The sequence below is a fragment of the Rissa tridactyla genome, chromosome 5 (assembly GCF_028500815.1).
Source record: "Rissa tridactyla isolate bRisTri1 chromosome 5, bRisTri1.patW.cur.20221130, whole genome shotgun sequence".
Lineage (NCBI taxonomy): Eukaryota > Metazoa > Chordata > Aves > Charadriiformes > Laridae > Rissa > Rissa tridactyla.
The window spans coordinates 25,878,456-26,022,634 of NC_071470.1; the positions used below are offsets into that span (position 1 = coordinate 25,878,456).

Sequence of the window (144,179 nt, forward strand, 5' to 3'; positions counted from 1 at the left end):
CTGGTAGTACCTCTCCTGTTCGTATTTGCATATTTCACAGGCACATCTCTTCTGATGGATTGTAACGATTGACAAAGCTTCTACTCCTCAGTGTCAGATTCTCTTGCCTGTCGTCTAATGATCTCAGCAGAGAAATACAACCCTGCAGATCAATGGCAGTCTCCGAGTTAACCTGCTTAGAAGGTCTTCTGCTGTCCTTCCCCTTAGCGATGGATAACGTTTAGGAAAATCTTGTCTACAGAATGTATCTTTGATCGTTCATTAAATTATCCCATCATATGAAGGCATCAAAGGAACTATCTTTCACCAAGCAAGCAACTTTTACTTAAAGGCAGGGGGGAAGTGCCAATTCCACAAAGTATTTTAACTTACGCACACTTTGTTCCCTGCACGATGGCAACAGAACAGCAGCATCTTGTTCCTTTTCAACAAAATAGACATTTCTGCCAGGCTGCATCACTGTCAATCCAGGTTTGGAATTACTTTTTTTTTTTCTTTGCTTAGTAGTTTCAAGTGCCTGTCATCTAAATTACTATTACACTTTACAGGTACAGTAGTGGTCTGCTGTATTTAAGCATAACTTGGGCATTGGATATTTACAGTTTCCAAGTTTTTCATACCCTCCGTCTCCCAGGGCCCTTCCTGAGCACAAGGAAGGAGCGGGGGCAGAGGAATCAGTTTTCCCTTGAGTGCAGGAGGAGGCACATCCATCCTGTTCAGAATTTAGGCTTGTCATCCAGCTTAAGTCTTGACATATGTATAAAACAACTACTCGGTGCAAACTTAGAGAGTTCAGGGGGAAAAAAAAATACTGTTCTGCACTGTGATGAAACAGAATGTCCTGAAAGTGTTTTATGGAGAGGTTTGCTTGAGGCAGTTTGTTGCCACCTTTAGTGCAAGAACACGGCTACATTTCGAAACCACTTGGCTATATTTTTTTTTTTTTATTATTTTCAGTGGCTCATTTTTCTTCCAGTTCCTTCTCTTGGACCTGCTTCGTTTCTCTGAGTATTAAAGTAGTGAGTGAACCAGAGCCACCCTGGTGGAAGACGGATTTCAAGTCCCCCTGCTGAGATTTACAGAGCAATAACTTGAATCCTGCTTACCCTACCTCGGCTGCCTCTGTTAACCAGATGGCTGTTGGCTAGTTGTCAGTATCTCTTCATATTTTCTAGTAAGTTCTACTTAAAGGTTATTTACATCTCTTTACTGTCTTCAACCTAAAATACTATGGGGTTGTCTACTGTATAGATTTAAAATCTCACAAATGACTTTTGTTTGGTTGTCTTTTCTGTGGTGGTGGATTTTTTTTAAACCAACCGAAGGGTCATCAGTAAAAAGTCATTTGCAGTTTTCATTTTTTGATGGGGTCTGGCGAGCTTTAACTCTTGCAACAGGTGAAATTTCTCTCCAGAACCTGACCCAAAGTCAGTAGGCGCACTCAGCAGCTGAGGCAAAGTTTTTGCTGATGCTGGCACATCTCTGAATGCCTCAATTTTCTGTTCCAATAGCTTCTCTAGTAACATCTATTTCTCAGTTGTTGGGGTTTTTGGTGGTGTTTTGTTTTGTTTTGTTCTGGGGCATCTATCCCAGAACACACATCCACTGTTTCTTCTCTCTCAGCCTGTGTTCTGAGAGCATCGTGTGTACAGAACAACCTCTGGGCCTGATCCCTCAGAGGCTGCGTGCTGTCCTGAGCTGCCTTCATCTGTCCAGAAACTCAGTAAAAATTTGTCCGATAAAACCTGGCAACCAAGAGCAACAAGTGCTCGTGGTGATAGTGACTATCAACAGATGGCCACTATGATGCAAGTCCAATACAGGCTGAGGTCTCAACGCTGAAAGTGGTCAAAGTCTGATACCTGTATCAATTTCTGCGTTGAGAAAAGATCATTTGCCACCACAGGCTCTTGTTACTCCTTGCTTTTGGAAGAGGTGGTGGGACCTCTGTGGTGCTGAGAGTCACGGGTCTGAAGAGAATTGCTGACCAGAGGCTGGGATACACTGAGTGACTTCTACACGTCCTTCCAAAGCAGCGTTTGATTTCTTTGGAGCTGTACCTGTTTATATTGCAAAGAGTGAATTTAACTGATAGATTTTTGTTCTCTTCCCATTAAAGTCATTCCACGTGAAATATTTTCAGTTTTAAAATTTAACGCGAACATCTTAACAAAGGGATCTGTACATACGCTTACTCCAAGCTCTTGATAACTTAGGTGTTCTCAACGTTGCCTGCTCGGTCATTTCATGTACCAGCTCAGAAGACTCGTACCTTCACAACTTCAGCAGCCTTCCCTCTATTTCATTTGCTTGTAGCTTCAGTTCAGAGGAAATTGCCCGTGTCAGCCTTCTGCAGGTTTTGGCAGCTTCTTAAAGATACTGTGCTCACTTCTTCCAGTAGATTCCTTGTCCCAGCTATGTATGTCACACTCCATTACTTCCATCAGCTTCTCAAAAATCCTGAGCCCGTTTCAAGCAAGGTGGATTTTTTCTACTAAAATATGAAAGTTTAAAGGCCAAGGAAATTCTATCTACATTCTAGTCTTTGTTTCCAGATTCTGATGTTTCACCAAAATTCCTTGGAAGTCTATTTCTGATTTAAACTCCCTTCCTCTTTCAAATCTCAGCTTTTTAGCTCTTATCCTTGCTAGCTTTGTGAATAAAGTCCGAAAGAAAAACATAATAAAAATAAATGTCTCTCTGGGAGTCCCTAGATAGCTGTATTTAAAGCTAGGAACATAACACTCTTGCCAGACAACCAGGGAAGAAAAATACGGTTTGAAATGGCCATAACTTAGTAGGGCAGGAATAGATTTTTGGCAGTGGCTGTGCAATTAATTAGCCCAGGGTGGGGTTTCACGGTCGGGCTGCGACTGCACAGCACCTTTCACCTTCCCTCTTCTTCTGCCCCTTAGCCAGAGCCTTCCTCCATGCCAGCGCTGAACCGTACGGTCACAGACTGCTGGGCCAGGAAGCCTGAAATTTCCTCTACAGAAGCAAAACTGCTGATTAGCTTTGAATGCGGTCAGTTTGCTAAAGCAGCTGTTGCTGGGGCTGCGCAAACACTGCTGCCTGCACAAAGGAGATGGCCGTGTGGCAGAGTGTGATTCCACCCTTCCATTGTACCGTGGATTCAGGTACACGTCAGCTGGTCGCCCAGGTGCACCATTAGCTCTCACAAGCGTTTCTGGTGTCTCTGTATCACATAATTGGTGTATCAATGGACAGTGAGCTAATTTGTGGGTTTGATCTTTTCCTAGTGACAAAACGGGGAGGTTCCTGACGCGAAGCATGGATTACCCAACCAGTCAGCGATCCTTGCTGTCAGCCACGTACCAAGAAGAGATCATGCGGTTTTTGAAAGCTGAATCCAGATTTAGACTAGCTGTAATGTGCTGTGTTGCTTCTCGGCAGGGCGTGGAAATTAACAGTTAAATCACTCACAGGGGTGCGAAGGGTCCTCCCCTAGTGGGATGCTTTAAACTCTGACATGGGACAAGATTTTTCAGGGTTCTTCAGGAACTGAAGCCCTGTTTCTAAAACTGATGTAAAGATTGGGGTTGGGCTCAAAGATTAAACGGGATCTAATGTTGAAAAATCTGAACTTAAGCCAGCTTGCTCCCTGAAGAAGTTAGGAATCCAAATGAAGTATCAAAGCTTCCTGTATTAGGAGACTTAGATCCTCAGATGCGGTCCACAAAACTGACCAAGCTATCTGGAAGCCAATGGCACTGGCCTGTAGGAAACATCTATGATTAGCTCCTCAAGAACAAGCATGTAGTGCTGGAAGATGATATCTACCCTCTGCTTAGGTTTCACCAAGGATGGACCTTTGCTGGCCCTTCTTCCAAAGACGCAAAGAAAGAAGGCTTTTTGTATGCTGTGGTGAGAGCATGGGGGACCTGAACCCACACGTCTCGGGAAGGGAAGGCTGCAGGGTATCCGAAGGTGGGTATTACTTTCTCTCCTGTTAAGATATTTCACATCCCATGACTTGTCCTACTTGCTGACGCAGGAGCTAGGGACCGGGTCTCATTGTCCACATTCCAGATGACTGTTCCACTCCATAGCATACTGAGGAAATGGGATGTTGGGGCATATGTGTACCACTGTCTCATTCAGTGTTTGTCAAAAAGAAATGCTAAGGCTTTTAATTCCAAGGTAGGCTTCATGTCTGTGGCTCCTGAAGAGGACGAGGCGTCTCCTTCCACCCCAAGTTAGGTGTTAAAACAGACTTTGAAGGGGTGTTTGTCCAGCTGGGACGTCTCACCAGGCACCAGCTTAGCTTGGCTGCTTCCCCGGGCACTGTGCAGGAGTCCTGCTGAGGTGGTGTGACACCCAGTGGGTATCTACCTCCAAGGAAGATAGTATGATATTAATTATTATTAATATAAATCCTCTTATAATCACAGGCTCCTTGTTTCTCTGTGGCCTCGACACTGTGGAAATCCTTCCGTTGGTGCTTTCTAGAGATACAGTCTAGGCCAGGGCAGCTCAGTTCTACCATGCTGGAAACAGTTTCTGTGAAGATTATTTAAAAAAAAAATCCTTCAGAGAAACAAAGAAAGCATCACCAACAATGAGGTTTTGTTGTTTATTTTGTGTATTTTTTTGGTGTTGGCAGCAAGATGTACTGGCACTTGAAAGGCAGAGTGGGAGCGGCGAGGGGAGATGTGAGTGGCTTTGTGACGTTCTGTTATCAACATCTCACAACCACGGCTTGTGGAACCTGCGACCTCGGTGTGGATGTGATGTAGAAATGCCGAGAGAGGCAACCGACGACCCAGGCTACGCAGTTCCTTTACTGATCCCTGCTACCACTGAGATCTCGACCTTTATTAGTACGTCATAAAAAACTTACGCTGTGCCAGATATGACGGGTAGAGCGGACACAGACTAGAAAGTAGAGGTGAAAAGCAAGTGCTGAAAAATTATTAGAAGTACTTTGCCAGGACTGGGGGCTGCAATGCCACCCCTGTGCTTGCCGTTAGCTTAGCTTAGCTTTTATTTATTGAGCGTTCACAGGCACTAGCATAACTCTGCTGAGAGTTAACCATGGGTGTAAGATGCGGGTGGACGGTGGGCGCGCAGCTCTCTCCTCACCACCACCATCTCTTAGCAGCAATCTCAGGTACTCCGTGATGTCGAAAAGCTGTCTGAGAGCCCTGCCCTCTAACGTCACCAAATACCTTGAAAATAAATATGATTTCCACTGGGGAAATAGAGACCTTTCTGTCAGTTGTGAGTTCAGTTTGGAGATGACGTACCTGCTGCAGTCATAGCGAGCTCCCTTTGGGGCTTTTCCTCATGGAAGGACAATGTTTATACGTGGCTCCAGCAAAGCCACACACAAAGTGCAGCTTAATCAGTTAGTGGGAAGAGCATTAAAGTAGAAAAAGCTCTACCACGTATTTCAGCGTAGTTTTGGCCCTCCCTCACTAGCGAACCACATGAATGGACCAAAATTGTGCTGTATTTTCAAACACGGTTCCTTTGCGAATCACACAGCCAGGGAGCAGAGGCACTGGTTGTGCCTCTGTGCACGTACTGAGGATTTAATTGAGAATAACAGAGGAATATCAAAGCTATCAGTCTTACTGTTAGCTGGACAACTGAACCCTCTCCTGGTGTCCTTTCCTTTTCTAGATTTTATTGTAACATGTCTCCCATGCTATGCAACGCTTTATATAAGTCAACAGATATTAAGATGAATGAATAAAGAGGAATACATAAGAGAAAAATGCTCACTGATCACATTCATGATACTCCAGCACCAGTTCCAGTATATAAATTTAAAAATGTTAAAATTAAATAGTCATTCCTGCTTCGGTGCCCAAAGCAAGCAGAGATCTGGAATGCGACTTTCCTTTTAGACAATGATAGGTTCACTCTGCTCTTTTTATATAAACAAGAGCTAAGAATTGCTCGGTAATATAGTGCTTATTTAACTCTGTTCAGCCAGGATTTTTCAGGCTAAGTAAACAGGCAATAGAAGGCCACTTTAAAAAAAAAAAAAATTAAACTGATGATAAAAGTTCTTTCAACTAATTTTGAACTTAGAACTCTATTTGGCCCTCAAGCACAGGAAATATCCCTTGGGGGAAGCTTTAATCAAAGTAAAACGGGACTCCCGCACTCCTGGGCACACTCCCGGTGAGATGCCAGCTCCTTTTCCAGCTCAGAGGAGGCAGAGAGCGAGCGCGAAAGTGGAAGAGAGAAGCCACCAGGGACAGGCAGGAAGGGCTGCTGGGCCCTGGGGTGGCGCTGGGAGGTGGTACCCGTCCCCATGCCCGCTCCCTGCAGCAGTAGGTGTGACAGGACTGCCAAAGACGGGGCTGGAAGTCGTAATTAGTTCATTTCTCCATGAAGATGCAGCACCGGCAGCTCTGGAAGTCGGCTGCCTGGTAGCCACTGTCTTGGGAGAAGGCAAAGACTGGCTGATCCTGCAGGCTGGTTGTTCCAGGTTATTCCAAATATGTGATGTCTAACCAGATCCTACAGATCTCCAGTGATGGCAACCTCCCCGCCCCCCATGTCACCTAACCCTTGTTGCTGATTAGATTTAAAACATTTTTTCTAACCTGAAATTCTCTGTTGCAATGTGTGCCTTTTATTTCCTGTACAGCCGTTATATCTTTACAGCAGGGTGCTACCCCCTTGAAGACTTGCATTTTTGGTTAATGTAGTTTTGTAACTTTTCTGTTTTCAAAAACTGTTTTTGTTCTCAGCTTTCAGTGTCTCGTATATTTTCTCTCCCTCTTTCCTCACTGGGAAAAAAAAAAAAAAAAAGGAAAGACAAAGAAAAGGAGGAACGGCATGGAAGCCTCAATATAGAAAGAAGCATAAAGCAGTTTTCTTCTGTTTTGAAATAAACATATAAACAAGGGAAGTGATCTACATTAAAATAAATAGAGGTTGGTTTTTTTCCCGCCGTTAAGACGTCTATAGTTTTATTTAAAATTTTTTTCTGGGTTTTTTCTCATACAAAGGCTTCAGATTTTTGCCCTGCAGTCAAGCTTTGCAGGTACACATTAGTTGGCCGTAGCCTGGAGCTAACAGACCAAGGAGCCTCTCCAAGTGTAGCCAAGAAAGGAGAAAGGCAGCTGTGCCATATAAGACATTCACAGGGCTTTACTGTTACAGACATATTGCTGGCTTCATTTTTCTTGCGTGAACAAAACACTGTCCAGTGACTGTTATAACCTCGTAATAGATGTTCATACAATTTTATTGTCTTTTCAGAATGGGGGAAGTTTTGCTTCTGAGAACAGCAATAGGCTCAGGGTGTAAAGTGCTAAGTACTTAAAATACAGTTGGATAATATTTGCCACGATGATTATATACCACAACGGCACTAATCCAAAATGGAATAATCCATCACAAGCGGACACAAAGACAAGCAGATGCTAGCACAGCAGTGGATGTGGGGGTGTGTTGTACCGAGGCACGCAATGAGACTGAGAAGGAAAATTCTTCCATTCCTTCACAGCACTCTCCTTTTTAAGAAAATAATAAAATGGCTTGGGTTTTTTATTTCTCTTTTCTAAGCAAGTTCACCTAATTCTTTCCTTGGATGTGTCAATTTGATTTCTTGAGATAATGGGATTGTTCAAAGACAATGGTGAACACGGGGCTTCCTTCCCAGATCTCATTCCTTTGCTCCTCTCCCTCTTTTCACACCTTCCTCAAACTTTCTCAACTTTTATCGCCTCTTTTCTTCTGTAAAAAAAAAAAAGAAAGAATGGGAAAGTGACCATAAGCTTTTAAAAAAGGGAAAGAAGTCCAATTACTTTTGTTTTCGCTCAAGGACATCAGACTTGACACAGTCGCTCTGCATCAGCGCTTTGATTTTCATTGACCAGGGAAGAGAGATGGTGTGGAGCCAAAGTGCAACACGTCCATTGGACCGATATTTTCTCCATGCTCGCCCAACAGCTAGAACATCACGTCTTGGTGTGGTTGGGATCTGGCAAGGGTGAATATACTAAAATATCATGAGAAAAACTTTCAGTATATTCCAATAAACTGTTAGGGGCCAGAATCATTACAAACAAGAGATGAAGATCCTGGTGCTGATGAACTCCTTGGAAGAATTGCCATTGTGCCAGTAAGGGAGCCAGCCTTTTCCCAGCAGGGCTGAGATCTCACTCGACTGGTTTTGAGGCTTTCCCGCTCTTGTGGTTTCAGGAACCCACAGGAATTTATTGTTGTTTAGACAATTATTCTATCAGCCAATGACCCCTCCCCACCTGGGAAGGGGAATCAGGAAAAAACAAGGAAACAGGAGGGTCGAAATATAAACAGATTTAATAGAATAAGACTAGATAATTAACGTTAATAATATTAAAGAACCAATATTGATCCCGATGAAAGTAGAAAATAAATGAGGATTATACAGATCGAGTTGTATCAGTAGGAAGCTATGCGCTCACGGCGGTGGACAGCAAATGTCGGACATTGCGAGCGCTGCGGCTTCGGGAGGTCGGGAAGGCCTCAAGGGTCCAGCAGTGGGGCAAGAAGTTCTCAGGATCGCAGCTATCACAGAAAAGAGAGACTCCTCAGCAAACTTTCTAATTTATATTGAATGTGACGTTCACGGTATGAAATAATCCTGCTGGCCAGCCTGGGTCAAGTGCCCCGGTCTTGCTCCTCTTCGTCCCCGCACCTGGCTAGCTCAAAAACACTGAGACCTTGAAACCCACATACCACAGCTGGCTATAAAGTAAATATTTTCACAACTTCAGACACTAGAGTCTTCTAAAAATGCAGTTTTCCCAAGCATCAGAACAGAACTTAGTGAAAAGTAAAATTACTGAAAGAGAAATTAGTCCTGTGTTGCTCAAACCAGGACCCCCAGCCGCCTTCTCCTGCAAAATCCACACCTGGAAGGCAGGCGAGGAACTTGCCCGATTGCAAAGCGAGGACACACTCTGCAACCCCCTTCTCCGTCATCGCAACATCCCTTCTCCGCGCAAGTCGCTCAAGGCGGCTTTGGGGGACGAATAGTGGGAATCCTCTCCGGAAAAGCAATTGCTGGGTCGCAGGTAGGTTGGAAAAAATACTGGCTTTTTTTTCCCCGTACAGATAGTCCTAAAATAGCCACTAGATGGCAACGGGAGCCTGCCGGGTCGCACGCCGCGCATGGTGCGCCCAGAGCCGCGGGGGGGTGGAATTTGGGCCAGGCCCGTAAGAGCACGATAGAGGAGTGAGGAGGGGCTGGCGTGGGACTGTCCTTGGGGCCACCGCTGCTTGGACACCCCGACCACCGACAGCTCGGCACGGGCAGCCTGCCACCAGTTTTGGCAGGAATACCTGTTTCCAACTCGATATTCATGAATACGCTGCATAGCATAGGTCTAAATCCACTTAGTGTTATGTTTATAGGTACAATATATGCATATTGAAGTCCATATAACGTGGGTCTATGTTTGTAGGCCCATCGAACTTCTTGAGGAACAAGATTTGGAGGTTTATTAGAAGCTCTCCATTCCAATCACAGGTACCTTGCCCAGACCTTCACATTTCTCTCATTTTCCAGCCCCCTATTCCTAGTGCTTTGCTGATCTAATTCCCTCCATCCTCACTTCTCATCTGACCTGTCTTTCGCTGCTCCACATCCATTTGTTCCCATCCGGTGCCCTCTGGTTCCCTCACAGGGTCCCTCTCAGCTCTCGGTTCTCCCTTCCTTTCCTCTCCCCCTTTCCTTTTCCCTTCCCTCATCAGTTTGTTGCATACTCTTGGATCAGGCAGGCCCTGCCCTCTCCCTCTGCTCATGTCCTCCTTTTATTTGTTCAAAAGTCTTTCCTTCAGCTCCATTTTTCCCTCCTCTCAATCTTCTTGCCATGACCAAGAATTTTTGTGGATGGCAACAGTACATAGATGTACTGACATCCAAACAGGTTAGACACAGGCTAAGGGGCCTTTACATTTCCTCCTTCTGGCTGCTGAGAGTAAAGGCAATAAGAGAAGTCATGAAAATAATGATTAGAGCAATTACAATCCCCTTTTCATTAGCCATCCTTATTCCCCATTTTTTGCAGTTAACTCTGATGTGACTGGAATCACCTTTCAGGCTCCCAGGACCCAGCAAGCAAGAACTGGGAAAGAGTCAACATCCAACACCAGCTGAGCCAGCAGGTGGGAAAATAAAGCCCCTTCTTGAAGAAAATCATCAAACACTCTGCATCTTGGAGAAAATGCACGGGGGATTTCTATATGTCAGCTGGAGCCCAGATGCTAGGGCACACGATAAGGGGTGCATATCAAAGCTAGCTACAGACAATAATGTCCCGATATTTTCATAAGCTGGTCTTATCATGCATCTCAGAATCAACACTTTTTGAAAAGGAGTTTATTAAATGCAAGAGTATGGCACTGAGCTGTTCATGAGAAATACCATGACCGCACACCATGTCCAAAGGGCCAGGGCTATTGAAACGAAGCAAGGCACAGATTCCTGTCTTGACATTGATTTGTAGATGACAGGCTACTTTTCAGCTACACAGATGGCAGTCTTGTCTCCCCCTCACTGAAAGGATCACACTATCTCATTATCCAGGTGTTCTGACATTTAATATGCTCGCCATAAAAGCAGCTGCTACCTTAGACCAAAGCAGTTGCATGACCTGCCCAGGCCTGCTTCTCTGAAGTCACCATGTATTAGAAAGTAGCCCTAGGAGCTGTAGTGGTGCGCCTGGCCAAATGCAAACCAAGAAGCAAGGCATTTGTTGTTGGAAGGTGGAAGTTCTTCCATGCCAGATACTGCCATAGCCCCCACAGACTGCAGGGATGTCAGCTCTTCTCTCCAACGGTGCTGCCGCTCTTCCAGGGTCTGCCAGCAGTTCTCAGGGCTTCAGGGTCAACACACCTTATGGCTGCAGAGATTTCCTACAGTTAGCTCTTGAGGAGCCACTAAAAGATCTAAACTAAACCCTGTGAATGAAATGTTATTGTATGCGAAGGTCCTTTGCCTTTGGACAATTTAGGTCCCCTCCATGATAACTATGGGCAGAGTCAGAGATCTGAATATCAAGAGGAGCACAACTGATCAATGCGCATGTATACCATTGCTGTTTGGGATGGTCAGTCAACCAGACAATTACCATGACAGTACAAGGAGATCAGACTGCAAGGACTTTGTTGCACATTTTGCAGAAGACTATACTGCAGACATCTTTTTCAAGCTATGAAGCATAAAACTTTGCTTTGCTGAGAGTTGTATTTCCTGATGATGGGCATACCCAATGCAAAATAGCACATTCCCCTGCACAGCCCTTCTCAAAAGGAGTCCTTTTAACACAGAGGTCTTGCACAAAGTGTACAGTATGTGACAGAAATACACATCAGAAGTCCTCCAGAGAAATGGAAGGACAGTTGAGAGCAGCGTTTTTGCCCGAAGATTGGGTTTTAATGCTTTCTACAGGCAACAGTTGACAGTGGTCTTATACAGAGGTGGAACGCTGGCTGTATAGAGAAAGGTGTGGGGTTTTTAATCAGCCCTTGTAAAATACAGACAATACTATAAAGCACGAGAAGACCATACCACGCTCTACCCTCTTTCCCAAGCAGGGAGAGCAGAAAGCTCTCATTCTTCCCGCCGACAATAACCTCATCCATAGCACAGGAAATCACAACTTGCCATCTTGAAAGTATTACCAAAATGTCCTTCCAGCCAGCGCTCCTTTGCCTTCACCATTTCACTTGCAGGCAGATTTCTGCATCCTTTTGTTGTGAAAAACCTCCTGGAGAAGTAAAAGGACTTTCTTGGTTTCCCAAGGGATTCATAACCGACGTTTTGTCTACCCGCAGGTCTGGTCCCTCTCACATCGCAAGAGTTTTCCACTGCGTCGCTGGAGTCCTTTAGTACTGGAGACTTCTTCAACCACCTCATTTACTCTCATTCATGTAATGAGTAAGGTGCAAACTGCCTTTGTCATATTACACATTTTTATTCTTTGTCATCTACCTTAATACTTTTTTTTCTTCCATTAGGTAAATCCCAAAATGTGTCTGGCTAATAAATTATAGAAATAGCTAATTCTACGACAGGAATACCCTGAGAACGCAGTCAGGCTGTCCTCTCCTCAACACCATAAAAATGCTCAGGAGGAGACAACCCATAAACCAGAATCTAAATTTAGGCAAAGACAACACTAACGAAGATGGGAATTCTGAGAAGAGAGAATGAGTGTTATAAGGACAAGACAGGGTGCATATTTGCGTTCGTCCATAACTGACATGTTCAAAGTCTCTATTCTCTAAGATACACACAGAAAATATGAACAATATCTGTATTGCCTGCAGACAGCCTGTGTCATGTTCGCTAATTTTCAGGCAGCCAATTAAATTTGCACTTGAACTGAACAAAACAGGGTCACTGATTTATTTGTGAAGTTTATGTAAGTATTTGTATTCTCGCTGAGCAAGCCAAAAGAATTAGTGATTTAATGTAAAAGCTGCGTTCAGATAAATGTGTAGTCTCTGTATATACAAAATCATTGCCAGTGGAAACAACTCACAAAGTGAACCTGCTAATTGCCCTAACTTCATAAAGCCAACACTGGATCCAAGGCCTCCACGCTCAAATAGCTTGGCTTGGCTGCTCCACCATGGGCTATCGGGCATGGATTGCGGCAAGGCCAACGCCGTGGCCGTGTAAGGCGGCTGCAGGGCTGGACTCCCCTGTGACACAGCAGGCAGAGCCAGAGGTGTCAAAAAGCTCTCAGAGAGGCTGGGGTCCCTTCAGAGAACGGACCTACCATGGAACGAGGTTCTTGGGCTAACCTGCCTGGCTTCCCTCTCTCCTCAGTGGAGGGATGGCGCCCAGGGACCAGACCAACCACCCTCTGCAATTACCTGGTAAACTCACACCTCTGATTTCTCCTCAGGCACATGAAATTAATCTCACAGGCCTGGATCCAAAACAGGACAGACATACCGTGATTCTCATCTCTGCAACACGTCCCGTTTGAGGCAGCTGAGTCCAGTATTGGAGCTCCCGAGTCGGATCTTCTTCTCCGAGCAGGCACCCTGACAGTCAGCACCGCACACAAGAGGCTGCCCAAAAAATGCACAGAAAAGCCACATCCTGTCTCCACAGTTTGGGCTTCCTATTCAGTGTGAGGAGGATGCGAAACAAATGAGTCCTTGATCTCAAGTTCTGAAATTTTTGAGTAATCGGTGATCTGTGTACATCTATAACGGATAAGTCCCAAACACTTCCAGATATTACCTTTGATGGGCATCTGCTCCTGATACAAATAATAGAGAGACAGAAAAATTAATGTAAAATGACTCTTGACTTGCTATCAATAAAGATGTGTCTCTTAGACAAAGATGTGAAATCACTTTATAAATGTAAACAGCCCCTGAGAGGCCGGCAGGCTTACTTGATTTACTGAAGCGTCAGAAGCAATAAAAATATTTAAATGTTACCCCAATGTAGCCACTGATTTAATTACCAAGTTAGTCCATCATACATGAAAAGTGAGCTCGACTATTTCAAACACAAAGTGGGAGAGGTTATTATTACTTATTTATAGATTGAGGAGCAATGGTAAAGGAAACCTGGACTTCATATGATGTTGGACCAAATAAACATCAAGTGATTAATCTGTGCAATGGGTGTTCTTAAAAGCCTAGAGACTTGCACACAGCAAACGCGTCTACTGTAATATGTTGAATATTTGTTAAAATGTTCTAGTAAATAATAAGGAAAAATTCAGAACAAGTAGATGGACCAGATACTGTGTGGATGACACACATATATGACTTGGGCATAAATAATTCGACCTGCTTCCAGTTCAATTTTTCTACCAGAGAAATAAATAGGCTACCTTCCCCCCCACTTTTAAATTGCTTGCGAAAGATAAAAAGCCAAATGCAGGGGCTAAATATCACAATATTTATTTCACAGAAAATATAAAAAGCTTTAATTAATGACTCTGAGATGCATCTGGCCATTTGGATATGATGGTTTGCTTTTTATTAGTAAATCAAGTTAATCTTGTCCAGGTTGTCCATTTCTATCCTACAGATAAATATGTCAGAAGATGAGGAATATATAGCCCTTTACTGGGCTAGCAGAAAGCCTAGCATAAAAATAAGGAAAGAGTCGAAGAGAAGATTTATCCCAAAAGACGGTCTCGCCGGAGCATGGTCACAGGATGGGGCTCTCGGTGTGTATGCAGCTGGTGGCCTCCTGGCACCAAGCGGAGGAAACGAACGTACATCCTCACCCTTTTTCAGGGGCATGGTGATGAGATAGTCCGTATGGCTTTTCCTTTTCAGGGTCTTGCAAGGAGGAATAATTCAGGAGAAAAACTGCCTTGCACTGAAACGGTAGTTTTGGTAGTTTTGCGCTTGGTGTTCTGCATGGTGCTCTGCATCCTCACTTTGTATTGTAAGGATGAAGCAACAAGAAGGACGTTTGGGTTGGTTTTCCCAAAAACAGCAGCTCTGAGTGATAAAACTGGGCCAAATCACGTCACCACATATACCCAACCAGCGAGATTCAAGCTTTCCTTTCAGTTTGGCTGTAAACTCTTATAGGAGTGTTTGTGTTTGAGCCTCCCAGCCTTAAAGGACACGGGCTTTTCCCCATATAAGGAGTATGAGCAGAGAAGGGGATTGCAAGCCAGCTATTAAAACCCATTGAGCTAATTTGCTAAGAGGTTGTCAAGTTAGTAAGAATAAAGTTCTCATTGTCACCATCATATTTGCACATTCTCCAAGTTTAACATTCAGTTGGATTCTAAAAATCATTCAGATTTTGCTCTTAATTGTAGTCGATATATCCTTCTCTCACAGCAGTCCAGGAGCATCTTACAGCTGACACCCCAGCAACAACCCAGGATCCTGATGCCAACTGCAAACAAGCAGTTTGAACGCTGAGTGTTGCAGCAGTTCGTGAGGTCCCTCGTGAAGTGCATGCAGAAATCCTGCTAGGAACTTGTTTTAGAGATGCACAGCAGTCACCTACTGTGTAGCTACAGTTACATTTGCTGGGAAATAAATTCTTATTATTTAAGAAATAGAGTCACAAGTTGTTCAAAAGCAGGTGACCTGACATTTTCATGCAAAACCAGCAAGTTGTCCAGGATGCGTTTATGTGCCTTTGAAGCACAGCCAGGGAGGAGCAGAGCCAAGGTAAAAACCGTGAACCAATTCTTCCCTGTCACCAACAAGGGATTAAAATTCCTTGTAGGAAGAAGCACTGTTTGTACCATCACCATCTTCCACCAAAGCCCCTGGAAGACCCAGCAGGAAACTGGAAGTATTTGCATCGCTCTGTGTATATCAGGAGGCAAACTAGGAACAAGTCTGGCGAGACAGCTTCTGTCTAGGAAAAAAAATATCACCTCTAATTAGGTATGGCAAAGGTATTACCTACCACCATGCAGGCTTTGGGAAGTGCTTGCCGAGAGGGCTACAGAGTGGGGTAGCCCTGGGCCATGAAACTCTTTGTCCTGCCTCAGAGCCAAGTCGGGACAGAAGTGGGACCGAGCTACCCTGGCTCTGCCCCGGGAGCTGGTGCGTGCAGGCTACATCACTAATTAATTTCCCATACTGGGCAAACCCGGCCCTAAAGGAAAGGTTATAACATTTCCTTGTGCAAGCTACGGCCACCCAGGGGACCATCTGGGTGGTTTTATACAACATTATATATTGTATAAAACGCGTGTGTTCCTTACAAAGGCTTTTTTTTTTTTTTAAGGTTTTGCTGCCGCCTTCGTGTATGTGCGTGCTGTCTTTCACATCTTTATCTGATGCTTTCATGCAGGACACATCCTTCCCTCTTTCATCGCCCCATGCACGGTACGCGGTGCTTCTGTGAGCGAGTTTCCTCACACCTGGAAAGAAAAACCTCCCGGATGGCTTCAAGAAGCCGCCTCACGCTGCATCCAGGCAGGCTCCGCTCCCGCTCCCCCAGCCCGCACCGTGCTTTGTCACTGGATACTGGGACAGGGCACTGGTGATCCCACACGGGGTGGCCTTGTCCTGTCTCACCCCGGTCCCCGATGTCCCCACGGAGCCGCTGGGCGCCCATGGCCGGGCAGTGCGGCTGGGACGCCTCTAGATGGGGCAGCCCGGCCGCCGGCCCCGCCGCCGGCAACGGGAGAGCGAGGGGCCGCCCGCCGGCCTCCTCCGCGGGGTCTCGGGTAAACAGCGGGCACGGGGGGGGCCGGTTCTCCGGTGGGCGCAGGGAGAGGCAATTACGGGGCACGGCGGGGTGTGGGGTTTCCCCCGCTGCAATACACGGCTGTAAAACGGAGGATCCGACACAAAATGTGGGGTTTGGCTGCTTCCAAACCTCGGGGAACAGGGGCGTGCGGAGCCCTTATCAGGGCGTGGGGGCAAGGGGGAGATCGTGCCGACATCCCCGTTTCAGGCGCTGCCCTGCCCACCCCGCTGCTCCCGCCCTCTCCCCCCACCCCCACCCCGAGCCTTTTCCCGCGAGGAGGGTTTGCTCCCAGTTTGCGCCACCCGCCCCCCCCCCCCCGCCACGTTCGGAGGGGGCCCTGTGCCCGCCGTGCCCGGGGAGCCCTTGCCCCCCGGTGCTGCCCCGGCCGCGGGCGACCGGGAGCCGGCTGCGAGCCCTCCAACTCGGGCGGCCAGCGCGGAGCGGTGCCGGGCCGCCGCTGTACCCCCCATCCCCATCCCTCCCTCCTTCCCTCCCTCCCGCTGCCCGTCCCCCCCGGCGGGGCTGGAGGGCGGGCGCGGCGGGACCACCCAGCCAGCCCCCGGCCGCCCCAGCCTCGGGACCGCCGGCCCCGCTCGGCCTCCCTCCGCCGCTCCCCTGCGCCTTACCCCCGCTGCTGCTCCCTTCTCCTGCCGGCCTCCTCCCCAGGCATTTCCTCTCCCAAACACTAGTTTTTCTGGTGGGGAAGAGGGCGCAGAGATCGCCCCGGGAGGCGGGATAGGGGGAGAGAAAAGAGAGGGGAAAAAGAAAAAAAAAAAAAAGAAAAAAAAAAGGAGAAAGAAAAAAAAAGAAAAGGAGGTGGTAGGGAGGGAGCTGGGTAAATTAGCAAAGAATTACAGCCATTGTAAACTAACCGCAGGTATTTCCAAGAGCTTGGAGGCGAAATTCTGTAAATCAGGGGCTTCGTGGGCTGGAAACTGCCTGTGCCGGAGCTTGGAGGGAGGCTGCACCGGGGGGAGCGCCTCTTCCTCCCCCCCAGCCCCAAAGCAGCCGCCCGTCTGCCTCCTGCCCGGCTCTCTGCCGCACCTGAGCAGAGCCCGGAAAAAGAAGCGCCCTGCGGATCGCTGGCCCGGCCGGTCCTGCCCGGAGCTGCCCGTCTCCGCCGTGCCCGCGGCCCCGCTCCGGCCGTCAGCCCCCAGCCCGGCTCCCGCGACCCGCACCTCCAGCCTTTCCCCTGGGAAGCGCGGAGCCCTTCCTCCCTGCCCGCGTCTCCATCCACTCTTCTCCTCTGATCCCTCGCCCAAAATTTCATCTCTCGGCTGTTTAGCACCCCTCAAAATGCCCGCGCAGGGCACCCTTCCTGCACCTCCTGTACGTTTCCTCGTAAGTGTGTTTCTCGCAGCTTCCCCTCATGCCTCTTATTCCCCTCCAGCTCTTAAAAAAAAAAATAAAAAAATAAAAAAATCCCTTTTGGATATTTCCTGAGTGTACCGTGGCACCGAAGTCTTGGGTAGCAGAAGCGATGACTTTCCCGGGAACTACCCGGGTGGGAGAAAGAGATAAAAAGTGAGCCCAAGCGAGGTTAGTAAAACGGGCTGAATTCGTTCAAAGGGATAAAGCCTGTTCTCGTGCAGTCACGCAAAGGTGCTCTCCGCCTTCGTGCTGCGTATGAAAACGGGATTGTTTATTTTATTAATTTATTTTACGAGTAAGAACGATGACTGAAAACATTTATTTCGTGCCGGAGTCGTTGACAATCAATTATCGTGGCTTCGTGGTCTACTGCAAACTGGAGCTCGTCCCTGCGGGATCAAGTAAGGAAACGTTGGAGGTGGCCGCGACGCCCGTGCAGAAGCAGGTTAACACCCTGGGAATTCGGCTCACGAAGCAAAGCCGAATTTGGGGCTATCATTTTGATATCCCCTGGCTCGTTGCGTTGCCGACTGTCCCCAGCACCAAAAAAAAAAAAAAAAAATCAAGGTCGTGAAGCGCTGGCATTTCATTTCTTGTGTACCTGCTCCATAACCCTCGCCGGGATTTTTTCTGTTGGCTCTGGGAATGCCACTAACGTCTGAAATAAAGACAAGGACGGTGCTTGGGAGCACATTGTTGTTTTGGCAACGAGTCGCCTTTACACGATTCACGTGCGTGCAATAGTTTCCGAAAGCTTCTTGCTCAGGGCCATTTTCTTTCAGGGAAAGGATCGTTTCGAGGAAAGCAGTCTCTAATCTGTGAGGAGCTGCGGTCTTTAAAAGTCCCCGGTGGGCCGAAAGACCGTCCCTGATATAAAACCGGCCGCGCTTTCAAACAAACGGAGCGGTGAAAAGCCCGTTTTCCACAACCAGACGAGGCTATTCCTCGTTTTCGACCTCCCCACTCGAGGTTATTCCGCGTTTGTCACCCACGGGGCGAGGGGCCGGCGGCGTGATATTTCCTGAGGCTCTCTCCCCGCCGGAGCCCACCACCCGTCGCCCCCGGCAGACCCGCTTCCCACGGGATCTTCCCGGCAGCGGCACCGCATTCAGCCTGCGCCCTTATCCCCCCGCCTCCCCCACCACTATCCCCCGCCGGTACCGGAGCCTTCCCCGCCGCCGGGCTGCAAAGAGGGGAAAACACCCTGGGACTGTTATCCTTTGCTCTCCGGGTGGGAAACAGAGAGGTGACACGGGGGGGGTGACCGGTGTGGGGGGTGACACGGGGGGGGTGACCCGCTGTGGGGGGTGACACGGGGGGCTGACCCAGTGTGCGGGGTGACACGGGGGGGTGACTCGGTGTTGGGGGTGACGCGGCGCAGCCCCGCGGTTCGTAAGAGGTTAAGGCGCGTGGCGCCCCGCGGAGGCGCATCGCCCCGTGGCGGCGGGCAGCAGCCAATCATCGGGCGGGCCGCGCGGGGGCCGGCCAATAGGAAGGCGCGGGGGCGGTGCTGTCAGAGGCGGCGGTGAGGGATGACAGGGCCGCCGGCAGAAAAGGGCGAGGGGCGGGCAGGGGCGGGACAGAGCGGGGCGGAGGCGCCGCAGGGAGGGACCGGCGGTGCCCGGCCGAGCGCGGCGCGGCGCGGCGCAGCGGCCCCGGCCCTGGCCCTGGCCCTGGCCCTGGCCCTATGGGCGGGCGGGCCGGCGGCGCAGAGAGGCTGCCCCCCGCTGGCGCCCGCCCTCCCGGCGGCAGAGAAGGGGCCGGCACCGGCGCGGCCGCGGCCGGCGATGCGGTCGCCCAGCTGAAAGGCGCGGCGCGGTACCGCTGCTCGCCCGCCGCCGCCGGCGGGACATGGCCGTCCGCAGCGGCAACGCCCTGACGCCTTTCTCCATCCAGGCCATCCTCAACAAGAAGGAGGAGCGCGCCCGCCACACGGCGGGGCGGCCGGGGCCGGCCGGCGGCTGGCGGCTGTGCGGAGCCGCCGCCGAGGGCCCGCCGCTGTCTTCGCCCGCCGTCGCCGCCCGCGCCCCGGCCCCGCGGACGCCGGCGGGCTGGGACTCGGACTCGGCGCACAGCGAGGACCCCGAAGGCGAGCGGCGCTCCGAGGAGGAGGGAGCCGGCGGCAGCGCCCGCCCCGCCGAAGCCACGGGCGGGGGGCGGCCGGCGGCGGAGGAGGAGGCAGCGCAGCCCCCGGAGGCGGCGGAGCGGGACGCCGCCGGCCTCAGTGACAGCGAGATGTCGGCCGCCGTCTCAGGTACGGGCGGCCCCGGCGGCGGCCCCTCCGCGCCCGCGCGGGGAGGGCGGGAGGGTCCCGGTGTGTGGGGGGGGGGGGGGCTGAGAACGGGAGACGGTCGGGGCTCTGCGCTGGTCTCCGCGGGGCGGTGCGACGGGCGGTTCCAGGGGAAAAAAGCCCCCAAAACGCGTCCCGCGGGGCGAACGGGGAGAGCCCTTTGCCAGGCTGAGCCCGCAGACCAGGGCGGCGATCGGAGGTTCGAGGAGGGCGAGAAATCCCGTCGGCGGCGCGGGCAGCGGCTCGGCGGGCCTCCGCCCGCCCTGTCGCTGCAGGCGGGCGGCAAGGAGCGCGTCCGGCCGCCGGGGCGGGTGCGGGGGCGCGGGGGGAAGGCGGGTGTCCCGGTGGCTGCCGGCCCTGACCGCCGTGCTCTCGCCCTGCCCGCAGATCGCAGCCCCCCGGAGGAGGAGGACGGAGCGGGCAAGTGCGGGAAGCTGCTGCCGGGGGAGGAGGAGGCGGCGGCGCCGAAGCCGCGGAAGAAGCGCTCCCGCGCAGCCTTTTCCCACGCGCAGGTCTTCGAGCTGGAGCGGCGCTTCAACCACCAGCGGTACCTGTCGGGGCCCGAGCGGGCCGACCTGGCCGCCTCCCTGAAGCTGACCGAGACGCAGGTGAAGATCTGGTTCCAGAACCGGCGCTACAAGACCAAGCGGCGGCAGATGGCCGCCGACCTGCTGGCCGCCGCCCCCGCCGCCAAGAAGGTGGCCGTCAAGGTGCTGGTGCGCGACGACCAGAGACAGTACCACCCCGGCGAGGTGCTGCGGCCCCCCTCGCTGCTCTCCCTCCAGCCCTCCTACTACTACCCCTACTACTGCCTGCCCGGGTGGGCTCTCTCCACCTGCGCTGCAGCCGCCGGCACCCAGTGAGGGGCACACACACATCCCTCCCCAGCCCCCCCACCACACACACTGGCAGCCAGGAAACCCATCTCCCCTCTGCCACCCCCCATCTGTCCATCCATCCATTCATCCAGCTTCTTAAATCCAGAGCCCCAGCTGCAGCTCTCAGTGCCTCGGACAGTATTTATTATTATTTTATTGTTATTTTTATTATTAATATTATTTGGATGGTTCCTCACCCTCTCCTCTTCCAACGTAGGACTTCTTGGCCACCCCCGCCCTGACCCTCACCCCATCCCCACCCTGCCAGCCGAGGACTCTCGCGATTTGGCACGACTAGTTCATGGTATCCATGTTGTCAGTGTATTTGGTGTAGACTTTTTTGTTTGTTTGTTTTATTTCGCTTCGGATTGGTAGAGACTCGATCTTGTGTGGGAGAGAGAGGAAAAAAAAAAAAAGGAGAGGAAAAAAAAAAACCAACAAAAAAACAACAACCAACCCTCAAAACCAAATGCAGCTCAAAACTCAAAAGAGGAGATCAAGGACTCCCTCGGTGGATTGTAAGGAAGACTATTTTTGACGTCTGTTTGAGTCCTTGCTCTTCCAACTCGTTGCGAACTAAGTGTGCCTTGTATGGTGCTGAATGTAAGGAAGCCTCTTTCAGATCCCCCCTGCTCTTGTTGCCCATGTTATTCCTGTACTCCATGATCCCTGGCAAAGGATAAATATGTCACAAAAGGGTGAGACTTATATTGAAACTCCAGACTTCTTCTTTTCCTTTTTTCCTGAGATCTTTCCGTGTTCGGGGAGGGAGGAGTTACGGATTTTTCGCACTTTCCAGTTGTATTAAAGTTGTTGTTATTATTTTTATATTCAATGTGAATATTTCTAGTCAGACTTTTTAAGAAATCGATGTAACGGGAAATTTTAATACCATCAGTGCCTTTTATAGTTCTTCTGCAGACCTCTCCTTCAGGGGCGGGGGTTTCTGATCTGCTCAGCAATGTAATTACAGTCTCTTTCTTTCAAGGTAACCATTGCTTTTTTTTTCTCCCTTTTTTTTTCTCCTCTCCCTTTCTCTTTTAATGGCACTGTGCACTCAATTAGATTATTTACTTCAAATGAATTGTGAATGTTTGTAAGCTACCCGCTGTACTTTTTTTTTTTTTTTTTTTTTAATTTATAAACTTTAGTTTAACACTTAGCTCTGCTGCTTGTGTTGTTTCTGAGAGTGGACACGCGTTTCCCCGGCGACTTTTTCCTTGCAGCAAACTTCGGGCTGTAGTTCAGACCACGTCCCTCCTTTTCCCACTCGCAGGGAGGCTGGCGGTGGCTCTGGTGGCAGCTGGCAGCGATGGGGATGGCGGGGCCTGGCGGAGGTCTCGGTCCCCGGGGCCTCTATGGCCGTGGGTTTCCTCCGTGGGAAGCGGAGGGGGCGAAGGGGCTCGGGCCGGGCGCCTGAAGGAGTTGCGTCCAGGCTGGAGCGGTCCCCTGGAGAGCCGGGATCGCTGGTTTAATGCACTCAGAGGAGCCGCGGGGGCATCGAGTGGGTTTTCCCGGGCGAGGAGCGGTCTCGCCGTGCGGGCCGGCACGGGCGGCCCGGCAGCGTAGGTTCCACGGGCCGTGTCGGTTTAAAACCTTGGCAGCTCCCGGGGAAAGTGCGTGGGTCAGCGGGCTGTTTTCTCTCCGCGGGAGGCCGGCGGGGAGGCCGGGGCCGCGGGAAGGGGCCGAGGCCGTCCGTATCCCGACACAGCCGCGATAGCCGCTTGGGGCAGCCTCCCGCTTTGGACCGAATCCCCCTCCGAGCCTCCGCGGCGAGCCCAGGCCCTCGGCGCGGTGCTGGCAGCGCATCCCCGCCGTCCTCCCCCGTCCCCCGGCCGTCCCCGCGGGGCCAGCGCTGCCAGGCGGGGCGGACAACTCCACCCGGGGGGGCCCAGGGCCGGGCAACGGCGCTCAGAGGGACCGGCGGTGGCTGCGGTAGTTTCTCCACGCCGGTGGAGCCCTGCCCGAGCCCTTCTCGCAGGCGGCCGCGATGCCTGGGCGCCGCCGATTCTCCATCGCCGCCGGCTTCTTTCCTTCCCCGCTGGGTCGCACGGGCTTCCCTCCGGCTCCCGAGCACGGAGTGGCTCGTAGGAAGCCCTTGCTGCCCCATCGCCCCGCTGTCGTGGTCCCTGCGAGCCGTCCCAAGAGGCAGCCGCGCTGTTTCCTCGTCACCCGCCTCGCCCCGGTCCCCAGCCCCCGGTGAGATGCTCCCAGGCTGGCACCCTCGGCGGAGGGCAGGGGGGCGGCGGCGGCTCCCGGGGACTGCCCCGGCCTTACCGCGGGCTCGGGGCGAGCTCTCCGCTCCCAGAGCCGTCAGGGCACCGCGGGGAAAATGCTTTGGGTTGGGGTTTGTTCCGCCGGGCGGGTCGGCAATGCTGCCGGTGAAAGGAGCGCTATAGAGGTAGCGGTCCTGGAGGGAAGGGTCCTCGGTAGAGCAGACCTTGGCGGATGCGGGAGGACTAACATTCATTAGGCCTGATCCTGAAACGCTTTTTCTTTTTTTCTTTCTTCTTTTTTTTTTTTCTTTTTCCTTTAAACTATTTCCTTCCGCCTTTCCCACCGCTTTCCCTCTTGGGAAAATGAAGGTTTTGGATGGCAGGAGCAGTGCCCCATGCACTTGGGAAGGTGAAGAGAAGCCCCTGCTACCCCGCAGACAGCTCGGTTTGTTCCTTTTCTTGCCCCGGGGGATGTTTCTCTGTCTGCAGCCCCGTGTCTGCCTTACAACCCCATACAAGATACAGAGCCGCTGATTCCCATCCCAGCTTCCATGGGACGCTTTACACCAGCGGGGGTTTGGCCCCGGCGGGGATTCGGAGGCAAGGCGGCGGGGGTGGCTTTCGGCGAAGCTGGTTATGGTTCCTATCGGGCTCCCTGTCGGAGAAAGAGGATTATTTCGAAGCCTTCTTTTTTTTTTTTTTTTCTTTTTCCTTTTTTCTTTTTCCCGCGGGACACCGTGTTTTATTATTTTGCTTCGTGCTCGCTGACGGATGTAGCGCTGTAGGGAACCGCCTGATATGAAAAGAAAGCGTCGGTCATTAGAGCTTCCCCGGGGTTCCCCGGCTTGTAACACTGGGTAACATACGCGGGATAGAGCGTATTTTTCTTTGAATCCGATAAAACTAAGATACATTTTACTCGAGACAGAAATTGCTGAAAAAGATGATGCGAGGGAAGTTACTTGGAATTTTAGGATTGTGTTTAATACCGAATATTTACGCAGCGAGAGTGTCTTAGTTTGACGTTAACAAAATCCGATATTTGAGAACCTTCAGTATTTTGCATCGGGAAAATCTAACGGATAATTTAATGGAACTTTACGGGAATTTGCAGGCTTTTCTATTACTGTTTTTATTGATAATTTTACGATTTAAAATATAAAGCAAACGCTCAAGAGTCTTTTTGTCTTTCTTTAATGACAAAATCCCTAGTAAACGGCGCGTAATTGTACCAAGGCCAAGGGAATTAGTCTGGATTTTCGGCGTTTAAGTTATCGGCAAAACCTGGGCTCTAACGTGCTCTCTCCATCCTTCACAAACACACTTTCAGCTCATCAGCACATCCACGGCTGCAACATGAAAATAATCTCCCTAATGGTATGTCCTAACTTCAGCCTCTCTCCCAAACCCCGAATCCATACAGGAGCCGTGGGAATCATTTTCCATCCGGCCATGGACAAGCTCCAGTCTTACAGAAGAGAAAACGGTCGCAATAGAAAGAGGGGGAGCGAAAGAGAAACTACGGCAGCTACAAGACATTCGGTTGTTGAAACGTAATGTAAATTGTGTATATCTTTGCATATGTCTCCATAGGCGCTTGTGTTTGTGTATTAAACACTCGCACAGGCGCAGAGACCAACTCTGCGACCGGGAGGCTGCCTATATTTAGATACCTCCCGCTCGCTCGCAGGGTAATAAAACAGGAAACCACGTAGATTTCCAACACACACAGACACACACACGCACACCCCATCACACACACACTTGTCAGGTAGAAATCAGCGACGCTCTTCCCGGGAGGAGGAGAAGCAGCAGAAGATGCCGGAGCGCCGGCATCTCCCCCCTCGCCGGCAGCGCAGCACCTGCCGGGCCTCCCAGGGGCTCCCGGGAGCAGGGGGCAAAGGTGGCCGGGGGGTTAAGGGCCTCTCCCCGGCAGGCTTTGGCAGGCACTTTTCCGCTCCGCTTCTCCTGTCAGGGGTGAAGGCGACGCGCCCCGAGGACGGCCCCCGGGCCGGGGGACGGGGAAACCCCGCTGCCCTCCTGCCGGCGGCTCCCCCGGGGCTGCAGCACCGAGCACCCAGCTCCGCTCGGAGCCCGAGGCGGGGATGCTCCGGCCGCAGCGGGACGGGACCCCCGCGGCCAGGGCAGCCGTGCGACGGTGGCAGTGGTGGCTCCAGCGAGGAGGCTGTTTTTTCCCCAGGTGATGGGAAAAATAAAGGGCAGGTCTTTCTGCCCTGGCCACATCCTCGTGGATGCTACCGCTCCCCTCCTGTCCGAAAGCCTCCCCAAAGGCTTCCCGTTGTTCGCTGCTGCGGTAAACATGGTGATTAACCGGAGAGTAAACGAAACATTTCCCACGGCGGTCAGCGCCGGGACCCCGCACCGCTCCGGCCCCGGGCAGCGCCCCCTCCTCCGGGGGCCAGCAGGGACGCCGGTGGGCGAGGAGGCTCTGCCCAGAGCCCCCGGCCCCGCTGGGCTCGCCGCCCGCGGGGGCCCGGGCACCCTCCTGCCCCCGGGTAGCCGCCGTTCCCCCCGCACGGCGGCTGGCCGGTGCCTTGCCGAGGGACCGCGAGAGCGGGCGGTCTCTCACCCGCAGGTGGGACTTATTTTTTTATTTTTAATTTATTTTACATGGTTTGTAGTTGCTTTTTATTATTTTTTTTTTTAAAGGGAAGGAGAAAATTTCAGCAACCGCACGCAAACCTTTGGTCTCTCCGGAGGGATGGAGCGGAGCGGGAGGGCGAGTTCACGCCCGGGCCCGCCCGGGGGGCGGGATGTCGCGGTGCCCGGCGAGGGCCGGCATCAGTCCGGCTCCGGCCAGGGGCGGGGGCCGCCCTCCTCCCGCCGCTACCCCAGACACTGCCCGGCCCAGGCGGGTCCCACGGGCCCGAGAGGAAAGCCCTGGCCAGAGGATGAGGGTTTTGACCCCTTGGGGAGGCTAAAGAACCGTCCCCGCCTCTTTCCCCCGCTGTTTCCCCAGCTCTGTACAGGAGCTGGGAGAGGTGTTAGCCGCAAGGCTGGCCCCAACTGATGCTGGCGATGAGTGCAATTGTCGGGGCGCTCCTTGAAAAAAATGACAGCGGCAAGTGGTCGCTGCAGAGCCGCAGGTTACGCCGTTTTGGAGCTCTCAGGTGCGCCCGTGGCTTTTTACCTAAAATCTGAGTCAGTAGTAAATAGGCCGGCGCTTGTGCTCCCGAAAGACACTGCTGGCAGCCAGCAACGGATCCTCCGCTGAAACAGAACCGCATCTCAGCCGGGGAAGCCTCTCCTCTCCCGCGGCAGCAGCTCGGCTCTGGGAGCTCCAGGCAAGGGGCCGCTGGCCATCGGCGGATGGCGACCTGCAGGCATTACCTGCTGTCTCCAAAGGGGTGCGAGATGCCACCAGGACTGGTGACTGACGTCCTTCCCACCAGACTAGGGACACAGTTATTAATAAAGATACAGATCTAGGTAACAGTCCTCGTAGGTACTTCAAACATATTTTTTTCGTTCTTAAAAAAAAAAAAAAAACAAGGAAAAAAAAAACAGGGGAGCTGAAAAGGCTACACGCAGTCTTTTCATGCACGGCCGATTGACAACCAAAACAGCGCTTCCACATCGAGGAAGAATGGCCAAAAAACCATAAAACGGGTGGAAAGGCAAAGAGGGATCTGATTTTCAGCTTCCCGGGGCTGGACGGCATCAGCCTGCGAGCTGGGGAGCGGGCAGGCCGGGGCGAGCGCCCACGGGGCAGGAGGCGGCTGCTCGGGATGGGGGGTTACTGCTTTGTTTCCTAAATTGCTCTCTGGGGAAAGCAAATCCTGCAAGCAATGAGGTGGCTCTGAAAAGCGCTGTCTCCCCTGCCCGCTGCTTCAGAGCCCGACCCTGCCTTTCGGCTCTGCCGGTTTGAGGATCCTGCTCTGCACCGGTGATCTGCTCCCCGTTAAAGCCCCCCGACGGCGAGACACCCACCCCCCCACGCCCCGCTTTTCTCCCGGGTAGGGGTAAAACACTTCTCCCATGGATCTGCGCTGCGTTGCGCTTAAACCGGCCGGGGAAACTCTTTGTGTCGCAAAGGACTCGAGTGATAATTAGGGATGAAATGCGCGTGGAGAGGACTAATATTATTTTTGGCTTGTGCGGGAATAATACAGATTTGCAAACTGTACGATAGAAAGCCGGGGCAGGCTGGGAGGGTAGGGAGGGGGGGCAGTTCTGCTGGCTGCCGGCAGCACTTGGGCTTGACGGCGAGGTTTGTGCCGGGGTCTTCTGCTCGGGGCAGAGAAAACGAAGGACGGGTCGTGTCCGGAATTTGCTTTTTGACACTCGCGGGCGGTACCGGGCGGCGGCGGCGGGGTGTCCGGGGGGATGCGGGCGGCGGCAGGGCTGGTGGGGGGTGCGCAGCCCGACGGGTACCCCCGGGGAGCCGCGGGGCCGTGTTCCTCCGTGGGGAACGTCGTGAGCGGATTTACCGGGGTGGCGGCGTGGCCGCTCTGTTCTGCACGGTGGCACAGTACTTCTAAATGAACGTAATTTTTACTTGGCTAATTAAATTAATTAAAAAAAAAAAAGACGATTCGAGGCTCCCTTTATTCAGTTAAGAATAAAAAATATTCGCGAATGGGAAACTTCTACGGACATACTACCTTTTCCCAGCGACGGCAACAAGAAAAGAATATACGTGCTCATTTGCTGGTTATAAACACCACTCTGCAGGGGTGCAGACTGTCATTTTGTCAAGTGACTCTGAAGGTTCCTTTAATTTGTCTGAAATTTTACCAATTTATCGGATTAAATAAAAAAATGAAATGCCTGGAAGAAACGGACGATTTTCCTCCCAGCTTTCGCGTATTGCTTTAAAAAGTGCGGTCCGCGCCGTGGATTCGCGGACCTTGGGAAGTTGTACTTAGATGTGTGTGTCAGGCTATGGCCCGGGGAATCACAATGGCATAATTTTACCAAAAATACCTCCAAAAGATGTGGAAATATGCGCTTCTTTTTTTGCGAACAAATGATTTCGCTGAAGAAGGACCAGAAAGGAAGGGAGAAAGTGCAGAAAAAAAAATTATATCGCAAGCCCTCGCCGTAAAGGGTGAACTCTAAAAGGAAAAAACCGACATTTTATCTTAGAAAAAAATATATGCAACCTTTGCAACGTGGAAATTACTTGTAAACCGATCTCGCCTCGGGAAGAGTCTCGTTTCCAGAGGGGTGGCAAAGCCCTTTTGCCAGGCAGGCGCGGCGGGGGTGAGCGGGGGCTGGCGGCGGGGCCGGGGCGCGCTGCCCCCCCGCAGGAGCGAGGGAAGCGAGTTCCCGGACATCCCCTCCTGCCGAGGACTGGTGTAACTATGGGACATGCAGACGGGTCCCTTGCAGAGGACATTTTCCAGAATCCTCCCCCCGCCCCATCATTTTTCTCCTGCCCTCTCCGCTCCGGGAGCTGCCTGCTGGCTGTTCGGGACAACCGCCCATCGCCGCCGCATCCCGCCCGGCTCCCTGCCCCTCGCCTCCGTCTGCCTGCAAAACTTTCTGTGAACGAGCGCCTCCCCCCCCGCGTCCCCCCACCGTGAGCAGGGCCACGCAGGCTCGGGGCAGAGCCCTCGCCCCGGGCCACCGCGGGCGGCGGGGCGGGATCTCCCGGCCCCGGCAGCGCGGTCGCCCCGGCGCCTCTCCCGGGCGCTACCAGTGCCCCGCCGGGCTGCTCCCGGCCTCCCGCGGCCCGGCGGGGAGGGTCTCCTCAATGCCAGGCCTGTGTATTTGTAGTTTGATTTCGCACGTCAAGGATAATTTCTTCATACAACTTAATGGACGCGGCTTGACATCCATAATGATCGCTAATCATTCAAATTATTTTTGCTAGCGCCCAGACATGTTCCAGTTGTTGTGATAGATCGCGTTTCACCCATAATGACGGACAATTACCATTTCTAATTCGCCGGCTTTTGACACCTAAATCCACCCACCATATGTGGCAGAAACGCGCCGGGCTGGGCGGCGAGGCCCTGATGACATTTGCAGCAAGCCCCTCTCAGAGGAGAGGGGCACCTGGGATGCCACCACCTCCCCCATACCTCCCCTTCGGTACCCTCGTCCCTTCCGCAGGCCGCTGGAACTCGGCCGTTTGCCATCGCAAGCCCCCGGACGGCAGCTCCGTGGCCGTGGGCGTGCGTGGGGCGAGCCGGCGGGGACAGAAGCGAGCCCCGTGAGGAGCTGCCAGCTCCGCCGCTCGCCGCCCCGCCGCCCGCCCGGGGCTGGGCTCGGTGCCGGGGGAGGTTGCACACTTCGGGAAAAGCTCCAGTTGGAGAAGCGGCTCGATCCGGGAGTCTGAGGCGTCTCTGCGGGCTGTTCCCTCCCGAAAGCCCTGCATTTATTTGCGCTCTCAGCGCAGGCGAAAAGCCCTGATCCTCCTCGACGTGAGGAGATACGGCCTTGAACCGTCCTCTATGGGACAGGCAGAAAAGGGTGGCGGGGAGCTGTAAAAAGGGCGCGGAGCGCTTTCCATCACATCCATCAGCTTTCCTGTGGCATTCACCTCCACGGTTCCCCTGGAAATCCCATGCGCTGGATGAAAGGTCTCCCTGCGGGACCCGATGCAGCCGATGGAAGCAGGACTGGCAGCCCCGCTGTCCCGGCCGTCGGGGCCCCCACCCGCTGCGCCCCGCTGCCCCCGGCCCCTCCGCGCCGGGACGCGTTTTGCCAAAAGCAATTTAGTGAGGATTTACCGCGGGTAATTCTTTTTTTTTTTTTTTTTTTTTTTTAATTTAGAACGAATGAAGCCGTGGCTTTCGGTTTTAACCTCCGCACGACGGGAACACGCCGCAACTGCCACGACACAACACCCACGGCACAAGGTCCCCGCCGAGCGCTGCAAGGCGAGAAGCTCCGCGTTTCTATAGATCGGCATGCACCGTTTTCTTTTTAATCCCTATTTCTGCTGCACTAACGTTTAAAGAGCTAGGTGAAACGTTTCCTTCGTCAGGGAATAATTGACTGTGGATATCCCCGTCACGGCTGCGAGGAAGGGGAGGGAGGGAGCAAACACGGTCACATCCTGGGGTTGCGCTGCTCTCCCCCGCAGCGCAATGCTCACCCACGCAGCCCACGGCCTAGCTAGAGGGACAGAGAAGCACAGACAGGGTCACGCGTGTTTCCAGTGGGGCAGGCAGATGTGTCCGAGGGCTGGCGACCACCGGTGTGAGGGTCACACGCCCAAGCATGCCGCGGCATTACCCGGAGCTTCTCATTGCCTTCATCCCCTTCTTGAGCTCCGTGAGCTCTTCTACAAAACCCACTCGTGAACTCAAGCCTCCCCGCACACAGCCCTTCCCCGCTGCCTTGGACACCGCTTCCCTTCATCGCAAAAGTTCAAAACCCACCCAAACTCGACAGCCCCGCTTTAATACCATTTTAAAAAAATATTATTATTAATTTTTTTTTTTCTCTGCTGTTTCTTCGCTGGGCGCCCGCGAAAAAGCTGCCGGCGGCGGCGTGGCGAGAGGACAGCCGTGCCCTGCCGCGGCGGAGCGGCCGCGGGGCAGGGGGATGATGCTGCCGGGATGCGGCGGGGTGAGGGGGGAGCTGCCGGGCCCGCCCGTCGCCGCCGGACCCCCGCCGGGGGCGGCGAGAGGGAACTGTCATCGGCCGGAAAGTGCTGAATTTATCCCCGCCGCCGCAACGCCCCGGGCCCGCTCCGCTGCCGGGGAGAAAAAGTCCTTACACCACCACCCCCCGCCCCAGCTCCGGGAGTGACCGCAGAGAAACGGCCCCGCAAAGAGGGAACACACCGGACCCTGCCTTGGACAGCTGGGAGTGAGGAAATGTGGTTCTCATAGTCTTTTTTTTTTTTTTTTTTTTTTAACGGAGAAAGTGGAAGGGGATTTCTCTATCAATGTGCTTTAAAATAAGGACTAGAGGGATTGCCGGTCTGAGGTTTCTCGGTTCCCGGCGAGGTATTTTGATTAGGAGGTTTATTTCTAGCTAAACTTCCCCGGCACGTCTGAGGTGTTTGGCAGTTTCTCCAAGAACTAAACAAAATACTTTCTCAGCCCTCCGTTTCGAGGTAAAGACGACGGAAAAAACCCCACCATCCCACTACATGTTAAAAATTAGGGCACTGCGAGTCAGCTAGTACCGAGTGACTACCAGGAGCCGGGGCTTCTCGCCTGGGAAAGGAAGGATGGTCTGAAACACCCCGGTCCTCAGGCGGACCCAAACACACCGCAGGGGAAGGCGACGGGGCTGACGGGGAGTTTGGGAGCCGGTCCCTCCTCTGTATCCTCGCTCCCCGCCCCGGCATGCGGGACTCCAGCCCCGCGTCTTTGCCACCCCACCGCTCCTTATGTCTGCAGGTCCCCGAGTGGGATCCTGGATCCTCAAATGCCTTCTCATCCTTCCTCCGCTCGCCCCCAAGGATCTGCCCGATTTTTGGTCAACGGGGGAAGTGCTCGACTTGAGTGTCCTTGCTCAAGTAATGACACTCAGTGACAGTTTTCTTTGGTTGCACTTGGGAGCTTGGGGGAGTCCAGAACCGCATCACGCAAAGGAACAGACCCGTGTCCCTCAGCGGGCGCAGGACTGGGGCTCAGGCACTTGGTAGTGCTCAGAAAGTCATCAAGGACACCCCAGTGAGAATCCCCCAAACCCAGCAGAACGATAATTGCTAACGAACTTCACTGAGTTTGGACATACTGGTGTGATTAAAGGGTCTTTAAAGTCTATTTCCCTACCGAGACTCTGCCAGGTGTCTGGACTCCAGATAGCTCCACTTCTGCCAGGTTTGATCTGGGGCTTTTGCCACGTTTTAGATCACGTTTGCACCTTCTCCACTCTGACCTTCACATACTCACCCTCATTAGTTACAGTGAGCTTCCTAAAAGAAGTAGCAAGACGAAACCACGGAATTTAAGAACTAATTAATACATTTTCCTGTATGTATTTCACAAAGATTAGGCTCTTACTGTATCTGTCACTCCAGCCAGCTACAGAGACTGAGGATATACGAATTTGGGGAAAAAAAAAATTAACCTGTATCTCTGTTCTCTGTTAGGATAACTCTAGGGAAAGAAAAACAACGTTCCAGCGACAGAAGATTCGTTTTCCTTGAGCACTTTGCAAGATACATATTTTTTATGACTTAACACACCATCTTTAACTTGGAGATCTCAGAGATCTGTGTGTGAGCAAGACCTGTCCCGCAGAGAGTACTGTTTTTGTTTTTTTTTTTTTTTTTTTAATTCCTTCTGTAGGGTATTTTCTAGGTATTTTGGGAACACAAAGGACTCAACTTCCTAGCAAGATTTCCACAGGGGTACCAAGGAAAGCACGAAGACCTCAGTGCTGCTTGCTTCCGTCCCCCCTCCCGAGAGATCCAGCTGAACCAGCCTGTAGCCCCCTCCTGCCTTGGTACGTGGTGTCTGACACTGCCATCTTGTGTTCTAGAGTTTCAGCTATTATTTACAAAACCAGGGTCTCTGTCACTAAGTTTCAACGAAAAGGTGTAATTTGCAAAGGAAAAGGTGTATGTAGCTGAGTCTGCAGACAGTTCAACCACAAAGGGAGATGCCAAGTGCCCGTTTTATTTAAAACGCTAAATTTCAACGTTTTAGCTTCTAGCTAAAGACAAAGTTTAAGCATCATTGAGCCAGTTGGATCTTCTGGAGGATGAACAGGTTTTTTTGCATCTATCATGGCACAACTCAGGCTTTGCTGATCTACCAGGTCTCTCCAGTGGCACTCTTCTTCTAGTTATGTTTACCATTCTCTAGGAAGAAACTAATAGAGTTTAATTATCCTTTGTAGACACAAACATGAAAGTCCTGTCAATAGTTTTCTGCGTATTTTCTGCCTTTGCTACCACCACTGTAACCTCAGACAAATTTCTGTGGATTCACCAGGCAGTTTTGGTGAATGGCTTCAATAGGTAAAACTGCATGAAAGAGAAAGGCTGAGGAAAATAATTCAAATGAGGCAAGGCAAGGAAGTTTTACCTTAGTTTAATCATTTGAACTGACTGGCACAGGCATCCGGACAATGAGCACAGATGGAGGTAAACGGAGGGTGATATACCTGTTTTATGCCCACTAATAAACACAAAAACATTTGGGGGAGCTGGAAAGGGAAGGGTAAAACGGGGACAACAGAGACATCTCTGGAAATGCAGGAGGGCTGTCAAACCTTGTCTTCAATTTTAAATTATCTATTATTTTTCCTTACAGAGAAGGCATAGTGGCATGTTAAAGATAATGACCCGAAGTTCATTTAATGTTTCCTGACTTTTTTTTTTTTTTGGTATGTTATGATCTAGATTACTGAAACACGGTTTTCTTTTTTAATTAAAATAAGTATAGATTGCAAATCACTGTTATCCTTTTAAAAGTATTAAAGTCATATAAGAATGGTGTAATTAGAGTAAGTGATGAAAACTTTCTGGTCAGGACTTCAAAACATGTCGAATTAATAATGAACAACTTGAGTAAGGTGTTGCAAATAATGTTAATTAAAAATGTCCACGTGCAGTCCCTTTGAAGGCATGTGAATAAATATCTAACAGTTTCTATTGGGGTCTCAGTTTATACTGAAAATGAGGAAGTCTTTATAATTCATAACTATTACAGAGTCTTTATGAATGGTCTTTCTCATATTTCCCACTGGAAACCATTAGATAATCTGTTTTTATTATACAGAGCCAAACATTCAGCTTAATATTTTTGTTTTAGAACAGACCACAGAATTGTGGGGATATTAGCCATCTCATAATTTTTAGGGGTGCCTTAAAACCATGTACATTTATTCCTGTCTTGAGAGTTTCTTAAAGTTACAATCTTTGATCCTTGTTCTCCTAAAAATGTTACCCAAGATACATATAAAACAGGCATTAAGGAGTTTCCTACTCTAGGTTTCTTCATTAACCATCTACCTTACCACCCACCAATGCTATGGATTTAAGAGTCTACATAATTGAGTCCGTAAATTAACAAAAAAATCCAGACAGCTGGAGCAACCAAGCAGTAGATGGTACATTGGCCTTAATGTTCTCATATTAGCACATTAAACAAGCAGAAAGGGAGCTTTTAATTATGCCTGGAGTTTTTTATGGCAACGAGATACATGTCTTTCTCTGACCTTCTTGCAAAGTCAATATATTTTTGGGGCTAAAGCTGAATTAAGAGAGATAACAAAGGTGTGTGTACTGAAGGATTATTCTGAGTATCCAAGAAAGACTGTAAATAGGAAGCAATGAACTTCAAGCGCAATCCAAACTGATGTTCAGTGTTCTAAACTATGAGTTATTCAGCATTTCAAAGTGACAGCTTGTAAATGTAAATTTTATTAAATGCAGCGCAATAAAATGTTGTAAATTTCTGTCATTTTGAATTTTAGTGGCTCAGATGGAAGCCTCCAGCCTTTTAAATCACAACTTGTACCAGCACAGCTCTAAAGCATTCACCATTCTTAAATGCGTGCTTTTCAAAATCTCATTATTGCTTTTGCTCAAAAAATATCCTTGTCAGGATCCAGGTATGCATGTCTCATGTCAATGATAGGCTGACAGGCTCATGCCCTCTGTTGTGTTTACATTGTATATCATATAAAGCTTTCTTCTCTTCATTCTCACTAGGCAGAAAATAAAACAGGGTTAGCAGTGATATCACCCTTCAGACCAGCCAGATTTTCTCCTTTGATCTCCAAAAAATTTCTTTGCATGCACATGGCAAGAGTCTGGCTCAAGGATCCTTGTTTTTCACTTGAGACAGACATTGAATAATTCGGGGCAAATGAAAACATACTAACACCTACCAGTTAAAGCTGAAATCTAGCAGGGAATATTTTGGAAAAGTTCTTGCATGACAAAGTGATATCAGTGGAGATCTCTGGTAACATTTTAATGGATAACAGCACTTGAGGAGAAGGCAGTTTTGTGTAGGCAAAGGATCGCAGGAACTTGGCCAAACAGCTCAGACATTTATGAGACCTTTTTTTTTTTTTTTTTTAAGAGGATTACAGCTGCCACTGAAGCACCAAAGTGAAGTGACAGAATTGCACAGCATCCAACATGTTTGTGTTTGCCAGTAGGGATCTAAAATCCAGCCACTTCATCTGATGTGCTCCAGCAGTCACAGGTACATATGTCGGTGTGTGTGGCTGTGGGTGTACGTGTACATTTGTCCATTTAAAAGGAACACTATCACCTCAAATATATTTTCTTTGAAAAATGTGCACTCTAATTACAAGTAACTGTAGAAAAATCACTCCAAACATTTGAAATTGTGTTGCTCGGTGAGAAAGATAAAAGAGCCAGCACATCTAATTGTAAGTTTGAATCTTGGTTCTCCTAGTACTCTAGATGTGCATTTTTCATGGTCTTTCATCAGGTCCATGCAATAAGCTGTGCAAGTTCTTAATTCGTTGACTAGATTGCCACACTGAACATGAATTTTAGTCTGTTATTAACCAGCAAGAGCTTTGCCTGGGTAAAGTAAAGTAAAACCAACAGGACCTGATCCACTAACAGGATATGTGGTGGAATCCTCAAGGCACTGAAAATAATACCTAATCTCACAATAGGAATAGTTGCATATTCTCAAAGCCTTAATTGCAAGGTTTCAACTTTGTCTACTTGAGTACAGAATTAGATATGCAAATTCTGTCACAGTTTTTGCTTTTAAATTTTCCTGGTGTGTCTCCTAACTATCTCTTCCTTATTATTCTCTATATTTACCGGGTTGCTAATACATCTCTATAGTTTGGCTAAACAGAGATCTGAGATAATCCTGCCATAAAGCTACTCCTGCTCCATCAAGAATGCTTATAGTTTTGGCAGCGATAAATGAACTGCACTCTAAGACGTAAAATTTCCTGGGAGGAAATTAGTTTGGGAGCACACAGGCTAGTGTTGAACAAAAGCATTTTGGGTGAGTTGTAACTTTTGATATACATATCAAAAGAAGAAAATTAATACAAAGTAGGTTTTGAAAATCAGTTATCCCAGATATGTAATTCTGCTGGTCATACCCACTTATGGATTATTGGCAGTTCTGATTTTAGTTTGTCATGTTCAGTAAGAAAGATGGACAGGAAAAGTATCTAAAATTTTAGCCCTTTGCCATTCCAGCTGAGACACATTACCAGTGAGCTGTAAGCTTTACTGTTTTAAATATTGGTAATATCCAAGAGAGTATGTTTATTAGAGCTACGACAGGCCAGCTGCTGAATCGGACTGTGATGCCCAGCTGCCCAGCCAGGACATCAGCTCTCCAGTTTGCTGGATCTCACAGTAGCTGAAGTAGCCTCAGGGATTTGTGCCTGGCCTCACTGCTCGTGTCATGGCTTAAGTCACTGATGAAGAGGAGTTCACACGAAGGCATGAGGCTGCGGTGTGGGTGAGGTGTGGGCGCATGTTCATTTCTGCCAAATCTCTTGCTGTGGTGGTAATTGCAGGCAGAGGTGTGACAGCAAATAACAGAGGGGATGATAACGTTGCAAACTGCTGCAGCTGTTTGCTCTCCGAACGTGAGTCAGAGTCCCCTGTCACACTGGGCAGCGACATGAATGCCTGTCAGGCACAATAGACATTTCAAAGCTGATTAAGACATGTTACATTTACTTATTCAAACGGGGATCATTTTCTGGCAAAGTACACCAGGGTAGTTAGTGCTTCAGTCATCTTTGCCTTCATTTGCCGACATGTTGCACTGAAATGGCACAGCTGATGGATGGCTGGATGGTTTGTGGAGGCAATGCTAGGCTTCATCCCCTCTTACTCTCTATCTTATATGGTCTCTAACAGCAGTACATAGCTGAGTAGGAGGCTAATAAATGGCACTTTAACGACATTTCAAATTCATTTCGGACTAGCACAGTTCTCTACTCAAGAAAATCAGGCTCTGCAGTCAGTGCAAACCTACTTCTCCCACAAAAGTTTCACAGCAAAGTGTGCATCCAGTCTGAGTACACCAGACTGAGGTGTAGACCTAACTGTACTGATCATATATTCACAGCAGCTAAAATCTGTAGTCAGGCATGAGGATCTCAATTCACTAGGTGATGTACATGGGGATAGCCAATAGATCATATTTGCTCCTTAAAAATTGCAAGTTGAAATCTAGGCATACAGAAATAAACATAAACTTGCTGCAGTCATGGGGGAGAACCAAGAAACAATGAGACAATTTTATTCACTGTGACAGACAAGTGTACTGGATCATCAGTACCTTCCAGCCAAGACACTTACAGACAAGGAGGTTGAGCAGTGAAGGAGCGGAGGAGTAGACTCTCATCTCTTCACATCTGAGTCCTTGTGTAATCGGACTAGTAACGTTTTTTCCCATACAGTGTGGGAGATTCTTGAAGAGCTATGTAGATGCATAACCAAAATAATTTGAAGTTTAGAGAGATCTCTTTCTGGAAAAAAGCTCCTGGAACTGGGATTAAAGTTTTGCCAGGTGGATCACAACCCAGAATATTTTTCTGTGCTATACAGAGACTAGTAAAATAAAGCCTAGGAGTCTGGGGAACTAATTAGGTTTGAGCACTCTGAAAGCATGGTTGGTATGTGCTGCAGTGAACGCAGAACTGCATGTTTAGGTATAACAGTCATGACTATAACATCTGCAGTTTAGTGTTGGAGATAAACATATTTTTGGAGAGGTCGAGGTAGGAATCCCTGAGCTCTAGTCTTGCCTTTGAGGCTGACACTATATATGACTTTGAGCAGGTCAGTTAGACTTGGCAAGAGCTGGGGGGATTGCAGTGGGTTTCCCAAGTCAAGATTCATTCCACACATGCATGTGCAGTACCTTGGATGGAGATCAATAGCACATGATTATTGTTGGAGAGGCAGATCATAAAAGTGCTTTAAGGGATATATTCGCTATCGTGGGAGCCTTAAAAATAATTTGCAATTAATAATTTATTCAGAAAATTGAGTTTGTCTTCTTGTGAATTGTTCACATGTAGATCATATATTCATAGATTATATAAAGGCATTTACTGATGTACTTCCAAGGGATTTCTCTTGGCATAAAGTTCCCTTTGAAAAAGAATAATTAATAAGGACCTCCAGGCAAGTGAAAAATAGGATACATTGCAACACCGGCTTACTTCATGTGTCAGATTAACACGATAATTTTCTTTGCTGAAAGATTTTTTAGACAAGGGCGATATTGTAGATATCATCTATGTGGGCTTCAATAGAAAGTAGCTACTCATTAAGTCTGAAAGGTGGAAATCAGTAGATAAAGTGAAGATGGGAGAACTAGATAAAGACAAAATGATGATGGATATTACTGTCAGGAGTATCAGGTTGCAGGGGATGAGCTGCCTCAGTGATAAGCTTCAGTTGCAATCTTGTGTAATGCGTTTCTTAATGAGCTGCCCAGAAACAGCAGGACTGGGCTGGTTAACTGGTAAGATGATGTTTGGAAGCTAAAGAGGAGGCTCAAGATATTGGTCCAAAAGAACTGGATAACTCTGGTGTCTGAAGCACTTGATGTGGGATAAGATTCAGCCATATAAAGTGCAAGGTCATACACTTGGAAAATAGTAACTAAATTTTCAGGAGAAGATAAGACATTATAGCTAAAAATTTAAGAGGAGAATGAGATGACTACTAGATCTATTGGAACTGTGATTTTAATTGTGAAAAAAAGCAAATGCAATTGTAGTGCTCAGTAATAAAAGCTGGGGGAAAGAAGGAAGAAGGGCACATTTGAGGTTATGGCATCTGTCTTCCCAAGTAACAGTTACACATGCTGAGACTCTGCCTTCCACGAAGCATCTAAACATCTACCTGCTGATGGGAAGTAGTGAATGAATTCCCTTTTTTTGCTTTGCTTGTGTGCATAGCTTTGTTTCACTTACTAAACTGTCATTATCTCAACCTTCATTTCTTGGGTTTGCCCTTCTGATTCCCCTGTTCTGCTGAGGGAGAGCGAGCAAGTGACTGGGTGGGAGCTTATCTGCCAGGTGGGGTCAACCCACCAAATGGAATCTACAACAAGCTTCCAGCAAGAGAGGTGGGACAAAATTACTTTCCTGCTTTTCTGACTGAGTTTGGTGGTTTCCTTCAGGAACTCAATAATGGGTCACCGGTGATTCAGGTGGGTCCTTCCAAACCTGCAGTCCTTGGTGCTAGAAAATAATCCTAGAATTATTTTCCACGTTGTTATAAAAGGAAGAAAAAATTAATGGCTTTTTATTGGACTACTAAGAGGTCAAGACTGTGAGAAAGATTGCTTTCTTCATTATTCTAACAAGCATTGTGGCTTGGAGTTCCCAGTGATCCTCTATGCTCAGGTTGGAAACTTCAAATTTGCGCGATCCTCTCAGTAGGAGTTGGATGTACTTTGTGTGACTTTCCCGTTGCCTCTTCTATAAATTAGTTCTTGTTCTGAAGGTCTTTTTGACTCTAACTGTTGTTATTTAGCCTGGCTGTTGCTGGATTTTCTACTCTGAGTTGGCTAGTGTGCTTTCCTCCAACAGTAGAGAAAAAGTGTTTACCACACTGAAAATGCGGTGTGGTTTTACTAGCAAATTCGGCTAGTGGAAAGACCAGAGAACTTGTTTGTGCACTCACACAACTGGAGAGCAAGTTTCCAATGTGGGTTTTTCATGTTAGCTGTGGCCAGAATTACTGTTCATGTCTTAAATACTAGCCAGGTGTCAGTTAGCTATTTCCTTTTCCACAATGCAGGGAAAAATTAGCAGCTTACACAAAGGAAAAAAGCTACTACTTTACTCTTCTCTCCCCAGCACAGACAGTGCAGAAGGAGATTATTGTTTGGGACCACATGCCTTGGTCACTTTTGCGGGAGGGAGGATGCGGTTAGCCTTCTCTTAAACATTTAGCTTGGCCTCCATAGTCTCATGCTTGGTGAACCTCACCGGTCCTGTTTTACTGGGTAGTTTGTGGGGAACAGCTGGCTAGCGGTTCTTCCCTGTTTTATTAGGCAATGTAGTTCATAAAAGTTGCGGCCTTCACTTTAACCATATTCCTGTGTGGAAAGTCTTGTTCACTGCAGCGTCTGGGCCAGAGACGTTTACATCACTGTAATCAACAAGCACTTAAAGCAGTTATTCTTTAAATGACCTTAGGTTAGCAGGAAGCAAGATGGAAAAATGCCCTTCCAAAAGCAAGGATTTCCAGCTTGAGTAGGAACTGGTTTTTACATGTATAAAAACAAGTGATTATTTACCATTTCCACTCAGTTGTCAGTCTAGTCAGCCGCATTAATCACCGAGTCTGACTCAAGGCACAGTAATCAAGCAGTGCAGAAGAAAAGACTATCTGGTAAAGACATTAGAGATGATTCTGATGAAGAAGAAACAGTTTGTTTGTTATTTGCAAAACTCTAGTGCAATTAAAATTAACAGCTGCTTTCTACTCTGCTCCAGAGCTGAGTGGCAAAATCAACACAATAACACAAGTAAATCTCTTATTTTTATTTTTTTTAATGCACATTTCACTTTTCTTTTGCAACAAATTCGCTTTTCTTTTTGAGGACACTTTCTTTGTTCAAACAGATGTAATGGTAATTTCCGCCTCGAAGAAGAGGAGGGTCTATGGATCCCAGCCACAGAGACTTGAAATAGAAAAATTGATACGAATGAAACACAAAAAGAAATGCATGTGTTTGTATAAGCACAGGAAGAAACAGAACAAAAGCTAAAGGAATGGCTTGTATCGGTAACAGAGGATGCAGCTCCTGTCGGTCACTCCGATCACTCCGAGAAATGTGTTGTTTCCATCAAGAGATGAAGAGGACGGCACAGATGACTCACTAGCTAACGACCCTAAATTCCTGACGAGAATGGCAAAAAGGTTGCAGGCTCTCACACATGCCATTCCTTTCTCATTCTACCCAGAATTCCACCTCATTCAGCTCAATTCGCACCTTTTCACAGAGCCTGGGAGAAGCATATGGCTGTTTCCTATGTCGGTAGTGATTTTTGGCTCTTTTGTAGACACTTGCATGTAGGAAATGTAACCTTATACTATATTCTAAAAAATTCACACATTCAAAAAGGTTTAGTTTGCATTTGTACAATTTGCCTTTGAAAGCATAGTAGACTCTGCATGCCACAGTTATTTAGTCAGGGTAACCTAAGAACAAAAGGGCAAAGGAACCAAAACTGGAACTGTGCTATTTCTTCTTCAAACTGAAACTGATTACCAACAATTGTTTTCTAATAAAACTGGAACAAAATAGTGGGGGAAAAAGAATATTTCTGATTGACAGCTCAAAACAACAGCAGAAATGAAAGGCAATGGCTTGCACTGAAAAACGTGACCAGGGAGGTGTAGAGGAAGACATGAGGGAGGGAACTTGTGGCCTCCAAGAGAGGCACAGAAATGAGCAGGTGCCAGGAAGGAACATTCCTTTTGACCCAGACAAGGAGTGAGCTGCGTACGTGGCGCTGTCTTCTGTGAGGGAGGAAGATGTTGCACAGGAGGGGTGGACTGCGGAGAAGAGATTCCCACACTCATCTCTGATCCGCAGAAATTCCCATAGATCTTTCCCAGCACCAGCTTCCTACAACACCCACTCAACCCTTCCAGCCCCCCTTTCCCTACCTACATAAAACTTCCGACTCCTCCACCGCTGCCTGTCTCCCCTCCTAAACCACTCTGTCCCCTCCTGTCACTCTCCATTGCCTCTGTGCACCCAAACCTCCTCAGCAGTTGCAGTGATCCCACTTCTGGGGAGCTGCCAAGCCTCCAAATACTTGAGCTTTTCTGCTAAAACTGAACTGGAACAACTCCAGTGACAATCTGAAGATGAACCAAACCAAATGAAAACATTTATTAAACTGACTGCCCTGCTGATAAAGGTGGAAGATTTGGTAGTGGCATACAGAGGCCTTACAGACTTACAGGCCTTACAGGAGTACAAGGTCTTACAGACTCTTAAAAGTCCTCAACCGAAAGTGAAAATCTACATAGGCTGAATTTAAGCCTTCTGGGTTTGCTTTTCTCAGCAACCTTCCATGGACTCCTGCAAGGTGTTTTCAAACACCCAAGGCTCCAGTGATCAATAACTATTGGTTTAGGGAATTAAAATAAAGTCACAGAGCTCTTCCCTCCCTTTTTCTGAAGTACAGAGATAGGACACTGTCTATACCATTTGGTTTCACATACTTAAGAAGTTGATGTAATTCAGTAGAAAATGCTCAAGCCAAGTAACAGGCCAAAACTGGACAGAGAATGGGGATACAACTACTTCCTTAGAGCCTAAATGAAATATGGGGATTTTTAAATTGTTGCCATCTCACTTATCATTGACAATATTACCAGTGAAATTTCTTCATGGAGAAGTAATATAAAGTATACAGAAAACAACTGAGCAAATATCAAAATACTGACTGAATGTCCCCTAAACAATATATTTATTTTCTGTGTCATTGGGTGACCCAGGGATTTTTAAGTGAAAGCTCTCTTCAAAGGCACTGTTCAAGGATTTTTCCTTATTATTCTAAAAATGCAGAAGAGTTTCAAATTATTGGCTTACTGCCATCAATGAAAAAAAATATATTTGACTGCAGTGTGTTCAGTTTGTTAATTCCAGTGCTTTTCAACATGCTTCATATATTTCCTTTACCTTTAAAGTATGAAGTAGTTCACGACTAACTTCCTTTCGTCTATAAAAAGCTGTTCTTATTTAGCAAATAACAAACTAGTTATGGTTGCAAAGACTACATTTCAAACTGAAAACCCTCCTAGAGGGGATTTGCTGGTACCACCAGTCTGTACCACTCCACATAAAAGAACAAGATCACACCCCTGATGTGCTTGCTGAACATTGACAAATAAAAAGATTTGTAGCCCGATTGTTTGCTCCATTATGCTAGTATAAAGGGAAATAATGGTAAACAATGCTCCTTTGCATTTTTATCTTTAATTAAAGCTTTAACTCCAATGGGCAGCTTTAATCTTGTACACTGATTTTTCTTCTGGTCAAAAAGGATTTTAGTACATCCCTGTATTTCATACATTTAACGACTGCAAGGAGACTCTTGGGGGTTGAGTTGTCCAGTTACACTACTGCGCTGTCTCCTGGGGTAGTTTCCATTCATCCTTCTTGGTAGGCAACAGCAAACATGCATGTTTATCCATATCAAGTATTTTCTGTATTTCCAAAATTATGCCTTAATATATAAGCACTTAATTAAATAGATCAGAAATACAGCAATTCAAGACAATTTTACGCCATGAATGCCATGTTGGAGACAAAACGGTTCTGTCTATATTTTTCACTCATTTAGATGATGATGATGATGATAACTTTTAATAAGCTCAGGAGATTTGTGGAGTAGTATTATCTAAGAAGAAAATTAAGTTTAGGGATTTGTATTATAACACACACACTTCTGTCGTATTTTAAATGAGAATACGTGTAGCCTGGAGCACCTTCCTCTCTGATCATCCTGCTTTTGCACACACAACCCGAACCCCACTAATTCTCTGTCTTGGGGGGTTGAATAGAACCCGTCTTCTCCCCAGAAGCACTGGGAAGCTCTGAATTCATCTTTTATGTTCTTTCTTAAGGTTACTGAGGCAGAATAGGCAGGAATATGAACAGTTCCATAGATATTTCCAGTGGTTTATCGATTGCCTGTCTGCCCTGATGGGAGATGAGAAGCTTTTAAATGTCTAATGCCAATTGTACAAACGTTCAGTATATAAAAATCTTAAAGGAAAATTCCATGTTTGTCCTTATTGCTCTTCCTTCCAAGAAATGCTGTTCAGCTGGACCCTGATGCTGATCTTGCTGAAGTTCCTAGTTAGAACAGCTTGCTGTATAATTAGGCTAAAATATGATTTAAAGTGGAAAATAGTTGATGAGTAACACATTTAATTTGTTTTGAAGTATGAAGAAAGTGACAAAGATGTGTGTCTGGTTTTCCATTAGAAATTAAGGTCTTGTCTGCTTTTTTTTCTTTTTTTTTTTTTCAGAATGTCACTGGGAAAGCATTTGGACTCAGTACGGCAAACACTTGAATACATGAGACATGAGTAATAAGAAATCTTCTCGATCCTGCTGAGGATTGAGTAAAACGCTGTACTTGTAATATTGGAAATTTCTGACATACATTTCAAAAAGAAAACCTGGGAGAGACTGAAACAGGAATGATTTCTGTTCTGGCATTACACAAAGTTATTCTAAAAATTCTTAGCCTGATATTGAATTCATTAAAGTGGATCTATACTTTAAGTGGCATTAACTATCTCTTTTGTTCAAGTTTTTACGTAAACTATGCCCAAAGAATTGTTATCATTCATCATTGGAAGGATATTTCAAATAAGGGCTTGCAGAGATCTGGTACAATTGGATATCTTTATTAATAACTTTAGAATAGAGAATATGATTCTTGAAGATATAACCAAGTTGGAAAGGATAGCATGCATTTTGGACAACAAGATTATAAATAAAATGATATTGACAAATTGTGTAAGCAGCCTGAAGTATAGGATTAAATTCAATGGGGACATGTAGCAAGCACTACAGTTACACAGGAAGAAAAACTCCAGGTGCATGAAATTCTGATAACAGGAGGGGATTCAGACGTTGTTAAGTAAATCAGAAACAGTACGAGTCAGCAATGTCATACCGTGAAGAAAGCAAACATCATACTGGGATACATAAACAGCAGTCTCGTATGTAAGACACGTGAAGTAATACTTCCACTCTACTCAGTACTCATAAGCCCTCAACCAAAGTACTGTATCCAGTTTTTGGCACACCGCTTCAAGAAAGTGGAGAGGGGCCAAAGGAAAGCAACAAGAATAGTCAGAAGTCTAGAACAGACAACCCGCGGAAAGCCTGAACGAGGAGGAGTTGTTTAGTCTACGGAAAAGAAGACGGACAGAAGACACACTAACAGCTTTCAAGTATGGGAAAGACTGCTGCAATAGAGGAGGTTGTAAACTGTTCTCCATGGTCATTGTGCATAATGAAATAATAGCTCAAAATTCAGTTGGGGCTATGTAGACAAGTTTTCTTAGTAGTTGCCTAATTGGATCGAAAGTTCTAAGTAGATTGCCTCAGAAAATGGTGACATCCCTATCTGGTGGGTTTAGGAGGTTAAGCCAAGAGCTGTCAAGAGCAGCCAAGTTCATCTGCAACGTGGGGAAATTAGGCTGGACTTGGTGCGGTGCTTGCTACCGTATTTTTTTTCTATGCTACCACATTTCTTTAAAAGTACATCTTGTTGCTGCAGAGAAGCCCAGCCAAGAAAAGGAATTGGCCACGCAGGTGGACATCGAATGAAAATGCAGCCCCTTGGTGGAAGCATGCTACCAGGAAGCACCGCAGACCACCTGTTTTCTGCCTCCAAAAGAACTCCCTCCGGGAATTTCCCGGATTTTTCTCTTCCAAGTGTCCAAGCCACTTGCCAGCGCGGCCTTCCCCGGCGGCCTGCAGCCAACACGCCCAAGAGGGCCTCGACGGGCGGCCGCCCCCCGGTCAAGGCAGGCAACTCCACACCGGCCAGGGTGGCCCACCCCCCGCGATGGCGTCGGACCCCTCCGCGCGCACGGCCGTTGAGGCCGTTGGAGCCGTTAGTCCCGCCCCACCTCCCGGCACCTCTGACCCCACGTTCCTTAGTTACCGCGCGGGGCGTCACTCCGGGACCAAACTACCACTGCGCGTAGCGCGAGCCGGGCCGAACCATTCGCCCAACGGCTGGGGGGGAGGGAGGAAGGGTGGAGTGAGGGAGTGGCGGGTGCCCCCTGCTCGCGCCCGCCGGAGTTGTTGGTGTAGCTCCCGCCCGCTCGCTTCCCTCTCCCCCTTCCCTCCCCTCGCTCGTTGGTTTCGTCCCGCGCGGGCCATAGCGACGGCGGGCGCGCTGAGGGAAGATGGCGGCTCCGGCCTCTGTGGCGCTGCGGGCTTCGTGAGCGCGGCGCTCGCTCCTCTCCCCCTTCCCCTCCTCGCTCCCGCACCCCGTCCCTCCCGGCTGCCCTCCGCCTCTTCTCCTTCCCCGCTGCGGGCCTAGGGACCATGTCGGACTCGGAGGAGGAGGAGAGTCCGGACCGCCAGCTCAAGCTAGTGGTGCTTGGAGACGGTACCACTGGCAAGGTCAGTGCCGGCCCCCGCCGGCAGCGCCCCGCTCCTCTCCGTCGCCGCGGTGCCCCCTTCCTGGCCTTCCCTCTCAGCACTCCCCCTCCGCCTCTCGCGCTGAGGAGGCAGCAGCCCGCGGCGGCTTCCAGTCTGTCGCGCTGCCGTTGTCGCGATACCCGGCGGCGTGACGCCGGCTGACTGCTCCCCCTTCACCCCCGGCCCTCAGCTTCTCCCTCTCTGTTGTCTCCCCAGCTTGTGTGGGGCGGGGGCATAAGGAAGAGCCGGGACGAGCCCTCGCCGCTCCTCGGCCGGCCGAGGCGGGCTCGTCCCTCCGTGTCCGCTCCCTGCTCGGCAGCGAAACCTTCTAACGGGGCTGCCGTACCCTCGCGGCACCCGAAGAGGCTTGGTCAGCAAACAGCCTTACACGACTTTAATTCAGTTTTCTCGAGCCTTAATAAAAGGAGCGGCTAACAACGTGATTGCTATGGTGCTGCCTGGTACGGCTTTTCCCTGGGCGGCAGGCCGGGCGCTGGTGGTGGTGGTTGCTCGGCTAGAGCTGCTGGGATATCCCCAGGTTGTTCCCAGCGGTGGGCAGTGTCCGGGAGGGGCTGGGGTCGGGGCTGGGCACCTCAGTTCGCGCTTCCCCCCGAAACGGCGGGCAGGGAAGGTTGCTTAGCTGGGTCCGCAGGCTCTCTTCGTTTCGGCTTCAGAACTGATGATAACCTCCTGAGGTGGATAGAACAGTTTATATCTCTGAGTTACTGTTTCAGAGTTTGGAAAGACGCTTTGGGTCAATTTAGTTTTCGTTTGTGACTTTTACCTTTTTTTTTCTATCTGTAATCATTTAAGTACTATTTATAAGTGGTTTATTTATAAACTGGTTATAGTTGACTTCTTTAAAAAGAAATTTTGACAAATAGAGACCAAAGAAGGCGAAAGATGCTTTCTTACCCATGGAAGTAGTCACTAGTCTCTGCTTACACATATGAACATATCTGTTGCAGTATGTAGCCTGAATGCTTTTGTGTCGTACACACAAAAATAGTAGTTTTATTCTATGCTTGAGGAATATTCTTTCCTCTATCAACAATTTGAAAACACAGGGAGGCAGAAAGTCTGCCTGCCTCACAGTTCAGATGAAAAGTAGAAATATTCTTAGAGGTGCTTTAAATGAACTAGCTGTCATTAATAGAAATAAGCTCTTAGTGAAAGTACGTACATGGTTTTGCTCACTTATGCAGAGCTCTGTGAAGAAACAAAACATTTTTTGTCACTGGCGATTATGAACCCAGTCTGAAGTGGCATTGTACTCATCCAAGTCAGTTGATGGGCAATTCCAAGTGACTATGTGATGAGAGCATAATAAATGCACAGGATTGACAGCTGAAGTGCTGTTTCACAGGTAGCTTTCCCCAGGAGTTTTCCATTCAAACTGAGGAATCCTTTCACTACTGCTGTTCAGCACCTTGTGGCAAGACCTCTTGCCAAACATGGATTTTCAAGCATTCTTGAGTTTTGATGTATATTCCTGCTGGTTCCTCCCTCCCACACGGGAGCTGCCGCTCACTGAATCTCCTACTGCCTCTAGGAATCCTGTGCTTCAAGAGCAGTTTATTTTGCATGAGCAGCAGCTATGCTATGGTGGGCTGCTTTTCCTCCTGTCCCCCCTAGATGATGCTGTAATAGAGGCTTCTTCTAGCCATCCTGATGGCCTAGCAGCAAACATTTGCAATAATAGATTTATTGTAGGATCTTGTGAAAATAAAGAAGTGGTTGGGTCATGGAATGGAAAGGTAAAATGTACCTAGTGCTATTTCAAGCACGTCTGAAGACTAAATCGTTGAGGTTCCTCTCCTTTGTTGGTTACTCATTCCGCTAACTTGTTGAAACATGCATATGTCTATATGTTTGCAGCTCTAAATAGCCTGTCTTTCACATCTGGTTCACAGCTGGTCTTTACACCCATGCATACTTAGCCTCTCATTTACTGTGCAAGACATTGGTTTTTCTCTTCCTCTGTCACTGGGATCATCGGGCAGGAGGAGTGTAGGAAATAATTGAATATATCTTTGAAATATTGCATCTCGTGTTTAGTTTGAGATGTTCACATTTGACTTCTTTCTGTTGCTTCCTCCAGCCAAAAAAAAAAAAAAAAGGGAAAAAGAAAAAAAAAATTATTCCCTTCCTCTTGGCCATCTGGGGCTGTCTGGTCTTCAGTTCTCCAGGGGGAAAAAAAAAAAAAATCTGTCTTTGTGAGTCAGCTGGCTGGAGGTGAAAACTTCATTTCTTTTCCCTCAACCATTGTTTAGAAGCAATGTGATTCAGATTCTGTGCAAGGGTTGGCAGCAGTTTAAAAACAAATCAATGTGAGTTCAAGCTAAGGGTAATGTTTGTGTTTTCACTAGCTAGGAATTGCTCTATCCATGAGGAGAGAGGGATGTTGTGCTTCTATTCATTTGTTTTGTGGTGGTTGAATGAATAATTAGATACTTAGAATTTTAAGAGTAGGAATAAGCACTGCTGGAGCAAGCTCTAAGGAGAGAAGGGTAAAAAGTGATGAAGGAATGAGAGGAGTGAGAGAGTGAGGCAGAGTAGAATCTCACAGAAAAAGTATTAGGGTAAAATAGAGATGGTAAGGAAATGGTAAATTGTTGAAAAGAAAAATTGAGGAGGGGCAAGATTGGTTAGTAAGAAGATAGTAATAGAGAATGATTTTAATGAACTAGACAAACTAGGAAAACAATCCGAAAAAAAATCGGAAGTGGGGACAATGTGAGATGAAGATAAACAGCAATTATTAGTAGCAGTTGGCTCTTTGATTTGGTAGGGAACATAGATACACACAGCAGCCTTATGCATCTAGGTTTTTAAATCAATCCACTCTTCCTGAATCAAAATGATATTCCATTAAAATAAACCAGCAGTACTAGTATGGATTGAAAAAAATGATGTTATGATCCAGATATTTCTACTTTTGCTATGCACAGATTGGCTTAATATTGAAATATGTACTGATGATCCTTAGGGCCAGAACTACTTCAATTTGCTACTATTGAAAAAGGTTTAGGGCCTCTGGAAGCAAATCTTGGAGCTCTTCATGGGAAGGCAGGTCCTGAAAAATAGGTGTGTGGGAAGAGGAAAGCAGCTGAGGTTCTGTCTTTATGCCATCTGTTGCAACTGGGGCTAAAGTATGGTAGCAGAAACATCCTACCTGTTCCTTCTCCTCTTAACAACAAATGATGAAAATGAAAAAGCAAATGCTTGATCTGGTGTGGGAATTTGCAGGAACTGAAACATAGGCTGGTATACAGAGTTGTGCCCTGCTTGCTTTAGGATTTTTTAGGATGCCACATTTTTAAGCATTGTGCCAATTCTGGATCTTGTTGTTTCACATGGGCTCCAAAACTTCATCAGTGTTGACAAAAACATGGTTGTCACTGTTCAGTCTTGCAAATGGAAAATTGCATCAAGAGTCCTGTGCAGATTGGCCTAACTTCATAGATGCATATCTAATGTCAAAAGGTCTTGATAATTTTCTCTTTTTCAGTGAACCAAGTTTCATCACTAGTTAGGAGTGGGGTGGAAAGACATCACTTTCAGATGACAGAACTACTTCCTTAGTTTAAAAAATACTTTCCTCCCCACCTTCCCTCCCTTTAAACCTAGACTGTTCTCAGGGACAAATTGTCTGTGTTGGACAGTTATGCGGTTTTATGCTAGTTAAAGCATTTCATTATTTAGCCTAGTGATTCTTTTCGTTTTGTCTGTCTTAAAGTCCTTGCCAATGGGGATAGGACATGACTGAGGGGTGAGTGTTGCTGTGCTTGGAGAATGGCATTGAGGTTCTAGATGTGAGTGAGGGAAGGGATAGGTAAGTGTTGCTTTTTGGGAAGTGGCTTCTCCAAGCCACTGGAGAAGCCACTGGCTGGTAAAGTTGGTATGTGAGTGGGAATTCATAGCTTCAAAACTACATGCTTGCATCCCATGCATTTTTGTTTTAGTTTTTCTTTCTTACAACTATGATACTACATTTTGGCATCGGTTTCTGAAAGATTTCTTCTATAGGATTTTACTCAAAGAATTGTCATTGCCAGGGTTTTCTCTACAAGTTTACATGTTGTCCTGGTGAGTAGTCAGTGTCGGTTAGAGCTGGCTATCATTGCGTGTTCTGTTTGATTTGTCTGCTAGTAATTCATAAATATTTTTTGCTTTTTTTTCTATTTACTCACTATGTAGGTATTTAGGAACAGTTTGTCAGCAGTTTATACTGTGAGTTGTTGACATTGAGAGATAGAAGCAAGAAATTGTCCTGCCTCACCTGTGAGGTTTAATTGCATCTTCATTTGCTTCCAAAAAACCTTCCTAAAATATCCCATTGTGTTTTGCACTTAGATTTATTTATAAAATTACGTACTGTAATTTTTATGTATTATTTTTTACTGCTGTCTTGGTTGCGTACGTATGTTAGAACCCAAAGACTCTGAAAGGAGGGAGTTTGTGACACCAACCTTTGATAGTGTACTGCTATTCAGAACAGCATTTGCTTTGAAGTATTTAAGACAAATGTGTGAACCTGCCAAACTGGGTCTAATGGAAAGACTGCTATGAAAGTTGGTGGCCTGGTTGCCTTAGTACAGATGTGAAGGAACAAAAATTTCTTGATATCATACTATCCTCTGATCTTTAGATTAATGGCTGAAATTTTATGAATGGAGCATAATCTTACTTTAAAAATGGTCACTAATCACTTATTTATTTTTACAACTACAGTTCTACTGAACCGTTATTTAACTTTGGTTACTTTTTACATAGATTGTACTCAACATATCCTTATAGGCAAAACTGTCATGCAGAATCTTTTATGGCAGGCATGGCAGAGCACAATTTTAGGATTGAAGGGAGTATTTGCATTGTAGAGGTACTTGAATATGCATTGATATAAGTTCTCTGTTTACTGTTGTGGAGAAGTTTGAACTGTTGTTCTTAGTATTTTGTGGATAAATGCTTGTTCTGTGAATAGAGTCTAGTCTGGTAATCCAACACCTTTCTTGAGCTTTAGAAAAAAAAATTAAAAAGGAGTTAGTCAATGATTTTCTGCTATAAATTCCTTTGCATTCAAGAGCATGGCAGAGGAAAACTGTTTAAGAGAACTGTGCCGTGCTGTTGATTACTTGCTGCTCTTATTGGTTGGCTGTTAATTGAATGTATGTTGTTTATTTTTACTAACACCCCTAGAAGCCCTCAGGGAATATTGAGTGTCACAGAGTGATAAAGCTAATATTTACTGAGCCCTTAAAACAAGAAGGGAGTGGTTGCTTATTTAATGGGGATCTAAATTAGTGTGTTAGAGAATATAGAATACTATGATATAGTCAGATGATATTATAATCTGTACTCTGGGTACTGGTTACTTTTCCAAAAAGGAGAATTTCAAGGAAAAGACTGTATGGTGTATTCCTGCAATGTTTTTATTCTTATGTGCGTATTTAAGGTCATGACAGATTAAAATTAATGTCTTTGTAATCTTGACGTACTAACTATTGTGATTAAAAGAATCAGTTCTACTGATTTTTTTAGTACTACAGTCTAAAGCTGTGTTGAATTTTATTTTGTGTATGTTGTTGGTATTACTGTCACATATCTGTAGGCAGAAGAACCTTCTCCCAATTTGTCCTCTGTGGTCTTTACCCTTTCCACAGTAATATAAATATCTAAGCCTACTCATGCTATTTCAAGTTTACTTGCTTTTTTTTCCCCATTTATTTATTTATTTTTAATCCTCTCAAGGGTTGAGTTCAATAAAGTACATTAAAATGTTGCCAAAGTCTTCAATTGTTTTTTTTTTTTACTACTTCTTAAACATATCTTCTGATATCAAAATGTCATTTATTATCTATCGTATATCTATCTATATATAGATAGTGATAGGAATATAAATGTGATATAGAAAAAGGAAAATAGTAAATCTTGTGTTATTTACTTCACAGGAAGTTAATAGTTTGAATAAATGTTTGCCTGTTCATACTAGAGCTTTAATACTGGATGGAGCTCTGATGATCATGTTTTAGTGTAAAAAAAAAAAAAAGGAAATTACCTTTTCTTTCTGCATACATTTGACATTATGGGCATAATTTAGATCTTTGTTATAACATTCTATTAATAGAACTTGCCTATTCTCATTTTTCATAACTATTGGCATTATTTTGCTATTGCATTTTTAACTAAATGTGCTCTAACAGCAGTTTCTAATAATTGAATTGTGACTCATCTCTTCAGGTCTTGACAAATGGAAAGCTGGCAAAAAAATTACTTGCCCATTTTGAGTTTTCTCAGTGGAAGGGTTTTGTGAGGCTGTTAGGCTTTTTTTCCCCCCTATAAATGTAAATGCATATTTAGATTTTTTTTTTCCCTGCGCTTACTTTGTTATTATATTTTCAGATGTCATGTCAGCAAGAGATTTGTAAGTGCACGCCACTAATTTGATGTAGGATGTATTTTATCTATGTAACATTAATTTTTAATATAGTATTTAAGTTTTTTCCACAATACAAACTTTTGTATTCTTTATAATTGCTCTTCTCTTTTTTCCTTTCCTTTTTTTTTAATCTTAGATTTTGGGGCTTTTTTCCCTCTTTCTTTCCCTTTTCCTTTTTTTTTTTTCTTTTTTTGCCTTGTGTGGAGAGCTTAAATTGCTAGTGAAAGAATATAAATGCCTTGTTTCATTACTTTATGTAGGTTAGTTGTGTATGCTTTTAGCAGTATGTAGTAAAAGCTGATTCTTTATTAGGTCAACAGTGTATCTACTTTCATAAATCCACAAAATATAAATTGAAGAAATAAGTTTCCAAAGTTCTGCTTAAAGGAATGATTCTGCAAATGTACATTCTTAACATTTTAGTTTTTTCTGTGTATGAAAAAGTACTCTTCCTGTCTTAAATTTTGTTATCCCTGATCCTGAAACTTTGATGTACAGTGGCAGGAATCCTGACTCACTTTGGAGCCCCTGTGGGACTGTGCACTGTGCAGATCTCTGTTCCCTCCCAGAAAGTTGGTCTTGGATCATGCTGTTCTGTACCAGGGAAGGACCCTTGTTTTGGAAATAAACGCTTTTTAAAAATAGTAGGCTCTTCAGGTATGTTGAGTGTCACTTAGATTTGTGCCAATTTGAGCGTACTAATGGTACCTCATTCAAATCTGTGTAATATTTTGTAGTATGAATGCCACAGTATCTTAGAAATACAAAGGAAATATCTGCCTTGATGCTTTTTGCATATAGTAGGCTTTGCCACCTAGTCTTATTATATTGAAGCTGCCTGAAATGCTTGTCAGTCCAAACCCATGAACACTGTCAGCATAGATTGATTTAAAAAATGCTACATGGTATTTCATACTTTTGGTTTAACATCAGGTTTTTTGCTTTTTAAAACGACAACTTAATTTAATATTGTTCTGTTTTAGACATCCTTAGCCATGCGTTTTGCCCAAGAAACATTTGGAAAACAGTATAAACAAACCATAGGACTGGACTTCTTCTTGAAAAGGATAATATTGCCAGGTAAGAGAATAAAAACTAACACTGAAAAGTTGGGCAGAAGTAAGGCTTGTAGAAACAGATTCTTCAAAGTAACTTATACTAAATAAGCTTAGTACAGTGGTTTTTATGGCAAAGTAAATTAGGTTATTCAGAGAAAATTTTGTTAGTATGTTCTTTTCAGGTGATAAAGGGTTGTGTATTTACAGCTTCTATCTTTAAGTAAAACACTGAATTCAAATAAAAGGAATGCTATCTATATTTGTGATTTTTATTATCTCTACTTGGGTGTACTTGCTGTCCACGTGGATAATGTAACATACAACAAAGAAATGGAACTTCAAATATATTCATTGAAAAAGTGCATGTGTTTTGAAAGAAATAGATTTTTTAAATTTTTTTTTAAATGAAATACACAACTTGTATTTGAGTTGTGTGAGAGAAGCATAATGCAGCTATGGAGTTGCAGTGCTCTAATATGTGAATGCTGTTTTATGCAAGGCAGCATGAAATTGCTGGCATTTAATAGACCACTAAAATTTAGGGTCCCTCGGCACTCATAAAAATACAGTTTGAGCATTCAAGATGTTTCACTTCACGACGGCAAAGAAACTATTTAGATGCCAGTTGCAGCACACTGCGTGGAAAACGCAAAAAAATAATTAAAAGAGAATAGTTGCTGGTAGAAGTTTGTCTCTGAACAATTGGAAGCTTAAAATAAGTCTTTTAATTCATTTGTGGTTGCTCAGTTTCTAAGTATGAAAGTATGTCATTAAATGCAATTTCTTCTAGTTCCAGAAACCAGAAGACGTTAGAAAAAGTATGTGTAATTATTAAAAGTTGTAGTGAGATTTGATAAAGTTGATGCAAGTTCTGTAGTTCTGTCTTTTTCCCTTGTTGAGAGTGCAGAGTGAAACAAACCCAGAAATGAAGCATTTTAGCTATAACCTGAAATTATAAGAAAATATATAAAGTTCTTGAACTTATATTTTGTTAAAATTATATTGCCAATAATTTCTTGATTATGTTTATATATTTTCTTAAGTGAAACAGAATCATCTTTCCAGACTATTTCTGCATTCACTGTTTTGGTTTGGCCATTTTGCTGTACTTTTTTAGTATCTGGTGAGTGATAAAGTACGAAATTTCAGTGCTTATTTCTCCATAAAGTCAACAGAATAATTTTTTTATTGTCCTGCTCATGCCTCTAAAAATACCAGTGTGCATGATACTTAACAGCAGTACTTGCAAGTAGAACGTGTACACAAATCATGTAGTGTGCATGCTGAGAACTTGTATTTTGCAAGTTTTTTTTCCAGCTGTTAAGCATACAAAAGCTATTAGTACGTTACTGGGATTCTAAATATTCTTGTTGAGTAGAAAATTCGGAAAATTATCAACTATTGATTCATTCATGTTTTACTTTCTTCCAGTTTATTTTGTAATAAAATCAGAATGTTGATGAAAATAGCACCAAAACAGCAGCAAAGTCTGTACATGTATTTTTCTCATTTATCACTAAGAAAATAGTAACGTTTGTGGAATGTATTCATGTGCAGGAAGAAGCATTTTTCTGTAGATTGTCTATGCCTATGTGTGTGTGTTGGTATATATGGATTTCTGTGTTTTATAGGTTAGCTGAACTGGTGGTGGGGAGTGAGAGGGGAGGAAGAGAAGAGGGAGGGAGGTAAAACTTCTAAATACTGGAATGGGAAGCATTACTTAAGTAAGCGGATTTTTCTAATTTCTTGATTAGTTCTGGGTCTGCAGAGCTGCTATGTTTACTTGAAAGGTTAATTCATACTGCTGCACAGGAATTATAATGTGTATATCAGTAGGAAAAAAGCCTCTATTTCTCCTATTTAGTAGGAGAATTGATGAATAACTATGGTTCAGTATTTGAATTTTTTTTTTCTTCTTTAAATGTAAGCAAAGATTTCAGAAGTTAAGTTACTGATTTCTAGAATTGCCCAGAAGTTTACATTAGGCCACATTAGAAATGCATTAAAATGCTAAAGCTTGTGAAATAAAGTACTGTTTTTCTGTTTTTTGGCCTTTTTTAAAATAAAAGCTGTATTCATCTCCAGTTGTTTTAGTAACTGATGCAGTTTTGCATTGAAAAAAGTAAACATATGGTAAAACAATATGGTTTAATACAAATAGTAAATCCTTTGCTTAATTTTGAACAATGTGACTTTTAGTGTTCAACTGTTGATAAATTCTCTTCATGCAGTTCGTTCAAAATATTTTTTTCAATTGCAAATCAATTTCAGTGTATTTATTGATGCACTGTCTTGTATAGTCTGGATGCAACCACAGTGTAGATTTTTACCGCTTAAATAGCGTATCTGTTAGAGGGTCTGCTGATAGAGATTCTTAAGAGCCATAGTTGAATACTTTAAGGAAGGTTGTGGGTGCAGTCCAGTAAACAGGATTCTTCTGTTAAAAGGATTTTTTTAAGTCGTCAGTGCAAAAAGTGGGCAGACTCGTGTTTTTAGTTCCATCTTGACTGTGCAGCACTTTAAATAAGGTTAACCAGTGCACCAAGTATACTTCTGCAGGATCACTACTGAATCAGCCCAGTGGTGTCAGTACATACAAGGAACAGTCTAGATACATGCACTGTCTTCCCTTAGTTATTTTAACTTCGCACTTGTGTACATTTTCTGCCGAGTAAAGAAATGCTAGTGCTTTCTTGTTCCTTATCAGTGTATTGCATATTATTTTTATGGGATTCTTCAGTTATTTTTATTGGTATGTTAACCTTTTTTCTAAGAACTGTCTTATTATGCATAGTTTTTTTTGTTTTGTTGTCGTTCTCCAGTTTGTATGTTCCTCTTAAGCCTATGAAAAAATAGAAGATTTCAAACTCTTTGCAGAAAACTTAACGTGCTACTATCATAGCTGTTAATTAAATATTTGCTAGGCAAATTGTCTGGAGTCTTTCCTTCTGTCGGAATAATCCTAACATCCTTCTTTCTCCCCCAAAATCCATCTGATCACAAGACAAGTATTACAAGATCTAATTTAAAAAAGGGAAAATGAAGCATTTTGCACTGGAGATGATCAGCATGAATTTCAGGAATTAGTGAGGTCTTAATTAAGAACCACTTCACCTTAAATGAACATTCCAACCTTTTTTCCCCAGTTTCTTTTTTCTGTTGTTAGTGAAGGAAGGTAAATAATTCACAGTAGTAGATTTTTAAGTTGAACAGTCACTGGTAGACCATTTAATTTTACTTCCTGCATTAAAGTTTCTCAGGTGATTTCATACAGTTATCCAGGTACTAAGCCCAGTAGGCTGTGCATGATTACTACTCCTAGGAGAGAAGATAAAGTTAGAAACTTTTTAAAGCATTTGAACACGAAATTAAGAATCTGAAAATTGTTGAATTTGAAAGTGATAATGTTTATAAAGCTTTTTTTTTCCCAAATAGCTGGCATGGATGACATGGTAAATTTCCAGTAGAATACATACAACCAATTTAGGGGCGGAATACTGCAGCATGGTGAGCTTTTGAGCATGTTTAGTTTGTTTACCCACTGAGGATGCATAGTCATTTCAGACAGCGGATTCACATTTATCTGCAGCAGATGCTTTATGGAAGACTTTCCTGCATTGTTTGCAGTCTTTTATGTTCTAAGCTTTAAAAATAATTAATAGTATATGCACTGTCAAAACAAATAAGCTTTTTATTCTATGAAAAGTTGCCTTTATTGAGCTGGAGTGTTTACGATGTTATCTACTAAGCTCCATGTAGAAATGCTTTATCTTAGTATTAGATAAAACTCAATGTACTTTAAAAGTACTGTGAATAGATTGTCTCACATTCATATCTATATATTTGACACCAGAGTAACAGTTGAGGAAATCTGCGCTTTTAACTAGATTAAAGCAAGATGCATCATAAAAATATGAAGTGGTATATATAATACCACGAGTAGCATCTATTCAGCTATATAGTTCTAATTTGCTGTTAATATTCACTGAGCACTGGGATATATTTCCATGGAGCACACTCACGTGCATAACTAATGTGAGCATGTTAGTTATAAATTGATGGCTGAGTAGCTGAGTAGATTACATTGTGTAAAATAAGGTTGTTAATAACATAAAATAGTTTGATTTCGTTGTGATGTTTTTAATCTAGGAATAAAATTAATAGGCATTTATGAATATGTGTGAATAAATTATTATTTACATGCAAGTCATGTGAGTTGTATGTAGATGTGAAAAATCCTCATCAGACCTTACTGTATTACAGTTTGGTGCTTCCAGGTAATGAGTACAGTTCTGAAAACAGTTGTCACCATGCAAAATGAGGCAAATTATACTTTAATATGTTTGTATGCATGTGGTGACATGCATTGCTGCATGTGTATGTTTAGTCTGTGGGTTTCTGAGTTGTTAGCTCACAGAGTATGTATGTGTGACTTGTAGGATGGTAAATACTGATTTTTTTGTTACTTTGTTTTTGAAAACCTGTTAACAGTTTCAACACAGCCTAAAGACTGTTCAGAGTAGAAAGGAAGGTCTATTTTGGTGTAGATTCTTAAAAAATGAAATTATGTAAATCATGTCCAGTTTAGTTCCCTGCTTTTGGGGTGGTGGATGGAGGAAATAATCATAGTTTGCATCCTCAACTTAGATGTGTGTCAGTATTTCCATTTTTTAATCTGTCAACTATCTAGTTGTTTAACTGTATAGTACTAAGAGCGTCACTACCGAAACATAGCTACTGTGAACATTTTCTGCACTTCTAGATTTGTAAAGAAAATTTGGAGGGGAGTTAAGGGACACAGAGTATGAAATAATGTGGTTAAGTTGGCATTAATTGCATTACATCTCAACTCCCAAGTACCATGCTATAGAACTTTCTCTGTAGTTTTACATGTTTCTTCAGTGAAATATGTTATATAATTTCTAGTCAGGAATGTTATATTTTATGCAATTCCAACTCTTTTCTGTTAATGTTAAATATGTTAATATTTAGCTATAGTTTTACTGTATCTTAATGACTTAGCTGGACCAAGTGACTCTTTTCCAAATGATACAGTCATCTTTGTGTTGAACTTTAGTTACTATTTATTGTATACTTGTAAAAAGCTATTGCTGTTGATGTGCTAGAGCTGTATTGCCTGCTGTGATAATATATCTTTAATTTTATTTGCATCTATATTTTCCAGGTTACACAATATCCGTATCATTTTCTTTTTCAGGAAATTTGAATGTTACTCTTCAAGTGTGGGATGTAGGGGGGCAAACGATAGGAGGCAAAATGCTGGATAAATATATTTATGGAGCTCAGGTACAGTATAAATGATGATAATTGTACCTATAGTAATTATATAAAATTCACTGAAACTTTGTTCTTAAAATTATATGTATCTTACAGGTTGTTGTTTTGTAGATCTCAAAAATGTTGAATCTCTGCTTAACCTAAACTTCATTGATATTAATATGCAAGTCTAATTATGGAATGCAGTTAATTTTTTAGGGCTGCCTTAAAAAGCAAAGCAAGTTAGATCTGGATAACTCTCAAGAACAGATGTATGTTTTCATGCTTTGTGTCTTGAGTTAAGAAAAGCAATCACAGTAAATAGTAAAGGCTATTTGGATATCCACATGGTAGATATAGTGGCTGCTTTTAGAACAGATGCCTCCTGGGGGGAAAAAGTAGAAGGAGGAAATTAAGAGCAATCCTACACCATTAAACTCATATATGCAACTGGGGTTATAAGAGGGCAAACAAAAGGAGGCAACCAGGTAGCTAAATATTTTTGCAGAGCTCCTATCCAATGAAAATTAATTTTATCTTGAGGTAGACTATGCAACTTAAAGTGAATGGAGGGTTAAGTAAGAGCTAAATATTATAACAGTATCTTGAGTTATGAGATGATTTAGGAGGATGTACCATATGCCAAACTTCTTAACGTGAGTGATCCTAAAATGTGCTCTGTTCTTTAATTTGGAGTCTGTAATGAGAGCAATAGGCATAACATATTTATTATAAAATGTTATATTTATATGAAAATAAAACAAATGCACCTATTTTTCCCCCAATACTTTAAGCAATAGGAATATGGAATCCTAAAACTTTTATTGGACAGAAACAATGTAATAATAAGTATAGCACAGGAATGCCTAATTGAGGAGATTAGGATTTATTAGTTAATAGGATAAATCCTAAACTTGTCAATTTAACATTTTGTCACTTTCAAAAACATGTCTAAATATTTTTAGCTGTTGCATCTGTTTTATAGCATTTTCTTATTTTATAATAAAAAACATTTTGCTGCCATGTTAAAGATCTACCAAGCAATAGGAGAAAGTGGCTTCCATGACGGAGGGAATTTGATTAATCACAAATTGTTGCCATATGCTCAAAGTAAACTCAATGAAGGAAATAAAAGGCTATTAAGTTTTTCTGTATTGAATTTGGTGATAGACTTAGGAGTTTCTTATCAGCAATAGCAGGTCAAAAAGTTAATACCAATGACCCAAAGAAGTGAAAAAATTGATGTCAGTAAGCCTGAAGTTACAAAAGTTCGATTTTTAGTCATTCTGAGCACATAACAGAAAAACTCCTACATCCAATCTCCTCTCCTTTAATCCTCCCCCAATCCTCATTGTAACCCTAATTTTTTTAATGAACTAACGGCTGTTCTCTCTCCCATTGTTGGCATATATTGTCAATGTCTATGATAGGCTTCTTAGCATCAAAGCTGACTTGTAAGACACTTTTCTATTAGCTTTGTAACAGCACCTGTTAAAGACACATAAAACTACCTTTATTTTCATCTATTCATGAAACGCCATGAGTAATTCGTAAAGGCACTGCTTACAGCTTGTTTCTAGGCAGAAGCTTATTTCATGTTGAACATCTGTAACTTTGCAGAAGAAAAAGAGGAAAGATAAAGTAGAACAATTGGGAGTATTTAGAAAGAAAAATCCTTTTAAGTATAAAAATTCCTGTGAACGGACAGCAAAGCAGCAAGAAAGTAATTGGGAAGAGGCGGCAAGAAGGAATTAGCAAGGGTAAATTGTGTCCAGCCAACTTGATTGCCTTCTGTGGTTAGATGATTGGCTCTGTGGAGAGAGGAGTAGTGGATGTTGTTTACCTTGACTTCAGCAAGGCCTTTGACATAATCTCCTATAATATTAATTCAGACAAAATGTAGAGATGGATGGGTGGATGTAGACTGGATGGGTGGATGGTAAGGTGACTGAAAAACTGAATGGACAACTGTACTTAAAGGGAGATGGTCCATAGATCAATGTCTTACTAGTGCCTGGTTATAAGTCGTATTCCTTAGGGATTGGTACAGAGGTCATGTTTTTTTGTACAAAGAACATACATTTTTCTGTACATTGTACATTCTTTGTACAATGGAACAAAACATTGCTTGTAAGTTTGCAAATGATACCAAATCGGGGAGGAATGGTCAATATGCTGGCGGTGCTATTGAGAGAGACCATGATCAACTGAAGGAATGGACCAACAGAAACCTTGTGAAATTCACTGAAGACAGATGCCAAGTCCTGCACCTGGGATGGAATAACCTTATGCAGGCTCGGAATCGACTGGAGAGCATCCAGCAAGGGGCCGTGAAGCTATTTAATGTACCGAAGCATCTCTTCTATGAGGAAAGGCTGAAGGAGCTGGGACTGTTCAACCTGGAGAAGAGAAGGCTCAGAGGGTTCTTATCAATGTATGTAAATACCTGAAGGGAGGGTGCAAAGATGACTGAGCCAGGCTCTTTTCAGTGGTGCCCAGTGACAGGACAAGAGGCAATAGGCACAAACTGAAACACGGGAGATTCCCTCTGAACGTGAGGAAGCACTTTTTCACTGAGACCAAACGCTGGTTGTGGAGTCTCCATCCTTGGTGGTACTCAGAAGCCATCTGGACATGGTCCTGGGCAGCCAGCTGTAGGTGATGCTCCTTGAATGGTCCTTGTGTTGGACCAAACGACCTCTAGAGGTCCCTTCCAACCTCAGTCATTCTGTGAAATGGCTTTGGAGAAAAGAAGGTGGAGGTCCTACTGGAAAAAATAACAGTTGAATTGTGAGTCAGCAAGGCACCCTTGCAACAGTAAAAGCTACTGGGCTTGCATTAGTAAGAATGAAGTAGGCAAATCAAAGAAAGCGATTAGCATTCTCTCTGACATTTTTGAGGCTACATTTGGAGTCCTGTGTTCAGTTTTGGGTTCCCCAATGCAAGAAAGTTTTTAAAATATTGGCGCAATTCTAGCAAAGGTTGCTACAAAAGAAGCATGTGTAGCTATGCTGCGTTGCACTTGGTGGCATGTGTGGTGCAACTGGGATTTTAAACATCTTGTTTGTAAAGTACAAAAGGTTATCTTAATAGCAAATCTGCAGTTCACTTGATCTCGATTGAAATTTGATGAGGATACCAGGGTAAGTGAATGGAGCATCCATCTCTACTTTGCTGCAAACTTTGCCACTGGGGGTTTCCTTTTCTTTGAATGAGAGCTTAATCAAATCTCTAGGATAGATCTTTTGATTAAGTTACTGTTAAGGTGCCATTTTTTGACCAAGGTCCCTGATTTCTTGTGCCATGTTTTAAAATAGGAGTGCCAGATTTGAGGATCAGAACCTACTTAATTTGCTTGTGTGGTTGCAGTTGGAGAAATGGCAGTTCACTTGCTGTCTTGAAGCAGTTGCTTTTTTTCTTTCTTTTTTTTTCTTCTTTGGCTCATCCGGAATAATATAGTTGAGGCTTCCCATCTTGGTAGCTGAATTTCACTGATGGGTCAGAAGAATGCTGCAGGCTGGGGTGAAAAAGAGCTTTTTGATCTTCATAAATGAAAGGTGCTAATGAAAAGCTTTCTATTAGTGTTGATTAAAACTGACACATGTATCTCAGAATTGAGAGAGGCTAAGAGTAATCAGATAGTCAGTTACAACTGCTGATCTGACAGACAGTAGCTCATTCAATTATGGCAACTCAACTGCATGTATTTGAGTGACCGTATCCTCAGTATTAGGACAACAGTGGTTAAGTGTATGTAGACTGTAAACTGTTTTCACCTGTAAAAATAGCATTTCTGCAGATGTGCAAGATATCATAATGAAGTTACTCTTTGCTAAACTGAATATTCTGCGACTAGAAAAAAAAAACTTTACAATTTTGGTTTGACATTTCATGAATATTAATGAAAATTTGAAAGTTAATTTATTCCTTCAAATTAAAGTCAGTCATAGGTTGAGGGCAGCTGAGGATAAACCTGAAGAAGAAAACATATGGTTTTAATTAGTGTTTTCTGTAGCTTTCCTTTATTGTGACAAATCTTGACATAAACTTGACACCTTCTGAATGTTGATTGTCTTGTGTGAGTATATTGCCTGGTTATAACACTTCCATAATAGCAGTTCTGCTGCTGTTTGCATGGTAAATATTTCAGAACCGCTCCCATCTCTTACCTGCAATTGCTGCCTCTGTCCACATATCTAGTCTAAAGTATCTTTAAGAGCTGTCATATGCTACCTCATAAATTGGCTTGTTAATAGAATAAAAGTATTGCAGACTCTGCCTTCTCCAGAGACCAGCAAATCATTTCTGTAGTATTCTCAGTTTCCAGTGACCTATTTTTGAAAATACTCTATAACTTCAAAACAAAAAGCACTCACATATGCACTAATGTAAGCAAAAAAAGTAAGCACTCAGTAGAGTGCAATTATGCAAGCAGGGACTATTTGCCATGTTCCTGGAGACTAGAGAATTTACGTGCTGTTCTCAGCATGTTGTCCTCCATATGTTTCAAGCCTCTTTCATGGCAGAGAAATGTGCTAATTTTGTGTAAAAAGGCCAGTGTTAATTTTCCACCTTAATGCGCTCATGCATAATAGGGAAAGAACAGCTTTTATGCTATTTACGCATTCTGTACTCCATATACTGTAAGTTTGTGGAAAATATGATGTATTTTTGTGAAAGCAATGATAGGAATTCTATGTTAAATAAAAAAAGGTGAAATAAATTTTAGCTATGGGGTTATGACTAGTCCTTCAGTAATTATCTATATCATACCAAGTTGCTTATAGAGTGCTGTTGTATTCTTTATGACCTGGATGCCATGCTGCTTTTCTTTTTTTTTTTTTTTTTGCATCTCTAAGATATTATACCTGCTGTCTTTGTTTCTTAAGTATAGTAAATATTGACAAGATTAAAAAGAAGAATGGTTAAGAAAAGAATATTCTTTAAAGGCAATGTTTAGTTCGTGGAGAAGGGGACCAAATGGAAGTTAGGTGAGCTCTAGCTGCAAACTTTGTTCAGTGTTTTCTTTCACAGTAAATCTGCCATGAATACTCTTTCTTCCAAAGGTGTAGGTAGGCTGCAGTTGGCAAGAGGACATGTAGCAGGGTAGCATTTTGATGAAGAATGTTAGAAGCAGAGTTGGCCAACTTTAAATGCTCAGATTCTATTAACTTTTTCTTACATCTAAGTCTGATTAAACTCTTCAGTGCTGAAGATGGTTTGCGTAGTCTGCTCTGCTTTTTTGCAAGCTGGTGAGAGAACTTGACCACTGGTGAAAGAAATGTGGCAATATCCACTTTCTCATTTAAAACTTTCAGCCTTATGTCTGTTTGGTTTTTTTAACCTTTACAATACCTGTCCTTCAGCCTCAGTTTCTTCTTTTCCACTGATCATTGCACTAACATCAGTATGTCCTTCCTAGAGCAAGGCTTGTTTTATGAAAGACAAATACAAAAACACACAGGCATTTGGGTAGTTATAAAAATAGTCATGAGCAGTTAACTGAGATGCAAGATATTAAAGAATAAATTGTACAAAAATTGGAAGAGGGAAGTTGATATTTAATATTAGATTTTATTAGTAAAGTAAAGGAGGAAAGATAGCAAGGGAAAAGATGTGTGTCATAACTTAATTTCCTTGAAGGTACTGATGAAGGCTGCTCCTCAGAAATTAATAGCAGCCATGTAAATGTAAGGAACAAGAACTCATTTTTGCCAAGGAGTTGGTGGAATTGAAGGAAAAGAGATAGATTTTTATGCTGTCATAAGGAAATAGGATTTGAAGGTATCTCAGTAGGATCTGTTGCCCTTTTCCAAAGCTATACCTGTATGATGTCTTATTTCATTTTTATCAACCTTCAGAAATCTTCCAGTGTTGGGGTGTCTGCTGTCCCTGAAGGTTGTGTATTTCAGAATTTCACTATTATTGTCTACAGGTTTTTTTTCTAGTATGTACTCTTGCTATAATCTTGCTGTGAGTTAAACCTATTGCTACATGATCTGATCACAGAATTGTAAGAAAGTTCAGGGTGGAAGGGATCACAGGAGGTCTCTAGTCAAACCTCCTGCTCAAAGTAGGGTCTGCTGTGAAATGGGATGAGGTTGCTCAAGGCTTTATCCAGTTTCTTCTTGTAAACCTCTAAGGATGGAGGCTGAGCAACCTCTTTGGGCAATCTATTCCACTGCTTGAATCTCCTCATGGTGAAAAAACTTTTCCTTATATCTAGTTTTAATTTCTCTTGTACCAACTTGTGTCTGTTGTATGGCATCCTCCTGTCATACACTACTGTGAAGAGCCTGGCTCCATGTCCTTCATAGCTTCCTCATGTATTAGAACGCTGCTTTTACATCCTCCCAGGGCCACCTCCTCTCCATGCTGAAGAATTCTGGTTCCCTCGGTTTTTCCTCATAGGTCAAGTGCACCACACTCTGATCATCTTGGTGGCCCTCTGCTGAACTTACTCCAGTTTACTGATGTCTCGAGGGGCCTAAGACTGGGTGTATTTACTTTAGATATGATTTAACAAGTGCTGAGTGGAAGGCAATAGATCCCTTGATCTAGTGGCTGTGATCCTATTGTATAGAACTTGTTACAAAACCAGGTGTTTCCTATTGTGCAGTAGGTTATTGCTTCCTTTCAACTTGTCATGGTACTTATTGAATTGTATCCTATTATTTTTAGATTGTTTCTCATCATATAATCTAAACGCTCCTCAGATAATCTTATGGTTTCTACCAGTTTGGTGTCATCTGTGACATTAATTTAATAAGCATGCATTTTGTTTTATAATCTAAGACACTCCTTATGAAACTATCAAGTAAAGCTGGGCCCAGACAAATGCCTGGAAAACTTGACTTGAAAAAAGTCTTTTCTATTGACAGTGGGTCATTGAACCAGCTAATTTTGTATGCATTGTATTTGTATTGCATGTATTCTATTTTTTAGCATATTTGTGAAAATTTCATGTGCCGTTTTAGGGATTTTTTTTTTTCAGATGTGAATGACATGAGAACAAGTGCAACAGAAGCCAATTCTGACTCTATTCCTTATTTGCAAGATACTTTATTAGGGTGTAGTGAAAAGCAGGGGCAGAAGGCTCAATAATGAGGGGAAAGTGATTTATGAGAACTGATCTTAGAACTATGGAGGGGAGAAGTTGGACACTTAGACTATTAATGGGCCGTGCTTCACAACATTGAATATTAGCTCTGAGGAATCCTCAGTAATGTCTGTTTTGAGTACTTGTTACTTTAGCCTGGCACAAAACCTCTGAAATGCATGGGAATCCCTTCTTTTTGACTTTTGACCATGTTTTTAGTTTCTTCTTTGAAAGTTTAAACCCTGCCAGTACTTCTTGCTTCTCTTCTACAACAGTGGAGGAAGGGATCTGGCCTTACTTCCCAAAGGAGAGCAGAGACACAACAGTGTGGCAATGTGCAGAAACGTAATTGGACTGCCTTTATCTTAATTTTTTTCAAAAGGGGAACAGTGAAATTACAAATAATATTAGCTAAAATAAGAGTCCTTCTCCAGTGTGGTTCTTATCTTACTATTACTGTGAAGTGCTTTTTGGGTTTTTTGTAAAGCATATGGAGTTTGGAATATTTCTAATATAACTAATTGTACTCTTTACTGAATTGCCATTTTTTTTTTCTGCCCTTGTAGTTCAGTTAACATCTGAATTTGGAACACAAGGAATGCGGGAGAAATACTGTAACAAAATGTTTTTATTACAGAAGCTTATGATTGGTTTGATTATTCCTCAAAAGAGACAATGCCGTTATTTGTTAATGCTTTTATGATAATAATATTTTAGGCTGATGCAAATTTTACCATGTTCAAATATTTTTATAACCTTTAACATTTTAAATGTATCTTCTTATTTAGGGTATTCTCCTGGTTTATGATATTACCAATGGTCAGAGCTTTGAAAATTTAGAAGACTGGTATAATGCGGTAAAAAAAGTGAATGAAGAATCAGAAACGCAGCCACTTGTGGCATTGGTTGGAAACAAAAGTAAGTTATTCATACTTAAATATTAATTGAAATACTCTGGATGTTGCTCTCTATTGAAGATATGGCACAGGGCATAATCTTTAGTAAAATGAAACTAAATACTGTCTTGTGTGTTGTTGGCGCGTACGGATGACATATTTGGGCGTACCTCAGGATTCTGGTTCTGGGAAGTTAGGTTGAGGGACTTGCTGCAGCATGCCTTGCCTAGCCTGCAGCCGCTCTGCCTGTGTTTTCTTTACTGGGAGAGCAGCAGACAGGAATAAGAGATCTCTTTCACCCATGTTTGATAGGGCTTCAGGATATAGCCATGGCATGCATCTAGAATGGAGAACTGGGAAGCATTCCTGGATCTAATAACAGGTATATTTCATGGTTCTGTATTTCAAGAGACTGCTAACTTAAGTACTGGTCTGCATTATTTAAAATAACTACACTACGCACTAGACATAATATTTATGACTTGCTTATTAGGCTTTTTTTGCGTGCTATCTGTAGTTTTGCATATGAGGTTACTTGTTTCCTTTTCTGGGATTTTTTTAACCTGTCCTCTTCTTGATCGTGTAAGTATGATATAATGGTTTTGTCCTGACCACCAAAATATGCTACTTTACATAACCATCACCTAGTTAGTTTCCTAATTAGATGGAGTCCAAATTCCCCCATTTCCAGCTAAGAAATCTTACAGAAACATCCGTATTAACATATCTGAGACCTTGATCCTGGCTCTCTTACCCTTTTTCTAGTTGAAGATGATAAAAGCAACTTAAATCAATTTTAGAAACAAAGTGGTGAAAACAGATACAGATTTTTTTTTTTTAACAATGTAAACATGGTTTTTTGAACAACAAAAAACAGATTTGTTTGGGTTTTTTTTGACTTTCCAAGTAATTAGTGTCCATATTGCAATATCCATATCAGGAACAAACTCAAAGAAAGACCTCATCTAGCAAGTTAACCTTGTTTAAAAGCATTTGAAAACAATGTAGAAACAACACTTTCATTCAGAACCACTAACAGTAGTGTTACTATTGTGATGCTGTAACATTTTATGATATTAATTATGAAAGACTACTTATTTTCTGGGAAGAAAACAGAAGCTCTTAGAGTTACAATATATAAATAGCACTTCTGAAAGTATAACATAGACAGTGTTGTACTCTAGCAGACTAGAGTCAATAATACAGATTCTGTTGAAATTCAAAGGAAAAATATTTTTCACTGATTTATATTTTGACCCGAAATTGGATTTCCTAGCTGGAGTTCTGCAAATCATATGGAGTATTTACAGTAAGATACACTGTAACGTAGGATAAATAATATTCTTTTGCTGGAAAGACACCATGGAGGTAGAAAATCTGATACTGGTTTACATTTGAAGGAGTTGTATCTGTGTTATATATCTTAAGTATATACATTTTTTTTTTGTACACATGCCTGCTATTCTTTGAAATCCAGGTATTTCCTTGGGAGCATCTGCAAATAGAATATGGTATCATAGAATGGCTTGTGTTGGAAGGGACCTTAAAGATCCTCTAGTTCCAATCCCTCTGCCAGGGGCAGGCGACACCTTCCACTAGACCAGATTACTGAAAGCCCCATCCAAACTGACTTTGACTTATGCCTCCAGGGGGTACTGTGAGGTTTTATAGGTGAATTTCCAGATAAAGGCTGACACTGACTGGTGAAAGGCTGACACTGTCACTATTTATGAAAATAGCAGGTGAAGGAACAACATGCGTGCTACCTTGTTTTCCTTCAGTAGCTGTGTATAAAGAAAAAAAAGCAAACTATTGCTTTCATATGATCTTTGTTACTGCATATGTTGAGCACGCAGGGCATGCTGCTTACAGAGGTAATTTTTTTTTCTTTATTTTTGTTTCAGTATGATAAAAATTAAGCTTTTAGAAGTGTATAGCTTTTCTGAATTCTGTAAAAGGAGAAGAATATCTAGGAGGGCTTCCACCTCAGTACTTTAATGGCCTGTGAGAGGTCAGGCTCCTGTTGTTACATAAATAGAAAACAATGTGTTTTATAGAAGTGTGGTGTTGACTTGCATATTGTGAAAGGACAAAGCTACCTGTATTAACAAGGTCTTCAGTTGGAATCACTGTGTTAAGAATAGCTCAACTTCTTTGCTCAATGATAAGACACTCGTACACAATGCAAGAGCAATAATAGGTTTAAAACCAAGCAAAGCCATTTGATGTATTGATGAACTTATTTGACCTCATGCATCATACAGGAGACATACTTTTAGTCATTAGTATCTGCCTCAGGATTGTACTTGGTTCTTGGGCTATACATGTCTTTTAGGAAAATATCCAGGTATGCTTACTTAAAGACTAGTAAAGTCTATATCCACAGGGAAGTTATTCTAACACCTTTCTTTCTGATAGAAGTTTTCAAAAATTGCCAAGAATGCAGTTATTTTCATTCATAGGAACTGGAAAGCAGTGGGCCACTATTAGATAACTAGATAAGAATTTGGAAGCCCAGCTGAAACCATCAGCCTAAATTTAGTGCTGCTATTTTAAGTATACTTAGCTTGGGTTTAGGCTCTCATTTGACTCTTTTCACTTACTGTCTGAAAGAAATGCGTATTTTTCCATTTTGGGGTTAATACACCTGGTATCTCTGATGTAGTGCTTCAGAAACAGGAATAAAGCTATAATTTTAAAAAAAAAAAAAAAAAGGAAGAAAACAATGAAAAATATTTTTCTTCACAATGAAATACAGAAAACTGTACAGAAGAATCCTATTACATGAAAATAATTTCCTTAGGTAATTTTGTCATTGAAAGCAAATTACTTCAGGTATAACAGTATGTGGTGCATAATTGTGTACTAGCTGTTAAATTGTCTGTAAAACTTCATGATTTGTCAGTGGTTTTTTGTATCAATTTGTAGTCATTCTGTTAAATGTGTTAAGTTTGCAGGAATTTCTTCAGTATTCCACCAAACTTGAAGAAATTGTTCAGTGCTGATCTAAATGAACTAGTGCCAGTTTTGACTATTCTATTTTATTGCACATTGCAGTAGATTAGAAGCATGAACACAGTAAGCTACTCTGTGTGTCTTTAAAGCATGATAATTAACTTCAGAGTGGTGGCAATTTATTGAAATGTCCTGTTACGATTGTAAGAGATTGATTTACTCATGGAACATTGGACAGGTAATTTCTGCATACAAAGCTCCAATCATTCTCCAGTCTTTCACCCATCAGAAATCTATTTGAAAATAATGGAGTAGTATGAATTGAGATCTCCTAAATTCTGGACCTCCTCCACCCTTCTTTTATCTTCCTTTTTTTTTTTTTTTCTTTTCTTCAGTATTATCTAAAATGGAGGGCTGTTATTGCGCACTAATTTATTAAAAATAATTGGGGGAACAAGAGCTTGAGAGATGCAGTCCTCCTTTGTGAAAGCGGTACTTTATTTAAGATGACAGTCTTCCTCCTGTGTGCTTACTTCTATTTTCCATTCTGTCTTCCTTCCCATACCTTTATTTCCGTAGCCTGACCTGCCCATTTGGTCACAGAGTAGAAAACTGATTTGAGTCAAGACCTTACCTAGACCTGCTTCCTGCGCTTATGTCCGATTATTGGTTAATTCTCTGTCTGTCCGTAGATTTCTCTCTGTGTTTTTAGTAAACAACAAAAGGAATTATAAAAATTAATGTAGAATTTTTCTTTTTCATATTAACTGTAAGTCATAATATCTTAACAATACTAAAATTTACAGTTTACCTTGAATCTTAGATTTAATTTTCCTTGTAACTACTTTACGGTATTTCAGTCTTATTTAGTAAAAGTATATTTGAAATGTGCTTATTTCTGTGTTGCTTATACCACTTCATTTGCACCAGAAAAAAGGGAGTAAACAGTATTGTTGTGATTAACAATGTTTTTGAGTTTTAATGCAGTAACTTAAAACTTCTGTAGATATGTTGCTGTCAAATACTTTGACTTATAGGATAAATTGAACTATAGTTATCAAGTGAATTGATTGGGTTTTGTGCACTTAGCATCTTTACTTAAATTTGGTATTGACAAAGTTCAGTAATTGCATTGGATCTTTTAGTCGTTAGTGTGAATTAGAGAGATTTTACTGTGTTTTGTATGACTGATGTGTTTCTTTCCTTTTTGCCTTGACTACTTTATATATTTTTCTCTGCACTAATCTATGAGCAGACTCCTCAAGTGTCGTACCAACATTTTCAGTGGGTATATTGTAAACAAAAATTAACCCGTGGGAGCTACACTCATTTTGATTTATAGCTACCAAGATGGTCTTAGGGCAGTGGTTATCTGTAGCTTAGATAGGCTGTAGGAATTATCAGGTACCAGTGTACAGTGGATGGATGAATGATTTCTATTCTTAGAGATATTAACCAGATCCACTCCTCAATAAAGACTAATAACTCAGATTTTTAAACAGTCTTCATGACAGATGAGGGCACAGAGGAGAATGCATCAACACTAATTAAGAATGTTGACCGTTTGTTCGTCTTAGCCATGATTAATTGATCTTGGAGTGCTATCTCTGAACAGGAAGTGGTATGTTGTTACACTGGGAAGTTTAAAGGTTACATTTTAGTGTACCCTTTAACTTGCATTTACATACAACGTAAAATGTTTTTACCTATCTTATCTGAGCGCAGAAAGAAACATTTTTCAGCCCAGATACAAATGAATGTTTGGTGTACTGTGTACTAATGTGAATCTGGCTGGTAACAGGACATACCCTGTCTGCTTTTGGACTCTGTTACTGCCTTAACAGGCTTAGTCTCCCCAGTTGTACTCAGTAAATGTCTTCATTAATACTCATTTTAAGATTCTGGCTTACTAAAAACCAGAACTATGCATTCATTCTCTTGTCCGTCCCAACCTCCTCCAGCTGTTTTCTCTTCTTGTTTCCTGTGGGCTTGCACTTGTTAGGTCTTTCACCTGAAATTAAGACAAGTGTTGAGCAGCAAATGCAAAGACCCCTGTTCTTTTGAGTCTTGTGCCTGATTAAACTAAAGTTCCTGTATGCCGGACAGCAGGTCCAGTCACCTGAGCCTCCACACGCTCCTGGGATTGGAGGGTAAACTACTTACATGTAGAGACTTCTTAAAAAGAAAACCTTGTCCTGTGCTACGGTCAATTTACCAACTCATTTGAATAAATGTAGAATGCTACCCTGTTTTAAAATATGTATAGAATGTTTGTCTCAGCAAACTTGTAAGATTAATAGAAAATTGCAGTCTTATGAATTTGTTTGTTTCAATGGTTGGGTAACTTTTTTTTTTAATTAATTTCTTGTTAAAAATAATGAAAGGGAAAGTCACAGGTGAAAACAATCTTTTATTCACCATAATAATATATTTCCAACCCAGTGTCTGAATGTGCTCTGTATTACTTTAGGGATGGGAGCAATCCAGAAACACACGCATTTTTGAGTGATAAAATTACCTTGCTTGAGAAAGCATCTGTCTTGTGAGATTTTGATCCTAAATCATGCTTGGCGTTACAATAGTGCTGGCTACCATCGCTGCTGAGATGATCTATTTAGTTATGTCTGTTAAGTTGCCATGTGGGCAAGTCTAATGAACTGTGATATATGCCACACAGAGGTACTTAAATGGAGCCTGAGCCTCAAGTGTGGTTCTTTAGAAAGTAGCTGATCTTACAGAAAATTTTACAAAACAAAAGAAAGAAGGTTTGTTGCTGTTGTGTAGTATTTCCTTAGACGTATTCCATTGGCTGGGAAGGGAAAACACCTGGCATGGTAGATTGCAAGGATCTGTGCATACATACTCCATTCTGGCCCCAATCTCCATGTAATACACTGTCATAAATGTATCTCTTCCATCTGATTGCAAATCAGCCCATGTTTTACTTGGACCCTTCTTTTAGAATCCTTCATAAAGTGATCTCTTGGGTGGAAAGTGACAGTGGACAGAGCAGTTGCTAAATAAGCTGGTTAAAGGCAGATTTTTAGACCTCTTTACTTTCTTCCAGGGCTGCAGCCGTTACTGGAGCAGGACAGATTTTGATGGTGGCTCTCAAAAGCCAAGTGGCCTGTGCCAGAGTACTAACAGAGTGGAAAGGGGAAATCTTTTCTGTCATACTGCTCAAAAGATAATTAATGATCATTATCATAATTTTCTGCCCTGCCTGTCTTAAGACCAGTTTCTGATGTTCAACACAGATAGGATTAACTAGTAGCGAGTTTGCTTTTTGATTTGTGTTCTGCCACAGTATGGGATTCGGTACAGGGTTGAAGTTGAATAACATGTACCTCTTGCCCGCAGAAGATATATTACTGTTATACCATGTGTTTGAGATTTGTACAGCTAGACAGAGCCCTGATATAAACAGGTGCCATTCTATGAAAATCAATGCATTTTCATTCATTTGAACCAGGACAGATTAGATATTGTACGAAGTGTTTGCTGAAATTAATGTTTTCTCATTTGGATCATATGGTGCTTTAACAGGAAAGCGAGGGTAGTCATGAACTAGTCCAACTGATAGACTGTTCTTATGTTACGCTTTTTTTATTTTAGTGAGAGTGAATAACTTGATTTCTTCTTCCTGCACTTAAAATCTTGAGGCTGCACTTCAGCTTTTTTTTTATGCACATATGTTTTGCCTGCTACGACCAACCAAGACACGGTAGAATACTGTTAGTGTAGTTGAAACTCATACGCCAGTGTGACAGAAGTGCCGGTAAATAATATATTCTCATTCATTAACAGTTATACTTAAATTCAGAAAAATCTTTAAAGGATGTCATTGAAAAATGGAAGTAGAAGCAAACTGTTTAAATACAAAGGTTAGAACAGTATATGTATCCTATTTTTATAATAATACACAAATGAAATGCTGAGAGATCTCTTACTGTTTCCATGGATTTTGTCTGTAGTTTATTTAGCAATGTAGACATACGTCTAATAAAAAAGATGCTGCATAAACCATAGTCCAGGCTGAATGTGCTTCTGTTTTTGGTTTAGGTAGAAATGTTTTTTCTGGCTGCGTCCTTCATACTTAGGTCTTCTTACAACAAATGGAAAGCCCTTAATTGTACCTAAGGGAATAGTTAATCTACAGTGGACATATGGTGGACAAAAGCTGAGTCTAGTAAATGAAAAAATTATAAACAGAAAATGTGTGAATGTCTGCACAGTCTGAGAGTCATGGGAGATACTGTATTGTTGGGTTGTAGCTTATTTTAAGTTAATTTGCAATTCTTTTCTATTAGTATATTAATGGAAGTCAGTGCAGCATAAAATACGTAGTTTTAAAACCCAATCAATTTAATATCTATTTTATTGGATTGAATAAAATACCTGTTTTTTAGACAGGACAGAATTTCTTTTCTTTGCAAGTTGTCCTGCTCCCACCTTTGCCATATGACATAAATGCATTTTGATTTCATTAGTGGAGCGAAGCTCTCTGAAATTTTTAAAAGTTATAAGATTTGATTGGGGACAGTTAATCAGTGTTAACCCTGAGCAGCTCTTGGGCTTTATGGATTCAAGCATTATATGTGGTTGCACTGCTCCAGCAAAAGGTTAAGTATTAATGGAAAATGTTCACAGCTCTTTTACTCAAAGAAAACATGTTACTTGTAAGTTTTCTTTTGATTTTACTTTTACAGTTACATTGAATGTCTTCATTCATTTAGCCATCCATAAAGCAAATATTGTTGCACATGCAGTGGATAATAAGTCTTTTTAGGACTACTTGTGTGGTATGTCACAGATCATTAACTGCAAGTAACCACCTGACTTGAGGGAAGTCTGGAAGCATCATTACAGTGAAATAAGCTTTTATTTCTGTATCACTGCAGCACATTGATTTGTAGGAATGTCTCCATTAGCTACTGTGGAAATATATTCTCATATATTATTATTCAAGGAAGTTGATGAGAGAGGATAACCAAATTTCAAGTGTGAATAGGGCATTGGTATTAGAATTTAGGACAAAGTGGGAAAAAGACAAGTGCTTTTGTAGCATTATTTTCTATTTAAAAGTTAGATAAGTCAGTAAACTAATCTTCTTGTAATGCTTCACGGTTTCATAGTCAGACTAATAAGACATAGTAACAGTTGTACAGTATTTATGTGTACGCTGCAGCTTCAGCTGAAATTGAATATGTTTACTACTCTGTACAGGCAGAAAGTGTGGAAGAGAAGTTTCTTCCTAATCATCAGGGAAAACTTAAGCTTTTTCTATTCATGTCAATGAACATAAATATTTAAGGTTTTTATTGGAAGTAATCAGTAATTGTTTCAGCTCGATTTAGAGGATGAAGGATAGCCAGTGTTAATGGGGAATAATCATAATGGATAACCTCCATTAATATGATTGAGTTTGTAGTATGAAAAAAGCAATTCTGAAACATTGTCCTGAAAATATTTTAGAAAATTTGAAGTTCTTACAAAGATTAAAGTTAAGGTAATACTGTAGGATTATCTTGCTGTTTTTTCAAAACAGTTTGCTATCAGATCATTTAGAAGCAAAATACAATAGAAGACCAATAAATGAGTGGAGTGTTTAAGTCATCCACTCTTAGTTGCATAGTATGAACTATGTGCATGCAGAGGTAAGAGTGAAGAAAAATTATGCGAAAGCACTATGAGTATATCTTAAAATTGTATAATTGTCAGGACCTTATCATATTTATTGGGGATTTGCAAGAGAAGAAGCAGAAATTAATGATAGTGTTTCAAGTTTAGTCCACAGTTATAGCTCCGTACACTTGATATCATGAGACGTTCTGAGTTTATGGTGCCCATTTCAGTATAGGAGCATGTAGACTGCTAAATGTGTGGCTTTTTTGGTAGATCTTTAAGCATATTAATGCCTTCATGACTTTAACACCTCTGTTTATGAATTCTTCATTGTTTCAGTTCTTGAGATGGTATGTCCTGATGAGGTTCTGAATGAGCTGCGATTTCTTTCTGCTGTCTACTTTGGTTTATTTCATAGGTCATGAAAAAAGATATTTAAAAAAAGGTATCTCATTATTTGTCTGTGTAATATGAGACTGTGACGCTGTTACTATGAGAGTAACTACTAAGCCAGTATCAAACTTTGTTTAATCTTAATAGTTCGTGAGACAAGACAGATAGTTTAAATGCAGACAGCATTGTTGTTCTTATTGTTGTTATTTACCGTGAGGGCTGGAAGCACAGAGTGTATGGAGCGTAACCTCAAAATATGTTTACTGTATTCAAAGGAGAGACCTAAGATTCTGTAGTGCCAAAAAAATCAGTTAAAAATCAATTAAGATGTGCTAAAACGTGTTGATTAAGGAGGTGAAGTACAGTGATGATGAATGGTAAATTAGAAATCTAGTTTGTTTATTTAAAATAAGTTCTTACAAGGGGAAGGCTTTGTGTACATTGTATATGGTTCTATTTAAAAAATACTGAGTTCCCTATGAAATTTTAGTGATCTATTTTAGCATTTTTAACTAGTTTTTTCTGCAGGAGTAGTGCTTTCGAAGTTTTATCTTCATTGTTTAATGATGCAACAGTATATTTGTGAATATGACAAGGGAATTAAAATATGTAGCTGTACCCTACGTAATTTATGAATATGTAACTTCTGCTGTACCCTTTGAGGAGGTTTAATTTCATTCCATCCATTGTCCTGTGATGCTCTGAGCGCAAGGAGCAACCATCCCATGTCATCCAGATTAGTATTTTTAACACTTAAAAATTTTTACAACTATAAAATGAGCCATATCATATTCACTACATTCTTTTGATCAGTGTGGTGAATCACTGACCTTAAGATTAAAATTTTAGGTTTTTACATAGGTGTAAATTTAGAGCACGTTTAGTGACTTCAGATGACTTGCTCCAAGTTTACTCTGGTGTTTTCATGACTAGCCACTAGATTATAATATTATTTTGGGTTACTTTTTTTATATATATACACCATGTAGTCTTTCTTTTGTGGTAAGTACTGTCCAATTATGTGTGATAATAGGAATATATCATACTAATATAACACTATTATGTGATGGTAAAATTCATTAGTTTTGAAATATGTATACAGAAAGAGTAATAACATTACCTTTTTCTGACTTTGACTAGAAAACTCATTCCTAAGCATTTAAAAACTGCCATCAGGATCATTGCATTTTTGTTTCAGATGTTAAACACAAAGGCAAAAAAAAGCTACAGACTAAATAGTTGAATGGAACACACAGACTAGTAAAATGCCTTAAGAAAGGCTTGTTTTTTTGACAAATACTAGGATATAATAATTATGTATATTGAGGGCAACTTTACCTTTAGAATGCTGGATTTTGCAGTCTTACACATTTTTTGTGGTAGATAATTTAAAATGAAGGCTGGAAAAAATAAGATTTGTACAGATAGCACACCTTTGATACCGCTGAAAGAGAAACCCTCAGTTGCTAATAACTTTATACATTTACAGGAAAAGTTGAAAAGTCATTTGCTATAGACATGCAGAAAGAAGAAAGCAGTGTCTAGGAGTTGTTGGTCAGGCTCTTAAGTTGAACTGTTTCAAAAATATTTTTATGTTCTACTGCCCACATAGAAAACTGTGGTGTTTTGGAGTCTACTTCTCAGTCCCCCTTCAACACCATTATGGAAAAGCTTGAAGTACGTTGGTTTGGAGATGCCACCGTGATGTCTCATGGGAAGGGTAGTGCTGATGCTTCACTTCCCGTTCTCCTGACGCTATGGATGTAAAGCCTGGTTTTGTTTTATTTTTCCCTTTATGTCTTCCATGATATATCACATCCTCTTAGGTATGATAGGGCTTCGTGGATACTGTCCAACAGGTAAATCCAAACCTGGGAGAAAATAACAGTGTAAGACAAACAAAAAATCGTTCTCATTAGGCACTATACTGTTCTTTCTGAATCAATCTGCTCTTGGTTGGAATTTTCTTAGGGAGTTAGTTTTTTATGGAAAAACGAACCTTTTTGACCAGAAAAAGCAGTTTTAAGTGTACTAAAAAGTCCCTTGTAGTTCCGACTGACAATTTTGGACTAGTCCAACTGTAGAGAGTTTCCAGAGTTTTTGAATTTGATCCATTGTTCAATTCTAAGAATACTGTTGTAGTAGTTTATTTTAATAACATTACCCTGTACTTGCAGATAATAGAGGAGAAAAAGCCTAGTCTAGTTATGTTGTAATTCTATGAGTTTAAAAATGGTACTATATGAAGAGTATTGACAGTTCTTTCACAGCAATATTCAGTTAACAATTCTGTAAAGAAATTTTCTAGAAAGCACTGTATAAAGCAGGTGTAAAATACAGAATACAAGTTCAGGCTTGAAAGAAAGGTTCTGGGTTTTCCTAGAAGTTACTTGCTGCATCCTTTACTCTCTTAGTCCTTGTCATCCTTCAGTAACTTCATGCTACAGTAACTGTAACTTTCTACAACACTATTGATGTCTGTCAGGAGCAAGTACTGAAAATGCCTGGACTTAATAATGTTTGAACTTACATGGTTTTCCTTGTTTTGTTTTGTTTTGGTTTTTCAATGTGAAGCGGTTTTAGTTTTTCAGTAATCTCAAGCTACATAGAAGTAAAGGAAACAATGTTAGAAAATAATAAAGAACAGTCATTGCAGAGATCTCTATTGCCAGCTAATACATTGCCTAATTAATAATTAAAAGTTTTCTTGGGCTGGCTTTTTAAAGTACATATGTTAAGATGACTTCCTCTTACACCATGCATTCTGCAGTTTTATTTTGGGAGTGGTGTATCCAAAAGGTTTTTAGAGAATATTTACTGGTGTACTTGCATGTTTAAGTGGTTGATCACTAGGGCAATAATGCTGGTTTCTGTGCTCAGCCAGTACTTTTTCCAGCTGCTTTATAGTGATATCTTGAAGCTTAAAATGTAATCTATATGGGTAAGCCACAAAAGCCACTATATATTAAAGCAGACTCTGACGGTAAATCAAAATTGAACAGCTGGCAACACTACTAAAGTCATAAACTTATTTATTAAAAAAACTAAACAGAAGAATTATATTAAAAAGAGAGGAATATGTTCTACAGACCAGTGGATATAGCTTAAAACCTGGAAAGTGCTGCAGATTAAGGGCCCAATTTATGAACATCTGTTCTGGCAGTTTCTGTGAGATTCTCATGTTCTTTACAATAAAAGTGTGAAACATGTTTTTCCCCCCACACTAATCATGCTTTTCTGCAGTTCATAAAACTTGCATCGAGCCTCATGCAACTGGGCCTGTTTGCTTTACACACTTGCTAGAGTAATTACTATTCATGAAAGAGTAAGTACTATAGCAACGTCGCAATCCCACGGTGTACGCCTATCCTGACTTGTTCCAAGTCGTCTCATTGGCTTCAAAAACAGTGAAAGAACACTGAAGTTTCCTTCATATATTTAGAGCATGGCAATGAACTAATAATGGAGAGCAAAATGTACAGAAAAATGTCTTGTTCATGGTTTCTCTAAAACTGAAGCATACTTTTAAAGAGCAAAACAGCACATTTATCAGTCACCAAAACAACTGTTAACTCCCCTCATCTCTTAATTTTGAAATAAGTGATCATAGAATGATTATTTTAATTATGATGTTTACACTGAATAGTACCTTACAATTTTGTCATATTGACAGGTATGTGGGTATAAGCTTTAGGATATCCTTCATCTGCTTTGAGAGGGAACTGAAAAATCATAAATTCAAAACTGTCTAGCTTCACCGTCAGACGTACTGTTTTGCCTTTGACATCAGTGTGACCAAGATTTGTTTTGGAGATTTTTAGCCACAAACCCTGTTTGTGGGCAGATTGATCAGGCTTGATCTGCATGGCACAGGTCATAATATTTTGCTCTCTAACTCTTGCTTCATTTTTAGTAATTCAGACTGAACTAGAATAGATCATTGTGAAAAAAGCCATCAGTTATTCTCTCAAGCCGCGCAGACTCTACTAACGTCCCAAGCCCTGCTGCCATGAGGAGACGAAGTCAGTCTCTCAAAGTCAGAGATTAGGAAACCAGGGTGCAAAGGAAACACTGGCAAAATACGCAGTAAAACCACTTTCCTTGTCTTGAGCAGATTATATGGCTTTATTGATGAAAATGATTACACTTCCTTTCCATTTGAATAGTTTCACTGTGTTATGCCTTTATTTATAGTTTAATCTGAGGAGAACGCTTCCCGCTAAGAATCCTCAAGACAGGAAAACCTCTATGCTCCATTTTGGAGCTAGCTTCTCATACATTTAGGATCATACTGACTGACAGAAGGGAAAAGAAAGGATTTCTGATATCCTTTGGACGAAGAAATATCTTATGGGAACAAGGCATCTTCTGTTTCCATGCCATCCATTTTTGAGCATTTATAGTGTGGGTGCATCTCTGTGGTCTTATTTTGTAGTGTGTATCAATTTCTGAGATCTCTTGGCCAATTATTTTTCAGCAAACCTGTGGAATACTAAGGAACTGTATTTCTGCCAAATGCATATTGCTCATTGATAGTTCCTTTTGTTTTTTCATTGAGCGATGCTTTTATAATTGATTTATGTATATTTGTAGTGCTGAGGGCAGTACTATTAGGCAGCCAAACAAAAAGTGTCTTATAACGATGTCATAGTTATGGGAGTTTAATTTTCTTTCTGTTCTGTCTAATATGAAGCATGTTTTGTTAATTGGTGCACTATGACTCACTTAATCTGTCAGTGGTGTACAGTGTATTAATCACAGTTTTTAAAGCATGATTTTGTTTGTAGAAGGTTCAGAAATATTAGTGCTGTATTTGCTTTATCAGTGTGTTTACCTGTGGTGAATTTTTATTTGTTATGGTTGATGTGTTAAAGTGCACAAATGTGATTTATATGCACCTGCGTAAAATATTTTACTTGTGCCCTGGGTTTCATTTGTCAAACTGTGTCTTGGATTCAGCAAGGAACTAACCCAACAGAAGGCAAAGCTTCATATCATCAAAGGCAATATCAAGTTATGTCCCAGAGGAACCCTAGGCAGGTATCCAGGTTGTAGTGTTTTTTATTGGACCTGACTAGAATAGTCTGGATTCCTGGTTTTGATTAGGTCAGATTTTCATATTCGTTACAAGTGCTTTATTTCTCATCCTTGAGTCTCTTGCATGTGGGTGGACAAGGGAGGCAAACAGATGACTGCATCACTAAAATTTTCCACCTGCATCCCTCTATTAGGCTCTGCTGTCCAGGCTGGATTACATGACTCTCTTCTGGCACTTTTTTTATCGTCTCCATTCTCTTTACACCTAGTCCTTTGTGCTTGGTGCAAAGGGAATGCTCTTAATGTTGTTGATTTTCTTTTTTGTTCATAGATCTTCTGGGAGTGCTGCTTCATCAGCCCAATATGGGCACCAGGTTTTTGTTCTTTTTTTTTTTTTTAATGGTTATGTTTTGAGAAGTGTGTGTTGCTTTGTTTACTTTTTTAGTATATTAGATGTTTTATAAAAATTCTAGCGACTTCTCTGGCTGAATAAACTTGATTGATGAACTACTAAGGTCTTCTGGTTTAAATAGTAGCTGTACTAGTGCACTGGAAAAGATTTGTTTTGGAGTTGTTACAGTATACAGGGTATATAATCCACATGGATTAATATGGCATTTCCTTCATAATCCTATGAATTTTCTGCCTTAAAAATACTTTTATGTTTTTCCTAAGAGTTTTAGTAGAAAAGACCCTTTAAATATGTGGTGATATCTAGAATTATTGTATTGTCATTGTGTGCTTTTGTACTTAAGGTATACAAGTAGAAATAAAACGTGGCATTTTTATTTCGCTTTCTTTCTGTGGGTTTTTTGTTTGTTTGCTTGAATTTAGTATCTAGTGCTATGTATTAAGTAATTAGGCCAAGAGGGCATAATTTTTGTGAACCTGCCAGTGCTTAAAAATGTAGACTGCTGTCTGGTGGGATTTGCAATTGTGGTGAAACTATTGCTTAGTTGCCCAGTAGTTGCTTTGGTACTTTAAAAAGTCCCCCTAGGAATGCCTGTTTGCATCTTCCAGTATCTCAGTACAGTTGCAAATCTGATTCTAAACATTTAATTATTCTAAGAAGACATCTCAATGCAGGGAAAGTTCAGTTCTTTTGAGAACCAAACCAGTAAATATGTGGCAATATTAGTAAGCTGATTCTGAGTTGTGTGTCTGAATTTTTTGAGTTCCCAAATGTATTTGGGAATAATATTGGAACCTGTGAAGCCACTTCATTCTGGAATTAATTTTAGAATTGCTCTGAGGGAAGAGCATAGCAGATAGACAAATTCTATTATGTTTGCAAAATACAATTTAATTTAATTTTGCAAAATATTTCTAAGGAAACATAGAGTTAACTTCCCATTAGTTAATAAAACCACTTAAGTGTGGTGAGTACTTAGTTTTGTGAAACTTATTTTGTGTGTTTACTCTACCTCACGTCTTGTTCTGGAATTCTTTTCCCTAGCATCAGCACAGCTGCATCATCCATTTCCACGGTCCTTTTAACCTCCACTTTTAATTAAAAAAAATTAAATCAGATGCTGTTTAAAGCTTCCCCTTTAGTTTTGGGAAAGTAAAAGTTCACATCTAGCTCAGGCGTGTGTGAACAGCTGTTAAAAGCCACAAGCAAAACGATACTTATAAAAGTGGTGGGGGGAATTTTAAGAGCAAGCTGCCAGTTTGACTGTACTTTTCAATAGCTCTTCACTTTCAGCCAAATGGTTTTAACAATAATTTTCTTTGAAAAAACCCTGTGTTTTATAGAAGCAGCAGCCCAAGCAGTTAGGCCAGTGGTAATAGGAGGCAACTTGCCATTTCTCTTTAACTTTTTATGAAATTTTTCTTTAAATCTGGGGAAATTGCTCATTAGAGAGGTTGGAGGGGCTGATGTCCACCCGTGCCCACCCACCATGTAGGTACATCTGTCCCCATCTGATTCTAATGAGGGATCTTGTTCATTGAAATTTCTGAGTTCCAAGACTAAGTGTAAAAGGATAATACTTCCCTCGTACTATATTTTGCAGACGTTATAGTCCTGCTCGTGACTTAAGCATTTTGAGGTAATCATAGGATTTCTTTTTTGAGTCTGCGTTACAAAATTTGAGGAATCGGTTTGATAGAAACATGCAAAGAATTTATCAGAAGTTGAATATTTAAAAGAAAGAGGAAGGATTTAGACCATTCCTTGTTCAATCCATCTTCTGTACTGTAAGGAGCTTTCAGAGAAAAAAAAAAATAGTTCCTTCAAGAACATTTTGCCTTTACTGATGAGGCTAGAGTATAAAATGCTCTGTGACCCAATAACCATGTATATGTATCTCTGGAATTCTTTGGGCCTGTCCTAGCTGGTCCTTTCCATAAGTGAGAAGTCATTGCTGTGATGCCTTCCCAGATGTATGGTGGCAGTTTGTCTGAACAGGCGTGGACAGTCCCACCAAGTTACTCTGTGGTAGGGGGACAATAAGTTTGTTTAGCTCAAGCTTACTGTGTCAGTGGATAGTAATACTCATTCAGAGCATACATGTGGATGTGGGATTGTCTTCATACAGTTTGGAAGCCTGGCAGGTATATGGCTGTAGGACAGGCCTATGCGCTATAGCCTGTGTGGCATATAGATATAACCTTGTATGTGTGAGTGCGACAGAACAAGCTTTGCATGGTAACTTGTGACAATCCACTGTGGTGAGATGTCCCCTGAGCCACACTTTCTAATTAAGTCTTTTGACTTTTTTGGGGGGGCAGCAGAATGATAATCATAAATGCTCTTGAAGTCTCTTCAAAGTTGCAATTTTTTTTTTTTTTTCAGTTGAGGTTGTTGAGGTGTCTGTTACCTTTTAATCTTACCAGGTCTGTGTTAACTGGTGCTGTCACTAAAATGGTCTGTCTTGGTATTTTTTGCTTTGTTAGACTTCTGACTGCTGTGTTGGGGTTTCCACACTTGGGTTATGCCTGCAGTATCACTTCTGCCCTTAACGGTGTAGCCTGCAGTGTGCAACCTAATTTTTCAGGTTTGGAGGTTCAGTATGGCTTTCATTTGGGATGTCTCTCTTTACAATATGCCTGTGTTTTCTTTGCATTGGCAGATAGTGAGGATGAATTGGGTAGCCATGTAAATTCTTTTTAAAGTTATTTTGTCATTGTTTTCTCCTTATATGCGGAAGTATGTTATGACTTCATATTATTAGTGATCAAGAACCAAAAAGCTTGTTAATCACTTCCAATTTCTTAGATGTCTCATTTTTGTGTTATTTAGTCAGAATTCCCTAAAAATTTCCCACTACCATTTCTGAGAGGAGAAGAAACAAGTAGGACAAACAAAATGCCAAGTGAGTAATTTCCTTCTGTTACAGTGAGTATCCCTGGTGCCAAACTGTAAAGCTTTCATAGGACTCTGTCTATGCTGGGATTAGAATTTTGGGTATAAATCACAGAATTATCCTTAAGAATCGGGAAAGGCTTAGGTGGTCCCAGTCTATGCAGTGTGTATAGGAAGGCAATAATGACCAGAAGAATGAAAAAGCTTTTATGCGAGGAGGGATGTAATAGATTGACTTCCTTAGCAGTAGGAAAAAAGACAAACAGGTGTATAAACCCATGAGACTACAGAGCAATTATATAGTATCTTTTCAATACAAACCTGAGGAAATCTTAAGCTGTTTTATTAAAGCTTAAAATAAACAAATGAAATTACTTTTTCACACAGTGAATAATTAAATTGTGAAAGTCCTATTCATTGACTGTTGCAGAAGCCAAAAGTGCATGTGCGTTCAGAAAGGAACTGCAGAGATAAGTGAAGGGCTGGTCCACCAGTGGCTATAAAACATTTCAGCTGTATTCCTAGCAACTTGGAGATGTAGTGTCAGGCTGAGGAATGCAGATCGTCTGAAAGTGAGGTGTGTATCAAGGAATGGTTATTGTAGTTGTGCTGTTTCTTATTTTCCTGCCTCAATACCTGCAGTTGACTGTTCTTGAAGTGGGTTACTGGCATGGGTTATACCAGACCTTCAAATATCAGATTTAAAAAAAAAATAAAAAATTCCTGACTTTGAACTGTTACAACTCCTGCTCCCCCCACTCCACCCTCCAAAAAAACCCCAACCCAGAATAGCAAATGAAACACTCCCTTGCCATTTTGCCATCCGTGCCTTGGATCGGTGTAGCTGTATTTATGTGTATTACTTAGTTGAACAGGTTGGTTGAACAGAGCAGGTGAGAGAACGTGATCTGGATTCTCATGATTGCTTCACAGTCTCTCATTTATTTTTCAATACAACAGTCTTCAGATAAAGTAATTAAGAAGTCTGTGAGATAGAGAGAGGCACTGAGTATTCTAGGCCCTCTGGGTCTTTACAGTATCTTCTCTTAACAAATTCAGTTGTGTTAGTCATGCACACTGCTCTGAAAACCTCACTTCTTGCCTAGACTGTTAGTTTGTTTTGCTGAAAAGTTCTGAAAATCTAATGTGTTGTTTAATACATTTTTATAAATGTATTTCAAATGAAAGAATGATGGTGACACAATTTTTCGAAGAGTGATCAATGATGGCCCAGATGAATGTTTAACCATTAAATAAAGGCTCTTTGCTATCCTAATTCTGAAAACTTCACCCAGGGAAATTATGCATGGGGAAACTCCATGCCCTCTTAATGTATGTTAGAAGAGGAGTGTACTAAGTCACAAAGAAACTAGGTGATCGTCAGGGCCATGCTAAAATTTTAGTAGATAATACCTTGGGGTTATTTACGAGGGACTTGTTAACTTCTTGACTTATATTATCCCTTTCCTTTTCAAACCTAGCAAAGGAAGTGCTGCTTATCCTTGAGGACCCTTAACTATAAAAAGTAGAGTGGGTTTGTTTAATTATTTGAGGTCATGACTGACCAAATGATCTGTGAAAATACAGTTTCAGAATTTAAATTCTGCTGTAAGTCAGATGTAGCTGATTTCTCTAACTTCAATAAAAATTGAACAAAGCAGAAACTGTTAAAATTATTTTTGGTTTTAGGAAGTTTTAGAAAAAAAGTGTTAAAAAGTTTACAAAAAGAAGTCCCAGCTGAACCTTAACTTGCTTGCTTAATATTTTTAAATTAAAGTGAATCTTGACAATACATGTGTCCAAGCTGAGCTGTGTTCAGTGTTAGTGTTGTATTCCCCACAACACTTGGCCCAGTCAGAGGAGGTGGTTTTGCTATTAACTTAACCCAGTTTCGCTTCTGTTGACTGTAGTTGTGGTAGCACTTCACAGAGAGTTGGTTCAGTTCATTGATCCAACCTAAACTGAACAGAGCAATGGGAGGAGTTCTTGTTTGAATGAACCCGTGGATTCCTTTTATTCCGCAGTTACACTATCACATGAGAAGATTTGGAAGTGCTTGGCCAGCAGCATGGGGAAAGCCAGGACCATCCATTTGATTTGTAATTATGTTAGCTGTTAAAGAAATTACCACTTTTCTAACTTTAGTTTCCGACCATCCCCTTCCACTGAACCATCTACTTTCTTGATAAAAGTTTTTTTGGTGTAGTTTTTTTTTTTTTAGTTTGTATGGGTTTGTTTTGTTTGTTTTTATGTGTGGGTCAAGGAGGAGGGAATTGGATTGCCCTGCACAGACAGATGGCCAGGTTAGCTCTGAGTATGGACCTTGCTTCATTAGATCTAAGTATTATTCCTTTGGGTCCTTTATGTATTATATAGCTTTGAAGTCTTGGACAAAGTTGTTAACAATTTTTGTTCAGTCCCGTGTAGCTAGCATGAGTTGGTTCCTCTTACTCATCTGAGACTGGTCAATACTGTAGAGTTGCAATATTAGTATATTCTGTCTTAGTGTGTCCCCTATTCAATGTTTTTAATTTGTTTGGAAAAATAGTAGATGCAAATATTGTAGAAGAGCTTTTGTAGCCTTTCCTCGGTATCTGAATCAATTATAGCCTTCTATTAAGTTAACAAAGTTTTGGACTGAAGCGTTCCCATCCTGATAGAAATTTATGTCAGGAAGAAACAAGCTATATGCTCATTCTACTTGGAGACAAGAACAGTTCTTCAATACAATGATGAATCAATGATTGATGCATTGATTGAAATTCAGGGTTTTTTTTTTTTTTTTTTCCCTGGGTGACTGGTTAGTGATAATGAAATATGTTTGTTTGGCAAATGTGAAAGAGGTTTGTACAGTCCCACTTCTACACTCCGGTTTGAAATCATCAAGTTTCTGAAATATAAATAGTTTAAACTCAGTTGTTTGTAGTCTTTGAAATGCTCAATTTAAGAAATAACTGATAAATTTACTATCAGTGATCTGAATATGTTTGCTTTTCATCTCTCCTTTTCGAGTTAATCGAAGTATGTTATAATTCTTTACTAAGCAATCTTACTTTTTTCTTATAAAAAGTAATTTCATATAAAGTTGAGTTGTGCTATTAATTTTTTAACTGCCAGTTGAAAACAGTTGGGTTTATTAATAATTAGTTCCAAAAGCTTCCAAGTGGAAGAAAAACTGGGCTGATGTCAAACAGGATTTGATACACATGGAACAGTTAAGCAGTAATAAATTGCCTAGTAACTGAGTAATTTCACTCAGATATGTGCCAATCTTGCCTCTACATTGAAAAAAAGTTTGGAAGAAGAACTGATGTTTGAAATTGCTTAATGCTGGAGGTTTATTGTAATAACAATAATACTGACTTGGCCTGATCTTTGAACATTTAAGGCTTGTTTTTATATCCCAGTGAATGATTTCATGTTCATTTATAATTTTTGTTGTGGGAGAGCTCCCAGAGGGGTATGTAGGAGAAGCACCAAGTGTCTCCAACTCTTTATTACATCTGCTGGAAGCAACAATGGAATCAGGCATGGAAGGGCCCTGGGGCTGAGCTGGGTTGGCTCTGTTAGGAGCGAGTAATTCAGAGTCCTGGATAAAAGCATCATGCTTGAGGGGATAGCCAGTGTTTTAACATGGCTTTTTGGCATAAAATCAATAGAAGTATACCTGTGGAAACAGTCTATATAGATGGATGCAGCATCAGCCATCAAGAATGCTGGAGTGGATCCTGTGAGGAAGTGATATTTATTAAGTAAATGCTTTGTATCGGAAGAACTTTTGTATTAATAATTAATTTCCATGGCTTCATGAAATATACTACTCTGGATACATTCCTATGCATTATTTTAAGAACAGTGTTTTAGGAATTGCTGTGTAAGGATAAAGCTTTTCACGTGATGTTATAGTATGTCTGGATTTACTATTTTTGGAAGAAATGACTTATACAATGGTACCTAGTTTACAAGGCACTGTAGAATGTTTCACTTATAGGTAGAACTGCAAATGTGTCTAACACTTTGTCGGGGTTTGGTTGGGGGGAAGGTAGGTTGTTTTTTGGTTTTGTTTTTTTTTTGTATTCTGTCTATAATTACAGACTGCCTCTAATCTCTTAATAAGGAGATATCTGCCTTTAATAGCATGAAAAATTTAGTTTTTCATATGCAATTGTGAGACTGACTTTGTTAACTCGCCTGGCCTTTTGAATGATGACAACGAATTTGGCCCTTCTGAGCTGATGTAGGTTGCAGTTTCACAATCGGTTGGTTTCGTGGTGAAGCTGGTTTACAGCTTGAAGTTAGCACCACTGCCCCACGGGAAATCGGATCTGTGACATGATCTGGGCTAAACAGAACATTGCAAAAAGAAACGGCTATTTTTAACATGGATCAGCTCATTGAGCTTCATAAGCTTATGCAAGTTGCATGGCTTCCTAAGTAGGTGAGGACAGAATAGTGCACTGTGACGTGAGGGTGGGAATGAACAACCAGGAGTGGGGGTGGGATGGTGAGATTTTCTGAGCTTTGGTGCTGGCATCAGTCTTGAAACTGTGGTCGACAACTCTTGTTGACTGCAAAAGGAGACGGATGTGAGTGACTGAAGGTAGAATCTAAGAATGTTGTATGATTTTCATTAAGATCCCAAGACCTTGAGTTGATGAATTATAACGAGCTTTATATTTTATGACTGTCAATACACTAAATCTTTGTGAATTTTGGAATGATAAAATATTTAGTAGTGTTCTCAGTATTTAACTGAAGATGACTGTACCTTGTCCTGGGATTGATAAATTCAGTGATGATGTAGTAGATACATCAAAATTAGAGAAAATATTTGAGAGATATGAAGAACACCTGATCCATCCATGGCTTGCAGATACATTGGACTAGCACCATCTTCTGAATGTTTAGTACATTACAGCTTTATGTCTTCATTAAGATATTAAAGAACATTTAAAAAAAATATTCACTCAACTTTGAATTTCAGTAATCAAAGTACTTGTAATATCTTTTTTACACTCTAGAGTTTATGAAATAGTTAAATTAAACCAAAACAAAGAATATCTGCAGTTGAATTAATGAGAAATTAAGAGTATTTTTTTACACTTTAACCCCTGTCCTAAAAAATACATTTAATATTACAAGGAGGGAAATTATTTTTTTAAAAAATGCTATTGAAGTCCAGCTACTTTCACTAGTAGCTCAGCTAAATAAATGAATTTAAGCAGTTTTTTATGTTGCTTCAGTAATCCTGACAAAAATCATTTCATGTTGAATCAAAGAAGGGTCTGTTGTTATTTTTCTGTCAGCAAGTTTTGTTTCAGAGTGCTTGGGCAGTCATTAAAGTTCAGTATAGAGAAGTTTGGGAACTACTGTCAAAAACAGTAATGTGTAATGTAAAGAGAAACATATTTTTTGAAGTTAGGTTCATAGAAATTCATTTGTCTAGGGGAGTTCATGTGAACATTTTAAAATATACATATTGCAGTCATCTTAGTGTTAAAAATATTCTTACAAGATTATGAATCAAATAATTCTGTGTTTCTCATATGCTGCTCTGTAAAGGGTGGTGTTACATTGGTGAGAGAAAATGTAGATTCTAAATGATATAACTTTTTTCTTGTTAGTGTCACTAAAAAATCCGCAATTAGAAAATGAAATATCACTTGAAACTTGTTTTATTCAATGTGTTTGTTAAATTACTGTGTTTGTAAGGGATACTGGACCCAAAAAGTGAAATATTGTATTTGTTACTTGTAGAAACTTTTAAGGATGTGAGAAGAAATGCTGCAGCTACAGTTGCAGACATACAAAATAATTATTACGCATTTTTATGCTGTATTGTATTTGAGTTATGGTACTTAATTAACAGAATTGCCATTTTTCTGAGATGGTCACCCTAATGCTGTTACTGTATCATTTATAATTTCATTAGATACTTCATTGTCTAATACCAGTGTGTTAGTGTGCCTCTAGGGACTGGAGTTCCAGCTATTGTTGGGCATCCTGGATTATGGTTTGTGTGAGTACAGGTTAGTTTAGTTTTTTTCGCTTTCTCAGTGTCATTCAATAAATAAGCCTTTCCCAACTGCATTTGTCTGCTGGGCTCGTCGCTGTGACTGCCCAGTGATTTTTACAGTTGAATTAAGAGAGCAAGAAAAATCCAGCTGGGGGTGTTCTTCTGTCCTAGCCATTTTCTCATTTCTCCTTGTCTTCAGGAAACAGCTATTTATAAAGATGTTTAAGTCCAAATTAACAGCTTTAACTTAATAAGGAAGTAAAACTAACTGCTATCAGATTTCTCGTTGGCACAAAGATTATGAAGCCTGAACAAAAGTGTTAAAGAAGATGAAAGATGATTTAGTGCACAAAGCAGTAAACTCATGGTTCAGTGAAACTTTGTGTGATTTTAAGCAAGGTTTTAAATTTATCTTTTCATACATGGTTCACTTTTCCATTTGTAAAAATAAGAATAGCGTTTGCCTAATTTACTGGGAAGAGATTTAGTCAGCAAATGATCTGTTAGTAATTGCAAAGTGCTTATAAACTGGGGATAACGGCCGTGTGAGAATCTGAGTGACTAGATAAGAAGCAACAGCGAACAAACTTTCTTTCTAGGAGGAGCTTGTAACCTTAAAACACATTTCTCTGTGGAAAGTAAAAACTAATTAACCAAAGGTGTGAAATTGGAGAACATTAAAGTCCTGTGAGATGATGCTTTTGAGAGAGAATGGCATTAATTTGCTGAAGCTGGACTGTTCATTCTCCATACCAGTATGGATAAAAGTGTTTCATGTGCTTTCATTCACACCCCGACTTGATTTGTTAAGCTTACCCTAAGGGCATGTTTATTTAGGTCTGTACGCTGCCGACAGTAAACAGAGATACGTGGTAAAATCATCTGCACAGAGGTCTGTGCTGCCACAGCTAAACTCCTTGTGCCCAGATTAATGCATTTCAAGTTAGTTTGGTCATCTCTTTGCTATGCCACTGTCTGCCTCTAGATATATCTTCGATGTACTTAGTCACTTGAGTTGCAGGGTGGGGAGATGGCAGTCGACACGTGCCTTTCGTTCTCCCCTCTTGCTTTCTGTGTCCTTATGGCACCCTTTTTAAAAGGCAAGAAAAGGCAGAATTGTTCCAATTATGTTTTAATCCTAAAATAATAGTACAAGGTGACTCAATTGTGTATTTGTTTAATATCATCTTTTTGAATACTTGTTTCCAAAAATGTCTGCGTTGGGGGTAGGCATAAGGAGTATAGATACCTAACAGATGGGATCAGATTCTAACTATCAGTGTAATCCTAGTCTGTTCAGTCAAATGATAAATGGCTGTGAGAATTTCTGCCAAGAATTTATAGAAAAATGAAAATGGGAAATGTCTAGCTGAGAAAAAATATTTCTTATTTTCTCTTTAACTGTCTCTTCAAGCTGCGTAAGCCAGTCATCTGTCATCTTAGTTTTGAAAAGAAACTTGGGTGTATTATTTTTTTCTTCATAAGAAATTTTACTTTGGTATGAAAAGATGCCTGCTGTTTGTATTTGCAAAGGTTAACATATCCTCTTAAAAATGACCTGTCATTGACCAAACATCATACATGCTTGTTATTAGGCGAGAATCCTGTCACATTGTGTCCTCTATAGTTAGCTGCACTCGGTGTGCTGAGATGGGGATGTTTACCTCTGGCTGCTCTTCTTGCTTTTTATTCAAACCTATTTTAAATCGTGGAAGTGTTAACCTTATTAACCTTTTGCCTTCCAAAGATCCACAAGAACCGCTATGTTTTATAGCTTTAGAAAAAACGCTGTAATCCTTTATTATTTAACAGTATTTGAAAGTCTCATTTAATATGGAATGTTTTTATGTAGAAAACCTTATATTAGTAAAGTTTTTTAAAACGTTATATTAATAAAGACTACAGCTACTTCCATAAATACAAATCAAAGAGAACTTTTCATGCTCAATACACTCTTTTCTTATTATTTCATGTGTTAGAACAAATTATCAGCATCATCAACCCGATCTTATTGTGTGAAAGTACCCTTATTCTAAGAAGCTCATCACAGATTTTGTGTATTCATATGTCATTCCTTGAGAGGCAAGAGAATTCCACGTATGCTTTGTACAAATAAGTGGAGGCCAATAAGAGAGGTATGCATAAAAACAGGCAAACCTAACTTCACAAGAAGATGCCTTTCTTTTTTTAACTGGAGACCTAGGAATTGCTCCCTTTTTGTTTCCCGTATTAGGCATATGTTGTCTTGTCTTGTATCTGTAGGAAATCGTCTTTTTGGTTTAGAAGGAGCTCAGATCATAGATTTGGCATTTAGAAAGTTATATTTTTCTTTGATAATTGACAAGCATATTTGCTGATAATTCAGATTTTTTTTTTTTAGAGGAGGAAGTGTTACAATGTTTTGTGTGAATTACAAGAGTTTTTAAGCTATCTATTTTTTTGCTTTCTAAAACCAGTAATTTCCTGTTGTAGCTGGAAATGTTAGGTAAAGTTTTTTAAGTATTAAAGTGCAGTGCCAGCTATTATTATTCTGCCTTAACAAGTCTTCTAATGCAATGTTTGATTTGTTACTATGTCCTCATAGGGAAGCATCAGCAGTAGAGTGTAGATGACAGTGAGAAAGTAAACACATGCTTGCAATCAAATTAATGTATTTCATCTGTCTTCAACTAATAACAATCTGTCATGCTATCTATCTGAGAAGGGGCATAAACAGTTTATTTTGTGTTTGGAATAACTTCCTGGAGGTAGTTAATGTGACATGTAGTTTGTCTGACATGAGTATAACCAGATCAACACTCTAGATGTTTTCTTGATAACCTAAAAAAATTACTGAGAAAATCTGTACTGGAACTATATTTATATTTCGTTTTGAGCTTCCTTAAATCAAGAGTAGTGGCATAGTTTTCAGGACTCCTATGAAAGAGTTTTCTTTTCTTGGCAGTTATACAATTTTAGTGTGAGAAAAAGATTGAAAGTATTAATAAAAATTTAACTACAAAAAGCTGCAGTTCACACTCCGACATTTAGGTCTGACTGCTAGAGAAGTATGTGCTGTAGTAATTTAAAAGTACCAAGTCAAAGCTTATTTTTAAAAAGCTAGGTAATACACAAAGTCCGATAGTACTGCAGACTTGGTACAATTTGTTTTCAGATTAATTTGTTATTATTTCTGCCTCATTCTGGTTATGTTACTATATCAGATAATAATGATAATATTATCAGCATCAGATATTTATTGTATCAGATGAATTTTTAATTTGCACAGAAAGAAACTTTGTGTCTACTAAGAAAATGAAAGTGCACTTGCTTGAAGTTCTAAGTAACCATTCAAATATTCTTTTAAAAACTAAGGCATAATTAAAAAGCTCCATCTTTTAGTAGGAAGGCAGTAGGTTACTGGTAAACATAGCAACAAAAAGCTAGGGAGGTTTTTTTTGTTGCCCTTTTCCCCTTTTTTCTGTGGAGTGATGGGAGAATTAGAATTAAAACTGCTTAAAATTCCTTATGGCAGAAGAGGCCTGAGAGGGGTTCCCTGTGGCCAGAGCTGTGGGACCTGTCGAGCTGTGCTCTGCTGAGGTGCTGTGGGGCAGAGATCTGATAAAGTGGGCAGTAAATCCTGTTACCCAGAATGCTACAGTATTCATCATGATTTCTGTTTTATTCTTTAGAATAATCGATATTTGGGCACATCTTAGAGAAATCCTATTTTTATTCCCTTTTCCATGCACTTTTGCGTGGGAGAAGCAGAACCTTCACACTCTGAAATTAAACTGACTGTGCTTGTTGAGCAGTGTATACTGCATGAAGATATTACTGTATAACAGTATTGTCTTCATCACTCTGTTAGGTTTTCAGGTGCTCAAGCTACGTTTGTTCTTAAGAAATCAGTGTGGAAGAATACCAAAAAATAGGATGAAAAAGAAATCCTCATATACAGACCCCTTTTTTATGACCCTGGAGTATTTTCAGAAGAGAAAATATGTACATAATTTTAAGCACATGTAAATCAAATTAATAAATTATTAAAGCATTTTTCTTGTCATGTCTGTGTGGGCTAATCGTGATAGCTCATTATTTAAACATTATGTAATTGTATACCTTGTGTGAACAGCTGCAAATACTTTGCAGAAAGATTTATATTTCTTTTTTCACAGCATACTATAAGAGAATATATTTTTGTGTGGTACCATAGATTAATATAGATGTTTACTTATAACTCTAAAACTATGCTTGATTATACTAAAATATGAAATAGTTGTAATATGCATAACTACAAAACTAGATAGTCGTAAATTCAATTATGTGTTAATACCAATTTTAATAGCAAATACTGTAATTATCAAAAAAGAAAAAGTGTAGCTTAAACAGGAGAACTGCCCCTCTGTAACAGGTTCCCTCACAGTTATTACAATTGCAGGCTTTGAAAGTGAAAGACGGTCAGATTTGGATGGAGAGGTTTCCCTTTGCTGAAATTCTCTGAACTGTCTCTTTCATTTTTCTTTTCATACATATGGTTTAGAAAATTGTTTGGTTAGTTGTCACTGATACAGTCACCTAAAATGACTGTATAGTGCCTTATAGTTTACAAGTGTAATCTCACGATCCAGGAGGAATGCCAACAAACTATTAAACATTCAGACTTGCTTAACATGCATTATGCATGCCACTCAGCTGTTTATGCCATTCTGAACAAGTACTGTCGCTATTTTTTCAGCTGCCTGGAAGTACCTGTACAAGTTATATATTTGTGTTTCTTCCAACTTATCTGAAAGGAAGATTCATGCAAAATGGATGTTTTCCGACTTTAAGAAACTGTAGTTTTACATGGAGTTCTTCTCCAGTGATGTTATGAAAGAAGAGATTGGCAGCCCTGTGGGAAAGGGAGATAAATAGCATGAGTAGCGGCCTTTACGTTCTGCATAAATGGTGTTCTGTTGTCTTTTTAGAGTATGTGCAGTTATTGGTTTGAGCGACAATATTTAAATAAAAATAAACAATTTTTACATTTTCGGCATTTTTAAAGATTATAAAACCAGAACATTCATCATTCTTCTAACTGATGATATGTATTTTAAAATACTTACTAGCTTCCTGTTTGTGCCAATTCTGTTTCTCTGATAAATTGTTACACACATTTTTATGTAATTAATTTTAAGACAATACAGCGGTGAGATTTGATATCACACTTTATTCCTTGAAGCAAACTCTGGCGAGCTGATTATATTTGCTCTTGTTCATTTCAGTGAAGCAGGTGAGCTAAAGCAGTATTTAAGCTTCTTGACTATTGGTTTTCCACATACGTAAGGTATAATGGAATGGAAATGCTTGTTTTTCCCTGCACAGTGGTGCTATGTGGCTTGTTGCAAGCCTTTTTTTATCTTGAAGAAATGGTACATATATCTAAATAGCGTGAGAGAAACAAATACGGCATTAGTTCATTTATCATTAGTGCTTTCAAAGTCTCAAGTCAAAAATAGAAGAATTATTCAATCAAGACTGAATTACTATTGAATGGCTGTGTGTGGATAAAACACCCCTTTGTTCCACTTGCCTTGCTACTACCCAATGAACTAAAATTTCAGTGATTGACTCTTAATTTCTCAAGTAAAGTTTTAAGAGATTTGACTTTGAATAACTATTTATACTATTTCAAGTGTTTGCTCAGGATTTTTCTATCATTTGATACCTAGCCTTGTCATTTAATACCTAATTTAATACCTAATATCATTTGATACCTAGCCTTGTCATTAGCCTAGACAGTCATTTAAAGTACAATTTCCTTTTCCATTTTGAGTTAGCATTGTCTGTCAGCTTTTTTGATGCAAATAAGTGATGTATAGCAGCAATTCAAAGGATAATGAAAATGTTGTTTGTATAAATCACCTGAAGATCTAATCAAATCTCTCTTGTCTTAGAATTACAGAATGTTATTCTTAGAATTGTCCTTGTCTTAGAATTACAGAATGGTTTAGGTTGGAAGGGACCTTTAAAGGTGACTTACTCCAAACCCCCCTGCAATGAGCAGGGACATCTTCAACTAGATCAGGTCGCTCAGAGCCCCATCCAACCTGACCTTGAATGTTTCCAGGGATGGGGCATCTACCAACTCTTTGGGCAGCCTGTTCCAGTTTCACCACCCTCAGCATGAAAAATTTCTTCCTTATACCTGAAGATCTGAATCTACCCTCATTTAGTTTAAAACCACTACCCCTTGTCCTATCGCAATGGTATGCTTTCTTATAAGTCCCGTTTAAGTACTGAAAGGCCGCAATAAGGTCTCCCCGGAACCTTCTCTTCTCCAGGCTGAACAACCCCAACTGTCTCAGCCTGTCTTCATAGGAGAGGTGCTCCAGCCCTCTGATGATTTTTGTGGCCCTCTTCTGGACCTGGTCCAACAGGTCCATGTCTTTCCTGTGCTGAGGGCTCCAGAGCTGGATGCAGTACTCCAGGTGAGGTCCCGCCAGAGCGGAGTAGAGGGGCAGAATCACCTCCCTCAACCTGCTGGCCACGCTTCTTTTGATGCAGCCCAGGATGTGGTTGGCCTTCTGGGCTGTGGTGACCATTGTTGGCTTATGGCCAGCTTTTCATCCACCAGTACCCCCAAGTCCCTCTCGGCAGGGCTGCTCTCAGTCCCTTCATTGGGATTGATACAGGCTGTATCAATGCAGGGGGTTGCCCCGACCCAGGTATAGAACCCTGCACTTGGCCTTGTTGAACCTCACAAGCTTCATTCACACGGGCCCACTTCTCAAGCTTATCTTATTTGAAATGTCACTTTCTCTCCACAGAAGTTCACCACATGATGGTGTTTATGTCTTTTTCCTTACGTAGGTACTGCAGTTTTCTTACCTGTTTTTTTCTCACATCTTCAGGAATGCCTTAGAGGGAGTATCTTTGGGATTTCTGTGGGAGTTTCATACTTGTCTCTTAGATTCCATTTTCTTTTTTCATCTCATGAGATCTCTGTTTAGTCTCATCTACAAATCAAAATTTAACTCCCCAGAGTTCACGAGAAACAAGTCTTTTAGTAAGCCTTGCCTGCTTTTGCTACAGCAGACACTGATCTATGCTGGTTTTATCTACGAGGTGAGATTTTTCACTTGGATTTATCTGACTTGGTGGAAGTCATGTCTGAATTCTTGAAGTTCCTAATATATTTTTGTTGTGCTATTATTTTTATGGGATACTTGTACATACAAAGATGTATAGAACTGTTAGCTATGGAACAGCAATTCATCTTGCTAGCTTTAATTGAAATGACTCTTCCCACCTGACAAGCATAAAGGTGAATATTTGGTTTGATTCCAGAGAAACAAAAGGTTGAGCTCTTGACTAGTTATTGAGAAACAGAGTTGCAGAAGAGGACAAGTAAGACAACTGAGAATTTTTGGAGAAACCGTGGGTTTTTTTGTAGTGGTCACATGAGCTTTTTAGTGTGTATAGAAGGGATAAAAATGATCAAATGGCAGCAGCCCATGTTGAGGATGCTTTTTTCTTAGCAACTGCAAAACTACTTTGGGGACTGATAAGCCCCTTTTTCTTTCCTTATCAGGCCAATTAGGGAAACAATACTATGATCTCTCTCTCTCCCCTACTGCTTGTGATGTCCCTCTGCTTCTCCTGATTTCAGTTTTCATGTGGTTTATTTAAGTATTCCATTTAATGCAAATATACTAAGTGGTTCCTGTATAGTCAAGGAATTAGCAGTGTTCTTGTACTCCTTTGACATTTTAACTATTGCTTTGCTAACTTTAACTGCCATTCCTGTTGGTCCTGTTTTTAAGACCTTTAGAATTTTAGAAACGATAGATCAAAGAAACCTTCTCAGTTCATTCTGTAAAATCTACAGATCTTGGGTTTGCTTTAGCTTTCCGTGATCAGAAAATGTAATTTATTAATGTTTGTATCCAAGCACTTAATTCAAAGTACTGGTTTGTAATTTGTGTGCTTTAGAGATTCACTGTTTGCAAATAGTTAAATCTCTTTTCACTTTTTAAACTAAGATCCTTCTGTCTCCTTTAGACATCCCATTGTGAATTTCTAGCCATCAATTTAAATTCTACTTGGTAAAAATGGACCTGTTAATTTCCTCCTGTATCTGTCATTCACTTCAGACGAGGGGGATGACTGTACCATCTGGCACATAAACTTTGCTTTGGGCCTTTCCCTAAATGTTTGTGTTTGATGTGTGTCCAAATCCTGCAGATTCTTTCTTTGAGACCTTTGTTAGATATGGCCTATTATAACCTTATAACGCAGTTAAAATGTTCTTATTTTGCATCTTAATTTCAGTAATTCCTTTTTCTTGGCCAATGTAATGTTATCTAATCATTTAGAATATTCTGCAAGATCATTTTCCTGCTTTGTACAATCAGACTGTATTTATGTATCTGATTCTCTTTCTTGCTCTCCAAAACTTATTTGTCTTTGCCTTTAAATTTTTCATGGCTTAAGTGCATTCTAGTACCATCCTTCATCCCAAGATATCTATTCCTGCTGTTAATTGGCTCATCAAACCAGCCCACATTGGCCAGCTGTTCGTTTTCTTTCTATAAAGTCCCTACATTCCTTATAAACATGTTTTTAGAAAATCATTTTTCTCCTCCGAATCCCTTCTTAAAGTCTTTTTGCTGTGATGTCTAAATAAAAGCTGGACAAGACTTATCTCCTGGTGTGCTGAGAATTCTTGCCTGTCGAGCTGACCAGCATCAGATGTTGCAAAAAGAAGGAAAAAAAAAAAAAAAAAAGACTGGACAGTAACTATGGCTATAGCTGTTCTTTGGTAACTGTCTGTGATTGTGCCCTTAGCCTGTGGCAAGGCAAAGTAATTTGAGTTAGCATAGTCGTCTTTCATTGACTGCAAACTGCAACTTTTTATAGTTAAATATTTATTAGCGCTTGAAACCCTTTTCTTGTACTAAAACTGTGCCCTCTTTCATTGAGGGCTAATGTAACATGAATTGCCTTGCATTTACTGTGGGCTGAGAGTGTGCACATGGACAGTTATCTGGCAGTTATCTAGCATAACAGTAACTGTACAGTTCACAGCACACTGCCTATAATTCAGAAGACAAGGTGAAATACTTGTAAGTGGGGAGAGGGACTGAGAATTACACAAAATTCTGAAACATAATTTCACCTTGATTTTTGCTCCCGGTCTGTTAGATTGTAGGGTCTTGAGTGCTTTTAATTTATTTACTGTAGTAGAGTATATGCTCCATTGACCATATATTATTCTTGATCTTTCTTCGAGTAGAAAGTAGGAAGCATTTGAGGTTATGATTTCCAATATGGAAGTGGCATTTTCCTCCTGAAAATTCATAAGCCTTTTAGCATGCTGTTGTGTTCTTCCACACTCTATTCTTTCCTTCCTGGGAAAAAGAGAAAAATTTGAGAGATAATATAATTTGTGAGCTTGTCTTTATCAATTTACATAAGCATGTCATGGTATTTTAGAGGGATACAGTGTGAATGCTATCTGTCTGTCTGTCTATCTATCTATCTATTTTTATTGTAACCATGTGTAGGTTTTTGGAGTTCGGGTATAGTCCAAGAAATACAGTGAGTGAAATTTGGAGGTGGGGTTAAGGTTCCTTTAAGAGCTCGTCAAATAAAAATAAAGAAAATATATATTTATTTTTCCCCAAAGAGTAATCTCACTGTTGTGTTTTCCAGACTGCACTTAAAGCTAATATGTGAAGAGTAAAAATAATAGTTAATAATGATATGGTTTAGGCAGCATGCTGTACTTTATTCTTAAAAGCATTTCCACAGAGGCTCTCTTCTGGTAGTTATTTTTGAGAGAAAAAAGTTAAGTAGCTGTTATGTAGACTGCATGAGTTTTTAACAAAATTGTTATCGACTTTAGGTTTTATCTTAGTAAATTAATTTGTCCTTCCTATTGTTTATGAAACCATATATTCTACGTTTAGTATTATGAAAAACTGTTACAAACTTTAGTGTTAATAGCTTAGTATTTTAGTCCTTCACAAATTAATGCCTGTGGTAACTGGATGGTGTTAGGCCTGTTCTTATAAACAAGGCCGTACTGATGTACAAGGAACAGTAATATGTGGCAAAAACTCTATGTTAACCAAGGTAAGCAGTATAAATGGGGTGTAGGAATCCCCTGTTAGACTCAAAATCTCCAAGAGAAAATCTCCAGAGCCTACAAATTAAAGACCTCCAATATCATTTTAAAATAAAGCCTTTTATGTAGTAGGAGAGCATTTTTTCAGCTGATAATCAAATGACACTATTATGCAGGCTTACTAGATTTGCAAATTTACAAGTTTTTACAAGTCAGTTGGGTCCCTTCCTCAGGAAATCAGTTTAAGTTTTTTTTTCCTGTATTGACTCAAAGAGCCTGGTTGTCCTTAAATCCTTCTGAATATATTTGCCTTATAATTTGACGGCATTGAGTCAACACCCTTATAGGAACTGTAATGCAATAAAAAGAGAAACTGTTCAATATAGTTTCCAGTTACCTTAGGATCAGATTTGGAGAAACTGGAATGTACACAATAAAACCTGTGCAAGACTTGAGTTCCATGTTGTTTTGGAAGCAACTAGTACTTTTCAACATAAAATACCATTTGAAAGCTTTGCTCTGCTTTGAATGGTTGTAAAATGATAAAAATGAAAATGCGTGTGACTCTTAAAATATGCATTTTACTGTTTTTAATTTTCTGAACCAAACCTTTGTGGAATTGAAAACTTCATATACAAGTAACTAAGCATCAATGTTTTTACTCAGTTCATTTTTTTATTATTATAGTGAATGTTTTTGCTCTACCATGTTCTGCAACAAAATTCTTTATAACTCATTTACATTTTTCTCTTAGAAAAAAAATACGTGGATTCAGATGTGCTTCGTGAACTCTATTTTGTAAAAGTCTTTAATTACACTGGAATCTCCATTGTGCATCATGCTTGCAAACAGAATGCGCAAAATTTAGTTCTGTCTCAGCTTTTTGTCTGTAGCTAGTAGTAAAATTTTTAAATATTTCTTGTGTCTATCCAGAAATAAATTTGTCCTTTATTTCATTATGATTTTTTTGCATTTGACTGTATAAATTTAATTGTGCTTTCATTTTAGTTTTGCAAATAAAATCAATCTGAGGTAATTAGTTATTTTTATGTTTGCAAGTGATTATAAAAAGAAAGAAACTTGTATTTGCATACATCTGTAAAGGAAAAGATTACATCTGATGCGTTTCCAATGAATAATTTCTAAGACAGGTAACTAAATGGACTCCATTGTAGTAATTTTTCCTTTTTTCAACTTATTTTTAGTTGACTTGGAGCATATGCGCACAGTGAAAGTTGACAAGCATCAACGATTTTGTCAGGAAAACAATTTCAGTAGCCATTTCGTGTCAGCCAAGACAGGAGATTCTGTAAGTAAGAAAAAAAAATCCTTGTAGATGTTTTGTTTTGTTTGTTTGTTTTTTGTTATTTTTTATTTTATTTTAAGCAAGCCGTTATTCTGTGATACGATGTAGCAACTTTATTATACTTCACATCTCAAACTGTCAAGAACTTTGGCTGCTGCAGGTCCTTTTTGCCTACCTACTTCTGTGAAAAATAGATTTTGTACAAGTGTATATGTTCTTTATTAATGTCAGTGGCTTCTTATCTGATTTGCATTTTGAGGTACAGATTTTAATATGGAAATGGTCTAGCTTATTCATCAGCATGAGAACTGAGACCAGCTGGATGTCTGTTTGATGTCAGCCAGCAGTTCAATGTATTTCTTCAATCCAGGTGGAGTCCCATCTATGGACCATCAGTATAGAAGCTTTCAACAGTTGACAATGTCACAAGACCCTGTTATGATTAAAGTTTTTAATATGGGTCCTGAGCCATGAGAGACACTCTCTCTGCATGTCCATTGAAATTTGAACATTCTGGTGTTCGTAATGCTTTGCAGAGCACATTTTTGAACAATCTTTTGACTCTGAGCTAACTGGGTTATTTGTTTTAGTTGGAAGCCTATGGAAGAAAAAGTTCTTTTTCAGTTGACTGTATCAGTCAAAGTAAATCACACTGTATTACTTTGCTTCATTTCTGTCACATGCCTAAAGACTTTGTCATTCCCTTAAAGCAGTCCTGTATCTGTCTCCTATTTATGACAACATGGTTTATTTTTATGTTATTGAACGGTAAGACCATGTTCAATTATATGGAAGTATAATTCTGTAACATAAATGGAATCACTTGTTCTAAAATCTTTGATGAAACTTCTACATTGGACTGCCTAATTTCATAAGAAAATAATTATTCGGTAAAGTCTAACAATACTGGTGTTACAAATGCAGTGAATTCTGATTCTCCTTACGGTTTGTGTTAAACCTTTGGCATAAATTTTTGTTTGAAGTGTGAAAATTCAAGCTTTTTATGCTAGAAACAAGAAAAATTTCATAATACTTCAGTCAATTAAGTGTGAATTTGATAAAATATATTCCTTTCTCAAGGAGACAGCCTTTTTGTGGGATTTAGTAATAGAAAAAGCAGTTCTTTTTATAAGGTTGATATATTTAGCATTGCAAATTATGAGGGAATCTTCATTATATCTTTTCAATTGATTCATCATTTACAGCAGCATCCCACTATGTATACTGATTGTGCTTTTTTTAAACTTACTGTTTAAAAACAAAAGTAAATCTGAATATACCTAGAAAGCGTTAACCAGAAATCTCTGTTTAAACATCTACTAACAAAAGAAGGTGTGAGGTGTAGTTCACAGTAATTCATTTTTAGTTTCAATATAGATTTGAATTACCTCTTTCACTGTTACTGCACACTGACCTTTTAAAATCTTCATGTATTTGGGTAGTTGTGCAGGAAAGACAGGGTGTTTACCCTAGGCAATGATTTAAGAAGAGGCCATCCATTGCTACCTTGGATATAGACTAGAGGAGTCTTAAATACTCAGTTAAGATAAATGAAGTGATTTGTTTTGTTTACCTCAGATTTCTCCAACACTCATATGCAAAAGATAATTTTATGTACACAGAAAAGCCCGAAAGTCTCCTCAGGGGAGAAAAACTTTCGTGAAAGATTTAGTATAGCTAACTGCCTTACTGTCCATCAAATTGCATAACTTAAGCACTGAACTCGTGCCTGATGCTTTTTGCAGAAAGCTCAGTACACCTGAGTGCCTGGTGTGGCTTAAAGTAGGTCTCTGGAAAAGGTAAGCCTGGCCAGGATTTCCTTTCTTGCTGTGTGGATGCTAGGAGAATAGACCAGTACTAGACCAAGTAGTTAGAGAAAGAGAAATTATTTTGGAAGCTACCATGGCTTGTTGGTTGTGCGACTAATTCATTACTGGTTTCCATGTCAGGTGTATGAAAAAATTGTGTAAACGGTATTGTTTTGAATTTTCATTGCAAATGACTAAAAGCACTTACAGAGGCCATACCTTTTGGTGGTGGCAGCTGCATGATGAAAAGCAATGTTTGTTATTAGTTTAGGTTGTGAGCTCAGTCGAATAACCGTGTAGATAAAAGATAATGTGTAACTTGACAATACAGTGTTCAGCAGCAGTGCAAGCTTAAGCTGCTCCCCTTTTAAACATCTGTTGTGTTCTTTAATCTCATTTAAAATGCAGCTGCCTAAACAGGAAGATTGGTGGACTGGATTGAGATGAAGTAAAGGAGTTATTTAAGATAGCATTGCCACCCTGTGTTATCTCTCAAACCATGTCCAAAGTCTAACTCTGCTGGGCTGGTGCATGCCGTACACCGTCTTGCTTTTTTCCTAGATAACTTCAGTATAACACTCATAATGTTTTGCAAGACTCTTCAGAACAAATGTATAATTGCTAATGTTTTTTAAAATGTATGCAGTAGAGATTTTGGTTATGTTGATGCACAGTTCTGTTGTTGTCAATTTCAGAAACTTACAACGCTTTTGCACAATATGCTGGTAATATATTTTTGTGCTAAGCATTAGTGAATACCCTTATTCATATTTTATAGCACTGAGAGTAGTATTTGAGAGGTGGGTTGTGTAAAAGCTTGTTTAAACTTAGGTCTCTGGAGGCAGGGTAGAAGTGTTGCTTAACAATCCAGCATACTGTTCGTTCCTTGTACCATTGTTGAGTTATTTTCTCCAATTTTTAAACAAAATTGAATGTACCAGATGAGGTTATTTTCAGATCTGTTTTGCACAGGTCATAATTTTGTATATCTCATTGTTTACAGTTCAAGAATGGTTTGATATATTTGAAAGAACCTCAAGGATGTCTGTTTTTAATCATTTAAATGCAATTTAATTTTTTTCCATAGGTCTTCCTGTGTTTTCAGAGAATTGCTGCTGACATACTTGGCATCAAATTAAACAAAGCAGAATTGGAACAATCACAGGTGATTTTCCACAAATACATGTTTTTCCTTAGTATTTTATTTAGTATTAAAAAAAATTACCTCATTGCAAATTAGTAACTGTCCATTAAAGCAAGCAGTATCTGTTGTTCTGAAGACAATTATTGACTTTCACAACAGCTGTTAAAAAAACATAATGATTCTTTATTTATCCATCATGATAAACTTGCTGAAACAAGGAAACAGGAAAAAACTTCAGTGTGAGAACTGTTTGTTTAAAAATAGTACTCAAAATTGTTTTAGAAGTTAAAGTCTCTCTATATGTACGCATATACCGGTATCATGGGAGACACTCTTATATATACATTAATTACTAGACATTGATATCAGATACCGTTTTTATGATAATTGTTCTTTTTAAATTCTTTACATATTTAAAAACAAATTTCATTTTAGAACAATACAAATTTAACTGATAGAAGGCATAAGCTTCTGTGAGTGGAAATGTTCTAAATAAATCTTCATTGTAGTCATACAGGAAAAAATATTATTTTGCAGTCACAGTCAGGAATTAACTATGTCAAATCCTGTGTTTGGTTAATATCAGATTTTAGTTTTCATTCTGTCCCTGTATAACACAGGACAAGAATACTTTCCTCAGTAGTGACTGTCTGGCTTGGGGAAGGAATATTGACTTTGTAGTCACTATTTCCCATTTTATTATGATGTGCAGATAAGAAGTGAATCCAACTCTGGTTCGGCATAGCCATTCTCAGCAGCAGGGCAGACCTGTGGAATCATGTGTTTGGGTAGCTATTACAGCTCTCTGGCATCTGCAATTATTTTTCTCACTGTATCAGTCCCAAATAATCTTCCCCTAAAGGAGCTGCATAGTTTCTGACCTTGCATTCTGTGTTTTATGCTTTGTGTTATGAGTGTTATCTTGGGGATTTTCTGTCATTTCCTCTGCTGTGAGAAAGGGCTGAGAGAGAGGAGAAAGCTTCCCAGCAATAGGTGGGAAGGTCATCAAGACGGCTGTCCCCCATTCTCTTAAATTGGTTATTAGTGAGTTAGGGATGTGAATATAGTGATTTCACTGTGAGTGCATGGCGAACCCCTGCTCCATGTTCTGCTCTGAACTGTAGCGGAGCTTTGTTGCCGTTCATGCTGTTCAGTAATTGATGTATGCAAAATAGCTCTAATGAGGACGTGGTTTTATGACCTTACGAATTAGTGAGGAAAAGATGTTTTCACTGTTTTTATAAATTTGAACCATAAGTATATATTAATTAAAATGTGAGTACTTGCTTAACTGTATGTACCAGAGTTGGAAGTCATTTAGATTTTACCATTGAGTTAGGAAACCAAAAATGTGTTAATTGTTCAAATAAGAAATCAAGCAAGAGGTTTTCTAGTATAAACTCTTTCCCTTACCACCTCCTTCTTCCTAGTTCCTGCTTCTAAAAATAATTTTCCTGCCAGCAAGACTGTGTGCATAGGTTTAAACCAAAAAGATTTTATACAAACCCAGTTTCAGAAACCTCGAAAACAAAGGCAACTACTGCCTACTGAGGCAACCCTTCCTATACAATGACATTTGAGACTACAATATGCTTATTTGAAGTTTACTTATTGAACCAAAAGGTAGCTGTTCTAGTGGTGTAATATCCTGGAACTGCGAGTTGCTACCAACGTTAAACCAGGACCACAAAATAAGTCAACAGGTTTGTTTAAAAGAAAGGCACAACATTTCTTATGTGCAGCTTGGTCTCCTGCTTTTTGGAGATACAATAAACATGTAATTTCTGAAAGTGTTTTGCCACAGCAGTGTTTACAATCTGTGTTGAAGTGGTTAACTAGAAAACTGTATTGCAAACAGTGAAATGGTAAAATATACTTGTAGCGCATACCTAACAAGCAAAGCTAAGGAGATTTGAAAAGCTGTCATTTATAGGTAGAGAAATATCATGTCTCTTCAGTGATCTTTTACTACTAAGGCACCACCCGTCTACTGTTCTGAGCTCTATGATTATTTGCATATAAATCAGCATGTAAAGAGTTCCTTACTTTTTCTTTGATTGTTTACCTAGCACTGGAACATCAGTCTTAGACCTCTCTGCTGTGGGGTGGTGTGTTCCAGTAACTCAAGTGTAAGCTTGCAGATAGGTATGCAATTGCCTTAAATTAAAAACAGAATATGAGAAACAGGGTTATACAGAAAATTCGAACTTTCTGATGAAAGTGTCTATTTTTAGGTTGTTTTTAAATTAAGAACCTCCATGTAGCCCTGACCCAAGTACCTAACTTTCTATGTCAAATTGGTATCAGCTTTAAGTAGGCTTATTTCTGCCTTGGTATTGTAATTACAATTTTTAACTTTGTTGAGCAGATCAATGGAATATGCAATATGTAGATCAGACAAGTTTGATATTACGCAAATTGCAGTAGCAATAGCCTAGAAATAGTTAATATGCATAAATTAAATACTCACAGTGGCCCACACATTACTGTTAATGTGAATCCAAGCTATAGTGATAAAAAAAAAGGTTAACACCCTCCCATCCCCCCATCCCGAAAAACAAAGAACAACAACAAAAAACCAACAACAAAAGTAGAAACAAAGCCAGTAAATGGAGTTGGACAGAAAAGAAACTTCATTGTTGCTACTGAGGTATGGCAGAAGTCACTATGTGGTGCTACGCTGTGCATGTAGCTGAAGAGTGAGAGCTGGAAGGCAACTGCCTGACTTTGCAAGGTTCTGCTAATCAGTCTATGCCGAAGAAGCAATAGTTCTTTGTTACCAGTAAAACATTTGCTTCCTTTCAGAGTGCTATTTTGAGTGGGACGTAGGAATTGTCCAAATTTAAGTCAGTGAGAAACCAATGGGAATTGTACTGGAGCATCTGTCTGTTAGCTGTGTCTTAAGGTTCATTGTTGTATGGAACTTCTTAAGATAGGAAAGGTAAAGTCTCTATATAAAATTGGTGAAGGAAAACTTTAACCTTCATAGCCTCAGGGAGATGAATAGAAGGACATTTCTTGAGAGAAATTTATTAGTCTGCAGTGGAAAAGACTAATTGCAGTAATGTGTTGATGCTGTTTCCCAGAAGCATGGAGCTGGTCTCTTGGCTGGAAGGAGGTGGTGTTAGATGATGTTGCCATTACTAGGTTTCTGGTTTACCACAGACTTTTTGTATGACAGGTACAGCTTCCTTAGTGGGGTGGTGGTGGTTGTGGTTTTTTTGGTTGGTGGGGTTTTTTTGTAGGTGTTTTTTTTTTTTTTTTGTTGGTTGGTTGTTTTTTCTTCCCATTCTGTAAAGTGGGCACAGGGCTTCCTTAAATTGTCGAACAGTTATATGAATATGTTCCTTAAAATTTGTATCCATTTAATACTCTAGCTATTGGACTATAAAAGTAGATAGAGAGATGCTAGATAAATGCTATAAAGAAACAAATAAAAAAAATACGATGTTAAGTGTGACTCATCCTTACATCAGTAAGTATGCAATTGTTGACTTAAGTTTAATTTTTAAACAAAGAGTAAAATAAATTTTAGTTTTTACAAATGTGCACTATTTACACGCTGGATTATATCTTCATATTTTTCATATTTTGTGTAATGTGAGGTTTCCTCATTTTGAAAAATGAGGTTTTCGCTTGAATATTTTTGTCAGAGAACATCAGATGTCTTCAGTCAGTCTAGGTGATAACAAAGTACAAGATGAAATACTGAGTTTGTATAAAATGCCAACAGTGAAATTTTATATGTGAATTATGTTTTATTATGTTTTTTCTTCATTATTACTGATTGCCTAATATTGAAAATACACTTTAAAAATTATTTCTTGCACTTTTGATTTCATGCCTGAAGATCATCTTTCTTGTGTTGGAAATCAATTATAATTGTCACAGTCACTAGGAAGATCTTAGAAGTGACTCACGTGTGGTTTGAAATAAGTAATAGGAATCCCAAACACATTTTTTTAACTTGTATGAATTTGTGGGGCTTGACTTATGCCTTTTGAGCTTTGATGACTGGCGGAGTGGCAGAAGCCCTGGTGAAACGTGGATGGGGTTCTTGGTCTCCTTCAAATTAACAGCAAAACTTCTGTTACTTAACTGCAAGAACAAGCCTTAGAAATTGAATTACTTACTGTGCGTTGCTTTAGAAAACGGCTGCAGCAGTTTAAGATATTAACGCAACCCGAGCTATTTGTTACTGCCCTTTTGCTGGAATTTATCACTCCCACAGCAGAATCAGAAAATGGAAGGTGATCATGTGCCTTGGCCACATCAGGGTGAAGTCGAGCAGCTTAGCTTAAACTGCTGCTGAAAGTTGTTTTTAAGTGAAGCTGCCAGACTTTGTGCTGAAGCGGATGAGGTGCAAGTACACGTTGCATTCCACCAGCTCTCCTTTGGCAGCAGTGATCTCCAGCAGAGGAATAGCACAGACATTTGGGGGTGGTAAGTTTTTAAACTATCTCAGCTAGAGCTACTAAACCTTGTCTGTTAACATGCTGAGATGAATGTTAATCAAACCTTTATTTGGTCAAAACTGTGGTGAAACAAAGAACTAGATTACTCTTTATACGTGACTGGAAAGTAGAGCATGTTTTTGAAGTGAAACAGTTCCAAAGTAGGAAAATTGGAGGTTCTGACTGATTTTTCAGTCCTCAAAATCGCAAGGGTCTGATGAAATTTGAGGAAGTAGCTCCTTTACTAATAAAATGTTTTTCTTTCTATGTTTTTTTACTTTCAACTGTAGTGTAAAAACTGCATGGGGTACAGCTTTGTTCCTTGGCATTGGCAAGAGCTAGCATTTTTGTAAGTGATGTGTAGTTTTCTCTTTAACTAAATGCCAGTTCAGCAAATGAGGGTGCTCTACAAAAAACAGCTTTGTACAATAAAATGTTTGGCAGATAAGTCAGATCTGGAATTCAGAGCACCTGCACCAAGAAAGGTTATTTCTTATTATTGACAGTGGTTTGAACCATGGCAATGATATGCCTGACACAGAAACTTTGTATCAGAAACTGATACAAAGAAGCCCAAGTTTTTAATTACCAGAAAGTTAATAAAAGAAATGTCGCAGCGGTACTTTTTTTACCTTTATTTAGATGAAATTCCTTTAGAAAATCCAAGTCATTTATGATAGTCAGTTTCTTCCTACAGTGTGCCTAAGCATGGGTCACTAACCTGCCTATGTTTACAGGATGGGATTTAGACCAATGTTTTGACGAACTATTAATTGCCTACTGATTGCAAGAGTTTTTTCCCCCCCTCCCTTAGGTGTAGTCAAAAGACTGGTATGAAGAAACTGGGGCCTGTGAGGTCAGATAAGACTGTTTAATGCTAAAACTCCTACTAGCGCCTTACAAGGGATTTGGCAACCTTTCCCTTGATAACATCAGACCAGGAGTCCAGTAAATCATGAGTGTTGTCCACTAGATAAGCTAATATGAATGCGATCAATTAAACTCAAGAAGAACACATCAGCAGCTAATAAATCCAGATCCCTTACCAGCCAATTCAGTTATTGTTGCTTGTTTGACATACAAGTTTTATTTACAGAGGTAATCTTTAGTATATACTGTTTATATATTTGTATAATCCAGTTTATGTATTGTTTCCTTTAAAATAATAGTATTTATAATTTATTCATTCATTTTAACCTTAAAAATATGTTGTGTAGAAGTTGAAGTATTTAAGAAAAAATTATTAAACTGTTTTATGGTACTTTTCATAGCAGACCTCCCTGCTCTGTTACTTCTTTGCTGAAATTGCTCTATGAATTTTTCTTCCCTTTGCATGAACACTGTATTAATAGTGAGAAAACTTTCATCAGTTTTGCTTGTTTTTAAAGGGAAGAATGAAAGCCTTTTATTTTCTTGTATGAAGTAAAGAAAACTCAAAGCTTTGTAGCACTTAGATATGAGGTTAATTTATGTCACAAAATTTATTTTTTATTATATATTTAGTTGTAATGTGAAAGATGCAATGGAAAGATGCATGTGTATGTCTAATGCACTTGCTACAGTTGTTGCAACTAATGTAATATTTCAGTACACTAGACTTAAAGGAATAGGCCATTGTCATCTTTTCTTCTACTGAATTGCCTTCCTTTTTATTCTGTCCCTTCTCTTGCTTTAATACACTTCCATTGATTGCATGTAAGAATATTTCACTTTGGTGCTTTGAAAGGGCGTGTCCTTGGAGAAGCTTGAGAAGCAGCCCTCATGCTGATGGGGATGCTTCCAGCTTCCAGACGTGTTGCTCTTATATCAGCATAAGGCCTGAAAAGAAATGCACTTCTGTTTTGCTTCTGCATAGTCTTTTTATGTCATTCATTCATTCTTTTCAACTACTGATCGATCTCTCAATTTTTTTTTTCTTCTCTTTCCTTTTTACATTCTTCTCCTTGCTCTCTATCCATTATGTTGATACACGATTAACAGCATGTTGTCAGGGCAGGACTAGTGAAATATCCTGAAGAAGATAACCAACATCACACCACTTCCAACTGCCAGAGCAAAGTCTGCTCAATGCAGTAGTTCAGGTATTGATGGAAAACTTGGTATTTTTTTCAAGCTTTGTTGCTTTTACACGAATTAACAACTGTTACAGTAAATTCTATGGAAGAAAATATATTTTTTCATCTGTAAGCACTTGTAATACTTAATATACTAATTTGAAACTATGTGTACAATTATATAGTGTTTCTAATAACGAGATAGTTCATAGAAACTTTGAAATACTTCATGTTACTGTTTTAGGAAGGTCCTTCAGTGCTGTATATTTAAAATGCTACATAGCTGCCTCAGATGGAAATGGACACAAAATTGCAATCTCATTTCCTCATATAGGAGACCCAAACAGTCTTATTAAATGCTTTGTAAATAGAATGGGTAATATCTGTTGGATGTGTATTAGAAAATATTTATGGTGGTTCTTTTTCTCTTAATTTAGTCTTTAGTCAGTCTGCCTATCAAAGCTTTTTTGAAACGTGGTTGTATTTGAAATTTTCTTTGTATTCTGTCCATATTTTCCTGTGAAGTGCTTGGAGAAAAGATGAAAAGACAAATTTACATACAATTTCCAGTTACAATTTAGACAGTTATTCTTAAACGATGCGTACCGTAGTCTTTATAAATGAATATTGTTTTATTATTTCCATACAAAACAATTTTCATAGAAGTAAAACTGTATTCACTGCTTTTGAAAAAAAGTCATGTTCCGTTTGTAGTTTTGTGGAAACCTACCAAGGCACTTCCTTCTGCTTAGTATGGTTAAACTGGCGTTTAGAGTGAGAATTAGCACCTGATAAGACTTTCTATAAAGTAATGAAAAAATCCTAAACACTGTCTGTTTTGCCTAATTTTTTCCTATCGTATTTCATAGTAAAATATCTGTTGAATGTTTTGCCAGCATGAAGATTGTATTTTCTGATTGTTACTGTGTTTTCTTTTATGACAGAGGGTGGTGAAGGCAGATATTGTCAACTACAGTCAAGAGCCTGTGACAAGAACTGTTAATCCTCCTAGAAGCTCAATGTGTGCAGTTCAATGACCATGCTATTCTTCTTTGTTTTGATACCTTTGGCGGTCCTCCTACCTTGACACAGGCTCTGGGATTACCAGGAACTTTGTTTTAACAGTGACCATCGCAACAATGCAATTAGAGGTTTCAAAAACATGTTGCACCATTGTACGTTGACAAGCAGCAGGCAGTTGTTTGACTGGCCGATGTTCAAATGTGAGACCACACACTTTGAAAAATTAAGATCTCTATTCTTTTAAATTATATTTAAATAAAGCAGTATAACTGTGTTTATATGTTTCCTCCTATCTATTTGACTGATACCGGAATAAAAATGGATGAAGAAGATCTGCATTCAAAACACTTTTAAAGACATCACTATGGAACGGTTTTTGCCAAAGCATTTAAAAAATGTTTTTCTCCTTTTTTTTTTTTCTCCTGTGATCTGAACTAACAGTCATCAAAATGTAACTTGGAAAAGCTATTGCTGGAATAATTTTAAGCACATAATATATTTTATCTAGGGATAATTTGGAAAGTATTCCATTAATATATATACATAGAGCAAAATGTATAAATGGTATCCAGTAAGAAACAGTGCTTGAAATAAAGCTGTAATATAAAAATAGTTACTTTTCTGAAGTCTCAAGTTGTCTCCATGAGTGCTCTGAAAAATGTAGTGTTTTTTGTGTATTTTTATTACCACATCAGCATTTCTTCTTGCAGTAGTAGATATGCTCGTGTATCTTCATGAATATGGATGAACCTCAGTCAACAGTTTGGGCTGTAAATGTTGAGTGATATATTCAGCATGCATTGGAAACTGTTGATAGATCAATTAGGATCAGTCATTTTTAATAACTAACTGAATGACTTTTGGCCTGGTACTCTTTTCTTTCTAGTTCAGAGTAAATGACAAATAAAGAGCTGTCTGCTCTGTGATGATCACATTTCTCCTCTGTTTCTTTTCTGGCAGTTTCTTTTAGACATGCACTTGTCAGCTGGCACATCTGAATAGAAAGCTAAGGAAAAAAAAAAAAATTAAGCCAACTTGATTCCAAACTAGGAATCTTCCTGTTTGAACTCCAGAATGTGTTTTCTTATAAAGTACAACAAAACGTTTGGAGATTTAGAAAATTAATGAGCCTGAGTGAGGGAAGCTTGTATATCACAAGTGAAAATGGTAAGGTCCTTCAAGTGAGTGTTCCTTTTAACCTGTTCAAGCAAGTATTTAATAGTTAGAACTATTAAACTATTAATAGTTTAATAAAATAGTTAAACTATTTTAACTATGTTAAAAAAAAAAAGATTGCAGATGGCAAAAATATGCTATTTGTTATTATTTTGGTATATTCCAAGTTGATTGAAAAGCTAAGTTCATTTTTAAACCATTCAACATGCAGCTTGACACATAGTTTTATAACTACATAATGACTTAGTGTTGTTTATATTTTGTCCTTCAAATGTAGGAAATTCTAAGCAACAAGCTGAGATATTGAGAAATTGTACTACACTAAGATAGGTGTGAATTTTGCAGTAAATTATTTATTCTAGGGTTACAGTCTGTGTTCTTGCTCCTGTCCCATGGAGTTTGGGTCCCACTGCGTAGCTTTACCTTACCGTTAAATGCATCTGAAAGGTGAACTATCACTACCATCAGATGAGAACTTCTGTTCAAACAGTTTTTCTGAAGTAGCTGATGAGTTTGAGTTTATGCTCTCCAAAGCATGTGGTAAGTTTTTTTTGAACCCTCAGATTTCTTGTTGTGTTTGTGTCCTGAATTCTGCCCATATGTTGAAATATTCATGAGAACTGTGCCCTCTCTGAGGAGCTGAGCACAACCTGGCTCAGCTTCAGGCTGGACCCATCTTTCTCTAGTGCATGTGAGTCAACTTAATATCCTTGCTTCCCAAGTAATACGTAGCACGGTCTTAAAAACCAAACAGTGCTTTTCTTTTAAAAAACTGCTGTAATCTTACTTTTCAAAAAAGAAATGCTTTTTCATAATGTGATACGCAAAGCCCATTCTTATCTTGAATAATAAATACTTTTGCTTTTACATTTGGGGCAGTCCTACAGTATGAAGGCTGTGATACATGTCCCAGTCGAAGCTATTTTACAGATGAATTCTATGTCTCCATCTCATCACAGTCTTTTATTCTCAGTGCCTGTTTTTTAGCTGTCTTTAACTTGTACATCCTTTTGTGTTTTATTCCCATTGATCTTTTCACTGTTTTCTATGTTTAAGCCCTACCTCCTCTGAAGATATTTTTGTTTACATTTCCAAGCTGCTCTCATTCTTCCTCCCTAACATACATGTATATTATTTACCCTAACCAGGAATCTCTTGTCTGCTGTGCCCCCAGCCCCTCCCTTTGCTGCCCCTCTTAACCTCCTCAGATTTTCTGCATTGTATACTGACTTCCACTCTCCCTGCCTTTCCCTACCCTCCCTGCCCCATTTAGATCCATTACCTGTCCATGTTTTAATCCTTACAAATGAGCTTTGCTCTTTTTGCTCAGCCCTGGGGACCGCACCCCAAGCCTTCGGATTCCAGCTGCAGTCTAAATCCTTTGCTGCGGTAGCTGCCTTTTGAAGTGCTGCAGCAGCTGTGGATGAAGATTCAGGGGTGCCCTTGCCATTGCTGTGGCCAAGTCCCACCAGGCTGAGCAGAAAGGTCAGAGGTAATTCTGGAGGATTAAGCAACACGGAGAGAGGGAGTAGATGCTGTTCTGCAGGGAAAGCATGGGCACTCTGGAGGGACAGAAATGAATTTAGTCGGAGAGGTGTATAGTGGGGAGGTAGACGAGCCACCGCCCTGTGGCCGGTCTCCTTTCCATAAGTAATGTCCCACTGCTGATCCACATGATTCACATACGGTAAAGTTTAAGCATGTGCCATATTAATGCACTTAAAAAAGGTGAAAAAAAGGTTGAAAGCAATTCAACAAACAGTAATGAAGTTAAATAATGCAACACTTTCCAAAAGTGAGGCGACATATGCTTAATGTCCATTGACATGGGGAGCAGGCTGGGGTGGGGGAAAGCGTGTTTTTTCCTGCAGCTGAGGCCAGATGAAGGGAAGAAATGTGTTCAGGCCCTGATCTTATGCAGATCCACATGGGTGAAGCAATCTGCCTGCTCAGAGCTGTTGTAACTAATCATTTCAGTAACAGCTCTGCAGCTAAAAATTGTTTCGAAGTTCAGCTCCTTGCTAGAGTCAGTCTCGTGTGATGTGGTGAATTCCAATAGGTACATTGTGTCTGGCTGTATGTTAGATTACCAGTGCTTTTAATACATGTATTGGGGGCATTATGGGACTCATGCAACTTCATATCTTTTGTGGTTCTAAAATTTGGTGGGGTCAAATTGAGACTTTTACAAACAGGAATGTGAAGGTATTTTCCCTTATGACCAGCTGCTGTGAGTGCCAGAACCTGCAAAGAGTTCATGATCTCCTCTCTGAATACATCATTCTTTTGGCCGTTCATAAGAGTTATGAAAACACATGATGCTTCCTTTTAACCAGAATAACTTTTTTTTTAAAAAAAAAAAAAGCTTTAAAAGACATATACAAGGTCACTAGAAAAATGATGTGAAGTGTGCCCTTTTGAAGAATTTGAAAATTGTTGGTGCTATCTATCTGCATCATTAGGCATCTATTTACCAAAAAACCCTGTTCCATAAAGCACTGTTTGGGTTTCACTGGAACTAAAGGGCTTCTGGATCAGGCTGCTTCTTTTAAATGCAGAGCTAATTTGCTTGTCAGAGTAAACATTGTCAAATTCACCTGATATTGAACCCACTAGCCAAAATTTTATAATAGATTTATACTGAAAAATATCATAGTAATGTATAAAGTTGGCTATTCTTTTGCTTTTTGATGATGATGTCAATTTAAGTAAGTTGAAATAATATTTTTGCTTCTTACATTTATTTTCTGTTAGGAATATGGTTGCTTTTTCCACAAAAGAAGGTTTGTAATCTTTGTTTCATGATGATCGTGACCATTTCATATCAGTTGTAGTAGAGAGTACTGTTTAGAAGGTGTCCCTATTTCATGCATGGATCTGAGACCAAAGATTTAGGTGTCGTTGGGGAGAGCAAGTGGCTCTGAAGCCTTGTCGCTGCCTACCTGTGCCATGCTTGGATCGCTGCTCTTAGCTGGCCCAACAGCTGTAACTGACTGAAAACAAAACAGAATCCCCCATAACTTGGTGTCTTCAACCCTCTCAAAGTAAATCTTGGTATATCTAACTAGAACTGTACTTTCCTGTTTATGCTTTGTCACTTACAGAAGACTAAATTGCTGTTCCATAACACAATTAGCAATTTTATAATAATGGGGAAAATTCTGCAGATTTTTTCTTATTTAGAATACTTGTGTTAATTTCTGATGTAGCTTAAGAGTTTGTATGAGGGGCCTGATAAATGCATTTAAAGCGACATTAATCTTTATAGAAATTATATTTACAAAGCTGACATGATTAACTACTTTTCCTTCTGGAATTTGGGCATTATTTCCCAAGCAAAGAGGTTATTCTACAATGTTGTATTCTTTTCTTTCTCAGTTCAAGTACTACTCCTTAACATATCATCTGATTTCTTTAGGCTGTCTTTATTTAAAACCAACTCATAACGACTTAAAGTGTCAAAATAGCTGAATGCTGCTGAAAAGAAAAATCCAAAATTTATCAGTGTTTGCATAGGGGTAATGGCATACATATGAGATTAAAACTCCAGTCTAGATAATTATCTGTAGGAAGCAAATTTATACTCTGATTTCAGATGCTATGAATAGAATGTGATTAGAATTTAATGTGCTACAGTTTTATTTGCAAAATACACAGGTCCTGTATAAAACCTCTTTTTATAAAGTGCTCTCTGGAAGCCTTGGGGATCCCTGTTTAACTTGCAAATGCCGAAGTTTGATCTTCCCCAAATAGAAGATAGTGAAGCTCCTGAGTTCCACGAACTGATTTCTATTTTCAGCTTCCCATAGAGAGCTGACTGTTCAGCCAATTTAAACTTTTTTTTTTTTCCTACTCCACTTCATCTTGGTGCATTTTGGCACCATTTTGAACTGGAAAACTTCCAGTTAGCTAATTGGCCATTTGCCTTGTTTTATGTGGGGGTGATGTCAAGTGCTGAAATAACCAATTGACTGAAAGCAATCTTGTTTCAAAGGTTGGTCGGAACCAAACCTCAGAAGGTACCAATTTCAGGTTTGTTTTGTATTTAACCGCTACACAGCGTTCCTTATCCTAGTGGACGAACCCAGGAGAAGAATATAGATTTGAGGTCAAGAGCTTGTGTTTGCTCAGATACCACATTTAGAGCACTGAATTCTGAAGGAAATAGGAATCCAGATCTTTTTTTAATTTCACTTTCAAGACTTTCTCTGCCTCTACTCTCTAATGTCATATTGGCAATCAATATTTTTATAAAAATACTAATTCAAGTCCCGATTTAAAAACATAATGTGGTAATTATACATTGGTTCAGGAAAGTTTGTCTTTTAAGGGTGAGCGGACAAAGCTGCTTATGTTGTATGAGGTTTCACTGGCATAGGTGAAGGCGTTTAATACACATTAATAATCAACTTTACTTGTTATGATCTGCTAAGTATCCTATATTCTGCTTTCTACTTTTCTTATTTAAAATATTCCTTAGAATGATCATGATTATAAATACCAAATAAAATACCAAACTGATTCTCACTAATTTGTGCCTCAGAAAACTGGATCCTGTGAACCGCTCCAGGCAAACATTTTTTCTTTGCCAGCTAAACTCCATTTCTGTCCTTTCCTGGGCTGATCCATACCAGGTAGCTTGCAGGATCATGACCTACTAATCCTTTCTGATTTCTGGTGAGCTTTTAAAAACAAAGTAGAGCAAGAAACATCAAAGGAAGATTTAAAAGACACACACCGTGCCCTGAGAAGTAAATGTAGCTTTGGAAAGCATTCTCTCCTTTACAAAGAGGTGAATGCTGTGGTTCAATACTATTCACCAAAAGCACTTAAGCATATGCTCAAAATTAAGCACATATTTAAGTTCCCTTGAAGTCTGCGTGATTTAAGTACACACTTGAAGCTAAATACGTTCTGGCATACTTTGCTGACACAGAAATTCTGACTCCATTGAAATAAATGCCTTTGAGGCTAAAGTTCTTTGAGGAATTTCAGTGTTGTTTCTTAAATTTTCTACCCATTGTAAAGGGTATAAACTAAAACCACTCCCAAGTTAAAAACAAAAAAAAATAATAAAAAAAAAGGTATTTCTCATATATTCAGTTACTTTTCTGATACTTTCTCCTAGCGTGAATGATAAAGAAGTTGGGGGGAAAACAAAGAAAAAGATGAAATGTGGTTTAGTTGTGTGATCAGAGCGTTTACTTGACATTGGGGGAGTTGCTGGTTTTGGAACAAATGCTCCTCAGATCCATAATGAATCGGAAACCAGAGAACGGAATCTGGAGCGGCTTGGCAAGCCTCCTGAAAACTGAATACTGGACTGATAGTGCAGGAAAACATATCAAGCTCCCATTTGTAGTGTCTGAACTGCCGATCTGACATGGAGGATAAACAAGAGCTGGTACTTCTTGCTCAGATTTGGGGAGGTATTTGATCACCATCTTGGAAAAAATGAAGTGTGATTTCTGGATATATTCCAGTATTTGTCAGAGAATGGTGAGGCAATGTTTAACTGCATAATGGAAACTGGAGAGAAAATTTGACATCCCACTCATCAATCCAATTGCTTTTTTATCTCCCCACTGTCTTGGAAAGAGAGCAAAGTGTAAACCAACATTTGGCACAAATGGGCTGTCTGTGTCATTTAGCAGCAATTTGCATGTAATTGGTAACAATTATATGGACAACCCATTTATAACAGTGAGTGAGCTCACAACCTAGCATAAACTACAAGAAAACTAATCATATCCCCCAGGAATCACACACTGATGTAAGAAAGGAAATGGAAGTCTTTCAGTTTAACTTCTTTCATGGTTTTATCACTCAGAAATTCAGGGATGCAAATAAGCTTGTACTCAACAGGTTACACAGTCTCAAATTAAAAGCTCAATTTGTGTTTGTGACAATTAAGCTAAAGAGTCTTAAGAGAGTGCTCCTTATCTTTTGTTTTTCTTCCCCCCCCCCCCCCCCCCCCGGTTCTGTTAATCTTTCTGACTAAATGGCTAACCTTTGAAAGTCAGAGTTTAACTCTGTCTCTGTATAGCCAACAGCTGAGTTGATTAGATGGCTTTCTGATCTCCTCTGTCAAGAGCACCTGCTGGCCAGCCAGGTGCCCAGTGGCAGAGACTGAGATGACAGCCCGCAGTGATGCTGAAGCGCAGCTGAGCATCCTTGGAGAGAGCTCAGCCAGATTTTGCAATCACAGAAGTGTAAGTTAATTGATTGAGACACAATTTGTTTGATTTATACAGTCACCAGCAGTTGACTTTCTTCCATTGTTTTTTGTACAAGACACAAACTTTTTTTTTTTAATTGTTGTTATTCTTTTTGTTAGGTGAGCGTTAAGTTTATTGTAGTTGTGACAACAGGTTGGATGTTTCTGCATCCTCCTGGGTGTGGGCATTGGTAGTCTTTTCCTCTTTGGTTGAGAAGCTTGTTGCAGTGCAGGTTCACTAACCATACAGGTTCAGGTTGGACACTACCCAGGTTGTAGAAGTCTGGAAATACCAGGTGGATGTTCCTATTCCACGTGCAGAGCAAATCCTGTTCCTTGCAGCTGTTATATAGGTACTTAAAGGATGCCTGTGCTGTTGTATTATACCTGATGCTGTCTGCTATTCTTGCTATCTGTGTACGTGCTGCAAAAAGATATATTTGAGTTCATATAATTTAGCCCTGTTAATAGAGTTTCATTAAAATAAATATAGGGGGAAAACTCAGAGTGATTGATACTGGGGAGTGGGAAACCCATGCCTTCCAGAGACAAAACAGACACAAGGAAAATGCAACAGTTTCAAAATAAAGGTGGGTTTGTGCACCTGTGCTTATGTCCATAGTAGCATAAATCATGCATGTGAAAGAGAATGGGCACAAACTTGAGTGTAGGAAGTTCCACCTAAACACGAGGAGGAGCTTCTTTACTTTGAGGGCGGCAGAGCACTGGAACAGGCTGCCCAGAGAGGTGGTGGAGTCTCCAACTCTGGAGACATTCAAAACCCGCCTGGACGTGTTCCTGTGCAACCTGCTCTAGGTGAGCCTGCTCTGGCAGGGGGTTGGACTAGATGATCTCCAGAGGTCCCTTCCAACCCTACTATTCCGTGATTCTGTGAAAAAAGGCTGTGGCCAGGGTCTTCTGTATCATGAAAGTCCATTACTGATGTGTGGAGTGGGCATGTGGAAAGGCAGAGAAATGCTAGAGACAGGATTAGCACAAGAATTGGGCTGTTGGCTCTTCATTTAGTTATAAAGTGCTATAACTTCTTTTGTACCCAGATAATTCGAAGTGAGTACTTGTAAATTATTACTACCCTCTGTGCACATGCACCTTGTTATTCAGTAGATATTTCTCTCTCAGGGCACATTTTGTGACTTCTGTGAACAAAAGTTCAGATTTTCTGAATCAGATTCTTAGCATTTTCCAGTTTCCTAGGCTGGAGTAGCAAGGATGAGACCAAACCTCATTCCAAAAACTTAATGTTAATTCCAATGACTGTTCATCTGAGGAGTAAATAGTGGTATCACTCCAAAGGTGCTTTGAGATGTTTGTCTGAACAGTAAATGCAACAACTTTCAACATTTACTGACAACTGTCTGGAAAGCAATATAAGAGGCACAGATCTGCAAAATCATGGCACAGGTGCTTGCAACCATGGGTTTGCCTATTCTGGCAAAACATTTATGCTGCCAACAGAAATTTGGTAGATTAGGGCAACTCTAGGGTCCATGAAGATCCCCACATCATTAACAGTGATCTGCTATTGGTAAAAATCCTCTTTGTCATTCAGCACATGAAAAATAACTTTCCTGTCAGGTTGCAGAGGCCTGCATGCAAGCCAAGTTCTTAGAAGCATTGTTATTTGTTTCTGGGTATGAAGTTAATCAAAGCATGCTGTGCCTGCTTTAAATCATCAGCAGGGAACTTAACTGGAAAGAAAGAAGGGGGGTAAAGGTGCTTGTCAGAGATCAGTTTATGTGTGGAAACTGCATTTTGTAGCTTACCTATATTTCTCTTCTGGAATTTTACAGAGCCAGAGATCTGCTACTATAGCAGGTTTGTCAGACATTAAAGATTTCTTGCAATTAAGAAGTGAATTATTCTCTGATGTAAAAAGTATCATGACCACTGAATCTGACTCAGCTCTGAGAAAGTTCGAATCTGGACCCTTGTGCAGGCACTGACCTCATTAGCCAGCTCTCAGTAATGTTGGTACTGCAATATTCATTACGAGAGGATGGTATTAAGTAGCTGGTGGTTGTTCTGATCTTTGTGATTGTTTCTCTGTTCTTCCCCCAGCACTGGTGGAAGTGCTGGGCAATGAAAATTGATTAATTGCTGAATATTGGTGGGGTTTTTTTGATTGGTTTGTACTTTTGGTTTTATTTTTCTTTTTTTTTGGCTGTTTATAGGACCTTACTAATCTAATTGACACTTACCTATTCACCAAGAAATTCAAATTATAATGTCTTTTAAGATTATTTGGAACTGGGCTTTGCAGATGAGTGTTTTCAACAGAAATTGGCAGCATGGCATCTCTGGCTCCGAGTTGGAGGAGGCACAAATGCTTCTTGTGTGCCTTGGTACAAACCACTTAAGCTGCCTGTGTCCTGGGATCTTGTCAGGGTGACCATAATGATTCACCCAGCAGGACTGTCATGGACACTTGTGGGAAGGCTCTGTGCTTGCGTACGGTGGTGGTGGTGGAGTTGTGGTTTTGACTGCTACCTTGTCCAGACATGGGAGGCATCAAGCAATGTTATCTGGGATTCTTGTTAATGCTTCTGTTGTTCAGCTGTGCAGTCTGTCAGTGTTCCTCTTACAGCCAAATACATGGGGCGGACCTGGACCAGTTGTATTTCGGGAAACAAATAGGTTCAAGTTTATAAAAGTTATCCCAGCAAGGTTAGCTGACTGATTACGTCATACAAGCCATAAACATTAAAAGACATTGCTTTCTGCTTAGAAGACACACAAATGACAGCTGAAGGCTAATGCAAGTGGTCACTGAGATACTTTGGCAAAGCCTGGGGATAGATGAATGCTTTTTGACTGACTGACTAGTCGCTAAGTCAGTCTTGGGATTCTTGTGAAATAACAAAAGAACGATTATTGGTCTGTTGAGTTAAATCCTCACTCCACTGTCACTAAGGAAGCACAATTATTTATATGGCCATGTTTTAATCTGGACTAGGAAAATGATCCAGCTTAAAAAGCGGAAGAGAATTGGTATTTGTTAGAAAACAGGATTGATGTAGCCTGGCACGTGTTCTTTAAGCACAGCTGAGGGGACAGCGAGTGATCTGTGGCACAGAAGCACCACCAGTCAGTGTTTGGGTAAAGACAGCTTCTCATGAAGTCACAGAGCTGGGAAAATGTATAGGTCTTTATGACCTTCATTCCGCAGGCCATGAAAAGGTTGTAAAGAAAGTGACCTTTTTCCTCATCCTTCTCACCACTGTCTGACCTCCTCTTGACATTGGTTCCACCTGCAGAAAGCCAGTTCTTTCCTGGGGTCCCAGATACTCAGTTCACATTGTCTTTCTTGTATGTTGCTATTAATGGCAGAAACACAGAAGATAATAATGATTTTCAAGAATTTCCCCTTTTTTTGCCAAGCCAGCTGCCTCATCAAAGAACATCTGGCACCAAAAGACAGACCTGACTGTGTTCCATATAGGGGATGTTTCAGAGATGCCTAAAATGAGACGCTGAATACCTGAGCGTCTGATTGCAGGCCTAAGGTTTACCCCAAGTTTTGAACGTTGATGGCTGTAACTTCTCTCTCTATAAAATAATGTGTTGGGGTGGTTTGCGTTTGTTTGGTTTTGGTTTTTTTTTTTTTTTTAAATTCAATGAAGGAAGATTATTACCTTACGAATAAAATGACCTGCCCCTTTACTGTACCTCTACAGTGGTTTCTTGAAACAGCAGAAGAAAGAGGGAGGAAATGCACTGGGGTGCCCTGTCAGCCTATCTGAAATCTGTTGCAAAGAAATACTTTACATTCCTCTCTGGGTTTTCTAGCATATTTTTTTTTTTCATGAAAAAAACAGTTGCTGTTTTAACATACCTGGCTTTTCTCTTCTCCTTCTATCCGATGGTGAATAAGTGACTTGAGGAAGGGAGTGTAACATAACAGCAAAGCAATACTGATTAGAAGCTTTCTCGTGTAGTTTTGGTCCTGGCTCAAAAGCTTCTCTCTCTGAGAAAGGCATGTTTGGCATATGGCTGCAACTGAAGCTCATGTCATTTTGCCTACCTGCATCAAAGCTGAAATTGCCTGCTTGTGTAGAAGCTGCAATCCTTAGGCAGAGCCTGTTGATTTATATTTGCAGTGTGTTATCTATGTAAATGCTTATGCCATGTAAGTGATGGTCAGGTCATTCAAATCTGAGCATTTATCTCGCCCTTGTGTTTTGGATTTTTTTTGTTTGTTTGCTAGGGGAAGCATGGAAGAATATTTATGCACTATATTTATCAAAAAGTGGTAAAACCTCAACTTGAAGCTTGATGCTGTTCAAATGCAGAAAGAAATGATGGCCTCGCCCCAAAGAGCTACCATCATAAGTAGGGGTCAGGAGCCAAACATGGATGCAGAAAGATAAGGGTAAATTGAGGTATGGTGGACTTTTAGAGGTGGAAATGAGAAGCTCTGCAGATTGGATTTTGACAAAGGCAACAGCCCACTGTTTTGCACTATCTGTAATTCTTGGTGACACCGATTTTGCTCATTAAAATTACTTACTGCACTCTGGTAAAGGCTGACTAGCCTTTCTGTTTCCACCTCTCAAGGTGGAGGCCAATTGAGGCCTCCTGGATTCCCAGAGAGACCGAAGGGAGTCTGTCCTCAAATTCCTACTATTCAGAGTGGTACATTTATGTGTAGTGTAAATGATAATATCCACAACATATGTTCAATGTGAAGAAGCTGCATGGTGGTGTTGTGACACCTTCCAAATAGGAGGGAGGAGCTAGGGATACATCACTTGCATGTTTGATGGCATCACCTGAGCCATCACTACACTAGGTACAGAGAACGCGTTAACTGTACAGGAACTTTTGTATTATTGATTGAAAAACTTGCACTTCAGTGCTTGACGTTGGCGTCTAGGCAGACACAGAGTTGGAAAAGTAATTCTGGACAAATGCTGACAAGAAGGCATTTAAAAAGAGAGCCAGCTTTTGTGGATGGGGCCCTTGGATTGGGGCCAGGAGGTGTGGGCTCCTCTCTGTGGTTCTGTTATGGACATGCGATAATACCTCAGGAAATCCATACCTGTTGTGTGGTGAGATTGCAAGATTTCTTTTACTTCAAGCCTAGATTAATACTTCATATCCTGAGGAGGTAGCTGTAAGGATAATAGGGAGGGTTTACATCCTTCACCTGAAGAGTGTCCATTTTAGAAAGTGTTAAAACCACAAGCAGTACAACAAGTTATGGCAAAAAAGCAGAGGCTCTTTGATTCAAAGTTGTTTCCACACTAAGCTGGTGTGGCCTTCAAAACATTTGCTGAATTTTAATAAATAATAGATGCATAAAGGACTGGGGTTTACACAGTTCTTAATCTGCAACTTAATAAAGTCAGGAGATGGATTTCATAACAGTTGGACTCCTGCCTCAGATTACTAATTGGTTACCATTTACACTCACACAGTCATTGACCTTTCAATTTGTAATTTATGAGAGAGTCTTACATCTGATGACAGTTCAAAATATTTTAGATCTTACTTTTTATCCAGAGCAGCTGAATAAATGTTCTAAAAAATCACTGGGATTTGATAAAGCTGAAATAAACCCAAGCCCATTATTTTTTTTTTTGTGTGTGTCAGTGTGCTGCTAAATTATTATTATTATTTTTTTTAACTTGAGACATTTTACTTGGTCTTAAAGCTGCGAGTAGGAAAAAATTTGGTCTCTCATGTTAGGAGGTAGGAAGGGTTCGTGTGAAGACTGGGTGCTCCTGGTTGCTGCAAGATCTTTAGAAGCTGACATTGCAGGGGCGGTTCTTCTATGAATTATTTGATAAAAGAAAAAGTTAATTTTGCCTCACACCTCTAACACGGGTTTGCTACTGGGGCTGATACTGCACAGTGGAAGGCTGGTACCTCTATGCTGTCATGGGATTGCTTGGTCTACAAGAATGAAACTGCTTTGCTGCTGTTCGTATGAGTGTTTACAGGGTGCTCAGCTGCACCGCTGTCCTGCAAAGAGGAGCTTCAGAGGTACAACAGTGACCGAAGGAGCACAGAAGGGGCCTCCAGCCTCAAACATTTGTCTCAAAGGCCACCACTCTTGGCCTTTTGGCATTTATGCTCAGGCCGTGAACTCTGAGATGTGGAGACAGTGCCAGGACTTTCTTCGGACTCCAAGCTGCTGGGGACTCGGTGTTTGAGGGGAATCCAAATGTTCAGAGGCTGACAGAGAGCAGACCGCTCGTTTTTAGGACAGTATAGCATAGCATTCCCCACGCTGCGCTCTGGTTTCCTCTTAGGAGCTGGTGTAGTTTGTGCTCAGGGATACTGCAGAAGAGACATATTTGACCCAAGGCGTGTACCCACAGCTGATTTGTCTGGGTTACCCAGGTGGTGTCCTGTAATGCAGCGATGTTGGTCAGGTTGAGGAGAACCTGCAGAAGGGGATGGAGAGGAACACAGCCTTCATAAAGGATATGTGGGTTTGTGTTTGTGGGTGATCAGCTCATCAACACAGGCCCTTCCTCGACATGCAGGGGTGTGTTGGTTTGACCACCACAATGTGTTAATGGGAGAAAATTTCCAAGAATATTTTTTCAATTACTATAGAGGGAAGAAGAGTAACACTGTGTTTAAGCTTAAAAACAAAACAAAAACCACCGGTCTTGAAGTGTGATTTCATATTATTGTTATTTTTAAAAAAACCTCAAAATCTGCAAGGATAGCAACAGTTAATTCAGAATATGTAATATATTTTGCTTTTTGGAAGTATTCAAAAATACACATAAACAACACTTTTCACTACAACTGTTAATATTGCCTGCTTTTCGGAAGAGGCACGTTTTGCGGGGAACTGGCCCTTAAAGTGGTGCAAAATGAAACAGCCCTAACCTTGGAAGTGGCATTTGCAAACGCGTGCTTTTCTCTGTTCCAGGGGGTGATTTTAACCCCATGTGCTTTTTTTTTTTTCCTTAGTTCAAATTCCTTTTCCCTAGAAGCTGGTGTCGTCTTTTATAAAAACTATTGGCAGAACTGCTGCAACTTCTGCAAAGACATTACCCCTTCCAATTCCCTGCATTCAGTTCATAAAAACTTTGCTAAACTCTGGCTGTTTGGGCTGGTGTTTCTCCTCTCTGGCAGGTCTGTAGGAGTCAGAGAGGAGCTTCATCAGAAGGTGCACAAAGAAATCAGGGTTAAACCCTACCTTTTAAATTTTTTTTTGCTGGAGTTATGACTTGGATGGAAATCTCGTTCTCTAGGTGTGGCTGAGACCAAGATTACATGAGGAATTGGGTGACTGGGGCGTGAGAAACTGTGGAAGGCAACAGCTTGCCAAAGGGATTGGGACCAAGCGGAGTGACGGAGGATGGAGACAGGGGTGTTGTGAAAATACGTGCGTGGTTGAAGCACTCAGTTACTATGGGGATGTGCAACACCACATTCACCACGGAGGAAATGAATCCTGCCCTCACAGTAAGGCTTTCACGCAGTAAATAACAGAATGTACTGCACCTTTCTGGGTGAGGGAGGGAGGAAATATGCAATATCTGGGGGAGGGTTTCTTTAGGGAGAAGAGTAAGCGGCCATGTAATGGGAGATGGTGTCAAAATGTCTACGCTATGGTGGAACAGGCAACTTGAACTCTGGATTTTTGCTAACTTTTCAGTGTTTGGCTTTTGGAGGCTTAATGTTCTTCCATATGGCTTTTTTTGAATATAATATAATGTAGTGTAATATACACAATATAATATACATGTATAAATATGCTGTGGTGGAGCCAAGGCTGCCATGTGACATTTAGGATACTTTAAAGCAAATTATCTTGCATCTTAATTGGGTTTTCAGTTAGATTGAGCTAGCAAATTATAAAAAGGGACCTTTTCAGCTTCTTAAAATATATCCCTCAAGATTATTCCTAGTTCCCACAAAAGGGTTGTGTTGGGAATGTGTTCATGTTCTTAATATTCAATCAGTAATCTGCGTAAATTCATTTTAGACTGTGGGTTTTTTTCTTATACCAGTTGCTGCAAGTTATTCATGCCATAGGATCATTGTCTTTTTACACATTATTCTTTTTGTTTCCTTATGGAAAGCTTAAGAGTGAAAAATGTGCTGTCTTGTTCTCTGTTCCCAAGTTGCTTAAGGATTTGTAATGGTTGCTTTTATGCTGTGAAACAAGACCTTTTTTTTTTTTTTTTTTTACTGTACGTGCAACTCTTGACTGTGTGTATCCACGGTTTGCGTGAGATGGTAGCCTTTAGTCCGTGCATAGTCCCGCTGGCTGGCTCCGTGTGAGCAATAAGTTGTGAACATAAGCGCTAGCAGGATCCAAGGCCTAAGTAAATAAGCGGGGTGCGAATACCAGTGCAGTGAGTCAGCAGAAGAAATAATTGACAAGGGAATAGTATTTGCAAATAAATTGTGGTGCAAATAAATTGCCTAGCACTATTAAATAAGAGATCTGGAAAAATTAACTGCTGTGATTATCTGACAAGTGAGCAAAATTGCCAATAGTCACTACCAGTTAAGCTCGGAATTAGTTAGTCATAGCAGACTGAAGGGTAAAAAAATTAAAGTACCAATATGAAATGCCAAAAATAACTGAAGATAAAACAGAATGTTAATATTTTTTTCGCTTTCTCTGGCTTCCTTGCCCCTCCCCATCTGGTATTAATTTTGATTTGATTTTAAATAATCTTTAAGACATCAAGGGCGTTAGGGCTTTGTAGCTTTAGAGCACTAGGTCTGCTTTTCACATTGAAGTGAAAAGAGTGTACCTTTGAAGTACACTTGTGGTTCAGAAAGGAACACTCCCACCCCTTCATTTAGAGTAGAGCGAACCTCAGATGTGTTTAAATATTGACTTGATATATTAAGTTTGAAAATGTTTTGGAACAGTTTCGTTTCCTCTTGGGCCTTTGTATCAGCCTCGAGGGGGATGCTGCTGACTCAGAGACAGATGGAAAGATGTATTTAACAAGTGGAAGATTTAAATGAAATTCTTGCTCACACCCAATCCTACACTGCACAGCCTGGATTGCGCAGCATGTTGCCTGCTCCTTAATTGTAGCCGAAGCTCCTATTACTTCTCAGTGTGCAGAATGATGAAGGTCACAACCAAGAGACTATGTTTTTATGCCAGGCAAACTTTCTTCCTATGACTTCTTTTATTCGTGGCACTTTAAAGAGTAAGAAGTATTAGTTGTTGCTCAAAGGTACCTAATCTTAAAGCATACTGTGACAGCAGCATGGTAGCATGCTCTGCTAGTGAATAAGGTTTTATTTTAAAGGTTACCTAAATAGTGAAGGGATTAGGCATTCCACTTGGACATGGTGCTCATTTTCATAGCAGGGGAGAGATGCAAGTTTTATTCTATCCTCTTGCTGAAGCTGTTTAAGCAGGTCTACAGGAGGATGCCATCACTCAGCTGATCAGCAGCATTGCTCTGTACAAGACAGCAGCTCCGGACAACTCTTCAAGGCTTGCAGGAGCTCAGCTGGAGCAGGAGCCCCTTCCTTGGTGAGACCTGCAGTTTGTCAGGTGTCTCTTGCCTCCAGGGCAGGATGGCAGGGAGTCCTGCGGGTGCTGCAGCTCTGGATGTCTCCATTTGCTTGGCCAAGTGGCATATGGCACCACTGAGAGTAAGACAGTGGTAACATGGTGACCTGCTGCAGACCATCGCACTTCAGCTACTGAGTATTTTGATTCCTGGGGGGTGTGAAGCAGTGAGTTTACTTTTCCTTCTGAGGGCAGCTTGGGAGGTCCAGGCTGGTCTCAACTGAGAGGCTTTCAGCCTATACACCCAGAGCTGTTCTCGGAGAGCCAACTGTAGGTGTGCTGAGCCCTCCTATTGTGGTATCAGTGCTCAAGGGACCATGGAGCAATACAGAGTCCCTAGTTGGGGCTGCCGGATGCTGGCTTCATGGGCTGTCAGTAGTGGGACGCCATCTGTTACAGTGAGGGTCAGCAGTGACATAGTCCTCTCTCCGGTACAGCACAAATCCTCTATGGGAGCCTCTCCCAGAGTAATACCACCTTCCCTGGACAGGTTTTGTTTTCATATCACATTATTTTTAATTGTTTTTTTTTTAATGTTAATGGAAAATATGAGGTCAGGGAAGTGTCTCTGCTTTGATGGCATGCTGTGTTATTAGATGGTAACAGTGGTGTCTGCCTTTTGGGATATTTCACTTATTTGCTCATCAGTGTTAATGTGCATTAATTTGCAGTAATGCAGGGCTATGAAGTTCTTTACATGAATAAAAGAAAACGACTTAACAAGACTAATATACATTTAAAACCTATCCTTTCTTTGTCATGGTTAAGAATGCTACATCATCAATATTCTCTATGCAGCAGATAGTTTTATGAGGAAGGGAGCTATTATAAGTGTAAGATTTACAATTCCTTTGTCTAACTTTGTGAAACAATATTAATTTCTCAAGCTACTGCCTGAAAGAAAACATGTCATTGTTGATTTATAGCCTTTAGTCAAATACTTGCATAGAGTTTGATCCATCTGTTAGATTGTACAAATTTTTAGAAAGATTAATTGAAGCATGTAAATTACATCTTGTTGAGGTTTCTCCTTGTCTAACTATGCGCCTGTCAAATAGATAATTACACTGATTAAATTTGTCAAAGAGAAGGAATTCTAACCAGATGTATGAATAAATGTTTTGTGCTGTTACAGCAATTAAAATCTTCAGTTGAGGCAACAGCTTAAGGAAGCATTGAATTTATTAGATTTAATAAAAAGGGGGTGTTTCCATGAAACCACCCATGAGATTTTACAGCAATGAAAATATTTAAGATATTTGTTACATTTCATTACAAGAGTTTCAGTTTTTTTCTCTGTGTTTCTCTCAGTGCATATAGAAAGAAATACAGTGCTGTGACCAAAAAAATTGTTCACCTGTTTTTGGTAATCACATGTTCAGATGGGTAATGTCAGACCTGTGGTACTAAGTAAGTTATACGATGGTAAGTTTATGGATTGAATTGCTTTATTTATTTAGGAAGCAATAAAGTCCTTAACTAATAGCGGAATATGAAACTATAGGAATCTCATAGACTCTCATACCTCATGGAAAGCAGAGGGGCCTCATAGACTCTTTGCATAAAGTCTAACTCCATAAAGACTGATATAAACTTCTCAGCAAATGTTTAATACATCCTGAAGTTTTTACCATGACATAATTTGCTTATGAGACAAATATTAGAGCATATTGGTTCCAAGTGAGGACAGAGTAAGTCTGGGATTCACAAAGACTAAAAACTTACGTGTCTAATTTTGACATGTACAGAGTTGTACTGGGGAAATGCAACACGGATGCGTTAAAGCACAAGAGTGTAGTAGCATGTGGAGACCGAGAACAAGGAACTTAATGCATGGGCTTTTGGAGACAAATTTTTCATGGGCTAGCACCGTGTAAACATTGTTGTCATCAGTTAGAGAAAATGCCCCAGATCTGCTATCATATCGTAAGTAGTGTCAGCCACACACAGGGACCAGTAAAGGAGCAACGGGTAGGAGTTGGGATTGCTTTTGTTTGGACTTTGTTTCTTTGTGCTAATCAGAAGTATACTTTACATTCACAAAAGGAGCTTTATTTTATATTTGAACGTAATAAAACAAGAATAAAAGGTGATTCTGTTGAATAGTGAGAAGGTGAGAGGATAAAATGTAGAATGGTAATTGTACTGACAGCTTCATACATGGATGTGAATAGTTCCAGTAATTGTAGTGAGACTGCTTATGGTAGTGAAGTGTTTGCCTCCACGTTATGACTGTCTTCATTTATTCTGTTGCCATGCTTTTACAGCTCTATGAGACAAGGGAAATGTACGAGACACAGGAAATGTAAAGCTATCCATTGTATAGTCTCAATATTCTGAATTTGGTTGGGGTTCCCCCCACCTCCCCAATACAGTTGTATTGAAAAAATGCCTTTAAGGTATATAAAATTCAAAATTCACCTATAAAAATATAAATTCACCATGAACACATGGTGAATTTCAAAATTCTAAATCCACAATGAACACAGTTTGACTAATTGAAAACCTGTATGTTTCTGTTGAACATCTCTAGCAAGTGAGGACGAAACTATTGTCTTGGGCAGATGTGAGGAGAACCTTATCAGAACCCAGTGATTTCTAAGGATCTAGAGATATTTAATCTCCAAATTTTAGTGGGAATTAGCATAGAAATTTGGATATAAGCAGATAAACACTCTTGTGGAACTGGCCCTGACTGAATTTCAGAGAAATAACTGAAAAAGTGTGTGCAAACACAACAGATCATTAGGTGTCTTCAGCTGGATACACACACAGCATAAGAGCTCAACAAAAATAGGCTTAAAAATAGATTGTTCAGTTGGTTATTGTGATTTAAAAATAGTATGCTTATGTTTGTGACAGTGTACACTAGCAGAATTTTAGATAACTGATCCAAACAGCGTAACCCCTGAATCATTCTAGAAGAATACATGATCCTGCTGTTTGGATGCTCAGAAAACTGAGGAACATATTGGTTGCTTTTACTGTAATTCAGCACTGGGAATGGAATATTGTGTTTAGTCTTACAACTGGTTTTCATCAAAATGACTTAAAATCCTGTAGCTATATCCTTTTAAGGGAAGTGCTCTTCTGGGGGTTAGTTTTGCCAGAGTTTGTTTCAGCAGTTGGGGTAACTCCACCTATAATAGCTTAATGGTTTGTTGTAATCTATCTTTTCAGCAAAATTCATCTTTATTGAAACTCCATGTCAGGGATATGTATCACCCAATATTTATCTTATGTTTGTGTATGTGGGATAATCATAATTCCTAGCTGTTATTTTATTACTATGTAGAATTCAGGAGTTTCCAGTCCACTTGCTTGTAATTCACGGCATGGTGAAATTTAGTCGTGCTGAATAACCTCTCACTGAGTTGCTCAGCACTATTTCTGGATAGAAGAACAAGGAATTGGAGTCAATTGGGTTTTTACAGTAAACTTGAGAAACACTCAGCTTCTAATAGAAGAGTGACTGTAACTAGATTATTTCAATGTGCCTAACAGTACAATTAAGAAAAATCAGTTATTTTTAGTCCTGTCTATCATAAGGAATTTTACATGACAGCTGGCTGATGAGGCATAAATTGGCATTCTTCAGTGTAACTGAGACGACCCTTCCTTGCTTCCAGTCTTTGCAGTCCCTCTGCTAATCTGACAGCTCAACAAAGGTGACTGGTGTCTTTGGCTTTTAAAAGAGTTCAGGTGATCTAAGCCCAACAGCTGTGTGTTTTCTCCCATGAACATCTGGCACTCATTGTGGTATGTATTGTTGTATGCTTTGTTTTACATGTGCCAGTGCTGCCTTAAAGCTACTAGAAGGCCAAAGTTTATTTTGGCTGAGTAGTCAGCTATTTAGAATACACAATAATATAAAACTGCTCATTTCCCTCCAAACTCCTACATCTGTTTTGATAAGTTACAAAGCAAAGAGGAAAAACTAGACATGACTGCAACTGTAAGATGGATTCTCTGGTGCATCTGCAGTGGCCTCACAGCTTGGGTGGTTGCAGGTCAGATATATATAAAGGAAAAAGGATCGTTTCACACTGGCATCCATCATTAGTAGTAACTTAGGACAAATATTAATATTAGTGAAATCAAAGCTCCTTGAGTTTTAAATGGGCTAGTTACATGTAATAAACTACTTAAAACATGATGAATAGCTTTAAAATTATACCCTCTTCAGCAATTAAATGTCCATTAAATAAATTTCTGGATCTTTTTAATCACCAGAATGAATTCCTTCAAATTCAATATATTAAGATGAATCCACTGATGGCAGGAAGGGTGAACCTGCCACTGGTTAAAATGTGGAAACTTTCCCTGAGCAATGGCGTGTGACAGAAAGATGATTCTGAGGTGTTCTTTTGTTGTAATCACTTCTAAATAATTTGTGACAGTAATAACTTCTCTAATAGGGGAAGAAAAAACAGATTTTTAAAGCAAGTAAGAATCTCGACCAAGATAATAAATTTATGCTTTAATCAATTAATTAAAATGATTTCTGAAAGAAAAAGGTTAAGTCACAAAAGGTGTGCTAGTTGGTCGTGAAGGAGAAACTATTCCGGTTTGTTCTGCAGAAATTTACATTTAATGTCTCTGTACAAATTTAGTCAGTGGTCTCTAATGGAAACTTCAGGTGGTACATTCCCTTGTTTGCTTTCAGACATTCATCACAAATTACAAAACTGCTCAATTCTGTGCAAGACGCAAAATGGAAACAGTCCCTTGATCACTGAGTTTAGTGCTTAAAGGTAGAAAGAGAATATGCACTGGGAAGCCCACTGGAAGGATTATTTTTCAAGTTATATTCTTAGACAGAAGAAGATGGAATTAATTCAGAAGTGAAGGTGGCATCATATTTATCATAAACTCCAGTTTTGTTTCTCTTTTATTAAATGTGTCAAGCTGTCTGTTGGACCAGCCATTTCAGAGTTATAGGCCCTAGAGGACCTGCCATCTTTAGGTACACTCTAAGACAAAAAAAAAAAAAGGCAATTTAGCATACTACAGAAACCTGATAGCAATTATGTGTAGCAAGGAGAAATTAGTTTGAGACAGAAGTATTTTTAAGGGGATTCTGCCCTTTCTAGTTGGCAGTTCCATTAACTTTAGGGCAGTGTGGAAAAAATCCAGTCAGAAATAAAGATGAGATGGGGCAGCCAGAAGATACCGCTGTTTGGGCAAAGGAATGAGACGGTTGTTTAGTGGTGCCTTGAAGGTAGAGACAAACTCTGGTTTTATTGGAAATGCTTAATGTAAGGGTGTTAGGAGAAAACGGTAGTGGGTGTTTATGTTCAATGGACTGCAGGGGAGAGGCATGGGAAAGTTGGGTGTGTTTTAAGTGTTTCTACATTGTACTTGTACTTTCAAAGCTGTTATCCTGCCTCTTGGGTAAATAATATTTAGAAAATATTTATAACATATACAGTCAACTTGATGTTTAGGTCTTTCAGAGCCTAGGAAAAAAAAAAAAAGGAAGTAGCAGTAGTGTTAACATAGTTCAACCCTTGTGTACGTAAATTGTAAACTCATGGTGGAAGAATTTACAGGGATATGTTTGCACAGTGCTTGATACAGTGGGTTCCTGGCTTCTGTATCTTATTATACTACAAATAGCAGACAAGAAACATAACTACATTAGAGTCACTGTGTTTTAGAATTTTAGTTCAGACAGTAGTGATCAAACTGGTGGTAAAATGGGATTTCAGTCTGTATTTGCACATGTGTAATTTGAAATTAAATCCTCAAATAAGCCAGGAGAACTATAGCTGTAGGGGGAGCAGATGATCAGAGATCAGAGGCCAGTTAGTTAGTGGGAGGAAAAATGCGGTCTGGGGTTTCCTTTGTTTCACCCATATATATCCGTAACCCATACAGCTACAAAATTACCTTAGTTTGGCCAACTGCTTCCTCCCTCTTCTCTCCCCTCTCTAAACGCATGGCTTCTTCCTACTCACACAAACTACAGCTGTAGAGCAAATAGCATGCAACACTAAGGCTAGTATTACGCTAGCCTTGTCATTCCCATTCTTATTCTCTTCAGTGCCTGCATGTAGCCTTCATCCCTGGAGGTAAAGGCTTTTCCTACAGCCTTATCCATTTTTAAGTGCTTTTTGGTGCTATTCTTAACACATACCTGAAATACTATATTGAAAGACACAGGAGAGTATCTTTCCCTATCCGGCAAAAATGTATGTTTGGTTGTTTGTTTTTATTTTTTTTTAAATGATAAAATGAGCAGATAAAATCTTGGTGAGGTAGCACAACCAAGCTATGAAATTTGTTCACAGGCTTTTCCTGTGAACGTTTCAACGATCATATGCATTCTGGTCTTTCTGGGCAGCCTTGTTAAAATGCAGCTTCTTCCCCACAGGAATCATGGAGAAGATCTCAGCTCTGCTATTCTGCCCGCTCTGCTCGAGCGGGAATCCCACCAGTTCTGCCCACAGGAGCAGAGCAAACAGCAGCAGAGTGTGCATGTGTAAGAGGGGAGTTTTGCTTAAGGCATCTGAAGTATCGTGGGAGGCTTAAGATAAAAGTTGTTTTTGTGTTTGGAGTGCAGCTGTAGAATATCTGACCTCAGGCTCAATAGCTACCAGGGACTTTTAGCTTCATCATTTGATGGTATAAAGTTTCAAGAATGTTGATTCTGCACTGCTAACATTTTAGATGCAGTGGATACCGCCTCTAGTTCTTCAGCTGAATTTTGCTGGAGGGCATGAACTCAAGACTTTTTCTCCTCATTTTATTGGGTGGGAGAGACTGATACTAACTTAACACGAAGACGAATTTTAAGTATTGCTTCTTAACAATTCTTTTTTTCCCCCAAACCGTACAAAAAGAGTAGCAGGCACCTGGCAAGCTGAGACTGCTGCACTTCAGGATGACCAGTGCAATTTTCTTCATGGTTTCCCATCTGCCCATCTGCATTTGTCTGTGCCTTCTTGTCTGATACTGGAATTGCAATGTTTCTGTTGCAGTGGTTGTTCTGCTCACGGTCGGGCTACACCGAACACACTGGTGTCCATGCTCAGCACATGTTTTCCCTGCAGCTAATTCAAATACAAAAAAAAATGGGTTTAGCAACACCTCGGGAACTGCAGTCAGCACCTCTTCCTCTGCAGATGCCTGGATTGCTGTTGCTTACACCCTTACGGTGTAATTCCTCTTGTATACACATTTATGCTCCTATCTGTCTCACCACAATGCTTCTCATTACCAGAGACTTCGGACTATTTTCTTATCAGAGCAAAAAGATACTGCCTGTCTCAGCGGGATGCACAGCCTGAAGAGATACATTTTGCCAGATAGGTCAAACTGCAAAACTGGTACTTGTCTATTGACTGTAGCTTCACTTTGCTTTTTTTTAGCCATCATGCAGGGGTGACATTAGCTTGTAGGCTGCTTGTTTAAAGAATGGCTATATTCTCTCAGAGTCCCACGTGAAGTATGAGCTCTGGACGAGCTCTCTCAACACTGGACACTTTTTCTGAAGTAGTGTACAAAATCCTTCTGCAATGACTTAGCATCCCAAATACTGCACACATTGCTTGTAAAAATATTCTGCGGTGTTTAAAAATGTCAGCCAGACCCCGTATCTGTGTAAGCAGGTTGACATCTTCTCCCAAGCATTTGAATGAAGGAAAGGAGAACTCATCTAATTTCAAACCCACTCAGATATCATCACTTTCAAGGTTCAGCTCAAGTTTGAACATTACTAGGTTCATGTTTCATTTCAAGATGGTGGTAAAGGCGTAGGAAAAAAAAATCAGTGAAAATATGAAGCAAAAAAGCAATGGAGAACTTCTCTCTATGGAAATACAAATATGGAGGTTGAGAGTGATAAAGAAACAGGACTAGCAAAAATTATGTCATGACTTGTTGCTTACGCTGTCTACAGTATAGCTAAATCCAAAGGACTGGCTGGGAGCAGCTGAAGGCTGGAAAATTTGTTCTGAGCTTTTCTCTGCTTTGCCTTGCATTGCAGGATCCCTCTTCTGTTCAGGTGCACAGCCACGGAAATGTGGAGTGTGGAAGTTCTTGGAAAGAAGACTGGAAATGTTGGGATTGATACTTAAGTTAATGCACCCAGTTCTTCTCTACAAAAAAAAATCTCATTTCTGGACCTTAGCAATTTCTCCATTTTGTAGACTAAACTAATTGGGCAGGATTGTAATTTTGTACCCTCATCTACTAATTCTGTACCTGTGTCAACCTGGCAGGAGAGTTGACAATAACCATGCTTTTTGACTTCCAGTGTCAAAATATCATAAGGTTCATCAATCTTTTCATCCCATAGCCCTAGATTTACTTTCATGCTATGCTTTAACTGACTTGTAATATAACAGCGCCCCTCTCTTTGTATGGACCCTGATAGTATAATCCAGTAACGGTATTTGGGCGCAGTGGTGCTCAGATTAACTTCCAGAAGTGATTAATCCTTTTTTTCCCCGAATTGGCAGTTGTTTATATCACTGGTAGCTCTCTCAATTCTGACCAGCCTTTTCTTATCAGTCAAGTCCTTTTTCAACACCTGGACCTGGCAATGGATTTCATGCATCGATGCCTAAGAGATATTTTCGAGCCATTAACCACACCAGTGCTTACAAATGTAAATGCTATGCTCTCCCAGTAGGATCCTGCTTCCCGGTCCCCATATTCCTATTCCTTCCCCTCCTCTCCCTGTCCTTATCCCCTCAAATTATTTTAAAATAACCCTGTGATTCAGACTAGGCTGGGATCTTCAGCACTCTGTCCTGCCTTTGGAGTTTCCAACCATACATTGACTTCCAGTGGAGGGGAGGGGGGAAGAGAAAAAAAAAAAGGGTTTTTACTTTATTGAGGCTGGCTTTAACATCTGCCTACTCTTGGCACTGTCTCAACCTGGCTATTTAACAATGCTGTACTCTGAGTTGGCCAGTAGGTGTCAAAATAACCTGTCATTTGAACAACTGCAGTGTGTTACTGATAGAAAACTGATAATCTTTTGTCTTGGCTGGAGTTTATGAAGAGCTAGGCTCATCGAGTATCTTGCGCCTGTACCCAAGAGCAGAGCTGATGTGGCAACTTATCAAGAGTTTGGCACTGCTGTAAATAATAGCATTGCAGATGCTGTCTCAAATCTGGTGAAACCGGTAGACAGTGAAAGTTTACCCAGGCTAGTAAAGCCGTGGAAAACTATACACTTCTCTGACTGCCTTTCCCTCTCCCCCAGTAATACTTAGCAAACTGGACATATGCTTTCTAATAGTCTGCACATAGTTCTGCCATAAATTGAGATGAACGCTTCATTTTGCTGGTTGTGTTGGCTTTGTTTTCAGTCCTTTTGTCCCACCGCATCAGACCTTAACCTGATTTTTCTGAACATCTTGTACCTGAAAGCAGACCCAACAAGATGCGGTTTGCCCTCAGGGATGCAAGGTGGCTCCGTCTGACTTTAGCACTCAATGTGACCCTATGAAATCTAGCCATTGCATTCAGTGTCTCACTGAAAAGTTAGGGACCCCCCCGTACGTACTCAAGGCATTTGGATTATGAACAATTCTCATGTTCTTTGAGCACTTCAGTTTGGAAGACAGAAAAATAATTGATGTTTTTGTACTGTCTTCAAAACCAACAGCTTGCGTAACATTCGTCTATGTGTTTATTCTTTTCAGCCTGAAATGTTCCCACTTGTTAATGCACACGGGTACATTCTGTGGTCTCAGTTTACCAGGATGAAGGTAGGCACAGGTTTGCTGCCCTGAAATTTCACATGCTTGTACGATTCTAGTTTCATATTGTGAAGGAAAAAGTTTACCTGGGTCTGTTATTGTAGATTTTATAAACCAATTTTTGTGTTTCAGTTTACCAATGAAACAGAGTAAAAATGTAAGCAATGAACAGAGATTTAACCTGTCTCCTTTGGGAATGGAATTTTATCTGATTTTCTGTTTTCCCACCCCTCAGAGCAGTGAAATTCTGAAAAAGTCTTCTAACAAAATCATAGAATCATAGAATCTTCATGGTTGGAAAGGACCTTTGAGATCATCGAGTCCAACCAAACAACCTACAGTCTCTGCCACTAGAGCATGCCCTGAAGTGCCACATCTAGACATTTCTTAAACACCTCTAGGGATGGTGACACAACCACCTCCCTGGGCAGGCTGTTCCAGTGCCTGACCACTCTTTCAGTAAAGTAATTCCTCCTAATATCTAACCTAAACCTCCCCTGCCGCAACTTCAGACCATTTCCTCTGGTCCTGTCATTATTTACTTGGGAGAAGAGGCCAACACCCACCTCTCTCCAACCTCCTTTCAGGTAGTTGTAGAGGGCAATGAGGTCTCCCCTCAGCCTCCTCTTCTCCAAGCTAAACGTGCCCAGCTCCCTCAGCCTCTCCTCATATGACCTGGTCTCCAGACCCCTCACCAGCCTGGTAGCTCTCCTCTGGACACGCTCCAGCACCTCAATGTCCCTCTGGTACAGAAGGGCCCAGAACTGAACACAGGACTCGAGGTGAGGCCTCACCAGTGCCGAGTACAGAGGCACAATCACTTCCCTACTCCTGCTGGCCACGCTATTCCTGATACAAGCCAGAATGCTGTTGGCCTTCTTGGCCACCTGGGCACACTGCTGGCTCATGTTAAGCTGGCCGTCCACCAGCACCCCCAGGTCCTTTTCTGCTGGGCAGCTTTCCAGCCACTCTTCCCCAAGCCTCTTCCCCAAATGAATAGGCGAAACACCACCCAGGAAAACAAAGCCAGATGCAGATTATTTGAGGTGAATTACATAAAAAGAATTACCAGAATTGGTGCTAGATGAGTCCAGAAAGTACCTTCGGTAGGAGGTATACAAAAGCACAAAGCCCAGTCAACATGAGTCTCTTCAACCGAGCAGAGTGGTCAGGTGGGATTTGGTTTGAACCAGAGAGCTCTAACGGATGAGATCTCAGAAGACATCACACATCTGTGGGATCTGCTGGTTCCTTGGCCTGGTGAGCAGAACGTGATTTACTTTAGTAAGATTTTTAAATTGAAATACAATGTATATTGACTCGTGCCCTTTCAGCTTTCACTTATTTCAGATGACTTTCTGATCCTTAATACCACACTACAGTAACAATAAAAAAAGTCTTTTTAATACCTTATAGTAGCTGCCAGTAATAACACTGGTTTATAATGAAGCCAACAAATACTGAAATTTGAACAATTTGTGAAGTCAGTAGAAAATGTGTAACCACATACTCAGGCAAATAGGCTTTTCTTATATAATAATCACCCTGCTCTTATAAAAAGCAGATGCAATTTCAAAGCAATAGAAAATATATGTGCTGTGTATTGGAACATGCTTGCTTAAGAAATCTTCTCTTAAAAGTCCATGGCTTCGTGTTTACTGTCTCTGTCTCTTCCTTTTTTTTTTCAGTGAGATTGTTTTCTGTCCCCCCACCTTGCCTCCCATCGAAGGTGCACACCACCCACCACGATCATGCTCCATTAAGCTCTTGTGCTAAACAAAAAAGTTCTACGAAGCTTTCATTTATCAACCTTCCCCCAAAGTGCTTTATGCATTTCATCAGGGATTTGCAAAACTATTCACAGCTTCAGCAGCCCAGCGCTAGAGCGCTGTGATCGATGGGAGAGGAATTCAATAACCGCCCAATGCTGTTGGGCAATCCTGAGTAGCGGTTTGGGACAGGAAGTGAACGAGCAGAAGATAATGAGCTGAGGTAGTTGATTAGGTCTTCGTTTAAAATGGGGTGGGATTTTTAAGTGCTCTTGGCGGTTAGAGCCTCACTTCTAAGTCTCACTCAAAGAATGTTATTTTTGAGAAAAACACTGCTGGTTATTGGTTCAGGCCTGTCTGAAGTAGGTATTTTACCTTGCAAAGAGAGGTTAAGTGAAAAAATATTTCATTACCACAAAATATCTCATTTTATATACACTGATTTTTATAAAGATGATGTTCCACTGATGGGCAATAGTAAATACAAACGTGAAACCTTGCGAAAGATGGATAGTAGTGCTTCAAGACGGAATGGTGCCCTGTAAGCACAAAGCCTTGTTATCTGGATTTACCTTAGTGCTCTCCATCCAAACACAGTTGCAGCTTAGCACTGCTTATCTTAGCTATCCTATTAGTTAAAATAGAAATGTCTTTGCAATGTTTCCCCTTCTGTCCTTCAGAGCCAGGACTGGTGTAGTGTGGTGTGATCTTTCAGTCCTGGAATAAGAGGGTTTGTTCTTGCAAACAGCTTCAGAGGGTGTTAGTCTGAGCTCCTTTATTCGGCACTGTAGATGCCTGGAAAATTGCCGCGTCTCCTCAGCTGGGTATTCTCATTGCTTAGCACATTCCCTGCAGCCCCTGACAAGAACGTTACTGTGGGAACAGGGGAATGTCCAAAGCACACGATGTTCTGGCAAATCCCAGCTGGCAGGCAGCCCTCTGGGGTCACAGCTAGCCAGATGTGACACGGGCTGCTCTAAATCAGACCATTGGCAAGCTCTAAGGACCAAGAAATTTCTTGCTACATCCACTTACCCCCAGCAGATACTGGGGCAGCTGAGGTTAGAGGCTAACATAGTGCTTCTTAGCAATTTTGAGGTGGAACATCTATCACTGGTTTCCATGAAGAGTTAAATTGTACATTCAGTTTATCGACATGAGAGGCTGTATATAAAAAACATTTTCTTTCCTATACAAGAGAGAAAATTATTATGCTTAAAGCATTCATTTAATCCACGGTTTCTATCACAAAAACAAGGGTCTAACAGCAATGCTGTTTACAGTTTTATTTAGCTCGGAGTTAAATAGAACTGTTCTTGTGGCCGGCCGTAAATAATGCTGAAGTGACTATAATTAGAAGTTAAATTATTTCTGAATCTCATAACCAGGATTGAGGTCCTGTTGTGCTAGGTTATTTATAAATGTGGAATAGAAATTTTTTTCTGAGCATTTAATGGCAAAAAAGGACAAGACATGACATGGAGAAATAACCAAAGAAAAAGTGGAATAACTAAGTGAAAGTGATCATATGAATGAAGGAGATGATCCTCACAACCCCCTCACAACCCTATGTTAATGCTCTTTCACAAGCATAGGTGAAGTTGTAATTACTATGAACAATCCATAGCTGTTTTTTAAAATGACTATGCATTGTATTTAAACAAAATACTGTTGGAATGAAGACTCTGCACAATTTTATTATATTTCCTTCATTACAGTTTGTTAATTCTTATGCAGACAATATTTGTCTTATTTTATAAATTGTTTTTTGCCACATATTATCTCATTTCATTAAAGCAGCCATGTTTTTTAATGTCCTTTAACTTTCTTTAGTTGTTTAGTTTAGTTGTGTTTTAATCACAACCCTAGTCAAGTGGTGAAGAATAAATAGTAGATAACAGTGACGAATGAAGTTGAGTATCACAGAAAATATGTGTCTGATCAAGCTTCTGCTGAAATCCAGGAATAGATTTCTATTGACCATACTGAAAGCAAATGGAGAAATGATCTTTTGATTCAAGGTGCAAGGTTTATGAAAAATTAGTCTGCATAGTTAAACTCACGAACCCTCAGCCATGAGGTACAATAGTACTATAATTTTAAGTCCTGAAGGGGTTATTAGTGAAAAGCAGTTTCATCTGCCTGAGAATAGAAGAGTTGTCCTTTTATGTTATGGATTATCGGTAATTTAGGAAGACCTGGGTGGTCTTTTGAAGGACAAAATAAATTATGACAGGGTATAAGTAGGTGTAGATGAGGTATAACTGTATGGCATACCATATAACAGTGCCATATGACAGCGAATTACATATTGCTATTTTTACTTATTGCCTAAAAATGCTTTAACAGTTCTCAGATGATAATTTTATATGATGAGAACAAGAACAGAACAGAAAGAAAAAAAAAAGAATGGTCCTGTGTACTTCTGTGCAGTCTAGGAGTGTTGCTTATTTACAGAATGTAACAATACTCATTTTGAATGCCGATGAGTTTGCCTCTTTCATACACAGCTCATAAAATCATTCACTAAAGAACTTTGTCTGGATTGCAAATGTAACTCTAGTTGCATTCTTCTGTTTCCTGAAAGAGATGTAATTTAATACTACATTGGTTTTTTTCCTGACCAATCTCTCTGAAACACTTTTATTTTTACCTGGGAGGCTGTGTATTATCTATTGTCTATACAAAACTCTTGAAGTTTAGTTTGACAGAAAGCAGAATTTATATATAATTGACCTGTTTTCATGCTGAAGACTGCACCAACTCTAGGAGAGCAGTTGAGGTAAGTGTTCACCAAAGGCGCTCTGACAAGTGGCAGAAAATTAGTGGAAACAGCATAGACATGAACAGCATAGACATGAAAAGCAAAGACATGAAGCGGTGGACACCTGAAGAAAGATCTTGATGAATCAAAAACTAAATTGTATTTTCATGATGTAAGAAGGAAAGGAAGAGGAACACTTTAGACACATATATTAGATGTATAGCCTGGCCACGGTGAAAGTTACTCCTATGAACAAGTAGAGGACATGGAAACTTGGTAAAGATAATAGATTATGCTAAACTTGTGGTTCCCCACATAGAGGAAGACCATACAATAAGTGGTTTTTGACAGCTGAAGGCAACCCTGTAATGCGGATGTAGACTGGAGAGAAAGTTGAGAAAAAAATGACAGATAAAAATAGGTGTGGAAGCTGAAGGAGAAAAGGCATAGACAGAGGATGGAGTCGTGGGATCCTTTGTTAAAAGTGGGAAAGAAAAGGAAGGAGAGATGTTGAATAACATGTTGAACGCCTAATCAAAAGGCAAAAAGCAAAGGAAGGCTGGATACAAAGAGGAGAAGCATGACAAACATAATAAAGAGTTCATAAAAGCAGCTGAAAGTTGAGGGACAGTGAAAGTGGAGCAAGAACACCTAGATTCAGGTAGGAGGTGTGCTTCACTGTATCTGGAAGGATGTAATTTCAAGGGAGAAGCCAGACGGGACTGAGTGAAGGATGAGGTCAGTAGGGAAAAATTCAGTATGACTGTTCATGGTGACTGTTGAAAAGGCAGGATAAAAGGATGGAAGCCAGAGGAGTTTTTGTGCCTTTCTTCTTCACACAATGTAGGAGAACAAGGCACGTTTCTGTCAAAAGTGTGAGGAAACTAATGAGAGCGAGATGTTAAGGAAAGGCAGGGAGAATAACAAGACAGCAGGGAGAATGGACTGGGTCACTGTCGGATGGTGGGAGTTAGAGGGGTAGTAACAAATCCCACAGTTACTGTGGCAGAG

At 40.9% G+C, this 144,179-nt stretch overlaps 2 protein-coding genes across 8 annotated transcripts; both read left to right on the top strand.

The window, feature by feature from the left end:
• The first annotated feature begins 19,405 nt into the window (after nt 1–19,405).
• NKX3-2 (NK3 homeobox 2) lies at nt 19,406–20,707 on the top strand. Its single transcript, XM_054203315.1, has 2 exons — nt 19,406–19,808; nt 20,232–20,707. The coding sequence occupies exons 1-2, from the start codon at nt 19,406–19,408 to the stop codon at nt 20,705–20,707; spliced, it is 879 nt and encodes a 292-aa protein (XP_054059290.1).
• A 24,939-nt stretch (nt 20,708–45,646) lies between these two features.
• Nucleotides 45,647–112,915, top strand: RAB28 (RAB28, member RAS oncogene family). 7 transcript variants are annotated; one of them, XR_008466693.1, is made up of 9 exons: nt 45,647–45,989; nt 53,430–53,526; nt 58,723–58,811; nt 66,669–66,798; nt 101,408–101,511; nt 104,404–104,481; nt 108,848–108,903; nt 110,895–110,995; nt 111,913–112,915. XR_008466693.1 is itself a non-coding variant. In XM_054203472.1 (9 exons), the coding sequence occupies exons 3-8, from the start codon at nt 53,442–53,444 to the stop codon at nt 110,988–110,990; spliced, it is 582 nt and encodes a 193-aa protein (XP_054059447.1). In that variant the 5' UTR covers nt 45,647–45,989; nt 52,945–53,103; nt 53,430–53,441; the 3' UTR covers nt 110,991–110,995; nt 111,913–112,915. The 7 variants fall into 7 exon arrangements, 6 of the variants coding, with proteins under 6 accessions (XP_054059447.1, XP_054059444.1, XP_054059442.1 ...); XM_054203472.1 differs by lacking the exon at nt 108,848–108,903 and adding an exon at nt 52,945–53,103; XM_054203469.1 differs by lacking the exon at nt 110,895–110,995.
• The last annotated feature ends 31,264 nt before the right edge of the window (nt 112,916–144,179 follow it).

Bases quoted from the DNA above. Each gene is read 5' to 3' on its own strand.
- RAB28 (XM_054203467.1), top strand. From the start codon at position 45,912: ATGTCGGACTCGGAGGAGGAGGAGAGTCCGGACCGCCAGCTCAAGCTA. The intron at 53,527-58,722 runs GTAAGAGAATAA...TTTCTTTTTCAG, and splicing joins GAAAAGGATAATATTGCCAG to GAAATTTGAATGTTACTCTT. The intron at 101,512-104,403 runs GTAAGTAAGAAA...TTTTTTCCATAG, and splicing joins CAGCCAAGACAGGAGATTCT to GTCTTCCTGTGTTTTCAGAG.
- NKX3-2 (XM_054203315.1), top strand. From the start codon at position 19,406: ATGGCCGTCCGCAGCGGCAACGCCCTGACGCCTTTCTCCATCCAGGCC. The intron at 19,809-20,231 runs GTACGGGCGGCC...CCCTGCCCGCAG, and splicing joins GATGTCGGCCGCCGTCTCAG to ATCGCAGCCCCCCGGAGGAG.